We start from the raw sequence: 127,057 nt of genomic DNA, 5'->3' as shown, positions 1-127,057 counted from the left end.
GAAGGAGATCAGTTAGAACCTCTTACGTACCTGTTTCAGGTTGTTCTGAATATTAAAATTGCTGGGCTGGAGATCAAATTTACACCATTACCATTTGCTCCTAGGCATTCCACTTATTTGACATCTGTGGATGAATTAGTCATACCTCTCTCTTCATAAACACTCTAATGACCTCGGAGTAAGTGACTGAGAGGAAGGCTGCCTTGTGATGCCAGAAGAAAAGAATGTTTGGCATTTTGTTAACCAATTCTACCAAAAAGGACTATATTCAGCCTTTCTCTTAAAAAGACACTGTTGGTTTACTATCCTGGGCAACAATATCAAAAAGCCTAGTGCAAAAAGGGATGGAGTTTTGTAATGCTTTATCTTCCACAAAAGCTGGAAATTAGTAGGGTATCATCGCAAGGCCCTGAAATAAATTAAGTTCAGACTTGTGAATTGCAACTTTGATGCCAGTTGAGTCCTCTGTTGTTTCTATCCAAGCAGACTGTGTCAGTGCAGAGAAATGTGTTGTTTTCAGGTAATTATCCTGCACCACACCGAGTCCTGTTCATCAAGTGGTTGACCAGACTTGCATGGATCTTTCTGAGCATCTAGCGTGGATGTTTTTAGGCATACCTTGTGTGTCCATTTCATTGACTGCTCCGTGGCATTCTTGCTGGTTTATCTTGCTTCTGTGCCCTGAAGGAGGATTTCCACCAGGATTTTGTTAACTTGTTTCACAGATTTAGTGGCTAAAAAAAAAAAGGTGAATAAAATATCTGCTAACTCATGTTTCTTGACCTCTGTGTAAAGAGAACCAAAAACCGTCACTACTTCTGCATTTTTGTGGACACTATGATCCTGAAATGCTTCACACTTTATGGAAGTATCTGAAATGGAGGGCAAACAAGGATGCAAATTACTGACGCTCTGGGGAATGTGCAAGACTATCATCTGTAAAGGCTTTGGGAAGAATTGAAACTGTTGCTTGGGAAGACATTGTACTGGAATTCAGTACAAAGAACTCGATGAAATGATATGATCTTCCATATTTGCTGTTTTCCTAACATTTCCTAACATTGTGTGTGGAATAGTGCACAAAGAGCTCCTGCTGACAGATGGTGAGAGAAAGCCAGAAAGGAACTCTTAAAGGATTCCTACAGTGGAAAAGGTTTCATTTGTGTGATGAAAGCACTTTATAATTCAGCTTGCTGTAGAACCAACAATTCCAGAATGCATTTCTCAGGAGAGTTAAAATGCACAGTTCTGCTAACAACTTGTCTTAGAGCCCTTAGGTTCCCACCGTGTCTGTCGCATCTTTCTGGAGATGCTTGATTGTGGCTCTGGGCTGCAGTACATCCTACTCATTCGGACAGCCCAGAAGGCAGAAGGCTGGGAATGCAGCCCGACTTGCCAGCAAGGCAGGTGTTTTCCCGTGCTAGAGCAGCTGTTGGTGCAGTAGCTGTGTCCTACTGGACTAGCTCTCTTCTGTGTGGTGCCCTCCTGCCAGAACATACAGGCAGATTGTTATGGAGCACAGCACCTGTGCTTGTGCTGTGACCGGCTCATGTGTCCTGTTAGGTGAAGATTTGAATGATGCTGAAATCAGCCTGTTGTCCTGGTACCGAGTGAGATCATGTGCAGTGAAGTCAGGTTTGGTGTAATTCTGGGTCAAGTCCAGAAACTGGGAATGGAGGGAGTATGAGGAAGAAGAAAAAGTTTTGTCTGGGGAGTGGTTTGATTGCTGACTGCTTTGACAGTGCAGCCCAGACATGATAGGGTCTGGCTCACGGCCATGTATGGGTGTGTCGAAGTTTCAGGTATGTTGGGGATTTTCTACGGTGTTTAGCAAGGGAAGATCTGATGTAGCTGTATGTTTGCAAGTTTAGTTTCGGTGCTTGAAATACAGTAGACAAATGAAGCTCATTTCCATTCACAGGAATGAGAGCCAGTAAATCTAGTGAGACAGAGGAGGTGTCCAGCTATCTCAGACAGAGAACAACACGCTTTTTGGAAACTACCTCTGGCTAGAGCAGAGGCGGCCCTGCAGACAGCCTGTTAGGGTGTAAGGAACAGGACCCACAGAGCAAGAAGTGCCATGCTTTGATTGCTGTGGGGAAAAAACTGAGCTCCTTGACAAGAAATGAATGAGGAGAGATACCAACTCTGCCAAGTCTGGGCCTTACTCCTGCTCACTTTGTTTGAAACCCAGTTTAAATGCTTTTGTAGGACTGATGCAGCTAATTGTTTATGCTCAAGTCTCAGCCCTCCTTGGATCCTCAGCTTTGCACAGATCTTTTGTGGTGATGTAACCGGTGCTTGGCACATCAGATTTAGGGTACGGCTGCCTTCTGAGAGGGGTAAAAGTTGCCATATACAAGTTTCTGCTCAACTGCATAAGTCACATGAAGGAAGGTATGGCAAAGGTCAGAGATATTTGAGTTATAAGACATGCCAGCCATTACCAACCTCACTGTGTTGAGGTATTGTGCTTAAAGTGCCTCAGCTTGGCTGTCCTGTTTTTTTACTAAGGAAATAAATTGAGGCTGGTGGGGCAAAGAGAATGAATCGCCTCATTTTTATAAGCAAAGCCAAAAATTTATTGGCAAATTCCCATGTAGGAAACAGAGGATCTCCCAAGTTATGTGAAAATAACTCAGCATATTCTATAGAATAAGGAAATACACCCTGAGAGCTAATGCAAAATAGTCATTAAAAGATATATTGAGCTGCTTCAGCAGTGTATTTATTAAAAAAAGGGGAAAAGCACTGACAGTAAAATGCTTTGTCCAGAACATGCCTGTTCCTGTGCCTTATAACTTGCAATTCCCCTGTTTTTTAAATGTTTTTGACACATTTTTACTTCTAAGATTTCCATGGGGGAGAGCCTAACATCTTGGTTAAGCTGTACCTGTAGTGGTACTTGCTCCAAGTTCAGAGCTTTCTCCCCTGAAGAGAACATGTGTTTTGGCTCTCCAGTGCTATTTCAGTGAAGCACTTAGCTGGCTGACTAGCACTCTCTTTGGGAAGTTTGTACCCAGAGCAAGAAAACTGGTTCTAATCTTTCATGCCTGGCAAATAGTCTCAGGCTGCCTACTTTACCTACTTTGAAATACAGAAAAACAGTGTTGCAGGAATGCCAGTGTGTGTGGCCAGCAGGAGTAGGGAAGCGATCATGCCCCTGTACTCGGCCCTGGTGAGGCCGCACCTCTGTGTGCAGTTTTGGGCCCCTCACTACAAAAAGGATATTGAGGTGCTGGAGCGTGTCCACAGAACAGCAACGAAGCTGGTGAAGGGTCTGGAGAACAAGTCTTATGAGGAGAGGTTCAGGGAACTGGGGTTGTTAGGCCTAGCGAAGAGGAGGCTGAGGGGAGACCTTATCACTCTCTACAACTACGTGAAAGGAGGCTGTAGTGAGGGGGGTTGGTCTCTTCTCCCAAGTAACAAGCGATAGGATGAGAGGAAATGGCCTCAAGCTGGATCAGGGGAGGTTCGGACTGGATATTAGGAAAAATGTCTTCTGAAAGAGTGGTGAGGCACTGGAACAGGCTGCCCAGAGAGTCACCAACCATAGAGGTTGAAAAGTTGTGTAGACGTGGTGCGCATGGACATGGTTTAGTGGTAGACTTGGCAGTGCAAGGTGAACGGTCGGACTTGATGATCTTAGAAGTCTTTTCCAACCTAAACGATTCTATGATTCTGTAACAGCTGCAGGCAGTCCTGGGCTGTGTTCACCTTCTGCCTTTTGACATTGGTGGGGAGCTACGTACTCTGTTTTCCTGGCATGAACACTTGTTTGATTTTGGAGGCAGAGTAGTGAATCTAACAGTTCACTGTTTTGCTAGCAGCCTACTATTTGGTTGCCTCAATTTTTTGAAAGTATCTTAAGGTAGAACAGTTAGTCAGTGTTACTGAAAATCTCGAGTCAGGTTTATTTGGCGGTAAAATAATTGCCGCACTTATCTGTGATTAGTGTTTGTAGGTCCTAATTTTTGTTCTGAAGCATCCTGTCTATGCAACAGGACTCGGCCTTTTTCTCCTTTACATTTAAGATATATTTTTTAAAACATACACCCTTATTAACTGGGCTTTTGTGTAGCTGAGTCAAGTAAAGTTTATTGGTATGTGAAAAAGAGGTGAACTTTTTTTTCTTTTAAGAATTTCAGATTTTAGGGGCGTGGTGGTTTCTGTTTGGTGGTGTCTTGTTTTTTTTCCCCCCAAACACAGAAACTTTTGATGTAGATCTCTGAAGCACTGTACAAGTTGTGACTGGATTGAACCCTTGTGCAGCTCCTCTGAGGTAACAAATACTAGCCTGATTTTATGGGTAGGGAAATTAGATGAACCTTAATGAGATTTTAAAAAAAAAAGGGGGGGGGGAATAAGCTTTCTGACACTCTCAATTTTTTTTTTTTGCCTTTGCTGCTTCAGATGTGTTTGGTTAACCTTACTTTGCAGGTTCTAAGTAAAAAAGAGGAATAAATTGCATAGTTGTAGAAGAAACTGTTTCATATCTGCTTAATGTTTAGGCTGTTACAGCTAAAGAACTAACATCTATCTAAAAACCTTAGGATTCAGTTTAAAGCAAGTTTAGGAGAATTCTGGGGGTATTTACGCTCTTCTGCAATAGGACGGGTTTACCACATGGGGGCAATATGCGATTGGACTGTTTCTGTTCTTTTACGTCTACCGGTAGATCAAGGAAATAGGAGGCACAGTTGGCAGTTTTTGCTTGGACTTTTGTTTCAGTATATCTGGCTCAGCAGCTGTATTTCTTCGCAGATTGTAGCTTGTGTATGCTTTTGATTTTTGTGCTGTTGATTCAGAACTGCTGCTGGCCGTAGACAACCTTCTGGGTAGGAAGAACATGTTTAGACAAGTACTCTCAGCAGACTGAAAGAAGTTGCAGAGCAAGTGCCTCTGTGTGTGCACACACAGAGGTATGAACGTATGCTGTGCTTAACTTGTTTGTTGTAATTGCCACTTTCACATGAGAGTTAAAAGTACAGATACAATCATGAAAGTCAAAGTAGGTGATTGCAGAAAATGATGGCATCCACTATTTTTTTCTCTTATCAGACTAGCAAAATTTTTTCCTGTAATAAGTGCCCACACCTGTTCTAATGAATCGGTTAATATTGAAGGTTTAATTCTAGGTCATAGTTTGAGGCTAGTGGACTTTTCACTTTATAAAGGGCAATATAATTGCTAGGTAGAGTGTGTAGAACGGTTCCTGAAAAATGCCCCAAAGGGGAACAACCTGAAAAGCCCAAAGGATTACCCCCATGGGAAGTGCTATAGCATGACTTGGGGGGGAGGAGGAGGCAGAAGTATTTAAGATTGGAAGTGGAAATCCCCCCACAAAGAGTCAACAAATTTCTGTAGCGTGGAAATCAGCTGCTCTAGTTGGTTTAGTGAGATGCTGCTAATGGTGAGTACCTTTGACATTATATCTCTGCCAGTAGAACAAGGAGCATTTTTCCAGTTTTTGAAGTATTCTCATTCATTACTGTTGAAGAACAGTATTTCTCCTGTGCCTCCAGGTCACCTTTAACAGCAAGTGAACATGGTGTAAGAGAGTAATTCCACAAACTGATAAGTACAGGTATGTCTGTGTTATTAATTCTTTGTGGTGATCATGTGGATCAAATCTCCAGTTATCCAGGAATTCCTGTTCACCTTGGCTTGAGTCTTTTGCCCTTTCCATATGACAGTCAGTGTATTGATCAAATTCTATGATTTCACTCTCTTTTTCATGTTTTCCTACCACCTGGGGTACAAGTTGGCTGTGATTACAGAACACCACCTGGCTGTAGTCGCTGAAATTGGCTTGGTTTTCCTATTTGAGAAGTGGTCTGATGCGATTCTGAGCTGTTAGGTAGAGATTTTGTTTATCACTGAAGAGACAGGTTTAGTAATGATTCAGCAATCCCTGTAGCCCAGTCTCTGTGGAGATGTCTGAGTCAAGGTGGAAGGCACGCCAGAGATTGGGTCAGTGAGACAAGGCAACTAGTCTGGTTCTGCTGCACAGACCATTACAAACTGCAGAGTACTTGACTGAGCTCTTCTGGGATGAAACGCTTTCAGATGAGGAATATGACCAGGGTAGTCACTAACTGTTGTGACAGTCAACCTAAGATATGAACACATTTGTGGAAATGAGAATTTTTCCTTTGGTGGAGCTGTGAGGTGCTCTGCAGCTGGTACCATGACACCAGGTCCTCAAAGGTGATGGGGAAAGAAGAGTGTGATCATTCTGTGAAGAAAGCTATCATCCCTTGCAGTTAGTCCTAACTGCCACTATGCTTAGGCTTAGCTTAACAATGTGTACAGCAAACTGTTGAATATCTCCAGGTAGTAGTTGATGGAAGAATTGTACAAGGCACTGCACTAGCTTGAACCAAAGTAGGACAAGAGCAGTGAACTGTAGCATTCAAACGTCTATGAAGGTTTTAGCATCCAGGCAGCAATAGCTGCCAGGTACCATCAGCATGGACAGTATTGTCTGCCCTGAAGAATTGGGAATGCAGGTGTGAAAAGGAGAGAATTCTTAAGGTTCAGGTTCATGGCAAGTAAACTGGTCTCGGAGGAATACTTGTGCATCCTGCTAAACTCCTGATGCTATGATGAAAAATAATTTTTTTAGCCTGTCGTGGGCGGAAGGGCTAGAAATGAACTGCATGTAGAAACAGAGGTACTGGGTACGTGGAAACACACAGAACCTTCAGTGCCTTTTCATTACTGGATTGTTTCAGCACAGTGAATTACATGTGTTTTGTGTGAGCAATAAAAGTTAGCAATATACAGCAAAGCACAAACAGCAGGGTGTTGACACTTCTAAAGACTTTATACTAGATTTGTAATTATTGCTTCCTCTTTCTGATGTCATATGTTGCTTTTAAAGTGATCACATCAGATTTGTTCTCCAACTTAGCAACAGCTGCTTTTTTGCACAAGAAAATGTTTGTGTTCTTTTTAGATGTTAAAGTGATTGAAATGAAGATTACTCTGAAGTGTCTGCACTTTAAAGGATGTGAAACTCTGTATGAGTGCTTAAGTTGCAAATAAAATCGACTTACTCCATTTTCATTGCTTATGGAAGTGCAATGCAAATGGTAGGCAAAGCAGGATCCATTTCAGTAATGAAAACACTTCAGTTTATTGGAATCACAAATGTTTTTATGAATGGAGTTATCTGAAATGCTGCATGTACTTTTGCAACTTGCCTAGTTTTTTACATGCATGAGATTCTTCAGCTCCATTTCCCTTCTTAAGAAGGAGACATAATGGGACATATTTTTCATAAAATCATAGGATCATTAAGGTTGCAAAAGACCTCTAGGATCATCATGTCCAACTGCCAACCCAACACTACCATGTCTCCTAAACCATGCCCTGAAGTGCCACGTCTACATGTCTTTTAAATACCTCCAGGGGTGGTGACTCTACCACCTCTCTGGGCAGCCTTTTAAAACCTTGTGTCTTTCTTCTTTTTAAGAGATGAGAATGTTGCTAGTCAGGAATTACTCATTAATTTTGTGAGTTACTTCTTTCTGTGGGTGAGAGTGGTGAAGCTGCTCCAGGTTGAAAGGGCTGTTCTGCATGACTTATATGTTTTATTAATATAAAAGTCATATGCTATGCTAATATTTTGCTTTTCAAATTGTGAAAAGGTCAAGTTCTCAGAAACGAGGTGGCTCTTTGCATTTCTTGTACTATTGGCCATCAAGCCTTTCCTAGAGAAATCTAAGTATTTCTCTCAGTTCTGTTGCTTCTAGTCTTGAAGAGCAGACAGCAGACTCTGGTGAGATGTGGTCTCTCAGGGCAGCCAGAGGGGCTTGTCAAAAGCTGTCCTTTTCAGGAAGCACTGTTTTGCTGGCTGTTTTCCTGGCCACCCTGTTATCCGTCAGCCTTGGCATCTGCTTCTGAGCAGGGTCAGAATGGGGATGGTGCAAAGGTCTGTTCAGGCAGAGCTCTGTTCATCCTGTGCTGAATTTCCTACAGCATTTGGCTCTTGTTTGTGTTACTGAGGGAGTGGCTTGCTGGTTGGGGAGTGAGGAGGAGGTTGTTATGATAGTCCCTTCAGCCATGGGCAGTGCCAGATGCTGCTGTGTGAGTGTGAGTGCAGCACCCTTTTGTTTCCCACTCTGTAGTGCTGTGGCTCTTTCTATCTCTATTTAAAAATTGTCTGTTTGTGAAAAGTTAACTAAATGAAGACATGCAACGTTCACTATTCAGAGCAAAATGTGTGCTATTTGTTGCCTGAATCTTAGTGAGTGGTTAATGGAAGGGTACCTTCCCTAGAGCAGCATTCCCATGTGCAAATGAGACCTGTTGGTGTTTTGCACCCCTAGACCATATTTCAGGAAAGAAGAGGCTGTACCAGCCCTGCCTGACAGAGCAGGAATATGAGATGCTTGGGAGACCAGGCTCACTGTTAGGTGTCTCCATCTCTTTTGATGCTCTGTCTGCAGGGGCCTGGATTCCCCTGGGATTCCTGCACCCATGCATTGGTTTCTTCATAGAATCATTAAGTTTGGAAAAGACCTCTAAGATCATCAAGTCCAACCACCAACCCAATACCACCACACCTCCTAAACCATGTTCTCAAGTGCCACATCTACACCTTTTCTGAACATCTCCAGGGACGGTGACTCCACCACCTCTCCGGGCAGCCTGTTCCAGTGCCTCACCACTCTTTCAGAAGACATTTTTCCTAATATCCAGTCCGAACCTCCCCTGATCCAGCTTGAGGCCATTTCCTCACATCCTATCGCTTGTTACTTGGGAGAAGAGACCAACCCCCCTCACTACAGCCTCCTTTCACGTAGTTGTAGAGAGTGATAAGGTCTCCCCTCAGCCTCCTCTTCGCTAGGCCTAACAACCCCAGTTCCCTGAACCTCTCCTCATAAGACTTGTTCTCCAGACCCTTCACCAGCTTCGTTGCCGTTCTGTGGACACGCTCCAGCACCTCAATATCCTTCTTGTAGCGAGGGGCCCAAAACTGCACACAGAGGTGCGGCCTCACCAGTGCTGAGTACAGGGGCACGATCACCTCCCTGCTCCTGCTGGCCACACTGTTCCTGATACAAGCCAGGATGCTGTTGGTCGCCTTGGCCACCTGGGCACACTGCTGGCTCATGTTCAGCCGGCTGTCAACCAGCATCCCCAGGTCCTTACCGTGCTGGTTGGCGCGATTCCCCCCGCTGAAGGAAGGGGCCTTCCCCGATGACGACGCTCCCCGGGGTGCTCGGGTAAGAGCACAGATGCCCCGTAGCCCCGCCTCCAGCCCCGATTGCCCAATAGTGATGTGCGATGGGCGGGGCGGGGCCGGCACTGGGCCAGTGTGCGCGGGCTGCGCGAGGCTGGCGCTCCTACGGCGGCGCGCGGCAGGAGAGCGTCTGGCCCGGCCCGGCCCGGCCCAGCCCGGCCCTGGGCGCTGAGGCGAGGCGAGGTGAGGTGAGGTGAGGTGAGGCGAGGCGAGGCGAGGGGAGGCGCGGCGCGGCGGGGCCGGGCCGCGGGGAACTTGAGGGGTCCCAGCCCCCGGGCGGGCCCTGAAGCGGGGTGCCGACGAGCGGCGCCCCAGGCCAGCGGCTCGGTTTGGCCCGCCCCGCCTGCGCGTCGTACGCTGCGGCCCCGGGTGGAGGCCTTCGTGTGGGAGCCCGGCTGGCAAGGGTGCCCGGCCTGGCCCTGCCTCCGCCGGCGAGGGTCTGCAGTCCTTCCTTCCCCAGCCCCGAGGGCGAGGGTCTCCGGAGCGCTTACGCCGGCGTGCTGCCGGACTCGGCTCGGCCGGGGCGGCTTGTCCGCTCCCTGCTCAGGCTGGGGCTGTCAGAGCCCCGACCGCTCCCCTCTGTATCCTCCTCCCCCTCCCCGAGGGACCCTCGCCGAGCCCGGAGCTGCGAGGCAGATTCTGCGCCGCCCTGCCAATTCCCACTCCTGCACGGACCAGCTGCCGTCCTTCTCCACCCTCCCTGCGCATCGAACTACCTTCGGGCAGGCGCGCGGTCTGCGGCACACGGTGCTGAGGGCCGCATCAGTGCTGTGCTGCAGGAGGTGCAGGCCATGAGACCCCCTTTGTGGTCATGAGGAGGAACGGTGTTGTAACGCGAGCGAGGGGTCCGTGTGTCAGGGAGAGGTGTCTCTCCTGGTGCAGCTGAGCGCTTCTAGTCTTTATTCCTCTTCGTTGCAGTTGATGCAACTTGATGCATCAGTTGGTGCCAGCTTGGCATGGCGATTGTTGCTATTGCCTATTAAAAAACGTAAAAAGAGGAATGTTTGCTTCTGGGGGACTGATTTGAGAGCTCCTGCTGAGAGCGCTTCCTTGCCGCTCCATGTGGGCTCCAACTGTGCGCAGACGGTGGGGATCCCTTCCTACGGGAGGCACAGATCCCCCTGCTAGCACCACGGAGCTGGGAAACTGGCATTACTTCAGACCAGCCATCAGCGTAGGTGAGGGATAGAGCATTGTAGTGACTCCATCACTGACCAAAAGACACCATACTCGGAGGCGTGCCTGTGAAAGCCCTTGGTATCTTGCACGGGCATATCCTCAGGGGTAAGCTGCCTTTCCTGATTTGCTGCTAGCTGAAAAATGCTGTCCTGCTTCTGAAAAATAAGTTTATTCCATCCAAGTAGAAGATAAAATTCATTGCAACTTTGAAGTTATTTCAAAAAGGCAGCAAAAAGTACACAGCAACCTACATTTCATAAGTTTTGTTCCCAGCTGCGCCTTCAGACTCACTTGAGGCTGAGTGACAGTCATTCATTCTGTCACTGCTTCAGGGAGCTGATTTAGCTATGATGCCTGGTCCCTGTTTATGGGAAATTATCAGGGTAAGCACTCGGTGCAAAGAAGTTCAGGGCGGGTGAACACAGGGAAATTCTTTTTCTTAGAACCGCTAATATTGCAGCAACACTGCATTTCAGTTTTGCATTGGTAAGGAGGTAGATGAGACCTTGTTTTGACTTGCCGGGAGAGGCTCTCGGTGCTGTTGGACGCTTTCTCTGCTCTGCCCAAAGAGCTTCTTGTTCTTCCCTATGCTTGCAGCCTGTCTCATGCTTCACTCTTTTCCTCTGCGTTTCAGTTAGACAGCCCCTTTAGCTGAAATGCTTCCTAAATCATGGCGCAATGTTTTTTTGTTAAGAAGTGTCATACGTAGTCAGCTTACGTAAAACATACGTAACTATAATTGGTGATGAAATGAGAAATAGTGCTTGGCTGGGTTAATACTCCTCGCACTTTTGTTTTTTAAGGCAGTTGGAACAGGCCAGGCTATTTGGGGATTTTTAATAATTTTAACGGCATCGATAGCGTGCTCTGGGAGGGCACTGGATGTGGCGTGGGGAGATGCTCACAGCTGCCACACAGTGGGCAGGGCACTGCTTTTCTAGGGAAAGGTGCCTTGCTTCCGTGCATTGTGTTTTCTGCATAGGTGCTCATTAGACCTTAAAAATCTGAGTATATGCTGGCTGGGGACTAGTCTAGTGTTAAATATTTTCAGGAATGTATCATCAGCAAGATGTGAGGCCAAACCCCATTGAGCTCAATTTTCTGGTTCACACCTGTGAGGAAGAACTTTGACATCTGCAGTTTCTGTTTGACATGACTTTGGTCTCTCCTGGCGGGTCACCAAAGCTGGTAAAAGTACCCAGGAGCTCCTCGTTAGTCCCGAGTTGGGTGGCCGGCCTGCCTGCCTTGCCTTTGGGAACCGGCTGGCTTTAGCTGGAGGGGAGGCTGCCGAAGCCTCTCTGCCATAGGGCTGCTCTGTACACTGCCTCAGCTATCACTGCTAACATCTTTTTCCTTTGAGTAACTGCTGTGTGTGTCCCTTCTGGTAGCCGTTCATTCAGAACAGGATGAATGTGTTCATGGAGTGCTAATTTTAGGAGTCGTCTAATAAATAGCCTCGTGCTGAGTACAACTGATTCTGGGCAACTTCAGTTGCTTGTAAGCTTCTGAACAGCCATAACAAAAACTTACTGTTCGGTTAAGTTGTAAGGGACAGAGCATCAAGGGGACATAGATGACACTGAACTATGGTTTCTCTTCAGAAGTTAGAGGTGTCATCTGGGCAACTGTCTCTGCTGATTTCTGCTGTTGTGGTGGTTTAAAATTTGTGACCTAGGAGTTTCTCTCCTTGGCTGTGTACCTGCACAAACTGGGAAGTTTGGTGAAAGGATATGCACAAAATGGTCTAAGAAAGGCGACAAATCATCAGAAAGCTTCTGAAACTGGTAGGTCGGGCGCTGGGCAGTGTACCCAGCACGTTTTTAAGGTTGACATGATCCTTCTCATGCTTTCTCATCACATGTGTCATCAGCTGGGAGGCTGGAGGCATCTCTGTGGTGGTCTCAAGCTGTGCTGCTTGGGCAGGGCTCTGGAGCGCTCACAAGGGCTCTGAGAGACTAAGCCAAACAAGCCTTACAGTAGGTGTAATTAGATAAAAGGCCTCTGTCCCCTCTCCTGTTCATCTGTACAGGGGTCTGCAAGTATAAAAAGAAAAAAAAAAAACCCAAAATGTTGAAACCCACTGGTCTGCCAACCAGGAAGGTGTTTGACCTACCTCTGTGTGTGCAAGGTTTAAAACTTAAAACCTCCCACTAATTTTTGACAACATGTAAGGCTGGCTCCGTTTAACTCCGCAGAGCGGGCTGCCTCTCTACTCAAAGCATAGAGGGACAAAGGAATGTTTTCATGATATGTCTCTCTTCTTCTTAGACAAAACACGTTTATTATGAAACAATAATCTAACACTCCACTGAATTTTTTGTAGTGTGGTGGCTGTGCGAAGGCTGCCCCAGCGTCAGTATCCACATACTTTCAATTGTTCAGACGTAGCGTGGTATTTGGGAAATGCAATCAAAGGCACTGAGGAGCCTGTTGGTTCCCGTGTGCGCTTCTGCTGAGCGCTTTGCCCGTTGTTGCCAAATACTTTGTGCCAGCAGTGAACATGGGGCAGCGGCTTTCTTGGGAGCGTTGCATCCTGAGCACACGCCTCACATTCACGTAGACCCCATTGCAATCCCCCTGCGGATATTGCCACTGCTCCCACGAAGGGGGGAGAGTTGTGCAGGTTTTTTTCCCCCCATGTCAAACTAAACATTTACTCTGCAACAACTGCCACCAAACCGTGAAAGTAAGGATCATGATGTAGGACTCAGCCTGCTTGAACTAGCATAGATTTCTGTAATTGAGATTTTTGCCTGGTGACTTAATCTGGGTACAGCGCGGGTTTGCTAATCAGGTGCAGAACTGTTATCTGCAGCAGAGATTTGTGTTATGAAGGCTCTGAGTTGCCAGCATTAGTGGGAGTAGTTACGCTTTTGCATGAGTCATCATTTTGGGGGATGAAGGAAGTTAATTGTTCCTCTTATCATGGGGTGTGGTCTATGTTGTAGCAAAGTCAACGGACAGCTAGATACCAGGGAAAGGCAGAGTCCTGCCTTACCCTCCACTGTCTGCTCCAGGTGGCTTTTCTTGTGCTGTCAGAAGTGCTCATGCTGCTTGTGGTGACCTGGCTTGGGAGGTTAAATTGGCAGAAAAATTAAGCGGCAGTTAAAATGGCAGTGTGAAAGGAGGGTGGGGGCATAGATTCAAGTATCCTATTTCCTAACCATGCTTTGGAGTAGTTATTTTTTTGCCACTTGTTTTTCTTCCCAGCAGCTGGATTTTTGATAAGAGTTTCACCAGCTTTATTATTGGTTTTGATAGCGGGATGAAGAGCATTAAATAAGGACTTTGTGAATGATTGTGCTTCAGTGGGTAGTATTTTCACATGGGGTATCAGTAGAAAGCTGTCAGGCTGTAATCCTCTGTTTTCTTCCATGTTTCTTTAGGCTCTGCTGACTGTTGAAAGATGGGAGAGATAGAAGGAACGTACAGAGTCCTGCAGACTCCTGGCTCTCGTTTGGGTGTCCAGAAGACGATGGGAGTGAGTACCTTGGAGCCAGGACAAAACCTCTCTACTGCAATGGCATCATCACCTGCCAAAATGCATGAGCGAGACCTACCGATCAAAATAAAGATGTTGGACAACACGGTGGAAGTACTTGACATTGAGGTAGGAGAGGTTTAAACCTGATTTCAAGAACTCTTAGCCTCCAATTATGTAAAACTTGCAGGATGTGCCACTACACAGAGCTGGGAGGTTTTGAGAAAATAAAGATTCCTGTAGGGATTTTACCTACTTAGAAGTAGTTAAATGAGTAGCACCTCTTGGTTTTTAAAATCTTTTAAGTATAACAGATGTTTTGTGTTTTTAACAGACTAAATACAAGCACGTAGTATAACAAGAAGCTTTAACTGTTTTTTGCTTTAGGGAAACATCAACTAGCTTTGCTGGACTGTTCTTGCTTCCTGAGCCACATGCAGCTTTGTCGATTTGGCAGCTGGGAGAGTCCCCTTTTTTTCTTTTAGTTACTACTTTTTAATTCTTTTAATGGTTTGTATCCTCTTCAAGTAAACATACTTCTATTTGAAAGTTTTTACTTGTTGCCACACTTTGGGAGGGAGGCAGCAGAGGGGTAGCAGTGTTGCTGAAAACTTGTATTTAAAACTATGCTTGATTAGCGGTTGGGGAAATCTGCCGTAAGAAATACAAACGGCACTCAAATTGGGGTGGTTCTGTTTTTAAACAATCAAAAATTTTTGTTCTTCATATTCTTGTTTCATTCTCAGCATTAACCTCAGACTTCAATTTTAGCTCACCTAAATATCTAGTGTTAGAAAACAGCTCTGTTCTAGTGAAGATACTCATCTACCACATGTTCTACATTAGTGTCAAATTGACTTTATAATTAGCACTTGTAGCCTTAGTTTGTCACATAGACTTAAACAGGTTTTTCCAAATGGCATGAAACAGGTGTCTGTGGAGCTCTAAAAAAATAGTGGCTTTTGGGGATATCTTCTACAGATTGCTGTCCAGCTTTTCAACTCTAAAACATCAAATATATTTTATATTTTTTTTTCCCCTGGTTAAGTTTGAGGCTGCACCTGTATCCTCCCATTCATCCCTCATGTACTGTAATGAACACAAAAACCTCTTTTTTAAAAAAAATTATGTTAGAATATTTAAAAAATAAAACATCTGCTGACTGGTTCTTTTGAAGTATGTTTTTTTTTCCCAAGTTGCTGTAGATGTTGGTGCTTTTCTTTTTTAGAATTAAAACACAAAAAAGAAGGAAAAAAAAAAAGTAACCCCCCAACCCTGTAATTCTGTAAGTCTACCATAAGTTGTTAAGGAAGAATTTGTAACTCCTAGTTCCTGCTTTATTACCTGAAGTCAATGACTAGAAATCTCCTGTATATTAGCATAGATGCTTTCCTTTTCCATCATATTTGTAGCAATTCTGTCTGTTCTTCTCATGCAAATTGTCCACTTTCCTCAGTACCCTCACCTTCATCTTACTTCGTAACTCATATTTGGCTCTTTCTGACACATTCAAAGCCTGCTTTATTGTCTTTGATCTACTGCTGAAGGGAAGTCCTTTGACTACGGTCTCCTCTGACAACCTCAGAATCCTTTTTCGCTTTCAGGCTTGCTGATGCTCGGGTGGCCCTGCGGTCCTGTCCTGGAGCTCTGCACTAGCTTCTCTCTGTTCTCTGACCTCTGAGCACCCTCCCTTCATTCCCCTTTGTTCTTGTCTGTACTTGGTACGTTCATTACTTTCACGATACCTTGTTTTTTGAAACTGCCTTGACCTGGTTCTCCTTTGCCTGCTGGAACAGTCTTGACTGTATATCCTTCCAGTTATTTTCATTTCTCTCTGGCAGGTCCATTTTAGCTCTGTCCTCAACCCGTCGTCTTATCCTACAGCACTTTGTTGTTAGTCTTTCCACCATACACAGATTCAGCTGTGGCTCAGTTCTTTACGATGTCTCAACTCATGACTGTCTCGGCTGTACATAAAATCAGCCTTTGTCTGATGAAACTTGGTTTTGATAGTTATGTGTCAACATCACGCTTCACATGTACAAAACATAAATTTATTTCTCACGCTATTTATTTTTGACTGCTGTGAGTTATACTCCAGTCTCATCTGTCTCACCAATAATGTAGTTTCTGTTCGCCCCCGATTTCTTAATTTCCTTTAGCGGGCCATCTCCTGCAGGAGTGCTAAAGCTCATCCTATCCAGGGCTACCTCATTTCACACCTTCATTGTTGTGATCACCTGCTTGTTGGCTTTAGCCTCTCCAGTCTTGCTGCACAGGTACCCATTTTGCGGGTTGCAGTAAGAGTCAACCTGCTCAGTTATTGTTCCTAGCAGCTGCTACTGCCTGACTGTTTTTTGCATTGCTCCACTGGCTCCCTCTTTGTAGCTTCAAACATGGGTTGCTTATCTCTGCTTTCAGTTTCTTTCAGGGCCCTACCTGTGGTCTCCTTTAGAAGGTACTTGTCTCTGTCCCCTAACTGGGCCACAGAGCACTACCTTTGTTGTTATTGTGTTTTCCCATCACAATGAGAGGCTTCCCATAATTAGGAGCTATATTAGCTTTCTCTTTTCACCTGGAAAGCTCCCCTGGTTATGATCTCTGCAGAAGCACCCAAATTTGGACAGCTAGTGTGCTGAGGCCATAGTTCATTACTATGGGCCTGTTCTTCTTTACAAGCTCAGTTGGCACTGAGCAACTTAGAAACTTTGGCCTGCTGTTGTAAGTGGTGAGGAGAAGGGGCCATCCTTTGCTCATCTGTAGAGTATCAAGCACAAAAAGGTCCATAGTCAGCAACTGTAGCGTTAGAGTCTTATTAATACATTGCCTACCTCTCCTGTTGTTTTTGTCTAAATGAGGTAGCAAATGATAGCAAACTGGGATGGGGAATTAAACTGTAACCGTCTGCTTCCTAATTTGTTGGGTGGACTGATGGGATAGCAGTAACTGCTGACTGCTGTTTGTGAGGGAAATTTGAAGTTTTCACTGGGGGATTGAAGGTGAGAATTAGGAAGAGTCAGCTATATTTGCCGAATAGGTGGTGTGGGCTGGCACAGATTTTTTTTGGTTTTGGGTTTGGTTTTTTTTTAAACAAAGAGAGAAATTAATGATTAAGTAGCTGTCCTAGGGGGATTGAGGCTCTGATTGCAGTGCTGCTTGCCCACTCCTCTTTGCTTTTGCAATTTTTTTTACTGGGTGTGGAAATGAGAGGGGGTGTTGTCTTCATTATGTCCTTCATGGGGTTTGTGTTTATTGATTCAGGTCAGCAGTAACTCTTCAGTGTAGTGGGATGCTGAGGCCTTTCTTGTAGGTGCTATTGGTACTGCCTTCTAATGGAGATGTAGCTTATGGCAAAAGGCCTTTTTTTCTCTTCATTTTCCCATCTGCCTTTAAGATGGCAAATATTTTTTTATGGAGAAGAGTGGAAGAGACTGGCTAGGCACAGTGGTCCGCTTCTGAGAGGGGCCTTCTCTTGCAGCACAGTAGGGAGGCTGATGCAGGATTTAAACTTGGAGGCCTCTGAACAGCATAAAAATACGGCAGGCTCTTAAAATGAAGGGCTTAGGCTGGGTCTAATTCACCAAAATGACCACTTGTTGAAATTATATTTGTCTGGTGCTTGTTATGGAAGACAATAAAATGTGCTGCAACCAAGGACAACTTGTGTTATAGGAATTTAGGATATGGGAAGTTGTGATTTATACTTGCTGAAAGCTTTGCGTTGGTTTGTGGTAGAGTTGGAAGAGGAGTGTATTACAGCAACAGGCCTGTGGGCTGTCGAAGACAGAGTACAGAGTGTGCGCCTGGGTTAGAGGAAAGAAGGGGTCTTTTTGCATGGCATAGTTGGAAGAAGAGTGGTACTGATGGCAGGTGAGAGCTTAGCGCTGTCTTAAAATCCCTGTAAGTGAAATAGCAGGTTTAGTCAACAAGAAAGAGGTCATACTTGCCACATCTTCCAGCTGCTTTCTCCAATACATACATACTGTAAGGTACGCCTCTCCGGCCCAGTTTTCTCTTTGCACTAGCTCATAAGACATTTAATGGCATTGCTTCCATAATCTGATGTTTAATATTTGGTCTGTATGTTACTCCTTATGTAGGAAATATGAGTGCTTGCTTTCTTGTGTGAATTATGCTCTGTGCTATGTGGAAGTGCCTTGGAGAAAGAAGTTTAGATTATTATGCTTCAAGTTTACTAAACTCTTTTGGAGGGGAACTTGGCACCTCTTCAATTATGTGTACTTCCTCTTCTGCTTGAATGCAAAATAAAGTTGGGAGTGAGAAATACTTATGTGTTATGTTATAGCTGAATTTTTATGTATTTTCACCTGGTGGAGAATAAATTCTGTAGAACTGTAACAGCCATCATAAAATCCTAGCAGTTCTTAGCATGCAGCAAAGCCAGGTGGATCTGCCTTCCTGTTTTACTCAATGGGAAAACGTAAACTAGAATTTTTGTCTTTCATGTTACTCTTCATTGGGTTGCTTTGAGCACACAAGTCTGTTCTTTTTTTTTAAATATAATGAAATAACTTGTTTCTCAATAAAACATAAGTCTTGATGTTATGCACGTTAACAATATGAGTTAGCTTTATGTTGGTTTGAATTTGCCTTAGATTTCAACTAACTTTTGTTGGGATTTTGGTTTTGTCCTGCAGTCTCGTCATGCTCTGAAGTATTGTTTAATGCTTTCTCTGTGGGTCAGGCTAGTGCAAGTGAGCTTGTGCCTCAGAGTGTGAAGCTGGGCCTTAGGAAAATGCTTTTTCATTTTGTCAGGTTTTTTCCTATTTTCTATATTTCTAGCAGGCCAGGCCTGTTGTTTCCTTGTATGTGACTCAGTTTCTTGAAGGTAGTTGTATCTTCTCTCATCTTCTTACCAAGTACGTGAAAGGCAGAGCGTGTTCCACATCCCTGTGGCGCTGTGCAGTGTGTCCCTCCTTCTGACACTGGTGGGCTGCCTGGGAGGGAAACGCTCAACTCCACTGCCATTCACGAGAACAGGCTAGTCAAATAAGCTTGCACTTCTTCCCCCTGTGTTTTCTTATTAGGTACTGTCCTCACACTGCTCATGTCTGTTTTGGAGTTTACTGATGTACTCTGTGAAAGTTACTATTATATTGCTACAAAATTTAAGTGGTTTACTCTATACTCAGTTGAAAACAGCTACTTGATATCTGACAGTGATTCTGACTTTGCTGGCCACCTATATAACTCCTCCTTGATTTATTTAAACGTACAAATTGCTTTAATAAAAGTGCAACATTACTTTCCATCCCTAACTTCAGAGTAGAATAGAATAACTATATTCAGTCAATTTGGCTTCTGTGTGGTTTGCAGGCATCTGTAATTGAAAAAGTGTAATGAAAATGGCACCTCTTCAGATGCCCGTTGTTTCTGACTAGCTGTTGGAGTCCATAGCTGTGACTTGCTGCAGTCAGGGACCCTGAAATTAGGGGCTGGGCTGGGACTGCAGGAGGTTTTTGGGGCAGTGGAGGAAGCAATCTGACAGCTTATACGTGTTTCCTGACTTCCCGCTGTTTGGAGAGAGTGTTTTCAGCTTGTGCACTCTGAAAAATGCTGCTTATCAGTAACTTCTTACGGTAGTGTTAGTACCCCTAAGAACTTCATTGGGGCTGAAGCAGAAATTATGCAGCTTAAAAATGCTGTTATTGAGCAGTTATAAGTAAAAAATATGCATCTGTTAAAAATGGATAGCGTACTGTGGGCACTGAAAAATATATACTTGGGAATTATTTTTCGGAGACGCCGTCCTTACTGCAGGCCGTGGTGAACCCTGAGCCCACGTGTCAGCATTGTGGCTTCTCTGGCAGGACAGGGCAGCGTGCTGCCAGCTCTCCAGCAGAGCCAGAGTTTCCCTCCTGCCTCTCCCTTGGTCTTCCTTCACCTGCTTAGACCTTCCTTTCATAAAGGCGTTTTTCGTTCCGTGTTGAAAAAGTATTAACAGCTTAAATATGTGGGAAGCGGGAGGACAGGCTGCTTCTGAATCCTATTAAGCACTATGCTGAAGGAATCAAGATGCTTTGTTAGTCAGCTCAGTGTTTTTCTTCCCTGGCCAGGAACAAATAGTCAAAATTCCAGAAAGAATCATAGCCAGATGTTTGTCATTGCTCCGGTTTGACTCTCCTAAATATGGCAAATAAGCTGCCTTAGGACTTATTTTTGTCTGACCTCAGAAGAGAAAGTTAGTAATTCACTATTTAAAATTTGAAGTTATTATAGGGTTTAAGAAGAAAGTATTTGAAGCTTTGCAATTTGTGTACTGTTAGATTCTACTATATATTTTTTAAGCCTGTTATTTTGTGTTTGGGGGCTTGACTTTTTTGATGCTATATAGGAATGTGGTATTGGGTGGGGAAAGGTAAAACCACAGCCATTTTATTGACAGACATTTGGGGGGTGTGTGTGGGTTTGGTTTGGTTGGGTTTTTTTTAAGGGAAGATGTGAACTTAAATTGTATTATAAAATTTACTACTTTACATTTCTCTGGACATTAGGTGTCCCATTATGTTTCTCCTTTGCTGCGATGTAACTCAGTTTTCTTTTCACAATCCGAATATTCCTGTACAAAATGTTTTATATGCATGTATTGTAGCTTAAAACACAGAAACCATTTAGTAAAATGGTGATCAAGTGGTATCACAGTCCTTGAAATATGAATGTAGTAGATGGAGTTCATAACTGTATGGCTGTGATACACTATAGTGAGTATGCTTCACCATGTGATGTGCATAGAAGAAAAATTTCTCTTGTATGGGTTCAGAAGATTGAATTGAGGAACAGTACAAGAGCCACATTCACTTAGCTTAACATTGAGTTGGTGTAAAGCTGAACTCTTTTTAAGCTCTGGTTAATTTATCGTAAGCATACTGAGAACCTTCTGCCTGTAACTATTCTGTCTGGATGAGATCTGATAAAGTAAACCAGTGCATAACTTAAGGATCTTGGCACACATGCAGTGGTACAATTTTTGTACTTAATTCTTTTCAGGGGCCTTCCTAAGTGACTGGTATACAACCTTGTAAAGAAAAGGCTGTTACCTTTTAGCTTCCTTACTAATTCCAATAATGTGTCATCATTACTAAAAAAGGAAATACTGTTAGTTTCTTAAACATTTCTGCAGAATGCAGGTGTTAATTTCTTTTTTTTCTTATAATCTAGTGATGAAGGATAGTAAAGTCAGCTGAAATTAGTCTTACGCCATTCTATCAAATTAACAGTAAGGTGTGCTGTATTAAAAAAAAAAAAAAAAAAAGCCTCTGAATGAGCCTGGAAGCCTCGTCTGGGTGTGGGTGACATTGAGTTGGTTCCACAGATGGATAATTCTGTAGAATATAAAGACAGCTACAGAATGCAGTGTGCTAAGAGGCAGCTCAGAGAAGTTTTAGGTTAGTGCCTACTGAAAAAAGGGACTTAATATTGAGCAAGGATGGTGTCACGTGGTTCCCGTCTGTGTTGAGAGTAGCAAAGCCCTGTGAACATGCACTTAAATAAACAGGGTTGCAAAAGCATACCTGTGTGTCATCTGTTTATCCTTGCAAGGAGACATATTTCTGGCAAGGGCAACGTTGCCTACTTGTGTAAGAGGGAGACCATATAAATTGAATATTTAAAAAATGGTGCTGTGGTGTAAAAGATTTACTTTTTAAGACTAATGTTGGATGTGGAGGCGGGAAGACCTGTCTGTCTGACAGAGCAGTTATTCATGAATAAAATGAAAAGTTTAATAGAAAAAAAAAAAAAAAGGGGGTGGGGGTAAGAAGAGTATTGAGCTACCAAGCAGTTGATATTGTCAGTTCAGAGACTCTGCTGGAAGTCTTTGAAGAGCTTCTGCATGCACTGCCGCCCTGACTTGAGCTGCATGGTCAAAACCCACAGGTACAAAATGCAAAGGGGAAACAAAAATCAGGCTCTCTGTCCTTGAGTTTTGCACACATGCATGTGTTTTGGAGCACTCTCATGATGGTGAGAGCAGATTTGAGAACATCACTTAAGAAGTTGTTTCTTCCTAGCCTCGTGACAGTGGAATGGCAAGTGAAGTATTTTAACTATTAATGCCTCCTCACTGCTCAGGCAAGTGAAATGTGTCTGCAGCTGAGCTCCCATCGCTTTCCCAGCAGTGAGATCTGGGCTGACGTGTTTGACATCTCTACTACCTGAGCTGCTGCTCTCCCCTCTGGCTGCCCATGGCAGAAGGCTTGGGCACAGCACTTGGTGGAGCCTGAGCACAAAATGGGAGTGGTAGAATACCCAGCTTATGCAAAGGAAAGAGGACTTTGCAGAGATTGTGTTAGACCTGTCTGACATGTACTTCAACTGAAATCATGAAGGACAAGCACTACTGTGCATTTCAGCACACTTCTCAGGGAGCTAGCCTGAAGCCAGAGGTGTAGGAGAAGCTTCTGCTGGAAAGGGGGAAGTTAACAAAGCTTTGACCTTTCTAGTCTGGCCTGTAGGTATTTATTAACCCATTGCCATGGTATCAAAGCTCTGCTTGACGTACAGCGGGGAGTGATGTTAGGACAGGCGGTACGATTTCAGTTTTGCACAAAGCAAAAGATAGTTTTGGCCGTGCCTGTAGAAAGACCTAATTTGTGTAAAGAATCTTCCATGATAGTCGTATTTCCTTAATGTTTTAAACAGTTTCCTTCAGGCAGACATCCTCAAGTGGTATGCCAACCTGGAGTACTGTAACACCTTGTAGGGAAAGCCCAGATCAAATCTGGTGGATTTGATCATGGATGACGGTTTTGAGGCACAAGTGTAATTAACAGAGACTAAGACTAGAATTTTAGTAATCTTTGCTTCCCTTTGTTCATAAGAAAAGTAATGTCTGTGTTTAAAGTTACTTAAAAACATAGGGTTTTATTTATATACATATACGTGCATATGAAATGATGCTGTGCAAGTTCCTAGAATACCTACAGTCTAAATGTGTGAAGAAGCATGGTGGAAGGAGTGGGTGTAGGAAGATGCCATGGTTTGCACAAGTGTGTAGGGTCTTGTAGCAAAGTTTGGGGGGTGGGAATTGAGATCGTCAGTCTCCTAACTTCTACTTCTTAGCCTTATTATACTTGGATAAACAAAGTAGGTGCTTAGATGTTCTGTTATGAACCTTAATTTCTTGAAGTGGAAAAAAGGCATTTTTTTGAGAATGGCTATTAATGGCACACTGCCCATTTTGACAGCAGGCTGCTTTTATAACTAGGCACTTGTACCCTGTCCTTGGTTATTTCAGCCACCAAACTGTTTAAAGGCTTGAAATGGTGCAGATATTTAAGGTAGCATGCTGATGAGGTTGAGCTCTTCCAAATGTGCGCTTGATGTTTGAGGAAGGCCATTGGTGCAGGGTTGCTCTGGCCTTTTGCAGAAAAAAGAAAAAACAAAAAAACCCCCCTTACCGTTAACGCAGTTTTCTGGCATTTCTGCTGCCATGATCTTCACTGCCGCGTGGGGTCAGCCACCCCAAAGTGGCTGCTTTCCATGATACTGTCGCTGCTGTCGCCTGAATGTCTATTAGCAAGCATCAACTCTGGTGCCAAACAGTCAAGCAGTAGTGTTCTGCAAAACTCTTTCTAATGATGTGCTCTGGGGTTTTAACTGGGGTGACCTACCTGTTCCCCAGGTAGCCTGGAGCTTCATAGCAGAGGTATTGGGGAGTGCACCCTTTGCTTTTTTCTCTCCAGGTAATGAAAGCAACTGTAGAGTTTCTGCTTGGCACCCAGTATTTTTTATGTGGCTCTCCTGTGTGCTTTTGTTTATAGCACTTGAAGAACATGTGTTTGTTTAGTGCTTAACCATGGTGCCGTTTTATTTTTTCTCTGAGCACAATGTGTTTTACTTTGAGTGCGCCAGGTATTTCAGCATGAGAGCACTTTTGGAACTTGGGACCATATGTTGTCTACCCAAGTATACAGTCTTGTTCACATAATTCCCTCCCTCTTGGAGATCTTTTCCCATGTCAACAAATTATTGTTTTCCTAATTTCAGGCATCCAGCAAGTCTAGCAGCTCTGGAAAAGCATGTTTGTTGGGTAGAGCTGGCTCATTTGGCAGTGAAGTGCTTCAACGCTACTTGAACCTTTAAATGATCACAGGTTTTAAAGCTAGCCTTAATGAAATGAGCTAGACGCTTACATTTCTAGAATAATTTGTATGGCTGTGGATTCTGTTTTGTTTTTGTTTTTTTTTTAAACAAAACAAAACCCACCCACAGATCCCAAACCCACCAAAAACCAAAACCAACACAAAAAAAAAACCCCAAAACCCCCCAAACCACAACAAAAATAACCACTGAAAACTTAAGACAAAAAATCATGGGGGAGTCTTAGAATTTTTTTAAAACAAAAATTTTTGCCCAATATACAGTGTGATAATATAACCTGAAATAGCTGAGAAATTCGTATCTAGTTTTGCAGCTTTCATATTTGTGTAAATTGGATTTCAATGCTATGTAGAAATAACATGACGTGCAATATTTTAAAAAGTAAAAAAACTCTGTGTGAATTTGTGAAGAAGTTATTAAATCATTTTCAGGGTGGCAGTGTATTCCCAAAGTTCAGTCTGCGACAGTGAAATAAGAAGTGCTGTGCAGCTGCGGCTCGGGGCTGATATGGATGTTCGTGTTGCTCCGATGATGGTGCTTTCCAGTGTCCGGGGGCTGCTGTGCTGGTGTAGTGCCAGCTGCAGACGTGGGAAATGAGGTCTGGGGATGGGTTCGGCTTCCTTGGGGTGAGCTGTGAAGTGCCAGGGTTCTCCCAGCGCCATGCAGGACAGCAGCTGCTGCAAATGGGCGACCTCTGACACATTAGCAGCTGGTCTGTGCTCCCTCAGGTGGAAAAATAATAATAAAAAATACCAGTGACTAGAGTGGAAAATTGGAAGAAGTTTCACAAACCTTACATGCATGCTGGGTTGCCTCCTGTAGCTCTTGACCTAATTCTGGAGGAAGTCATGATTGTTGTCTTCAGTAAGTGGCAGGTAGAGACTGCGATGGTGTGAAGCAGCGGTGAGGACCCTGTATAAGAGAGTCAAATCCCCTGACATTGCAGGCTGTGCATCCAATGCTCTGTAGGTTGTTAAATGCACTGCAAAGCCTTTTTGCTGTCATCTTAGTAAAATAACCTGTAGATGGGACATGTCAATATGTAAGAGTGAGTAAAAAACACATGTATTTAAAATACAGTTTTCTTCACAAAGTATTAAAAGAAAAAATGAAATAATTGAAGCTGAAAGTTATTGTTAAATGTTCAGATAATCAAAATTAAGTAGTATTTAAGTAGTATTTGGCTGAGCACGTTAAACCAGAGTTTGATACATCTGTTGTTACCAGGTATGCATTTTTGTGGGGAGGCAGGGAAACTAATAAAATACTGAAAAAGAAGGCAGTGACTTTTTTTACTTTTCCAGTGTGCGGATTAAAAACTAAATATGGAACTGTAAGGTTGTCTTACCCATGAAAACAAAAAGTTCATGAATTATATTCCTTGCCCCACCTTATGTTACTTCCTTCTTTCTAATACATGTGGTTTAAACATACACCCTGCATTCATAAATACAGTTTTTGTTTGTACATGGCGTTAATGGTAGTTCTTAATAGGGAGTTTTGAATGCGTTTTTGTATCATGCTGCATTTGGACAGAGATCTAAAAGGGCTGTAGGTAAACAGAGCTATAAACTCACTGAAATGTTGGTGTATTTCTGGTTAAGAAAGGAAATAACAAGTCTAGTGTAACTGCTATGTTTAGTTGCTGATTGTCCTTTTTTTTTTAATTTGCCAAAAGATGAGAAATCACTTTTTCATTAGGAAAACCACTAAAGTGCACCAAAAGAAGATAAAAGAATCCATGAATGGGAAGGGGTCCTTATTTAAGTGAGTTCAGTTTACTTTTCATGCCTGTGCTTCTCTTTGGCAGCTCATGGGGCGCTCTGTCTTGGCCACTTGTCAGTGATGATGTCAAGTATAAACTTCTTCCTCTCATGCAGATACACTGTTTACTGGAGGATTTGGTCTCCCAACAGTTGCAGATTTCTGTAACACAAAATCCAAGGACAGCTGGTGTGTGCTGAAGTTGGTGGCCAGTGGCTCCTCCAGCTCTGGGTGCACAAGAGTTTCCATTCTATACCTCTCATTTATAACTCTTAATTTTTTCCAGACTCTCGGCTTTTGGACTGATTTTTTTTTTTTTCTCCTCCAGCCTAACTGCCACTAAAAGTGGATTTCATTTTTGGAAAGTTTGAGCAAAGGCAGTTTGTCCTTTTTGGAATACGAGAATACTACTAATTATGAAAATACTGGGTTTTTTTGTTAAAGTTAAAATGGATGGAAGTAGAAAGTTAAGATGTTCAGGAAGACATGTTTGGGAGTTACTGAGGAAGAATTGGTTTCAATAATACTGAACTATGGTCTACTGAAAATCATAGGCTATGTATTCCTAGTTTATTTTTCTGTCTTCCTAAGCTAAAATGTTATGGCAGAGGGAGGATCTGCCATGTAGGTAGTGATATTTGAGAAAATAGGAAATTACAGTTGGGATGATAAAACAAAAATAACTCGTTCTGACCTTTTTTAAAAATTTATTTACATTTTACTCCTCTGTCCTAAAAAAAAAAAATACAGATACCTCCTTCAGTCAAGAAACTTCAACTTAAAATGTTTGTTCCTACTAATTTTGATCCCTGCCTGGCGGTGGCTTAATGCTGAGCCTGATCTGAAGGTGTTACTCCTCCTGTGTGCAGGCAGGAGATTGCCACAGAGGTGTTTTTGCCAGGGCAGGGACCTCCATGGCATTGCTGCCTGTCAGGATACCCTGCTTGCACAGCTCTGCGGGATCTTTTCAAGCTTAATCAAATATACAAATCTGCTTGAAAAAAATCTGTTGTACTGACCAGTCTTCTGATGATGACTTGTTATAGTAGAGTACAGTTAGACTGGGTCACTAGGGGAAGCTTTTGTTAGCTGCCTATTTAATTATTTTCACCCTGGGTTGTTTGTTGTTTTTTTTTTTCCTTTCTTTTATATGTGGAGTAATTCAGTGATATCAGTAGTCGTTGTCTTGGCAGCATATAAAGAGTAACTGAGATGTCTGGAATGGAAAGTATGCCGTGTTGTGAATTTGTACTGAAAATGGGACCTTTCTGAAAAGTATTCATGCAGCTTCTTGCCCTGACATCAAAATTACAGTAATTAAGTAATTACTTGAAAGTTTTTGCTTTGTGCTGGTTTTATCCAGATTAACCAATGACATGGTGCTACCCACTATATAACTTTCATTTTTGCCAACTTTAAAATGTTTAAGGAGCTTTTTGGAATGGATGGTTATAAATGTAACAAACAATTTGAGGAACTAAATAGCTCTAACGAGTTTTCCCACAGCATTTGAGACACAATAATAAAAGATTGTGTTCTGTCTCAGGCTTTTGTAACGCATTTTTATATAAAAATAAAATTAATACCGTTCTTTTTAAATGTGGCATTGTTATTGTTGCTTTATACTTTGAAGAAAGTGCTATGAAATGATGTTCAGCTTAGAACAAGGATTTTCTTAACTTGTTATTATAAATGACACCCAAAATTACAGTTGATAGCCCAGTCACAATAATTTTACACTTCTAATGTTTGGATGGCACTTGTATAATTTGATCAGTTGTCAAGTGCTCCCAGCTCTGACCATCTTAATTTCTTCATCTCCAGCTTCTCTTGAAGGGTACGCGGGCTTGTCAGGGGAAGGAGAGAGGTGCCAGGGGTATGTACACAGTATGGACTTTCTTTTTGGGAGAAACGAAGGCAGCTGGACTGTCACCGGGCACAGAGCTTGATGGAGCCACAGAGATGTAACTCAGTTTAAATGCTGTGGATGGGAGAGACCTGCATATGACGATCTGATGGGCATAATTTTAACAGCTGTATATAACTAGCAATGGACAGGGCACAGTTTCCTTAATCAGCACAGCACACAGTGTGACTGTAAAATTTGTCTAAACTGTTGCCAGATATCTTTCACAAGTTAATCCAAGTTTAATTCTAACAGAAGGTGGTTGGGACCAGAATTACTGCTATTTCACAAATGAGAAATCTGACACTTGGGGTCACAGGGCATCTCTCTATTAAACTCTAGAGGTTAATAGATCCATCCATGAAAAGGCAGGCTGGTGTGGCCTGTCTTCTATAGATGGAAGTTTGAGGTCGGTCAGGATATCGCTGCATCCCCACAAATATCACTGGCTAAAACGCATTCCTTTCTCAAATCTGTGGTGCCTGTGAAGAGTAGGCATACAATAAGAATAAATATGTGTGTATCTACCTTAAAAAAAAATAAAGGGGGTGTGTGTCCTACTATATTTAACGATATTTTCTTCTGTTACTATTTTAAGATTTATTTGCAACTGCAAAGCAAGAAATGTATTTAATTTGAAAGTTAAAAATTTAATTTTCAAAATGCATTTCTCCAGGAATGTGTGGGTCCTGTGGCAAGCAGCCTGTAACATGTCTGAGAAACATGCCTGTAGACAGAAGAGCAAGAAAGTTTAGTGTGGTTTACCATTACCTGTATCATTCCTTATTTCATTATCATAATTTAAAAACCAAAACCCATACCCACAGTGTCTTCTACAAGCACAGAATTTGGCAAAAAAAATTCAATGTGTTCTTACAAAGAAAATGCCATTTCAGACATCACAAAACTTGTCCAGAAAAAGAGGAGAGCACTCCTTCTCGCCGTATTGTGTCATCTCCCAAACAGGCACCTCTGTATCCACTGAAGTGACAAAGGGGATCATTTCTCCTCACCTCTAGTTTTATTTGATGTTCTGGCATCAGTGGCCTGATCCAGCATGATATGTTTAGTAGATGTTCTGCAGTCAGGCTGTGAAATATCAACCAGAACAGTTACCCAAGCGTTGCTGCTCAATAAATGTTACCTATTTCTCAGCAGAGGTGATAGCTGCTCATGGCACTGCTCGAGTCCTATGTGGCGAATGAGTGACCTCGAGCCCTAGTGAAAGCATCCTGCTTCCTTTGGGCTGAAGCTGCTGCACTCCCTTGCTAGCTTTTTCAGCATGAGCAGCCAGTGTTGGCTTACAGGGCTTGCACTGGTTGCATGTGAGTTTTATTCCCATGTCCTCTGGGTTTATGTGCTAATGAAGCACAGCACCAAGATCTTTGAAGGCTGTGTGCTATGTGCCTGGATCAGCTCTCTCATTCTGGGTTTGAGGACAGGATTGTCCTTCCCTACCTGCACCCCTCCCCCCCCCCCCCCCCCCCCCGCCCCTTGTCTCCCCTGGGCTCCTGACTGACTTGATTTTCTCTCTTGCCAGTAAACTTTCTAAATCAGTGGTGTTTATTCCAGGTGCATTTACCTGACCTACGCGTCACACCTGTGGTTGCCCTTATAGGTATAGGTGACTTGTGAAAGCATGGATGAGAAGGACGAGCTGATCTCGTATCACTCCCTGTTCTTCTGTTTCTGTACTTTCCTCCTTGGCAATAGCACTGAATTCAGTCAGCTCTTCACAGCAGTGCGATTACCAAAGCTATTTCAGGTTTGCAGTACTGCGGAGCTGTCATGCTTTTTCTCACTGAAGAAACTGTACTACTATTTTGTGGTACAGAGTTATTTAGCTAAATTTCACATTTCTAAAAACATCAAAAGTTACTCTCTTGTTCCTGTAAGAAGCAATTACTCTTGAATTTGTATGTATCTCAGTAATGTGAAACAATTTCCCCAACTTTCACCATCTGTTTTTACTTTTTAAAACCCTCTTTATTTTAACCTAAAGTGGTCCATTCATTGTTAGGTAGTTTCATCTGCATATTTCATTAAATTATTATATTACTATTTTATTATAATACCTAATACTTTTAAAAGAGACACCATCCTGAGTTTAAAGAGCCAATTACAGAACTGTGTGCCAGTTTTGATAGTAAGGTTTAAGAGTCTTCCGGCACTTTGACTCTTCCAAATAAAAGAGACCTCAGTGGCACGAATGCCTGAGGTGCGTTCTGCTGGATAACCTGTCCGACCAGAGTGATGCCAGACCTTGTTGCAGTTGCAGATTACTTCTGTGGGCCAAGGCAAAGCATGGATGTTAGTAGCCATGCCACCTCCTTCTGCAGCCTACGCTAGCCATCCTGCTGGCGTTTGTGCGTTGCTAGAACAGGTGCCAAGGGCTGAGAAAGCCCTCTGGATTCTTTTCTGTGTGATCCTGATGGACTGGTATGTGGGTTCATAAATGTTATTTTTCTTGTGGGGGCTGCTGCAGTCAAACTATAATGGGTGCCAAGAGCAAGCTCATATGCAGACCCAAGTGTAGCTGTTTTGCGTGTGCTGTGAAGGTTTCCTGTTTTTTCCCGTGTTACCATAGCTGCTTTCTGCCAGTGTTTGTTTTGTGGCTTTACACCCAACTTGACTGTGAAAAGGGCTAATGAGTGGGTTTCTTGCGGGAGGGATTAATTGCCAATGACTTCACACAGAAGACACGGTGCAAGAGGAGAGTGTTTGGGTTCCCACTATAACCTTCCTGTTTATTTCTTAGTTAACAGAATAAATTTTTCTTGAATGCCATTGGAAGAAAAAAGTTAGGGATTTTCAGAGATGTGCCTTTGTAGGAGATGAGTTCTAGTTCTATCAGTAAAGGCATTGCATGTGCTGCGGTGAGCAGCCTCCGCTCAGTCGGTGTGATTTCCCTGGCAGTAGTCAGCCTAGCCCTGTGAAGTCCTGCTCGCGCAGCTCCTGCTTCCCTGTGGGGCCAGACAGGGCTTTCTGGGTTGGGAGTAAATTCTGGTTGGATGCAAACCACCCTGGGCCAGCCTTCCTCGGCTGTCTAGGACTCACTTAAAACATCTGCATACATTTTCAAGTCTTGCTGGTGTGAAAGTTGCGTGTGGCTGGGTGGTCTCTGGTGTTGGTACAAGTGAGGGGGTGTGTATGCGAGCAGGATTTTGGCAGCCCCTGCCTCAGTCCACTGCAGCTGGGGGAGAGCCATGCCATCCAGCTAGACAAACAAATGGTGCTGGTTTATTGAAGGAGCTGCAAATAGTTTGCAACTGGTCTAGTTTGGTCTCATAGCTTTGAGCAGGAGGTTGGACATAGGTGACCTCCAGTGGTCCCTTCCAGCTTGAGTTCCTCTGGTTCTGTAAAACATGCCTGTATGGAGCTGTGCCTGTATATTGTATGTTTGCATGTTACAGTGACAAAAATAATGTGAAAAATCGTTGAGATATTCTAAAGTTGCTGTAATTTTTTTCTCATTTGTGGTAAATTTACTTATTTTCATCTCACTGTGTTTTTTATCTTTTTTTTACTTCCTTAGTCAAAATACTATGGCCAGACGTTATTGACAGAAGTTTACAAGCATCTGAATTTGATCGAATCAGATTACTTTGGGATCGAGTTCCAGAACATCCAGTCACATTGGGTATGTACAGTTCCCTGATGAATTCAGTATAATAAAAAGGTTGGAGAAATGCAGTTGCTTGAGTGTCAAAAGTCTCAAAGTCTTCTGTAGAATTCTCTCTTTGATTCTTGTAAATCTGCTTTGCTTACTGGAACAATAACTAATAAAGCAGAGGGGAGGAATTGCATTCTACTTCTTGTTAAATCTCAAAAAACTGTATAAAGCAGTTAAATAGTTGATGTTCCCACTTCCAGGGATTTAAATAAAATCCTCCCTTCCTCTGAAAGGGGGAACTCAAAGTGTAGTCTGTGGAGTGCTTAGAAAATCATATTGCAGTGTGTAATTTGGTAGTGTTCGTATTTATCTTCAGATAATTTAGTCTTCAATTAATTTGCCTGAAGAGTCAATATGAACCTTTTTCTAATAAATATGAACCTCAGCAGACATATAGACCTGCAAGCTTTTTAAATGATTGATACAGAGAAATGCTGACACTCTGTAAGCCTCCTAGTCACTTATCCCATGCCTTGCAAGGAGGACAACATGGCTTCTGAACTAGAAAATATTCCTCAAATTGTGTCTTCATTATTTTTTCTATTACGTTTTCTAGTTTTAGACTCACATGCAGAAAATATGCCTGAGAACACGGAGAGTGTTAATTGCACTAATACAGGCTGCTCTCGAGCCAAGGAGAGAGTCAAGCTTGTTTGCTTTCCATTTCCTCTGCAAAGGATCCAAAGTGTTTCTGTATCTAAGAAGGTTCTTAAAATCCTCAGCGCTGTCTCTCAGACATAGAACAAACTAGTAAGAGCCAAACATAATTGTCTTGATACAGATTTTTGTTGGGGGTGCGGGGGAAATTGAGCCTCCAGAATACTTTGTATTAGTTTTATGGACGCTCCTTTTACAAGAACAATAGCCATTCTTTAAAAATGTACTTGTCAAAAGAGACAAGTTTGTGGGAAATTAATATCAAGTGAAAATACTGAAGTAGGTAGGTAAGGGAGAATGACAAAGCATGGAAGTGAAAAAAATTTGGACCTTGTCATGTTCTCCAGACCTTCTGTTATTCTATAGCCTGGTCCTGTCTACAGTCATGTGTTTTGGCACGATTTCTGTCTTGGCAGTAGTGGTGTGCTTTTGCTGACTTGGCTTTTCTTCTGTCCAGATGAGCTTTAAGCAGGGATCAGTGGTTTTTCGGTTGATGCATAATAAATATCAATTCAAATAGATAAGTACATTTCTTTAAAGCAAAGAAATTGCTACATTACTGTAGTGAGGAAGAAATGCATACTCATAAATTGCTGCTGTATTTGAATTTACCTTTGATGTTTTCATATTGTATTCAAATAAGAATGTCGGTTTGTAATATTTTTTTCTTTAATTTCAGATTTGGCTGGAACCTATGAAACCTGTTATTAAACAAGTACGGAGTAAGTAGTTTAAAAAAGCAAATTTTCCTTAATTTGCATCTGCTTTATGTGGGTTGCTTTCACAATTACTACTTGATTTACTGGTTATGCTTCCCTGAAAATTGTACTTGGTAGGGGTGATAGTGGTTCCTGTTCAGGCATGCAAACCTGATGCTTTGAATATGTAGTATATAATGGGTGGAATGGAAATTTACTGAAGGTATGATTCTTCCTGATAAATATCTAGATAGATTGGGTCAGCTGGTGTTATGTATAAGCAAAACATGACGCTTGATGTTTGTGAGCTTTTTTGTAAGTTGTGTTGTCTTATGGTGGAAAGAAAAAGGAGTATTCTGGCTTATTGCACATGTTGCATGAGAGGAGGTAGCATCTGCAGGCATGAGATCTGCCTGAGAGCTGATACACATTTCAGAAAGGCTGTAAAAAGCTGCACTCAGAGCTTGCTGACATGCAGGGAATTTCATTGGGGTGGGTATTCCCATCTCACTCACAAAAAAATCTCTCAATGTACTCGGGAAGAGCAGAGGTAGGGATCTCCCACGAAGAACAGAGGCAGGGATCTCCCACACAGTGGGTGCTGCAGCTTCAGAGTCCTCTTTGCTTCAGTTGTGAAATTTGTTTCTGCTCTTTGTCCAGGAGGATATTGCAATAGTGGTGCTATCTTTGCTTTATGATACTCTAAAAAGTAATGTGAGATGCACGCTGAAGGCTAAAAATAATTGAAGAATACAGTATACTTATTATTCTGATGCTGAAAGATCAGATAAAACTTTTTTCCTTTAGAACGGGGTTAACCTGTTTGCTTGTTTTCTGTTTCTGATTGTAGAGGGTTTGTGGAAGAACAAGATCAGGAGGGTGTGGAAGAGTCCTACTGCTTTCAAAATCTTAATTGAAAAATGTTGAAAATTAGTACTGGGAGGTAGCTTGTAGTTATTCTTCTGCCTAAAACTGGCAGAAAACAAGAAATCACCAATTCTAGACTGATCTTTAAAATTTTACCAACATTGTTTTTTAATCAGAAGAGCCAAGCCAGCTATAAAAGAAGGCTTCCTTAGGAGGGTATATAATACTTTCACTCTCTGTTTCCTCCCCCACCCCCCAAAAAAATTGTTGGAGTGCCATCTTTTTGTATACTTTATGCAGTTAGGCTTGTTTTGTTTTTCCAGTGCTGGAAGGAATTACATCTTAGTCAAAAGATCTGGACCACAGGTCTGTGATGCTACTTGGTTACACCTTCTGTGTCCTCTTCTATGCTATATAAATTTGGGAAACTTGGCCTTAGACCTTAGGCTGATGGCTGTGTGTTCCGTGATGGTACATATATTGTTCTAAAATTGTCTAAAACCATGGGGATATACTAAAATTTATGGCTGCTCTGCTGCTTGCTGGTCTACTGCCTGTGCTATATTGCCAGTGACACTGAAAGGTTTCTTTGAAAAAAATTTTTTTATCTTAATCTGTAGGAGACACCAGTCAGTTGTCTGGCACATGTTAAAGTTCTGAAATTTTAAATTTGTAAGTTTTGATAGTTCGTGTGAGAGCTCTTTTTTCTTTTTATGCTAGTTGAATCCCTTCCTGGCATTCTGCTGTTTTTAATATTGAAATGAGATATGACTGTAGAAAGCCTGGAAGACGTTTACGGTTAAAACATTAATTGCGTGTATAGTAATTTAAGCTGTTTTGCCATTGAATCCAGCAGCTGACATATTGCATAGGAACGTCTTCTAAGAACTCCTTTGACAGTACTACTAAATACAAAGCCTTAAGATGAGAATTAATTTAACTACTTGATAATTTCAGGCAGTTGGCCATTTCAGAAGTAAGTGACTAAGTAAGCTGCAATAATGGAAAGACATTTCTATCTGACAATACCGCTGTGCAAGCCTAGCCACATCTACCCTGGCTTCAGCCTCTGTGCTCCTCTGCCATGTTGGGGCTGCCCTTCCCCAGTGCCCCTCTGCCTGGGCTCCCTGGGGCGGCGGGTGGCAGCTGGGTGCAGGTGGGCTAGCCTGGCAGCAACACACGCAAAAGGCAGTATGCTCCCTTCTGCGTGCCCCTGCTCTGCAGGTGGCTGCTGGGTGTTTCCCAAAGGAAAGCGAAATTCTGTAAGAATGAGATTTGGTGAGTTTGCTCATGCTCTTAGGAAATTCCTGGACTTGGCATGGGTGGATGATCTTTTCCTATATTCTCACTTTAAGAACCTGCTTTGAAGTGGTTTTTTTGGTTTGGGTTTTTTTTTTGTTGTTGTTGTTTGGTTTTTTGGTGGGGTGGGGTGGGGTGGGGGGGTTGGGTTTTTGTTTGTTCGGTTTGGTTTTTAGAATTTAATGATTTTGGAGTTACCTTTGTAACTTTTAGTCCAGCGGTAGGGGAATGTTAGATACTACCACGGACTTCAAGGTTCTACAGCTCAAACCTGTTAGTTTATGTTGATGCTGATTGTGGTGTACTTGTAGGCATGCAGTTCAGAGTCTTTGACAAGCTCTCTAAAAACAAAAGATGTAGATTAACATTTACTTCAAATTAGTGTTGGCTAAAGACCTATTTTGAGCTATATAGAACTTTATATTGTATTATAAGGATTTTATTTTCATTTAATTTTAAATGAATGCAGTCAGTTTTATTACTGAACCACTCTAGAAAGCAAGGAGTTTAGATCCAAATTCTTGACTTCCGAATAGGTGCACAATATCAGGTTGGCATTTGGGTACCTTCTCTGAGGTGTTGCCAGTTTTATATAGTGTTGTGTTCACCATACCTGCATAAGTAATTTTTCTTCGCTTCTCTTTTTTTGTTGTTGTTCTTGGTTTGCTGAGATTTGGCTTCTTACAATAAATTCTGTATCTTGGTTAAGACTGGCCCAGTGTTTCTTTGCCTAGTTAGAATGGGAGTTGTTCATAGACAAAAGATGAGATTAAAAAAACAAAAACCAGGAGGAGTTGTGCTACAGATGCAAATACGCAGCATTATGTTTGGGTTTTTTTTTATATTTATTATCATTTAATTTAAGTGATGCTCAGAACACTGCCAAAATTGCTGCTGCAGCAATACTTTCCAGTTGATTGGTGTGAGTAATGTGCAGGTCTGTTCTTAACCTTGTGAAGGTCTTCCAAAGGCTTGGAGCATTTTCAGAAATTTGATGTAAAGTTTTGTTTTCCTCACTTGGTGTGTCTCAAGAGCTATAAAATCCTTAGTATGGTTTTAGTCTCTGCCAAATGTGTGCTTTGTGTACGGTTATGGTGTGTTGTTTCCAGCCTCCTTTAATTTCTAGATATTACACTGTAATTAGGATGAGGTTTTCAGGTTTTTTGGTTCACCAAAGGTTTGGTAGCTCTGGGATTGGAAGCTAGGAGCTGCTCTTCTGACAGCTGCGATAGCCTGAGAGTTAGTTCTCCCAGCTACTTGGCAGAAAGCAAGGTTTGTTATTGCCCCGTTGGCAAACAAGAGGGTGAGTAAGCAGAGGAGCGTTCAGTGTGTGGGAATCGGGTATTCCGGACAGAAGAAATCATACTTTGGGGTTGATGGGTCAAACTGGACTTTGTCAATCTTTAAGATATCTTGGTGCTTAAAATAAATCAAAGGAGGCTGGCCTGTCCTTACCAACATGCTCAAATAAATTTGATATTTTTTTTTTTTAAATTTGGCTAAGCTTGCTTTGATATGGCAGTGGCTGGGGCTGCAAGGCACCTCTGTAGGTCACGTGTAAGCAGGGCTGGATTCGAGGTTCAGTCAGGTTGTGAAATAAGTGGGTATCCTGCCCATTGCACCCAGAGGAGGGGAGTTTAGCAAGAAGAGGCATTGCAGCTTTTCCCATCCCAGGTCTTCCTCTGCCTTTTAGAGGGCATCTGTCTTTCTGCAGTTTGTCCTGCCTTTCTGCGGCTCTGCATGCTCAAGGTGGACTGTCCTCACTCCTCGTGGGAAAGTGCACGTTGGGGATGGGTCTAGGTCTGTCGCAGCTGAGTGGAGATGCTGTCGGTGGAGCGTGGGGCTGCAGCAAATGAGCGGTGCTCCTCTTGTCTGGGGAATGCCTGCAAATGTGAGATGGGTACTCAACAGGCTTCTGTAAGCAAAAGTTGTCTAGTGCTTTGACTGCCTGCAAAATACTTAGCTTTGTCTGCTTTAAAAACAGGAAAAACAGCAGCAGACCAGTGGTGCCCAGTTGTGGCATGGTAAGCAATTGTGGTATGCTGTAGCATTCCTCAAAAAATACTGGTGAAACATGGGGTTGTGGGCATCCAGTCAGCTGGTTCAGCAGGCTGTCATGACGCTGAAACTGTTAGTGCAGTCTAGTTGCAGTTGGGTTTTCTTGTAAAATGTTACACAGAGCATGATGGACTATTCCAGATAGTTACTTAGGGTTCTGTTTAGATTTAAACGCTAAATCAGTTTTCTCCCTGTTGTTGAAATTGAGATGTTAAAAATGTAAAGAAATGGGTATTAACAGGCATGCCAGGAGCAGGCTGCAAAAGCACTTTTATCTCTGTGGGGAACCAGCTGGGTCTGGGTGGACACGTGGGTTCAGCTCATTGACAGCTCTGGTGGTGGTGGCTGGTGTTGGGGGGAGCCTGTGGAACGTGTCTCCACCCTCCTCCCCTTCTGGGAAGCTCTCGCTGGGTTATCTGTGATGCCTCAGTATGCAGTCAAGTCGTTGCTTTGGGGTATTACAGCTTTCGTGTTCCATGAAACTATTTTTCCAGCATTCAGACTGCAGACTTGTCTTGGAAGTAGTTTTCAGAGGAACTGTCTATACTATCTGCTGTATCTCCATTGACATGGACAACCTATACCCCATAGGCCTGCTGTAGTTAGCTGGCAAGCTGAAAGCTGGCTAGACTTCATGTGTGTTTTATTTCTGTGCATGTTGAAAAACATTATATGCATGTGGTTTTGAAGAACAAGAGGTTTTTTCTGAAATAACTAATGTTTCTTATAGGACCAAAGACTACAGTGCTTCGTCTAGCTGTAAAGTTTTTCCCTCCAGATCCGGGTCAGTTGCAAGAGGAATATACTAGGTAACGTACTTTTTGAAGAATTTGATTTGCATTAGCTACTGAAACGAAAGGAAGGTAAGAGTAGGAGGACGCTGCATCTGTTTCCAGACAAAACTTACATTGAAGATGAGCAAAAGAGCGCTTTTTGTTAGTGTCACAGTTTCAGCAGACACATGTTGGCAGATGAATGTTAGTGGAAAAAATATTTTTCAAAACAGAAAGGAATGCAATTTAAGGCTTGTCAAACATCATGGTGTCAAAAGAGACAGGGTAGAGAGCAAATAATCTTATTTATAAACAGTACCTATAACAAAATAATCAGTACATATTTTAATAAATGTTTTATTATCCACACTAAGTATTCTACAACTAGCAAACATGCTTTACTGTTTTCGTCTATTTATGGAGTATTTATTGTGGCATTCTGGTCTGTGCTTAGAGCTCTAGGTATTTCATAATGCTATTAATGATATGTACATTTTATTGTGAGTGTGTTGAAGAAACCAAGATAGCACAGCTAGATATGCAGAAAAACAGAGCATACTTTATAGAATTCTTTAATACATTCTTACAGCACTTTAAAAAAAAAAAAGAAAAACCCACATTCAGAATGTATACCTTTTATTATCTTTTTGCTTCAAGAATATGCTATGTAATGTTTTTAAAATTAATTCTTCTTTTAAAAAATTACTGCTTTCTTTCAGGGTGTAATTTGGTAAAGAATATTGATCAATCTGTCAGTTCAAAGGTTGTCTATTTACTGGAGTCCTTATTGCACCTTCAAGTAAAAAAAGAAAACACAAAAGGCAGCATTACATTCATAAACATGTATTAGAATTAGTTTAGGTTACCAAATCAGTCCTTATCAGCACACTTTCAAGGCTGCTGTGTTTTTCTTCTACCCTTGTACGTTTTGCAGGCAGCTTATTACTTACACAAAACTGTTAAACAGAAATCGATTCCTCTTTAGCAACGGATTGGGGGAATACTTTAGTTAAATGAGTATAGCAGGATAAGAAAATGTAATTTAATTTCTTACTGTCTTTACAGGCTGTTAATGTTATAGTCCTGGAAAATATAACCACTCAGTAAATTAATTGAGTGCTAGCCGAAATGCTCATTATTTTTCCTCACAAGATATTGGAATCAGTGATATTCTCCCATCCTTGTTCTAATAAATAAAATCACTTAACATGTTCATTAAGTTTCTTTCCAGCTAAAAATCGCAGCTGCTGTATTCCTTCACAAATCAGACTTGTTAAAAGCATGGTTTTCCTTCTGCTTCCTTGTCCCTGTGTGTTTATTGATGCTTATAAATTGCACTGGTTTAGTCACATGTTGTTTGGTTTGATGTGACCGTCCTTGGTAGCAAGGCTTCTGTATTATCTTGGTTTTGGAGAGAGGATGAGTTAGGAGATGCTGGTTTTATAAAATACTGCTCAGTTGTTTTACTGTTCTTTCACATGTCAAGGTGGTACTTGTAACTCTCTCTCAGGTACCTGTTTGCATTGCAAATCAAGAGAGACTTAGCAGAGGAACGACTGACCTGCAGCTACAATACGGCTGCTCTCCTGGTATCTCACCTTCTACAATGTGAGTATCTCAACTGTGGGGACATTGGGTGATGTTGCCATTGCTAACCCGAGTAAAACAGCATATAGAAGCTTTTGGTAACTAAAAGCATTTTCCGTCTCACACTATTTCCTTCTGTATGTGCAGTAAACCTGTTGATTTTGAACACTGGGGATTATCACTGGGTATAGCTGTGGTGAGGAACAGCTGGTGCTTATGTACGAGATAACTTTGGCTTTGTGGAGACTGTACAAAATCGATGTCCTTGCGTGTTGTCTGTTTTCCCTGGCTCTGCAAATCGGGTCACTAGCACTCCTCATCTTCCAGACAGCTGCTCCCGTCTGCCTCTGTGCTTCCTTGGCTTTGTTTCTCAATTTACCCGTGGCTGGGGGGAGATAAGTGTGTAGAGGCTGGGATGAAATAAAACTAGAAATGTGCCAGAACAAGTTCAACAGTAGGGTTGTCAGCAGCTTTCCTGCTTACTGGGAGTGCAAATGGAAATGGGAAGCAATTGATTTGGAAGCTCTCCATGTTGCTGCTCGCTCAGTCTGTACATGCCTCAAGACCTAAAAATGTGGCCTTTAAGAAGAGCAGGTTGAACACCTTGAATGGGTTCAGACACCAAACGAGTTTGAGCAGCAGCCAAATAAGAGTGTTTACCAATCTGTAACCTGAGCTGCAGAAATGGGGTTTTCTGCCTCCTTGCTGGCTTGAAACAAAAGCTGTTAAACAATACCTCTTCTCACGTATGCTGCTAAATAGTTACTAGCTATATAATTCTGCACTGTAATATAATACAATTATTATAATATTAGATTTGCTTTTCCAATAAAATCACCATTACTATCTTGTGTGTGTGCCATCAGTGAGTATTTGCTCATGGTTTTCCAGCAGCGCAATGTGGAGCTGGTGAGCTAATCTCAGCATCTGGCCTTGCTTAACTTGCTTCTATTCTTCTAGAAAATTAGAAGTGAGAAAGAATGTGATTATTTTTACCATAAATTATTTTACAAAAGTGCCTTTCCATTTTTTTTCTTGTTGCTTCATATGCTGGCTTGATTTTAAACAGGATATTGCTGTGTTCCTTTTAAGAACAGCTGCCTTGGATAAGATTATTAGTTCACTTAGTCCACAATCCTTTCTCTGACAGTAGTTGATAGCAGATGCTATGGCGAAACCCTCCGAAACAGAGCAAGCATATGGTGGTACTTCCTTTGCGTCCATCCAGTAATCTGTGCATATGGCCTTTTCTAAGTCAGAGATTGACTCTGCGTGTCTTTGTTTAGTTGCCCTTGATGAACTTCACTTCCATGCATTTGTCTAACTTTTGAATTTCCTTATATTTTTGACCTTCTTCCATGAAAATGAGCTTCACAGTTTTTAGGAAGTCTGTAGGATAACTTATATCCTTTTGTCTTTTTAAAACTTCTGCATTTTAATTTAATATTGTACCTTCATATTTGATTATCAGAAAAAGTAAATAACTTTTAAAATACTTATTCAACTTGTAATTTTTATATAATTCTGCCATGTGTTCTGCCTGCCTCATGCTATTCTTCTCCAAGCCAAAGGCTTCTGGTCTTTTCATGTCCTATCAGATGGAAGCCAGTCTACACTTTTGATTCATGCTTTTTTCTTCTATAAATCTCTTCCTAATCCACAGTGTCACTTCTGAAAGGTGTGAATATGTGAAGGGGAGACCAAAATTCTAGATATAGGTGCTGTGGGGATTTATAGTCACATAACACTGCTTTCTCTTTTTCCTAAGTAGACTTGTCTATAACTATTTCATATATATTAAAAAAAATAAATTCAAATATGCTGGTTTGATATGAGATATCTGTAAGGAAGAAATGTTTAGACCACCTCACAGGTCTTCTACAAGTCTGACATCTTTGCCTGTAAAGACATCTAAATTTTCCAAACAATGTTAAAATACTGCTGTAATCCCCAGGAAGCCTGCTTGGGATAAATGTGTGTTTGGTAGGATGAAGCTGGATACAAAGAATAATGCACAAATCTGAAGCACTTAATGGAAAATACATTCTGGCTCTTGGAGTCTCTGTAATTCCTTACCAAATATTTCTATCATTGTTCCTTTTCCACTGTTTCTTCGTATTCTAACATTGTTCTGTTTTCTGTAATAGCTGAAATAGGGGATTTCGATGAATCAGAGGATCGAGAACACCTTAAGACAAACCTGTATTTGCCAGACCAGGAAAGAATTGAAGGAAAGATTCTGGAGTTCCACAGGAAGCATGTGTAAGTGAGGATTAATGTATTCCCCTAGTGTATACTCATGGGGAGCAGGTGGACTCACCTTGGTGGAGGTCAGGCATGCTGCGTGATGGGATGATGTTAAGATTGTATAAATTAAACACCATTTACACCTAACGGGAAAAGCTGGATGTAGCAGTAGTTACATAGTTAGGACAGAGTTGTTGGAGAGTAGTTTTTTTCAAGTGATTTTTTCAATGTACCTTGAATAACCACAGAAAGCTATCACGAGCTTGTGAGAATGGTTTTAGGCAAAATCTTTCTTCAGAATTTCCAGCCTACAAAGTTTAAGTTCAGCTTGCCATCAAAAGTATAAAATCATAGAATGTCCTTAGTTGGAAGGGACCCACAAGGGTCATTGAGTCCAATTCCTGTCCCTGCAAAGGACAACCCCAAAATTCACACCATGTCTCTGAGGGCTGTTGTCCAAGTGCTTCTTGAATATTGCCAGGCTTGGTGCCGTGACTGCCTCCCTGGGGAGCCTGTTCCAATGCTCCACCACCCTCTGGGTGAAGAGCCTTCTCCTAATGTCCAACCTAAACCTCCCCTGGCCCATCTTCCTGCCATTCCCTCGGGTCTTATCATTGGTCACCAGAGAGAAGAGAACAGCGCCTGCCCCTCCTCCCCTTGTCAGGAAGCTGTAAGACTGCAGTGAGGTCTCCCCTCAGCCTCCTGTTCTCCAGGCTGAACAAACCATGTGACTTTAGCTGCCCCTCGTATGGCTTCCCCTCTAAACCCTTCACCTACTTCGTGGCCCTCCCCTGGACACCCTCTAGTAGCTTTATATCGTTACCATACTGTGGCGCCCAAAACCGCACACAGTACTTGCGGTGAGGCCGCACCAGCGCAGAGCAGAGCGGGACAATCACCTCCCTCGACCGGCTGCAATGCAGGGCTTGACGCACCCCAGGACACTGTTGGCCCTCTTGGCTGCCAAGGCACACTGCTGGCTCATGTGCAACTTGCCGTCGACCAGAACCCCCAGGTCACTCTCTGTGGGGCTGCTCTCCAGCCTCTTGTTCCCCAGTGTGTATGTACATCCAGGTTTGCCATGCCCCAGGTGCAAAATCTGGCGCTTGCCCTTGTTCATACATAGTCATTCATACACGGTCATAATCTGGCACTTGCCCTTGTACCACTTCACACGGCTGGTGATTGCCCAGCTCTCTAATTTGTCTAGATCTCTGCAGGGCCTCCCTGCCCTCAAGAGTGTCAGCAGCTCCCCCCAATTTTGTGTCATCAGCGAACTTAATTAATATTCCTTCCAGTCCTGCGTCCAAGTATTTTATGAAGACATTAAAGAATACTGGCCCCAAGATGGGTGCCTGTGGAACCTCACTAGTGACTGGCCACCAGCCTGATGTAACCCTTTGAGCCTTACTGGTCAGCCAGTTGCTTATCCATTGCATTACGTGTTTATCTAGCTGTATGCTGGACATTTTGTCCACGAGGATATAGGTATAGGTCTTGCTTTTCTCTAAATAATTAGAAATCAATTACATTGTACTCATTCTGTATGCATTAAGCATAAAGGAAATGGAAAAGGATGGAGGGAGTGGGGGATTCTTTCATAAGAATTTAAGCAATACCTTATTTTACACCTGGAGTGTTTTTGAAATAGGTAAGGTTTATTAGGGACAAAGAAACTATTTGTCAAAAATGTAAAATCAATTCCAACACACTGCCAGGAACTGCAGAAACTAATGATTTATTATTTGAAATGCCCACTTCTCCCACCATGTGCATTCAGTGTACAATAAGGTTGTGTGTTTTGCAGTCTAATCTGGCTGGTCTTAAAATGTAAGGATCTACTTGGTGTGTGCAGTGTAAATATTTTCATAAGAAGGCTGGGAATAGACATTCAACACCATGCTCATGAAAGAGAAGTCAGCCTACAGGGAGGCTCTGTTGTGACCAAAATACTACTTGGAAGATTGGGGTTTGCGTCGCATAATCTGTATTTGCCACAGCTTCGTCGTTTTAGGCTTTTAAGTACACAATGTTAATATCAGTAAGAATTTTCAGACTATTACTTGCCATAATGGTCCTAACCTCGCTTGTACAATTCTGAGTTGACAGGTTAAATCAAGAGGAGGTGTTTGATAAAATGGTGATAGAGGTTTGATTTTACCCAGTAGATCTTTCTTTCATGTAATTTTTGAGACCTTGTGTATTAGGATATAGCTATTTGAAGTGCTTTTATTAGTTGTGCGTTTCCACACCACAGTGCATTTTGTGTGGTTACGCGTTATAATCCAAATACTATGTTAGAAATTTAAATTTTCCTTTTGCTCTGTGTGGGTAAACTCAGGGATTATTGCCGACTGACTTTCTTTTAAAATAGAACAAAGAGGTTTTTCAGGACAGCATCTGTGTTTACAGCTAAGTCACATCCTGTATTATCAGAAAATCAGTTCCTGAGAATTTCGGTAATTAACTATTTGCTTTTTATGATCACTCATTTTCAGTTGTACTGAAATTACTGGTACTGATGGAATTTCAGCTTTGAGTCTTGTGAAATCAGCTGTTTGTTACTTTTTTTCCCCCCCTGCTTTTGTACCTTTGAGGGGCATGTGGAAATGATGAAGGAACAAAAGAAATGTTGTTTTGAAGTAATTTGAGATAATTTTGAAGTAAATTAAATGTATGCTAGGATACCTCACCTTTGGAGAAGGTAGCTGAGGGAGGGAAACCATTAATTGCACAGAAATATTTCATTATTTTTCTCACATCAAAGGAAAAGAGCTGAAACATTTAGGCAGTAACTTCAAAGCCAATTGAAAAGGAGGAACATCCTTTTCATACAACTCGTAATGACATTGTGAAACTTACTGCTGCAAGATGCTGTGGAGTCTAAAGCTACAAATGGCTTCATGAAAGGGCTTGACATCATGCAGTAGAGACTGATGGCTTTCAAATTTGAGATGAAATGTGTGATTTTTGTAGTTCTGGGATAAGTACATCCAGACTGTGCACAGAACAGCCCTTTTAGTCACACGCCTGGATCTGATTGAGTTGCTTCTGCTTGCAGGGAATTTTCTTGGTTTACTTTTCTGATGGAAAGGTCATGACTGTCTTCTGAGTGAGTCAGGGAATGGTAATTTTATTAATTAGGTTTGAGCTTTTTTTCAAACAAGTTACTTCTAATCATTCTGTATAGTAAGGAAAGTTCATATTTTTGCCTGTCAGGGAGAAGTCAGAGGAGGGTTAAGAGGAAAAGATTCCTTGCTTCGTAATTGTACTTTTCATTAGTTTAATGAGAATTTCATCTCGTACAGCCATGTTAAAATGATTGCAAACTTTATTTTAAAGCAGTGTTTTAGAAGGGTACATTCAAACCATGGTAAGATTAAAAGCTGAGGTTCCAAATGAACATTAGCAATACCTGACTACCTTGGAGGCATGTTTTAAATCCTCCTGTGCCTTTGGAAAAGCTTTTCTTAGAGATATGTAATTTCGGACATTTGCCGCCTCCCTGGTGATGTGCAGTGTGGTTAAATGGGCAAAATGCTTCTCTCTCTCATCATTCTTGTCATATTTTTATTTTTGTGTTTTATTTTCATTTTTTATTTCCTTGACCTTATTATTCCCCCACTTACCCTTAGCAGGCTGATATTTTCTTCCTCTGAATATTGCTTTTGATAGAGACTTCTCATATAAACAGAGCCTGCAGGAGAGGAAACCCATTTCTGGCAGGATGGCTCATCTCCAGATCACTACTGCATCATCTTCATTCTGCCTCAGTTTTCGTTCTTTGCAGCCCTTGCTTTGCCTTGAACACACTTACTCATATGCTTGTTTATGGGGGATTTCTGTGTCATATCAAGCCAGGAGCGCACCAGTTTGGCTTGCTTTGGTTGGAGTTGCAGCAGGACGCCTTCCAGCACCTTGCGTGTCTTGGGGAGCAGGAGGATGTGTATGCCTTTGTAGAGGGTGCTCAATCTCTTTGGATGACGCTATGGAGTGTCTCTTCACATTAGAAAGTTGTGGTTTCTTTTTTTTTTTTTAACTTAATTGCTTTACCGTAGCTATTAGAAGTGGTAGAAGAACATAAAGCTGAATAAAACAGAATATGTGTATCTAATCTGTATCGAAAGAAGAGGAAAAAATATTGAGAATGCTGTATTCAGAAAGATGGGAATTTAAAGCTTATTTTCTCTTAAATATCCTTTAATTTTTTTTTTGTTCACTTTTACAAATACTTTCTTTCACAAATACAGAAAAATGGTGTTTATATTTCACTTTGCAAATGTAGTAACAGTAAACAGGACGAGTTGTATTTTTGGTATCGCACATTACTTAGTTGCTTTGGCAAGAGTCTGAATTAATTTAATTCTGTAGTTTACTGAACAAAAAAAAAAGTATACATTTTGAAGATAACGTATTGGTGGTGGTGCAGTTAAATTCTGGCAATGTTTACTGCTTTCCTGCAAGTAGTGTGAGTAGAATACTTGCTGTGGAGTGAGTGTAGTCCAGAATTCAACATAAACATAATTTGCTTGTGTTCAGATGGCTGTGGGTTTTTTTTTGGTTTGTGTGTACATACATAAATCAGGAAAGAAATAGAAGATTTGATAGATTTCTGTTCATTTTTACTGTTATTCCTCTTGTCCTTTCACAACTTGCTAGCCTAGTTTTCCATGATTTAAATTCTTTAAACTGTTGGTAAATTAGAAAAACTGTAACTTTGGGTTGCTCCGCAGTATGAAGAATTTCTACACATGCAATGTTTTGACACTTCATCTTTAAACTTCTATATTAATCACTGATTTTAAATGCTCTGTAGATCACCAGACATTTAACAGCATTTATTTTTAATTGATCACCCCAATTGCTACATGAATATTGTAACACACTACCAATATTTGTCTAGGTAGAAGTACGTAAGGAACCTTTACACTAAACTCTATTGCATTGACAGCAATTTTTGATGGAAAATACTTGTAATAGGTAGTCTGTTGTCCATTGACCTGGGGAAGATTAAGTAGATTTATCTGCTTAATGGATGAACAAAATTAGACCAGGTTGTTTTCAGGCTGGTCGGTGCAGCTTAGTCTGCTGCAAACAGACTAAGGGTAATTACTCTTGAAACTGCTTCTTGTGGTGCAGCGTGAGCTGCCCAGCGTTGCTGCTGGCTTTCCCCACTCAAGGCTCTCTCACCTTTGGTAGGTACAGGCAGGTTGTGTGCATGAGAACACTCTTAAAATTATTAATTTTTTTGCTCTTTCTGAGATGCGCTGTGCTTTGGATTATATCTAATGGAATGTAAAATAACTGTCAGTGGTTCTACATGAGTTATACTGGACTGTTTATGAAGAATTTTTAGTATCGTGTAGCTCCAGTTTTTCTAGCTGCCATTTTATCCTAGGTTTTGTTTCCCTTCCCTTCCACAACCCCCTTCCCAGCCTCTGGCAACCTTAGCATCCTCAGCATCCTCTTTAAAAGACAAAGCACCACTTTCATTCTTAATGTCGCTCTATTCAAAAGAATTATCACAGGAATTAGCGTGGGTGGGAGTTACACACAGGGCTCTTAGAGTGTAACTCCAGAAGCTGTGGCCAAAATTAATATTAATGATCTCCCTTTTTGTCTTGTGTGTGTTTAATAAACAAGAACTATGGTACTTCCGCTATTTTGATGTAGTTAAGGAATCTATGGAAGAAATGCTAGTAATACTTAAAGCCAGTATAAAACCACTTACTCCAGCATTACTCATTTCAGTAAGGGGAAATCTGCTTTACCAGTTTAAGCTCTTAGACATAACTTGCACATGTGGTGGTAACACTGGTAGAAGTGCAACTATAAGACTCTATGTAGTTTGGCATTTCTTTTTCCATTTGAAAGTAGATTTTTGTTCCTCTGTTTGTTCTTTACAATGTCTTTATACATACACTGTCATGTAATACTGACGTTTGGATAAGGTTGGAATATGGATTGAACTTGTAAAGTTAGGAACCTCACTGAATCCCTGCTTTTTCCAGTTGGGGGGAATAAAAATTTGGATTTCCTGTTGTAGTGTTTTAAATTATTTTTTTTCCTCCCTTCCAGAATGAATAAGGCAATAGGATTTCAACAATTTTCTATCATCAAATGTATGTGCATTCAGGAGTACTTTCTCAGTGCATTTTTTTTGTATGGGTGTGTTTTAGTCTGAGGAGCACTTTACTAAGAACCAAAGAAGCATTGTTTCTTCTAATAACATCCATTTTTAAAATGTTAGCATACTAAATAAATTTCATAATTGCGTTTTTAATTTTAGAGATAGTTCCTACGTGCAATTAATATGTATTGTCATCATCCCTGTTTCTGATAAATTCAGATGTAGTAATAATTCACTTTAATATTCTCAATTTATATTTAAAAGAAATCTGCATGGAGCAAAAAAGTTGTTTAATCTAAAAACATCACTATAGAATAGTGGTATTTTTAAGGATCATGCCTAGAAAGGCAAGTCGGGGTAGCAGGAGAGTTTATTTAGTACTGATGTTGTGGTTGACACGACATAGCACACAAAACGAGATCTTACTACAAGTAGTTTAGCATCTGTTTTAATTACATGAAGTACAGATTTATGGGATAAAGGCCATTTCTTGGAAAACAGGATTTTAAAAATCTGTCTTTGTGTTCAGGAATCTAATTTGGTTTCAGCACTGGTTGGTGTAAATAGAATACTAATCAGTTTTTATCTCCTGTGTCTTCCTTGTACTCTTACATTTGTCCTAGCAAATTTGCATGTTGCAAGAACAATTCAATCAATGCACTAGCGTAGGTGGCTAGTGCAGCACTTGCTTGGAAGTAACATAATATTTATTGTTTCTAATCATTTTCAGTAGGGATGCAGGGGTCACTTTATACAGCTGTGGCTGAAGCAGCCTCACTGGTCCTAGTGCCCTGGCAGGTCATGGGCTGTTGGTGTTTCTGTGCATTTAGCACAGGAGAAGGGTCTCCTGCCTTAGCTAGTCTTCCTGGACCCCATTTATGCCTAAAATTGGCTGGTAGTGTTGTCTTGCGGTATGTTTTCAGTTCAGAGACTACCTCAGTCAGGTGACAGGCTTGTGTTTGTCATAAGGACTTTTTAACTTTGCAGTTAGTTTGGGCATGTTCAGTAGCAAGAACTCCTTAATTTCCATGGCAGCATTTGTTTGTTCTTGGAATATTCCAAACCCCCCTGTTTATCATCCCTAAGGTCCCCTGGACTGATACAGGCAGTTTTGACTTCTAGGGAAAAGGTCTCGTTAGTACAGGTCCCAGTGCTTCACCAGATCATTTGAAAGCTTGTGAAACTATATATTTTGGGGTGGTCCATATTTTGGGGTCTTGGCCCTCATGTGTCTTGGTGGTGTGAGAGCTCTGCACTGCCTTCCGTGTCCTGGGCAAGAGGTTTCAGGCACTGCACTTCTGCTCCATGGCCTCTGTGTCTTCTCTGTGCTGGCTCTGCTGATGAGCCTGGATGCACAGTCCATGGGCACCCCTCCTACTCTGAGAGCCAGCCAAAAAGTGTCCTGTAATCCAGTAAACTCCCTTCGTGGAGAAAAAGTGGGGGTGGGGTGGAAAGAATAAGGAGATACAGGACTATTATCATGCAGGAAAACATGTCAGTTTGTCTTCAGCTAACTTGCAGAGAAATAAATGAGGGCTGAATCTGTGATTGGTGTGTGCCAGAGTCTGTAGTAGTCTGTGTTTCTTGCTTGAACTTTGTGCACTCTCAAAAAGGAGGTGCTCCATGTGTGTACATCTTCCTTCTGTTTTCAAAGTAATTTCAATAGCAGATGATACTTCAAATACCATTTTAAAAATCCTCTGCCTTCTGGGAGTGTTGGTGGGCAGCAAGTTGTCCATGAGCCAGCAATGTGCCCTTATGGCCAAGGCAGCCAACGGTATCGTGGGGTGCATGAAAAGAATTGTGGCCAGCAGGTCGAGGGAGGTTATCCTTCCCCTCTACTCTGCCCTGGTGAGGCCACATCTGGAGTGCTGTGTCCAGTTCTGGGCTCCCCAGTTCCAGAAAGGGAACTACTGGAGAGAGTCCAGCGAAGAGCTGTGAAGATGGTCAGGGGACTGGAACATTCCTCTTACGACAGAAGGCTGAGAGACCTGGGTTTGTTCCGCCTGGGGAAGTGAAGACTGAGGGGGGATCTTATCAATACTTATAAATATCTAAAGGGTGGGTGTCAAGAGGATGGGGCCCAATGTGGTGCCCAATGACAGAACAAGGGGCAATGGGCACGAGTTGGAACACAGGAAGATCCACTTAAACATGGGAAAAAACTTCATTACTGTGAGGGTGACAGAGCAGTAGAAGAGGCTGCCCAGAATGGCTGTGGAGTCTCCTTCCCTGGAGATCTTCAAACCCTGCCTGGACGCGGTCCTGTGCCGTGTGCTCTAGGTGTACCTGCTCAAGCAGGGGGGTTGGACAAGATGATCTCCAGAGGTCCCTTCCAACCCCTACCATTCTGTGATTCCGTGGCAACAGGAAATCATAGAGCCAAAGGCGGGGGAATGCATTGCACCCAATAGTACTAGTGTAATAATTCTGATTTAGTCCTGAAACTCTACCTGAAATGGGTCGTTCTGTTGCACTGTTTGCTTTGTTTCTATCATGCTGCCTGTGCAGCTCTTTTATCCTTCACTATCAGGAATAGTGTGGCCAGCAGGAGCAGGGAAGTGATTGTGCCCTTGTACTTGGCACTGGTGAGGCTGTACCTTGAATCCTGTGTTCAGTTTTGGCACCTCAGTACAAGAGGGACATAGAGGTGCTTGAGCGTGTTCAGAGGTGGGTCTGGAGAGCAGGTCTTATGAGGAGAGGCTGGGGGAGCTGGGGTTGTTTAGCCTGGGCAAGAGGAGGCTGAGGGGAGACCTTATCGCTCTCTACAACTACGTGAAAGGAGGCTGTAGTGAGGGGGGTTGGTCTCTTCTCCCAAGTAACAAGCGATAGGATGAGAGGAAATGGCCTCCAGCTGGATCAGGGGCGGTTTAGATTGGATATTAGGAAAAATGTCTTTATTGAAAGAGTGGTGAGGCACTGGAACAGGCTGCCCAGGGAGGTGGTGGAGTCACCGTCCCTGGAGGTGTTCAAGAAACATGTAGATGTGGCACTTGAGAACATGGTTTAGGAGGTGTGGTGGTATTGGGTTGGCGGTTGGACTTGATGATCTCAGAGGTCTTTTCCAAACTTAATGATTCTATTCTATGATTTTTATCTGGTTAATATTAATGTGTGTACAAGAAAGCAGGAGAGTGAGCATAGTGGATTGAATTCTAATTTGTTCAACTTCATTATTTCTAATCTGAAAAAGTTCGGAACTTGTTAACATTTGTTTTGGTGCCTCTATGGGATGCATTTTAGGTTGGTCATCTGCCATTGAATATTGCTCCTATTACAAAAGTTTCAGCGTAATATTTAACTTGGAGTGACACTGCCCAACTAGATGAGATAGAAAATTCTCGTTTGGTGTGAGAGTTAAGACTTAAGCATGTTAGCCATGCTGGCAATATTATAGAATCAGATTGTTCTTAAAACTTTATTTTTCTTCTTTGTCATAGGGGTCAAAGTCCTGCTGAATCGGACTTTCAAGTGCTTGAAGTTGCTCGGAAACTGGAGATGTATGGCATCAGGTTTCACCTTGCATCTGACCGTGAGGGCACCAAAATTAATCTAGCTGTTTCACACATGGGTGTGCTAGTATTCCAGGTAAAGAGGGGAGGGCGGACTGGGTACATATGTCTGTCTTTCCATTAGTACATTTTAGGAGTAAGTCTCTCATTTTAACTTCATGTGTCTCTGACTTTAAAACAGCACAATTTTAATGGTCAAGGGAGTGTCGCTGAAGCCCCCAAAATATTGTTTGGTGCAGTTTGCCTTTGTTGATGCAGAGATAAGAGCATCAAAAGCAGCAGTGACACCAAAGTAGAAGGTGTTTTATTGTCTGAAAATTACATATGTGTTCAGAGAAAATCATCAGTTCATTTGGTACAGCCCTGGAACAGGTCCATAACCCTGGAATTTTGGTTCAGTTTCCCTTGTTTTAATGTTATAGTGTATTTTTGCTGAGATAATGTTGCTCTTAGCAGAGAGAAGTGCTGTTTCATTGAAGTGATTGGACCAATTAGAATTACTACTTTTGTCATATTAAATGAGCAACTCCATGATCAGAGTTCTGTTTATGAATGCAATCATATTATTTTTCTCCCCATAAAACACACAGGCAGCTGACCTACTGAAATATTTCCATTTCGGCAGTCATTTTCCATTAATTTTGGTCCTATTTGTTCTTTTGTTACTGTGGGGCAGCTTCTCCTTGGAGACACATCAGCCCCTGCAGACCTGCAGTTCCTCTCGGCCCCTGAGGTTTCCATCATTTCAGCTTATTTGAGTTTTTCTCTTGAAGTACCATTTTTCATCTCCCTTTGCTTTAGAGGGTGACAGGAGAATTTCTGTGGTAGCAAATGCTGCCGGGGTCCTTCCCCAAGGCTTTGGGAGTCAGTGGTACTGGGAGGGGAGGGCTCATGTAGGGCAGCAGGGTGAAGGCAGAGCCTGGTTTTAGCCCAGTTTTAGCTAAATAAGCAGGCTTGTGAACAAGAGAACTTGCCAGGATTCTTTGCATGTGTGGCAAGTACTCCTCAGTATATTGTACTGCTGAATTAGAAAAATTGGTGTGGAGGAGAATGACTAGAGTTCTGTCCAGAGGAAGAGGAAAGTGTGTTAAATAGAATGAAACCCTCATCTTGCTCGTACCATAAAGTATACTGAATATTGATGAGGTTAAAATGTTCCTTTCCCATCTGGTTTTCTAGGTTTTCATTCAGTTTTTCTAGTGTCTGTGCAGAGACAGACAGACATTGCACGCTTGTAGCTATCCCTGTACAGAAAGATAAAATTGTTTAAGGGAATATTGTCACCAGAAATAAGAATACAACAGAATGGGTTTGCGGGGTGGTGTGTGTGTGTGTACATGCACATGTCTGTATGCCTGCGACACAATTTTGTTTGCTGCTCTTACTTCTGAAACCTTTGCCAGCTTCTAACTGTTACCATTTTAATTCAGGGTAATACAAAAATCAATACCTTCAACTGGTCAAAGGTCCGTAAACTAAGTTTCAAGAGGAAAAGATTCCTTATTAAACTCCATCCAGAGGTCTGTGTAAGTTTTACTGTAATAGTCGGCTGGTTGGTGTTGAAAAAAATACATATACTTAATTTTATTATGAAAATTCTAGAGTTTATAATTTTATAAAACAACTTCGGTGGGGTAGGCTTGGCTTGATCATTCAAGTAAAAATCTTTCCTTCCTCACCTATGGCTGTCATACTAGATTTTTGGATTTTGTGTATCAGCCTCAGCTTATCCTTGACATAGGCATACACATGTGTAAATGTAAGATAGAAAAAAAAAAAACCCAAACTAAGTATTTGGTGCATCTTGTCTCAATACTTTTACTCTGAAAAAGTCCCATTAAATATTTCCCTTGGATATAAATGGAACTTATCACTCTCATGAATGCTCTGATTCATTATTGTCAAAATGAACTAAGGTAACTTAAACATTGAAATAGTAAATCTCTGTTGTTTAGATAAAAGTGTGTTGGGAACTGCTTTTGGCTGTAGCTCCCTAAAAGAACACTCTAGTACGCTGCTGATACAAACAGTGCTTGCCTTCTATGACTTCTAAGGAGAAAGTATCTTTAAATTGCTGCTACTTCACTTAAATATTTTAATTTCTTTCAAATTACTAACTTTATGATCCATATTTCTTAGGGTGGATTATATTGAGCATGTTTATAAAGTCAAGTGCATTTTAAACATTTTTACAGTTTCAAGGTAAACAAATATTTTGGAAAGCTATTAAATGATTTAAACTGCATTTGAAATCACTTCCATTGCTTTAAGGCATATGAGAAGTGACTTAGCAAAACACCTTTTTGTTGGCACCTATTTGTACTCTCCTTTTCTCCTCCATTGGCAATTTAAATGCCACTTAGCTTTTGTGTTTTTATTCCCAGGGCCCATATCAAGATACATTGGAGTTTCTTCTGGGAAGTAGGGATGAGTGTAAAAACTTCTGGAAAATCTGTGTCGAATATCACACCTTCTTTAGGCTCTTTGATCAGCCAAAGCCAAAGGCTAAAGCAGTATTCTTCACCAGAGGGTCATCATTCAGATACAGGTAGGGAGAAACATAACAGGTTTATTAAAGCTGAATTCCTTATATCTCAGAAAATGAGATCAAAAGGAAAAAGTATTCTAAAGTCATTTAATCCATAATTCTTATCCACTGCATTTCATAACATTTGTACTTTTGTGGGTTCACAGTGGACGAACACAGAAGCAACTAGTGGATTATATTAAGGACAGCGGGATGAAGAAAACACCATATGAAAGGTAAGTACAAATACTTCTGTAAGGTGAAATGTAGTTGAGATGTTCACAGTGCCCTTATTTCCTCAATTTTAGTGTTTCTAAATGATGCTTAGAGGCATGGTCATTTGCTGACTTCTCAGTTAATGAGGTCTACCTCAAATTTAAGGTAGCTGAACTAAATTTAAAAAAATTATCATTTTGTGATGGTGTAAAAAAGCTTAGGAAAGTTTCAGTATTGCATTTTAATGTCTGCGGGAATGTGTGACTGTAGCCATCTAAAAGTTCAGTACGTTTCGAAGAGTCCCTGAAGTTAGTGAGGACTTGTCAGTATATCACTGTAGCTATGCAGGTAGCCAGTGGCAGAGCATGTAATTGAACTTGGGATCTGCAAGTCTGAAAATGTGACCTTAATTACTTATTCATTTCTAAACTTATAAATAAATTGTATAAAAAGTCTATTTTCGTTATAAAATAGTCATTGCCTTACTTGGCTATGAAACCATCCTGTCTACATCTGGAAAACTCTTCATAGTCTTTCAGCTGAAAGATTATAGAAGCTTAATAGGAATTTTAAGAAGTTTGCATTAATCTACTATTAATAAATATTTTTAATGTCCTAGACTCCAGCTGAGCTCCCTTGCTATATTAAAGATTGATTTTCTAGCAAATTATTGGCATAGAATGAATCTAACTGAGTGTGATCTAGGATACTACTTTTTGCAGTGTAACATATAGAATTTTATATGCCATAACTTATATGGTTGAATGAATTTTAAGCTGTTTTCTTAAGTTTAACTCATTCTGTTTTTTGAAGCCATTCATTTGTAGATGTTTATACTGATGATGATGAAGTTAAACTGAGTGTGCTATTTAGTATAGTCTTCTGCCCCAAGTTCTCCTTCAGTGGTATGAATGATCTGGATCTTGCTTTATTCCATTTTCTGTACACTTCTTACTCCTACATTGTGACTTACAACTCTTGTAACTTTTTAAATCTTGAATTAGTTATTAACAAAACACAATAAAATAGAGCTTGAGACGTTTCTGTTGGCTACTAGAATGGAAACAGGTGAATGGGGAAGGGAGAAGGCTGACTCATGTCTTGGGTACTCACAGGATGTTCTCTATTCTGCAGGAGGCACAGCAAAGCCAGAGCGTCCACTCGTGCTTCAAACACTGACATGCCAAAACAGGTCAGTTATACAGCACTCTCAATACTGCAGTCAGGGAAGCTGACAACCAGCTTTCCAAGATGACTGTGAAGGAAAGGTGATCTGAGTGAACTGTTTGTCTGGAATTGCTTTCGCTGTTTGATCTTTGTCCTTGACGTATGGTTTTTCTTCTTGTGAGTGGTATCAGTTTTTATAATGTAGCCGATGGAGTCTAAAGTGAGTAATATTTTCCTTTTCAGGGTTTAGCTTAACTTAAAAGAAAATGTCACACTTTCTAATATGTTATTATGTCAGAGGAATAGTTTGTCTCCAGGTACTCTCTAACTGCTCTCTGTGGAAGTCTTAAGTTAATTTTATAGATGCCTTCTACAATCAGTGGCAAGAAACAAGGGTTTTACCAGATGGACTTGCTTTACCTGTGAGAGGTTAAGGAAGCATCACAGGATTTCACTGTTGTTGTTTTGTGTTACCTTCCCTTGTGGATGCTTTTTCAGCAGAAGCTATAAAATACATGGATTTAATTTTCCATCCAGTTATCAGAATTCAGGAAAAATGATCTCGCCTCTTGCTGGGGATGCTGGCCCTGTTTCTGTATGCAATGTTTTGTTTGCTGTAAAGTGGGCTTTTTTGAAGCACGTATTCCTTCTGCATCAGGAACTGGATGTTGTGTTTGTTTTTACATATTATAAAAACGTTTTTGTGTTCTGTTTCTACTTTTCTTTCCTCTTAGAGTGTCCCATTCACTGAGGGCTTGAGAACCCCAGGGTCTCCTGCCTCAGCAGCTGCCCCCTTCCACCCAGTTCACTCATCGTCCACTCCTACTCCTGTGCTGCCCATCTTTGCAGAAACCAGCCCTTCCTCTTTGGACCCCCGAGCGCCATACACAAGGATTCCAGAAAAAAACACTGCAGCACCAGCAGAAGAAGCAGGGAGAAAACTGATGCAGCAGCCTGGATCTCCCATGCTCCAAGGTGTTGGGTTTGGTAGTGTTGCAGGAAACTGTAACCCTGCTTGTCCTGTTGTTGAGAGTGGTTGTGGTTTAGATCTAGATGTAGAAAAGAGTAGTAAGGAGAGCAGGGTCGCTGTTTGTAAAAATGACAATGATGAGGATGACTTTACCACAGGTGTGTTTTTTGCTGAACAAGAGCAACAGCACAGCAGTCGGGGTGCCCCTCCTTTCACACTGACAAATTCACCATTACAGGTGTCAGAGGAATTTATTGATGATGACCCAGCAGAAATTTCCTTTTTTGCTGGGGGCTCTGAGGCATTTTCATATGTGTACCGTGGTTTAGATTTAAAGGGCTCTGATTTGTCTAAGTGTTTGTCAGAGTCACCTGGCTTAACTACAGATGCCCTTCAGCAAAATATGGTCTCTTCTCAGTCAAGCCCTGACAGGTACTCAACTGAAGCAGTAGATATGAATATGGAAGATGAGTTTGAATTTGAAGAAGGGAGCAATTTCAATGGCAATGAGAGACAATCAGATACCTCAGAGTTGTTTGAGGTGAAGGCCCAGGCAAGTAGAATGCAAAGCCTCCTGAGCCCATCTGAAACAAGTTCGCTCATCAACAACCGCTCCGAGAGCAGCTCCCTCAACAATTTGCCACTGAACGGTACGTCCTCCCTGCACACGTACAGCTCCACAAACCATTCGGAGGCCAGTTCTATGGTGAACTTCCCGGCCTACTCGGTCCGCTCCGAGTCCAGCTCAGCCTTTCAGTTCACGGACATTATTGACCAGCTGGAACAGCTGAGCTATCCACCTACCACCACGGAAGACTCCAGCAGCTCAGACACGGACTCCTGGGACTCTGAAACTGCTGCACCATTGGATGTAAACCTTTTCTTTAGTAACCCTTTTGCTCAAGCCACCGGTGAAAGGTTTGCTTTTGACTTTCAGAATAATTTAAAAAATCTCACGCAAGAAGACTGGACAGAGAAGGCACATGTCGATTGATTCTTGATTATTGTGATGGATCCCTGTATGCTTTTCAGGCTTAGAAGTCAAAAGGGTGTGATGTCAGTCACTTTAAGCAGGAAAACTCTAATCCAGTGGCTGGATTTTGAATCACATAATGTAGTTTGTTTTTTTTTTTAATGCACCTCTTCAGTTTCCCTCAAAGCTTCCTAGCTTTGGCGCTGCATTGTATGCATCACACTGCATCTGGAATGTGTTGTAATAGGCTACGACGTTCACAAAATACTGCATTTAGGAAAAAACCAGTGATTTCAGAGAAGTTAAGTACCTTCAGCTGGCTCGTGCAGACATCACAAATTACAGTATATAGCAGGATTTCTTTGACTATAAACATATCTGTAAGAGCCTGATATAATATGCTGTTCCTCCAACACCCAAATGCAACAGTCACTTTTGCACATGCTTGTTAACAAGCAGCTGCATCCAGTAAATTAGCTGTTTTCCCGTACTGCGATGAGAGTCCTCATTTGGGGATTTTTTTTGTTTCCACAATCAAAAAAAATGGACAATCTTCAGATCAACTGTGAAGGAAAATTTTAACATATCAACCTATGCAACATGTCTATGGTATACATCGAAGAATAAATAACCTACCTGGTAGTTTAGAAGAGGGGATGTGTACACAATCAAATGAAAATAGCAGTTTCCAAAACTTGTGAAGACAATCATTGTATTTTCTGACTTCAGAGTGCCTTCAGCAGTCTAGCAACAAACAAGTACCCTTCTGCTTTGCAGCAGTTTGGAGATCTATGCAGAGACTATAAAAGCACTTAATCCTCACTGCATTTTCTCACCTTCTTTTTCTTTATTTAATCACTCTCCATAAAAAATGCTTACAAATTTATTCATAAAAGTGTTCTTTATCTGTGGAAGACAGGTGGTGGTAAACCTGGTGATAGCATTAACTTTTTCTTTAAAATACGAGCTGTATTCAGAAAAATACCATAATCTTTCTGAGAAATTGAGATGTTAGGAGGAAAGAATACTATAGACAACAGTTAGACCTTCACTACTTTTATAAATTTCTTTAGTCAGGTGATTTTGATGTGAGACTTTGATCTGTATGTTTGAAAGCATAATTGAAAAGGCTATTACTTAACTGGTCACATCTAATTTAGCAACACTTATTGAGGTGAAACAGTAGAGTTTGCAAAATATCCTTCCTGTCTCCAACCTTGATGGATTGGGGGCATGAAATTCTTAGCTTCAGCTTGTAATAGCATTTCTTAGAGTATTTTGCTTTTATACAAGCTAGAATGTGAAATACAAAACACCTGACCAAAACCTTGTGATGGAAAGTGTCATCTACTTCAGCCATTTGGTTCTGGGGTTCCCTGTTTCCCCGTTTTGAGTCCTTTGCAGTTTCCAGAAGGAGTGAGTGCAGTATTAGTACAATCAATGCCTCCAAAATAAGCAGCTTACGGTTACAAGCATAACTTCATGCTCGATATTGTAACAGTTTTCTTAAATGTGATATTGATGTATTGTTAAAAGACCTTCATTCTTTACCTAAGAATTTGAACAATACTTTTATATCTCAAAATTTTGCTAAGTAAAACTTCAAGGGAATTCCTCTCAAGGTGTGGTGGAACACAAGGAGGTAAAACCTCCTTTAGTCACCCATTTCTTCTAGTTTAGTTTTTACCATGGTATGATTGTTCTTCACAGCACTTGCTTTTCTGTTGCGGTTACTGTGTTTGAGTGGAATGACTGTTGCTCCATGAGAAACCTGTTGCCTTTGCCAGTGGCACAGAAAATCAAAGCACATTTAGAGCAAAGTATTAGTTTGGACCTTCAGGAATGTGCAGCAGTTTGATTGCTCTTTTTTGTTTAGAAGTGCTATACGGTGTGGTTTTTTGGTGTGGGTTTGGTTGGTTTGTTTTTTTTTTTCCTTCTGTTGAATGTGTGTTCAGGCTCTTTGTGTGACTTTATTCATACCTGTGGAGATGATGTCATGGATGTGTAATGTGACATTTCTATTAGGCACTTGGAGGATGTATTCAGTTGTGTCCAGAGCTGGTCCCTTTAAGTACGTTTTTAGGCTGTTTGTCTGATTTCCTTCCTACAACTAATTACATTATGTAACTCAAAAAAAGAAAAACAATAGTAAGAAGACTTCTGTCTGCAAAGTCTCCTACAGGTGGAAGAGACAGGGACAAACACATAAATAAAGATTTAGAGGAAGTCTGTTAATTTTTTTATCTTTAAAGAGTAGAAGCAGGATTCAGCTATTTACGTATAACCGAGTCCGCCTCTGTTTCGTGTTCCATGCCTCAATCACAGGCATTCTCTCTAAATGTTTTAGAACTGTTTAATATGGGAATAAATCCAACTAAATTCTCTAGGTTTTCAAAAGATCTTAGGAAAAAGCTGACTGTTCTCGATAAACACGCTTGGCAATCCTGAGAGAAGGCTTGCCAATATGTTTTCTTGCAATGCAGTTAGTTCAAAAAGGCACCTTCAATGTTTTTCTTCTTGTATTTTGCAACTATACAAATCTTTTATTGGCAATTTTAAATCTCAGGGATTTAAAAAAAGAAAATGGTACCAAGAGTGTTAATGTAATGCCCCTTTTGTTTTCTGAAGGAACGGGAGTGACTAGTCCTTTTAGCTTAGAGCAGGATGTGTGGAGCCACACGTGAGGGTGGGGTGGGGGGAGATTTGACCTGGGTACGGAACTGTTCAGATGAAGGCTTTAGTTATGGGTGTCACCAGAAACACGGACCTTCACATCACCTGACTCTGTATACCTGGATTTGGGATGCTTGCACAAAGACAACGTGGGTCATCACAAACTGATATCCCTTGCCAGGTTTGCACATATTTGTGTGATTGCAGGTTGTGTGAGAGTTCAATGCTGCTGCCTGTGCCCGTGCCATCTGCTAGTTACATCTGTGCTGTTGCTAATCGATAGCATATATTTTTCATTGTTTCTTTCTGGGCTTTTCTGATTTTCAAAGCTATATGGCATCTGAGGATGTAATTGCACGCTTAGCTCTGTTGTATTCATGGTTTCCCAGATCGGTACACAAGAGGAGAAAAGTTAGTTCATAAGTAGAGATTTTATTGTAGTGAGAAAGCTGTGAGAAAGGTTCTTGCAGGGATAAGTTCAGATTCACTTTCTAATAGAGATGGAGAGAAAACCAGCCTGCCTTCAAGGGAACAGGATGTCTCAGTGCTGCGCAGTGAACTTGAGCACCAATTGTGAGTTATTTTAGTGCATTAGAGCCATGCCAGGGATCCTCTTCTCTCCTAGCTATCTCCTGAGTTGGCAGGAGAAGGTGAAAGAAGGAAGGGCTTTCCGTTATCTGTCCACGTTGTTTGTCTTTGGGTAGTGTAAAGGAATTGGTGAACTTCAGTGCAGTGTGGTTATGTTCCAAGTACCAGTGATGCTGCTAAGCTCTCAGTGCTACTCCGTGCAGTTTGTTTTGTTTCCTTTTTACAGTGTTGATACTGCTAAAACTTAGTTCCCAGGGCTGATTTCTGGTTTGTTTTTTTTTTATGGAGCACGCAAGTTTTCTTTTCAAGAAGGTGAGTAGTATGCTGGCAGGTGTGGAACTGGTGCCAGCCACCTAACCGAGAAAGCTGAGACCCTTGCAGACTCTGAGCAGTGAAAGCTGCTGTGGAAATTGCAAGGCATGAAAAAAGGGGGAGATTACGTAGGAAAAGCCAGAAGATCTTTGTTGAGTGTCCCATGCATTTTCACTTTGAGAAGAAAGCATTTGAGGAGCTGTGGTATGAGCAGATGAAAGCCTAGGTGCAAACCTTCCCTTGTCTGTGGCAAGTGAGTGGTTGTCCTCTCCTCTCCCCAACACTGTCACTTCTGCAGGTACGTTCTTTCATGTTTGCTTTCTGCCCCCATCTCTGGGATGCTGTGGGAGGGGAACATATATAGGTACTTCTATTTCTAGTCAATGTGCAAGTTTTAGTGCTGTGTTTTTCCAGTATGGAGAACCAGTGGGGCTTCCAGGCTTGTTCTGCTCTAGACTCTGCATCCACCGGCTGTTGCAATGGTAGCTCAGCAAAGGGAACATGCAGGAGCCATCACTCCTGCTACTTAGCGAGATAGGGCTGATTTCGATCCTTCTACTTCTCTGTTTTGCTATTTTAGCAAACACATGCAGCCATAGAAAGCATGTCAGTACTACTGACTTTTCAAAATCAGTTAGGCTGATGGATTTAGGTCTCTTGTGGTACTCAACTTGCGCGTTGCAGTGAGACTAAAAGACACTAAGAAATGCGTGTCTCGAGTAGGTAATTTAATCTGCACCTGTAGTACTCTACGTGTATACTTAAAACCATCTTACGCTTAAAAACATTTTAATAAATGTAAGGCACTACATCAGAACATATTTGGTCTTTCTGTATGCAGTTAGTAGAACTCTTAATTTGCACAAAACATGGGTCATAGAATATTCTCTTGACTTATCCACCACCTGGTTAAACATTGATGAACTTTACTAGCCTGTGTTATGTATTGTGTGTAGACTTTGTAATTTTAAAGTACTCATTCATTATTCAAGTAATACATGCTGTATATTTCCCAGGACTTACCGTATTTTATCTTAAGATGGAATAGGGTGATATATTGATCTGCTCTCAACTTTCACTTTAATTTCCAGTGAATTTCAGAGTTGCTGGATAATGCCAAGTATGATCTCCTTTTTCCTGTGTATATTTGTATTGTGGTCATAGGTGGTTTTGTTTAAGGGACTTTTTTTTTGGTTGGTGGCTTGGTTTTGCCTTCATGTTGGGTTTTTTTGTTTGCTTGTTTTAGTGGTGGTAGTTTTTGTTTAGCTGCAAATCTTGATAAGGGTAAGATTTCATGGAGACACTAAAAAGTCATTATAATTTTATGATTTTTGGTGCAAACCTGTCGGTAAGTCATTCCCATTATTGTCATTTTGCAAAAAGTTCTAAGCCATAATTATCTGGTATTGATTGACCAAACGAGTATACAATATGATTTTCATTGTAGTCCTGTAGTTTTTAGTAGATCTTTCATCGCACTTGTCACAAATGTTATGTGTACACATATGTGTATACATATACACTCTATGAATATGGGGAGACTTTCCAGTTCCAAACACGTACCATAAAATCCATTTAATTTATTATCTGCTCGTAGACTATGGTAGGATTACTCCACTGGGTGAGCTGTAGCTTTGCAGGTTTTAAATTTGGAGCATGGTTAATTGAACCTGGTTTGTGAGGGAGGTGTTGCTATAAATTTTCCCGAGTCACAATATTGTGCTGTTCTTCAAAAGCTCGGATGGCAGCTGAGAGCGCAGCTTGTGACAGACCTGCAAATCAGTGAGAGACATGAAATGCCTGTTTATCAATACATAGAAGGGTGTGTGTGCCTTGGTTAGAGTGACTCCCCAGTTAAATTGGTGCTACTTTTTTCAGGAAAAGATTGTTAAGAAAACAGAGGGCTGGAATTTCGTAATTGATCTCTTGGACTTTTATCTTTTATACAGTAAATGTTATATTGAATTACATGTTGGGATTTTTAATATTTTTGTGTCTGTTCAGATTGCCGGTTATGAACCTACAGATTTGTACTAATTCATAATTTTAATTGTTTATGCAATAAAATAAGGAAAACTTTGATATAAATGACAACATGGGCTTTTTAGCTTTATTTTTTTGTTACCCTTGTGTTTGCAATAGAATAAATATTTGTTCTCCTAGCCAAGGCATTTTAGAGTTTTATTACCAGATTTCTCCAGGCAGTTTTCCTCCTGTACACCTTTATTGAAAGTAGAGCACAGCGGGGCAACTACCAGTGTGTGGTTTTCAAAATACTGGGATACAAATGAGATTAAAAGTCCAGGTTTCATTATAGGAATTACTTTTTTTGTGGAGACATTTTATTTCAAACTAGGTATGTACCTCAAACTCTCTCCTGTGTTTTTGTTTTTATTGGAAGTCTGTCCTTTATTGTAAACATAGGGTATGGAGGCAATCACATGTTTTCTAGGCTGAAAATTCTCCTTCAGCACTCTGACCAGTGTATGGGTAAATCCTCTTTTCCTGAATCATGTAAACATTTGCTTAAAAAAAAAGTCAGTAGTACTTGCATAAGTAAACTGAACAGGTTGCTTGGCTAGTTTGAACTGACAATTTTTTTTTAAGTCTCCATATTATGTTTGCTGAGTTATAAAACAGTGAAAACACCCACTCCAAAAATCTTTGCTTTTCAGCAAGGAAGAATTATTGGGCAAAATTGACTCTGACTTCCTTTCAAGCATCAGGAGATTTTATATTACTTTTATTACAGGGGTCGAACTTCATTAACTTTGCTTTGATTGTTTTTGTTGCAGAGTTAAACCAATTTTACATAGACTTAAGGAAAATATGTACCTGACATAAAGAAGCAGTTTAGTTTGAAACCCTGACCGTTCATTTCAGCGATGCTGCAGACAGAGGTTTGCGCAAAGTCGTAGTTTGAGCACAGACAGGTCAAAGCTGTCAATACAGCATAAAGAGATTTCTGTTTAACACTGTGATAGTATAAAAGTTTACAATCTGTAGTCTATAACAAGAGATACATACTCTTTCTTGCCTGCAAATAGCACAGGCTTTACAAGGCGGAGGGAAGGTGGTAAAAGAAGGGTAGTAGTTTCAGATCCTGGACATAAATGTAAAACCAGGACCAATGTTAGGACTCTCCTACAGTATCACATGTAGGTGTAACTTCACAGGTACATACAGTTTCACGAGGGCATGTGCTGTAAACATGTTCTAATGTTTAATGTGACCTGTACCCATCTGAGGATAAGAAAGAAGGAAAGAAATCCTTAAATTTAAAGTCTCTCAGATAATTGTGTTTTAGGCTCTTAGATAATATTTTTTTCAAAGACTTACCTTCCAACTATCCCTCACTATTTTAAAGGGAAGATTTGCAGGGGGAAAATGAATGAGTAGTGGTATTTTGAAATAAGGAATTGGGGATGTTGCAGGATTTCAGTTGTAGTACATGAGCTTGCAGAACACTTTCATTCTAGAAGTAATAATTCGGTCTGTGCATGTGATGCGTTCAGCAGGGTGTTGGGCAGGATGGGGCTCTGAGTGGGCTCCTGTCGTCTTCTGGTCATCCACTGCAGGGCTTCAGTATGAAAAGAATCTCATCTGTTTGAAAACGTAGTAATAATAATAAAATACAATAATAAAGTTACAGCTTTAAAAGGGACCAGGGAAATGCAAGAGGCACTGCCTTCGGATAAGGAATCAAATTGCTAACATTTGGATCTCACTTTTAGCTTTTAGTACACCCAGTAATGCTGTTTGTTATTGTTGTTTTGCTATTTTTTGTTATCTGTCTTTGAATTATTTTAAGCTTTCAAGAGTAAAGTTTACAGAACCAGTACTTGCATTTTTTGTTATGCTTTGCACTCAAATCTGGCTTTCTCTGTAGAGACTGAATTTAGATTGAAGAATGGAAATAACCTCTGAAAAATAACTGAGAGATGCCAAAAGCTTATTATCTTATCAAGCTTGTTATCACAGTGTAAACCAAATGAAGTCTGGCTCTGCTTAAACTTTCAGTAAAAGCTAGTCCATATTAATATAATTACCAAAACCTGTATTCTAATAAACTGGCCTAGTCCCCTAGTGGGAGTGTTTACCATTTAAAACTGTATTAATCTGAGAGGAAAGGCCAGATTGCTGTGAGCTTCTCTTTTTCTGAAACAACAGGTAGTCAGTGATCTTGCCAATGTAAGGTATGACAGATCTTAGATTTGATATTTCAGATCTGAAAATCAAATTCTTGTCTTTTCAGTTAGCATCACCATGGCTGCAGTGTGGGGGTGGTTTTTTTGTTGGTTTTTTTTTTTTTTTGGTCCAGATTCTGCCTCGGACCTAACCATCTCCCTTTTTTTGCTGGAGCTGAACTTTTCCCACAGACTGGAATTTTTTTCCAAAAGAAGCAGACTTTTGCTTTGCACTTCTAAAGGTATGCTGTACTGACTGACAAGGGGGTGTCAGGAAAAAGGCAAAAGCTTTTTCTGAGTGTCAGCTGACATGCTTCTGAAGGCATACAGGAAAATGAGATGTTGGGCTTTAGCATGTCAGTTTTCCAGGGCCACTTTTAAAGCTGTTATTAAAACTCAGATACGCAATTTTGTCTTTCCCCCCATTTCCTTCTGTGGGAGGTCAAAGGCATGAAATATCCCCTCCCTTAACTATTGTGTAAGTATGCTTCAATTTAGCTTGTTTTATAGCTGAAAAAAAAAGTTTTATTATATATATGGACATCTTCTAGTAGTTTATTAAAGTAAAGGCATCACATGACTGATTTCAGACAACGGAAATTTAGAGGCTCCTGATGGTTCAAATAATAAAACTTAGCATTATGGTTAAGAAAGTAGTTTAGCAGGTTGTTACTCTATTTATTTATTTTTACTAGATTTTTTATTTGCAGAAATAAGTTGTGGTTTTTCAGTTTCTTTTTACTCTCAAAGCTTGAGTGGGAGGGTCGTTTTATCTCCCTAGCATGTCGCCTGCTGCTGTCCCTGATATGAGACCAAAACTCTTTTATGCTAATGTAGTAAATTACAAGTCAGACTTAAAACCTGGCTGCTGCATGCTTTCTTCCTTGTGTTCTCTGGCATTGCTGATTGTCCAGGGTGAAAATTTTCCAAATTTTCCTTCGCTACTCTGAAGTTTGCAAGTGGTAAAGAAGCATATTCCCTGTGAAATGCCTGACAGGTTAGAGCAGTTTTCTGCTGTATTTCTATTAGCAAGGCAAATAAGAATGGATTTTGGATATTGGACACTAAATAGATGTATTATGGGGAGGGAAAAAAACCCAATTGTATGTTAACTGTAATGTCAGTGAGAGGGATGGGATTTGAGTTCTCTTGAAGAAAATACAAGGTAAGGTCATGGTTACAGCAGCTGGCTTAAGGTGTTGTTTTGTAATCCCATAATGGGTTTGTATAATACTCTCAACATATTTCTTTTTCAAATTTGAGTATCAACCTTCACATCTGTATACGCTGAATATCCTCTCAGTAAAAAGTAGAGTAGACAAATATTTGTATTATGCCATAGTTTTATATATTAGATAAAGCCTTTTGCATTTTTATACCTGGACAAAAGAAGAGGCAGCATAAACAATAATAAAACAATTTGAAAATATTATACATTAGCTGTGAAAGATAAATCTCCCATCCTCACTGAAGTCCATAGCTGTGTTCATGAAAACTACAGTGCTTTTGAATGTTTTACTGTTAGACTTGATTTTTTTTGTCCCCAGTTATATCCATGCTGGTCTTTTTTATGAAACTGGTTTTGTTTGCTGAAGGGTACATGGTTATAACTAAATAGTGTAATTAACTAAGAAGCATTAGTATTCTTAAAGATCTTGGAGTATGTGGAATATTACACCAAACTGTCACATTTTCTGTTTTTGCACTGAGTTAAGTGCATTTGCGTGTGATGTGAAAGCAGAAATTTTTCATGTACGGAACGCAGTCGTGTCTGTGAGGGTCTGGTTTACATCACTTAATACCCATGTCATTGCATTGAAACCCTGACTACTGCTTACAGTATGGCTTCCAAGTTTGGGATGTTTGTGTTATGACTTAAACGTAGAGAACAAATTTCCACTTCAGGCAGAACATCGTAACATGGAAACATCCCTCTCAAAGAATAGTCTCTTTTAATATACCTGGAGGATGCTGCTGCCTGCAGGGCAGGGAAGGCCTCAGTGCACCAAGGTTTGAGGTTGAAAGAAATCATTCACTCGTTTTGATCTTCGCACCAATATTTCTACCTAATTAGGAGCTTTCTACACTGAACAGCTGTGGAAAGCAGCAACTCTTGCTCCAACCGTTGCATGGATTTTTGCTTTACCATCCTTCCCCAGGAGAATAGAGAATCGCTGTATATCTTACCTGCTTGACTGTGAGCTCCTCCCCCCTTGCTGCTCTAGTGAAGAAATACTGTTGGATTGCAAGAATGAAAATTCTGGTACATGCTTGTGACGCAATCTGCCAGGATATGCCATCATACTGAGTTTATATCCAACATTTAAACAAATGTTAGCAAAAAAGCCAACTCAAGCTGTGCCATGACATTTTATAGTACTTTCCAGAAAAGTTTCAGAAGTCACATTAACCTTGGAAAGTCCCTTTGCAGAATTTGCCATTTTTGTTGACAGCCTATTACAAGTTGCAGCTGTAACCACTCACTCCTGAATTCTTTATTGCTTTCATGCTAGGGAAGTAAACAACAGACTAAGGGGCTCCCACAGCTGTTGGCGTGCCGGGGAAGGGCACTCCTGCCCCTGAAGAGGTGATAGGTATTTGCATCTGTCGGTTAGCCCCCTCCCAGGCTTGGGGAGAGGGGAAGCCCTGTGCTTCTGCATCATGGGTTCTGCTTTTTGTTTTAAGCTTCTTGAGGAGCTGAACATGACTTTCATTTTCATAAATCACTTTGGCTTCAGGCAATGGGGTTCTTGCTGTCAGATACAAATGAGCAAGTGTTTGAAATTAATTTAATGGCCAGCTTCTCCTGTTGGAGATGATAAAAAGTTAACAACTTGATTGATATAGGCAGGAAGTGGAGTTTGTAGCAAGTTATATCCCTTTTGGTCCTGTTGTATCTGAACATCTGGTCTGTCCAGAAGCAATTCAAGTTAAAAATTCTGGAATGTGTTGCTGAATCATGTTTAAAATCTAATGATTTAAAGAAGCTTCTCACCCTTGTAGGCTTGTAGCTTATTTGTTTTTAAACTGTGGTTTTGGCATCCCCAACATGTAAAAGCAGACTACCAACAAACTACTGTCATTATAGGTGAAAAAAATGCCAGACATTGTTGCTTTCCTATGCTAATATTAAAAGCAGTGGGAATCAAGAAAATACTCAGGCAGAAACAAAAATCTGCTCCAGAATGACTGTGCTTGACTAGTGTATTAATAGTTAACTCTGCAGCCTGGATGATCTGAATCTCTTCCAGGTGACCGAGTGCAGCACTGTTTAGCTTCCTGCATTTGTCAATGTGAAAATATGTGCTTGGGCTCCCTCACCATTGTCACGCTGCCAGGCGCCTTGCAGTGGTTTTGCTTCCTGAGCCAGAGAGCAGCAGCCACTCCTGCCAGTAGTGAATCGAAAAGCTCCTAACTCCTTCTCCTCCAGCAGACGTGCCCTGTGTCTGTGTTGAGAGATATACTGGATATCCACAGGGGCTAAGCTGGTTTTTTTTGGAGCCTTTTGGGATGATTTCTAAGTAGTCTGGGAATGAATTGGCATTTTTGGCTTCGCGGTTGGTTTTTATGTTTGCTTTTGGTCAGGTGATTTAGCCCTTGCTCTCTGCTTGTAACACACAACAAATCATGCTGGGGAGGGTTGTGAGTGTGGCTGAGGGTTCACGCAGTGTGGTGGAAGTGATAGATTCTGAAGTGCTTGGTACCCATTCAGTTGCCTGATCTGACGAAGCTTGTGTGTTTATCATAGGGAAGATCAGAAAAAAACAAGAGGTGAGGTAGGAATTTTTGGGTCGTAGTGTGATTGGAGTGTCTGTTGCCTTTGGCTCCAAAAAGGAGATCTTGAAGAGTCGTTTTCACTGTTGAACCCCCGAGGGGGTGTCTGGGTGCTCTTTCTAAGGTGTCTGCAGAAGAGAGGAGAACAGCTACTGTTCATAGGCTTCAGTTCACTGTAATGGTGCCTTAAGTGTCAGAAATCTCTAAAGGGTCCACAAATGAAATACTAATATAAAAAAAATGCAGTTATTAACCTAAAGCAAAGCAGTGTGTATTACTCCTGTTTCAGGCAGGTTTTGCTGTGCAAGAGGATTGTGTTCGTCCAATTAATACTCAGTGATGCAAAACTGGGTTTTTTTTGAGATCAGTAGATTTATTCTATTCATATGTTTAGAAGAGCAAGGAACAAAATCTTTCACGTGGTCCCTTTCTGTATATGTTATCCTCTTCCGTCAGTATGGTTTTGGAGATTTCCTGATTTCTGAATGTATTTCTAATAAGCTTTATCTTCTGGATTTTTTTCCTGGAGTGGAGAGTAGTGGAATGATTTCTACTAGCTTTTCCCAGGGGTGAAAAGTAATTCATATTTTAAAAAGGAAAAACTAAAAACCATATTCTTGTTACTGCAGTATAATCCTATGTAGAGAACCTTGCTGCTACTCAACAAAATCCAACAAGATTTGAGCCCTTCTTCCTAGCTGCTAAACAATTTATCCTTAACCTTAAATGCAGTTGTAAAGGTGCAACAGCTGAGTTGCAGGGAACACTCTGGTTGCTTTGAGATAGGGACTTATGTCTTTGGATGTATATGCCTTTTTTCTTTCTCTTTCTTTTGCCTTTTTTTAATAATGTGAGATTGCAGTTATGGTTTACAGTAACTGTGTTACTGTAACAGTCGTAGATGCACTGTCTTTGAAACCGTTTTCTCCCCTTTTCCACTCCATCTTCTCGTTCTCTTCCCACCCAGGCCTCCCAGTGGACCATCCTCAGCTCTCTTCCCTCATGCTGAAGAGTGCCCTGGGCTTGAACCCAGCGTTTCAGGTGAACTTGAACACAGCTGGCCAGGGTTCATCTCCTCTTCTGAGTCCTGTCCTTAGTGATGCTGGCGGTGCCAGGATAGAAGAGGATGACGAAATGAAACGTAAGGTAAGATAACAATGTGACTTGGAATTTACATAATGAGAAAAGTGATGGTTTCAGGAGAGGAGCTGTGCTTGCTGGTCACTGAATGTTGATTGCATTATGTTTTGTGGGAGAATGGATGTATTTGGTGGTTAGTGTTAAAAACTCCAGTTCTGAAGGTTTGGTTGGGTCTGTTTATCTCACTCTTGTGGCTGAAGTCCCCGCTGCCCTCTTGGCGTTGGGGTATTCTCAGCCTCAGCTGCTGGGACCACCTCCTGCTGTTTTAGGAGTAACTGCTGCCAAGGGCCCCAGTGCTTCAGCAATCTGTGCTTGAAATCTGCCTTTTATGCCTGTGAATGGAAACAAGACTTCAGATTGGACGTTAGGAAAAAGTTCTTTACCAAGAGGGTGATTGGTTCGTGGAACAGGCTCCCAAGGGAAGTGGTCAAGGCACCAAGCCTGTCGGCGTTCAAGGAGCATCTGGACAACTCTTAGTCATGCGGTTCTGTGTCAGGCAGTCCTGCGAGGAGCAAGGAGTTGGATTTGATGGTCCTTATGGGACCCTTCCAAACTGAGATGTTCTAAGAGACTTCCTGAGATGAGCTGGTTGGGGGAAGCAGTTGATATGTGTTTGATATAAAACAGCAGTGGTGCCCTTGGTGCCTTTTGGGCTGTAATTATTACATTAGAGTGTAAAAAAAACCACCCTTGTCTTTGTGCTGAGACTCTTGAAAGGACACTGCAAAGCAGGTGAATTTTTTGAGGTGATTCTTGACAGGGTGGTACTCTGAAAGGCTTGTGGGGGAGGCGAGTGTCGATTCTGGAAATTGGTTGCCTTTGGCTCATTCAGTAATGAAAAATTGTGTTACATGGTGATGTTGAACCTCACCTTGTCTTTGTTGAATGCTGTCATGTTTAACATATGCCAGCTCACTGGACTATGCCATCTGTGCAAAGTGCTCAGCCTTTAACAGTCAGACCAGTTATCTCCAGGGTACTCAGCCCCCTGAGCTGGAAGGCAGGGATAGAGAGCAGAATAAACACCCCATAATTGAGGAGGAGGCAGTTCATGACCTGCTGCTCCACCTGAACTCACAAGTCTGTGGGGCTGGATGGGATCCACCCAAGAGTACTGGGGGAACTAGCAGAGGAGCTCACTAAGCCACTCCCCATCATTTACCAGCAGTCGTGGTTAACAGGGGAGGTCCCAGACGACTGGAGGCTTGCAGATGTGACGCCCATCAACAAGAAGGGCCAGAAGGAGGATCTGGGGAACTATACAGGCCTGTCAGCCTGACCTCAGTACTGGGGAAGACCATGGAGTGGTTCATCTTGAGTGAGCTCACCAGGCATGTGCAGGACAACCAGGGGTATCAGGCCCAGTCAGCATGGCTTCATGAAAGGCAAGTCCCGCCTGACCAACCTGATCTCCTTCTATGACCAGGTGACCTGCCTAGTGGATGAGGGAAAGGCTGTGGATGTTGTCTATGTAGACTTTAGCAAAGCCTTTGACACAGTCTCCCACAGCATCCTCCTAGAGAAACTGGCGGCTCATGACCTGGATGGGTATACTCTTCACTGGGTGAAAAACTGGCTGGATGGCCGAGCCCAGAAAGTTGTGGTGAATGGAGCTAAATCCAGTTGGCGGCCAGTCACGAGTAGGGTTCCCCTGGGCTCAGTTTTGGGGCCAGTCTTGTTTAATATCTTTATCAATGATCTGGATGAGGGGATTGAGTGCACCCTAAGTAAGCTTGCAGATGACAGTGAATTGGGCAGGAGTGTCAATCTGCGTGAGGATAGAAAGGCTCTGCAGAGGGATCTGGACAGGCTGGATCAATAGGCCAAGGCCAGTTGTATGTGGGTTAACAAGGCCAAGTGCCAGGTCCTGCACTTGAGTCACATCAACCCCATGCAACACTAGAGTCTTGGGGAAGAGTGGCTGGAGAGCTGCCTGGCAGAAAAGGACCTGGGGGTGCTGGTTGACAGCCACCTGAACATGAGCCAGCAGTGTGCCCAGGTAGCCAAGGTGACCAACAGCATCCTGGCTTGTATCAGGAATGGTGTGGCCAGCAGGACTAGGGAAGTGATCATGCCCCAGTACTCAGCGCTGGTGAGGCCACACTTCAAATACTGCGTTCAGTTTTGGGCCCCTCACTACAAGAAGGATATTGAGGTGCTGGAGCATGTCCAGAGAAGGTCAACGAAGCTGGTGAAGGGTCTGGAGAGCAGGTCTTAGGAGGAGAGGTTGGGGGAGCTGGGGTTGTTTAGCCTGGACAAGAGGAGGCTGAGGGGAGACCTTATTGCTCTCTACAACTACCTGAAAGGAGGCTGTAGTGAGGTGGGGGTTGGTCGCTTCTCCCAAGTAACAAGCGATAGGACAAGAGGAAATGGCTTCAGGTTGCGTCAGGGGAGGGTTTAGATTGGATATTAGGAAAAATGTCTTTTCTGAAAGAGTGGTGAGGCACTGGAACAGGCTGCCCGGAGAGGTGGTGGAGTCACCGTCCCTGGAGACGTTCAAAAAAGGTGTAGATGTGGCACTTCGGACATGGTTTAGGAGGCATGGTGGTGTTATGTTGACGGTTGGACTTTATGATCTTAGAGGTCTTTTCCAAACTTAATGATTCTATGATTCTATGCTCTGTATCATTCATAAAAATGTGTTCTAAAATAATTTCATTTGCCAGCACAGAGAATAGCACAGAGCTACCATTTCTTAATATATAAGGTATAATCTTCCTAGGTTCCTTGCTTCCCACGCAGACTCACCACAGCCTCATTGGTCCTCTGAGCTGTTCTTTCTAATTTTAACAGGACCTTTAGAGTGGTCCTGAGGTGTCTCATCTCAGGCTGTAACGGACCTGAACACAACTTCTGCTTTCTCAACAGCAGGCATCACAGTGAATCCTTTTATACCCAGTCAGTCACGGGCTTGTTCAGCAGAGCTGACTGTATCATTGAAGCTGCCCTCTCCACGGCTGACTCTTCTGTCTGGTGAGAGGTGGACAATGCTCTGGCCTTGCAGAAGCTTGAGGCTTGCTTTCTGAAAAGAGGGGGGCAAAAATTACTCTGACTTTTCTGGGTGCAACAAGTCTCATAGGAACAACTTCGGGCCTTCAAGATGTGCTTATGTCTAGGTACTGATCCTTAGCCTAGGCTGCTTTCCTTTCTTTCTACCAGTAAGAACTCGTTACCTTAACCGGGAACTTCCCAACATGACGTGGGGTTTTCCTCACCCCCATGTATAGCTCAGGATTCACCCTTGCTTTCTCAGGTAATCCTAATTATAAAATGTTTTTGATCTGGAGGTGATTCCACCTTTACTCCTTGAGGCGTGAACTTCAGCTTCTCGTTCTGTGCTTCAGCACCACTTAGCAAGGCCTCTTGCTATATCCATATCCTTTTGCATATTGTGACACTGTAGAGCCTATCTGAAAGGTGAAGTAAGTGGTGGTAGTCCACAAATTCTGACCAGTGTCTCCCAGGAGCTTCTCCAGAGTCTTATGTACTCTGTGCAACAAGCCACCTCTTGTCTATGCAGCGAAGCTGATGTACTGCTTCATACCAACACCTGATCCTGTGCTCTGGGAAGCAGTGGATTCATGTTCCTCCATGGTTTTTCAAAATGACAAAGATGGCTAGATGTCAGTGTGTGTTTTAGATTTTCTTTTTTATCCACAGCGCACCATGTTATCAGGCTTTCACAGTGGTTGCTAGCAATATCAAGGATCTGCAACCACAGAATCATTGAGGTTGGAGGGAACCTCTTGAATCTTCTAGTCCAGCCAGCTCCTCTTTCCTAAGCAATGACTCTAAGCATTTAGATGCACTCAGGAGAAATAAAAGTCTGTGTGCACACATAAATTGTTACATGGGTTATTTGACTAGTTTTCAGGTGTGGATAACAAATTACCAGACTTTGCATTTGTAGGGGCATAGTATATAGTATCTGACAAACTGCACTCTACAGAACACTGCATTTCTCCCAATAAGATAGAGAAATCCACCTAACAGCAGACTTCTGTGACCATTTTTCTGCAAGCTGCTTTGCTCCCCTTGCCTTGCCTACTTGCAGAGAGAGAGCAGCCAGGTTTGTTGACTCTTCAGTACTTGAGAAGGATCCAGGACCTTCCATTACAGTGTAAGGAAGGCTTCATTGTACAAACTCAGTTCCTTACGGAGTCTGTGGCCACATTGTAATCTATAGTTTTAATCTCAAAGTTATGCTTCTTTGAGTATAATCTCAAAGAAGAAACTGCCTTGTGTACTCTTCACTCCTGCTTTTCTGCTTGCCCCATCCAATGTTCCGGTTGTCTTACCTCTGTCAGGATCCTCAGGCAAGAAGGTCACGGGCCTATGCTGTTTGCTGTCTTCACCATGTCTTTGGGTATTCCTTGGTGCCAGCAGGTGTGAGGTTGCTCACTCTTATTTCATCTCAATAGATGATCTGGAGATCACTGCACCATACATCTGACTCTCAGCTGCAAGCAGAGGTGCCGCTCTGGGTTTAGTGCTTCCAAAGCTCACTTGTCCTGTGATTCCTCATGAATGCTAAGGGAGCTTTCTGAGATCCGCTGTGCAGCTCAGTGGAGCCAAGTGCTGCAACATGAGAGAGACAAGCAGCTCTTGGCAGGGCAATCCTCTAGGCATTCTTCTCCTGGAGACCTCAGATAACTGAGTCAGATGTGATGCTGTTAAGAACCACCCATAATGTGGATGTGGTACAGATACGTGCTTGCAGGAGAGAGGAACGTTTAACCAATAACTGGGAGTTGAAATAGAAGCAACCCACCACTGGGTTGTTTCCACACACCTACCCCCAACTTTCAGCCTCCCCATCTCATTTAAAATTTTTGAGGTATAGTTTATAGCTTTGACAGATCACTCTACTGTTAGTTTTCAATAGGGTTTTTTTGTTTGTTTTTGTTTTCTTTAAAGACTTCCTCTCATTTATAGTTATAGCAGGCATAGTATAGCCTGGAAATAAAGAGCACTGACTGCCTTGTCTGTCATAAATGCTGAAGCCTAAGCCTTTCTGCCTCATTTTGCAAAGTCTGATATTTCAGCAGCTTGAGTTCTCTTCAGGCTGAAAATAATTTACAAAAGTGAGAATCCTGGAAAGGAATTCTATTGTAATTGGTCTTAAGCTTGGCTAACTTCTGAGACTTCTCCATTTGAAGACAGTGTGTTAAGTGAAACAAAGCCAGGCGGAAACCAATATTAAATTGATTAATTTTAATCAAGATAAATTTTACAGCCATTTTACAGCTTTATTGTACAAGAAAAAGGTAATCTTACAATGTCACTATTAATAGAGCTCAGATTTTAAGGGCACTGATGCTGCTGTAATTCCACATGGTTAATCATGGCATTTTTATGTAAACTCTTCAGCAAACTCAACTCTTGTAGTGTGTGCTTTCCACGACATGCTGCTGCGATGCTGCTGTTGCTGTACTGAAACACTGAGAAAGCTGAGTGGTTTAGTTACTTTTTAAGTCACTGTGGTTTTCTTTCATCTCACTGGTAGATTTCTCCCTGTTCGTTTTCTCATGGAGGTTGGTTGAGGCAACCCACATTAAAAGAGCATAGAAGCTGGGCTTTTTTTTGGTGTTGGTTTTTCGGTGGGTTCCCCCCACCTAGAGTTGTTTATAACACTGTGGAAGTCTGGTCTTTGAAGTGAAAAGTTAGGCATTTTTGTGTGAATGGAATTATTATTTATTCGTTTGTTTTATTTCCAGGCTTGATGTCTTTGTGACATTGTGATCTAGGTGCAAGGCAGACAGGAAAGTCTTAGTCTTGTAGTCCTTTGCCTTTGGCCTTTGTAAATTCAGAATAGAGTTATCCATTTGACATGAGCTGGTGTTACTGCATCTAGTGAGTATTTGAAGGATTCCAGGTGGAATTGTATAATACAGTGAAATTGTATAATACAGTGAAATACTAGTTTTTCCAAGTGGGGGTATTTGCCTTGATGTCTGATATGGTTGTAGGAACATTTTCTTTGGACTTTGAAAGCAGACTGCCTCCTTGGAGAGTTTTTGTGTTTATTTTTTTCAGGCATTAATTGATTTTCTTTCCTCTTGTAGTGCCTGACCAGTAATGAAGGTGTTTGGCAGAGCCCCTGTTGCCCTGTGACAGCCGTAACGCTTACCACTGCTTCTGGTACAGGGTCTACCTAGCAGCTGCTCCCAGGACTCAGCACAGGGGATTCAGTTAGAATGGGTGTAAGACCAAAAACAAGATTTAAGGGCACTAAATTTCAGCAGGGAGCGATCTGGAAAGCAGCAGGAACTTCAGAAAGTGATGATGCAGTAAGCAAGGGGAAATGAAGAGAAGATGCTTGGGTAATGAAAAGCGTCTTCTGTTCCTCAAGCTAGCACACAGTCAGCTGTGAAACCTGAAAGTGAAAACCTGCAGAAGTGCTCAAAGGTGATGAAAATGGTAACCCATGAAGGCTATGAAAAGTGCAAGGTTGTGGGCACGCTGTGTTTTTGTGTGCCTTCACACTCTAGGTTTTTAAGGAAGAAGCAATCCAGAAAAATATTATTGAGAGTGGGGAAAAAGCACTTGAATGAGGATCAAAGCACAAGGTGTGAACTGAGGACAGGCAGGGTCCTTTCCAGAGTTCTCAGGGATATACCAGATTGTATCCATAGCTTGAGGGTAACTCTTTAAGCAGCTGTTTTAAATGGGTACGAGATAGTGGCAGATCCAGGAGAGGCGATGCTGAGGAGCGGGATGAAACCAGCAGATGCACTTGTGTGCAGTGATGCTATGCAGAGCTCACAGCAGGGTCATCTCTGCCTTGGCTGCAGAGAAGAGGCTCCCTGTGATCTCCTCTTGTTGCAGCCTGTGGTTGATTCCATAACCTGGCTTTGCTTTGCCTTGGGAAACTATTTTTTTCCGTAGAAGTCCATCCCTTATGGGCATTGTGTGCTATAGTATCCTGTGCGGAGCCCAGGAGGAGGTGTACACAAAGCCGTGTTACACAAAACCCATATCTGTTAGTAGTAATGGTCATATCATGTAAGACTGCTGAAGTTAGTCAAGCTAGTGTGTGTTGTTCCATCAGTTTATAAACAGGGTGTTTCAGAGCAGTTCAGTGCTGCAGGAGGAAGCTGGTAAGTGAGATAAGAGCTGTGTCACCTCAGTCTCCAGGGAGGTCAGGAAAAAGATGTCGTATCCTTTGGGAAGAGGCTGTTTGAGAAGGATGCCCACTAAGGTTCAACAGCATTTTGATGGTTTATAAGGCTTCAGTCAGGTAAATAGCCCAATAAAAAATAAAAAATACTTGAAGCCAAGATTAGTTAGAACTTCTTCTGACACCATGTACCTGAGACAGGTATGTTAAAGTTAAGAGGATGGCTATGGAGGGAATAGAAGTATGTCTTCTGATACCCCTAGGGAGGCGGCTGATGTGTGGGGCTACAGTAACTAGCATAAAATAACCTGAAAAGAGGCTAGACAGTTTCTTAAAATGAATTGTTTGGAGATAGTTCCTTATTATTACTTATGTGATTTTGTTAATAATGTGTGTTTTCAGGCTAACTCTGACTGTGTTTTGTTGCAGAATATCTCTTTTCATCATTTCATTCCTTTGTGCTTCCATGTCCATTCTGTATTCTCTTTTCTTTAAACAGCAGCCCTGGAACAACCATTTAGCCAACACCTGATGATGTTTGATTTTTGTGTTTTCTTAACTAATTAATATGTTCTTCGAAGGATTTGGGTAAAAGCTGTGAGTGGAAATAGAGTAGTTTTGGAGAAGGACTGTGTTGTGGATCTGCTGTATTCCCCCTGTTTGATTAGAGAAGTGTTTAAAACCTAAGAAATCTGGAATAACTATTCTGATATTTTTGTAAAGTGCTCCCTTGATTTTTGAAGTGGGAGTTCATATAACTGACATTATTTTTTAATAATCTTGAAATATAAATAGTATTTTATAGTGAAGTCCGTATTTGAGAATACGGTACTGAATATAGAATTGCCCTGTTAGTGATCAGCTGCTCCATTTGCACACAGCAAGGTGAAATGTATGTAAGGTTTGAGCTTGTGCTTAGTAATAAATAGAGCATTTGTATTTTAATACCTGTTGATTACTTTGTATTCTTTCAGCGCTATCCAACTGACAAGGCCTACTTCATAGCAAAGGAGATTCTTGCTACAGAACGGACGTATTTAAAGGACCTGGAAGTTATTACAGTGGTAAGGGTTTTTAATGTTATTTAATGCTTTAACTTTTCTTAACAGATTTGTAATTGTTAATTTGGAAAAAGTTGTAATTTCTTCCAGGTAACAGAAAGAGGAAGTCCTGTGATAAAGCGTAATCCATGAGCTATGTATGTCACCTTCCTTGTTCTATAGGTCCTCATGTGGGAGAGCAGATATCTTCTCTGGACTTCTATCATTAGCTACATCACATGTCATTTTGGTGTCTGAGACGAACTTTCTCCCTGAAAATTTTGAACAGGAACAGCCTAAAATGTTTTGCATTCAGCTTCAATGATAGTCATTGCTGTCAGCTCTGCTTATAATCTGGCTATCATCTTTGTGATATTCCTTGGGAACCTTTTCTCTTTGTGCGTGAGAGCAGATGAAAATTGCGAAGGGTATTACAGATCCATCGTTATGTCTTTTGTTGCTGCTTTTTCTTTCCCCTCCTTTTCCCCTCTTTTCACCTGGTGTACTCAAGTGAGTCCTTGTTTGGAGGACAGCTTGAGTTTCTTACTCTTTCTTTGAGAGCTTTTTGTTCATTTACTCCGGGTTTGAACACTGACTCTTGTGTTTCTATATGGTATTGTTTTATTTCATCAAAGAGGGGTTTGAATCCCTTAATGCCTTATGTCTTCAGATGAAGTGTTCTCTGCAAGCTCAGTGAGCACCATCTTGCTCAAATTCCTCCTACAGGCTTCCCAGCACTTCTAAAATACGGAGGAACATCTAACATCTCAGAGGACTTTTGTAATATTCACGTCCCCGCCAGAAAGCAGGGAACCAAAAGTGATAAGTGCAGGATGTGACATGCAATAAGATGTCTCCAGCTACTGAGTAACTTGCACAGGGCTCCAAGTTTTATGAAAGAGCAATTGTATCTGTGTTGAAGCAGTGGTATAACATTGGCTGTGGCAGCCATTCAGTGATTGACTGTAATTTAGAGCCATTACCAACCATCTCATCATTGCATTAAGAAACACGCTTGTCCCCAGAACCAATAAGCCTCATATTTGTTATGTTTGGCAAGGAAAGAAATGACATCTTTTCATCTTTCCCAGATCACATCTTCCCTAAAAATTTCTCCTTCCTTCCTGGTGTTTCCCTGTGCACACGCTTTCTCCTCCCCCATTGCTGCAGAAGTAGAAATTTTTATGCTAGCAATTAATTTCTTAAATAGAAAAATTTATCATAATTTATGGTTTTTTTCTGGCAGTGGTTTCGCAGCGCAGTCATTAAGGAGAACGCTATGCCAGAGGGTCTGATGACATTGCTCTTCTCTAATATAGACCCAATTTATGAGTTTCATCGAGGCTTTCTGAAAGAGATTGAGCAAAGGCTATTGCTCTGGTAAGCTTTAACGGTGCAGTGCATGGGCAATGAGCAGGGAACCTTTTCCTATGTCCTCACGTCAAAACCCTACTTAATCTATATTTGAACTGGTATTTCTGCTTAAATAGAATTAAGGAAAAAGTATTTTAATAAAAGTTTTTAAAAAATTACTAAATGTATTTTTCAAAGCCTCTTTTTCAAGCACCGCCATGTACATAATATCCCATAGCCGTGTGAATTGTGCACCAGACCAAGGTTTTTGTAATCACAGAATCATTTACATTGGGAAAAACCCTTAAGATCATGGAGTCCAACCATTAATATAACCTGGTGTTGTCTCTAGCCTTAGAAAAGAGAAGGAAAAGAAGGTAAAAAAAGACACTGTGTTTTTCAATAGCTTTCAGTTAACAAATCTTCAGGTGAAAATCTAGGAAACACGTTTTGATAATTAAGATTAGAGTTCAGTTCCTGCAGCACAATTTATTTCAAAGAGCATGTCTTTAGTCTTTTTTTTTTATTACTTTCTCCTGACCTGAGGTGTAATATGTAAGAATCTAATTACCATTCAAAAGGAAGTTGTTAACGTAAACTAAGTATGAACAAAAATAAATCATAAATTCAGGTGGAATTATATTGTGACATTTATCTGGAAGTCTGAGAGGTTAAACTCTGAAATAGACTTTTACATAAATTAATTTCTATTCCTTTCTCAGTTTTCTAAGCATGGCTTTATGTTTGTTATTTTATGCAGCTCCCATATTTACTGTAATAAGTTTTTGACCTGAACAGTGAAATGGGAATGTCAAGTGGCTAGAAGTGGATAGAGGAGGCATTAACGTTAGTACTGGTTCCTTTACTTTCACTAAAACAGTCCTTAAAATACACAGATACCTGGGAAGCATTTCTTAAAGATTACGTCTTGAAATACAGGGGAAGGTGGAGGGAGGAAATGGAAATTTCTTGATGTCCCATGTACTGCGGGTTGTTATTTCATCTCCTTATGTGTGTTTCAGGGAAGGAAGAACCAATGCTCACATGAAAGGAGATTATCAGCGCATTGGAGATGTCATGCTCAGGAATATGCGTACTCTAAAGGTAGATAAAAGACTAAAATAATGGAATCTCAGGATTGTTGAGTCATTTTTTCCTTTTGTCAAGGATGAGAGTTCAAGGTTTAGTATTTCCACTGACCCTGAAGTGAATTGCAAACACTTATTGCTGATTAAAAAATTAAAAAGAAAACTTAATAAAATATTTACAGCAAGGTTTTATACCACTGTTGCTTATTTAACCACCTAGATTTATCTTGAGAAAAGGTGGTTTGATTATTCAGCAGAACACAAAGAAAAATTATTTAATTAGCTTCACTGTCTCTCCTTTATTTGCACAACTTGAACTCTCCCCTGCAGAGACACTGTTTTATAAGGTTGTTTAATTCAAAAATATTTTTTAACTGCAGAGTAGTTTCTTCTGAAATTGTCACCTTTATTTGGAGTAGAGTGCCTTCATGGGACAGTTACACTTGTGCTGTAGTAGTGGAGTAATTATTCCATTAAAACCAGTGGCTTGAATGGGAGTGCAGAAGTGTGCGACTACTGTTCCGACTATCAGCGCTCTCTGTATTTGACATTCTTCAGCAGGCACAGGCATAGTGCTGAACAGACATCTGTTTTGACTCTGACTGGAAGCTGCCTGCCAGTTTATTCAATAGATAAGCCTAGATGAGACAACCCTCTCAGCACACTTCTGCCTATGCCAACTTGAAAAGTGTCAGTAGTTGACAAGAACTGTCTTAGAATGGCAAAGTATTAATTAAGGGGTGGTGCTACTGGCTTCTTTCATCAGAGGCACACCAAGACTCAGCTGTGGTAAATAGTGAACAGAGGCAACCAAGCAAATGTTTTTATTTTTAATACTGTGTTGGGTTTCTTTTAATGAAGCCATTGAAATGTACAATGTTGTTGATGCTATTTTTGTCAATATTTATGGCAACATATGCAGTCTTGGATGATATAATCATGGTCAGAGAAAAAAGTAGAGAGGGGAATGGATACTTTTCTTGCTCACTGTAAAATCTATTAAAGACTGTTTTCCTTTGATCAGAGTAATTTTTTCTATGGTTCAACAGGAGTTTACCAGTTATCTGCAGAAGCATGATGAGGTCCTGACAGAACTGGAGAAAGCAACTAAACGCCTAAAGAAGCTGGAAATGGTTTATAAGGAGTTTGAGCTGCAGAAGGTTTGCTACCTGCCCCTCAACACGTTTTTGCTCAAACCAATCCAGAGGCTGATGCACTACAAGTTGATCCTGGGGAGACTTTGCAAGCACTACACAGCAGAGCACCGGGACTTTGCCGATTGCCGGAGTGAGTGAGCACTCGGCTGTATACATGCTAGGCGGTAACCGTTCTCATGTACATACAAAATTTTGCCCATTCCCTGGGGGAGACAAACATTGCATCTACAAAGTCAATGTAAATGCTTTTTCTCTATTCAGGACCTCTCTGGCTCTCGCATGCAGCTCTGCAAAATACACAGGAACTTTGATTTAGATTTCTGAAAACACACTGCTTAGTGAATACTGTAATTTAAATATTGTGAAAAAAACAGAACATACCAAGTAGAACAGCAGAAAACTGTCAGGAGGCAGCCTAATTAAAAACATTTTTTTAGCTTACATTTTAAAGCTAACTTTGTTTTTCTTTAAGGTTTTCAGTACCAGGTTTCACTACTCTCCTAATGTGCTCTGGTGCAGGGTTCCAAAGCTTTCTGCAATACACAGAAAATTGCCGTAACAGCTAGTTTGGAAAATGCAAAAGATAACTTAGATGTAGACTGTTCTCTTTGCACAGATAGAATGCTTTTTCTGGCATTCCAGAAAGTGTTTTTCTCATGGTAATCTTGATGGGTGTTAATGTTTTAACCGAAGCTGGAAAAGTAGACCTTTTCTTGTCCCCTTTTGAAGTGGGAGAAAAAAGTTGTTTTTTTTTTAAGGAACTCTTTACCATCTTTAAGTAAAAAGGACAAAAAAATAATTGCTTTGTAGTGTCAAAAGCTTGCATAGTCAATTCCATTCATTTATAAAGTAATCTTTGGTAGAAATAATTGGCTTTAATTTTTTAATTTACTTTAGGCTACATGGTAAATACTTGTTATATGCACAAAGTCTGAGATATGCAGTAACCTCCAGAAGCATAGGAAGCACTATGGAGATGCTTGCTAGTCTCCATTTTGCCCCTAGGTAGCTATAAAATATGCTTTAAGAAGTTGGCAGTTGGACTAGACGATTGTTGTAGGTCCCTTCCGACTGAACTATTCTGTCTTACTCTAAACCTGGCTATAAATTTCAGAATCAATTTTCCAGGGATAAAATTGGTGGCCTGGGTTTGCTGCTCTGTTCTGATCCCTTCAGTGCTGTTTTCCTTACAGATGCACTGAAAGAAGTCACAGAAATGACGTCTCAGCTGCAGCAGAGTCTCATCCGCCTGGAAAATTTCCAGAAGCTAACAGAGCTGCAGCACGACTTGATTGGTATAGATAATCTCACTGCACCCGGTAGGGTGAGTACTTTTGCTTAGTTTTTAGAGTATTTATTGCCAAGGAAGTGCCTTTCAACCATCTATTTGCCATCATTGCTGCTCCATTTTATGAATGTCTGTAAAGGCTTTGTATAGTTGTCTTCAGAGTAGGTTCCATGGAGGTTTTGGTGATACCGTAGGGAATAGATCAAAAATGCTTCTGCTTATACTCTGGCTACAGTTAGGTTTTTCCAGTACAGCAGATACTGGGTATGCTGGGGTACGGTACTCTGAGTGGGAAGCAGTATGTCACACACTCGATAGGAAATCCAGAACCAGGTCTGCATAGTTCTGTCTGATGCAATCTCTGTCTGTGAACTGAGACTGCATGGAGAACGTAGCAACAGTGAAAGCCGTGTCACTGGGAAAAACTGGTATTGGTGACTGTGTTTCTAGGAGTTTGTACAGTTCCTGCTCGGTTTTTTGTTTCTTTGGTTTCGATAGATGGACTGAGTATAAATACAGGAGCATCCCGTATGCTTTTGGGATGCTATGGCAATCACTGCAGTGGGGAATGTAAGTGTATTAGGTGAACTGCTGGTGTTCAACAGGAACTCTGCTCCTTTTCCTTCTCTTGCTTCATTGATTTAAATGCTGGCTGCAGCAAGGAGCTGATTCATGTTACAAAACAGAAGGAAAGGTGTCATCAGGCATTTAAGAAATCCGTTAGTAGTCATTGCTGGGCACCAATGAACATGTGTGTACCCTGGGGTGAATTAAAAAAAACCCAAAACATTAAAATTCTCTGTGTTTGGGAAAGATGAAACTTTACCTAACTTCCTATTTTCTGCTGCAGGAGTTTATCCGGGAAGGTTGCTTGTACAAGCTCACTAAGAAGGGTTTACAGCAGCGGATGTTCTTTCTGGTGGGTGTTCCTTCTGGTTTTCATAAACCCAAAGGCTTCAAGATAAAGTTGTTAGGAAAGTATGTTTTCATGTGCTTGTGATGAAAATCAGCAATCATAACTGTAAACTCACTCGAGGGATTTTTAGATAGAGCGTGACTGTGACAATACTGTCTGTTCAGCTTCTTTTCTTAATGGTGCATAGTTCTAACAATTTTAAAAATTAATTGCCTCTCCTATAAGTAAAGGAAAGTAGGCCAAACTGACTGAGAAATGGCATTTTTTCATGTGTCTACAGTGTCCTTTAAACAGATTCTTAAAAAGATGTCAAAAAATACTTGGCCCTACCTGCTGTCTTCAGAATGTTGATTTTATTCTTCCTGCCTTTTTCAGTTCTCAGATATGTTACTCTACACAAGCAAAGGGGTTACAGGGACAAATCAGTTCAAAATTCATGGACATCTTCCTCTGCATGGCATGTTGGTAAGTGGTTTTAAGTTGTATCACAGTGTTAAGGAAGCAACTTTTGCCTTAAGCCAGGTTGAGGCAATTCCTTCAGGGCACAAAGACCCAGGCCAATGACAGCAGCCTGTGGTGCTCTTGGCTGTGGACTGGACCTTCACGTGCCTCAGCCTGTGTGTCAGAGACTTGTCCGCAGGTGATAAGCTTATTCCTTCCATAGCATTAGCAAAACAGCTGGAGCACGCCCTTTTGACCATTCATTTTCATGCTGGTGTGAGAGGCTGATGTGGAAAGAAGGATTTGTCCTGGCATTTTTCACCTGTGTGCACAGCTAGGCATATAATCAGTCCTCCTGCCTCCCCACCCCCTATTCTAATGGGACTGTTCTTTCTGTGTTTGATTTGCAGCTGATAGTGCTCGACCCACCGGTAAGTAATAAGCCGAATCCCGCTCAGAACGCTCCTTTTCTTGCCCTGTTGGATGTGGTGCTGTGCCGCTAGAGATGGGGCGGTAGAAACACACAATGTAGATTACTTTATAGAGCCAAAACAGACTTGAAGTAGGTGGTATGCATAAAAGAGTAGCTGTTTTGCTCTTATTGCAAGCGGGTTGTAATCATATTGTAACTCAAATTCCTAGCCAGCTGAGGACAGTTGTGTTATCAGCCACTAAGTAATGATGAGAAAAACCTTTTTCTTTTTCTGCAGGTGGAGGAGAGTGAGAATGAATGGGCTGTCCCACACTGCTTCACCATTTATTCAGCACAAAAAACCATAGTGGTGGCAGCAAGGTAACATTTCTTTTCCTCAATTGCCTGTAGGTTTGATAATACCTTCTCCAAAGGGTTACTGTTTGTGTGCTTCAGAGCCAAGGGCGTGTTTCATGCATCCTCTGGAAAGCACAACTTCAAAACAAACACAGGACACTTCACAACTCCTTTATCAGTGTTGCGTTTTGGGAAGGAGTAGTTCATCTCACAGAATGACGTGTTATTAAAACACACACCAGCAGCAATAACATCACCATTGTGTTATTTTCTAGTTAGTTCAGTTGCCGGTATCATCCTTTAAACAACTGCTATAAAGCAGGAGACAAAACAAAATCTAAACGTACAAATATTTTAGAGACCCAGAAAGAATTAAAATCCAGAACACACAAAAGGTTGTAAGGAAAGGAGAGTTCCTGCATGGATGTCATGGAGGAAGCTGGGAAGGGAGAGGAAAAACTAAAAGCTGGCTTGGAGAGAAAACAGATCTTTTCTGTGTAACTTGTCTCTGTGCAGTGAGTTTGGTGTCTTTTTTTTTTTTTGTTACTTTATATCTGAAATACGTCTACCACACCTGTTATCTTGGGATCAGCCTCAGAAGGGTTTGTCCCTGTGCATGTCCCCTAAAAGGCAGCTGGAGTTGGGTATGTCAAGAATGCAGGATAGGAGCACTAAAACTCAACCTTAAATTGTTGTGGTTTAGCCGGCAGCTCAGCCCCACACAGCCGCTCGCTCACTCCGCCGCCGGTGGGATGGGGGAGAGAATCAGAAAGGTAAAGCTCGTGGGTTGATGTAAGAACAGTTTAATAGTTAAAATAAAACAACAAAAACGCAATGGAAAGGAAACCAGTGAGAGGTGCGAAACCTGGGATGGAGTGGGGCAAAGGTGGAAGGAACCACCAAAACAAACAACACGTGACGCAGCTGCTCACCACCCGCCGACCCGACGCCGACAGTCCCCGAGCCGCAACCGCCCCGCCACGCGCCATCTCCCCCAGTTAATATACTGGTCATGGCGTCACATGGTATGGCATATCCCAGTGGCCAGTTCAGGTCAGCTGTCTTGGCTGTGGCCTCTCCCCTCCCAGCCTCTTGCCCATGTGGCAGAGCATGGGAAGCTGGAAAGGTCCCTGACTACTACGGGCACTACAGTGAAGAGAATTAACCCTTTCTCAGCCAAAACTAGCACAAAATTTATAGGTGTTTTTTACTGCTTGACAGCCTGTATTGAAATATATAACCATTAATGAACATTTATAAAACAGTTATCTAGTGGCACAGGAGCCCACACTTCTGGTATGCAGATGTATTCACCAAGCAAAACTTTTTTTTATTCCAGCCTAACACCTGAAAATGTTGATTATTTTTAAGATCAACTGTTTCTCAGCAGCTGCAGATCAAAAAGTGCTTGAAAGGTCCTTAAATTTGGAAAAATAAATATAAATTTTACCTTGTCATAACTTAGAAATAGCTCAAAGGTTTTTGTTTTTGATATGTTACCTCTCCCTACCTGTCGAAATTGCTGCTGGGTTTAGACCATGCGTAGAATTTTCAGTCTAAATTAAAAACTTTCTGAAAAAAGATATGGCTACTTAAAAAAATCCCACAGACCCTCCCCAAGCAAACACAAGAGCGTCTAACCGTATATGGCACTTCAAACAACAAGTGGGCAGACAAGGAGTGTAGCCAGAGGTAAAAAAGAAATGCCACAGCCATGTGGCCATGTCTAAAGGAAAACCTTACGCTGCTGCATACTGATGGATATAGATACGTGTACATGAGCTGTAAAGCTCTTACCCTGTGATCATGGCATGAGCTGTGTAACACATGATGGAAGCTATGTGGGGTGAAAGAAGTCTTCATCTTCCTGCATGCTGTGTTTTACCGGCTTGAGATGTAAGGTAAATCCTGTATCCCCTTTAAAAGATGTGCTATCTTTCAGGTTGCCTTTTATTCCTCGAAAAGATAATTTCCAGTATGGTCATACCACCCATCTCCAAAATGCTTTTTGGAGTGAAAACTTGATTTCATGTTTGAAATAACCTATCAGCTATGAAGATCTCTCTATGAAGAACAGCAATGGCCCAGACCACATAATTCCTCTTCTGAGTCTGATAGCTCAAGAGGGGGATATTGTGTGGCCCTCTGGCTCTCTATTAATTCTCTTTGCTGTAAAGCCCAAGTTTTTAATGGTTATTTTAGTCTTGTTTCAAGGCTTGAAAGTAGAGGTGAAGGCTGTGTGAGGTCAACTTCCTGTCTGGAAAGCTCATGTTTTGGAGGAATTTTTTATTTTAATTTATTTAATGGAAAGGGACTGCTCCTTGTATTAGGCAGTGACTTGTGCCTTCCTTCAGCAAACTAGCGCTCTGTCATGGCTCCAGGCTGGGTTGGTCTCCATTCGCATTGTTTATCTTGCAGCACCCACCTGGAGATGGGGAAGTGGATGGAAGACCTAAACATGGCAATTGAAATGGCCAAGAAATCTACTGAGAAATCTGACACGCTTCTGGAAAACTCAGTATGCAATCGCTCCAACAGTAAGTGGTGTTTCCTGCCTTCTTGAAAAGCATCAGTTCTCATGTCCTTTTCATTCTCCATATTGTGAATTTGATAACATAAATGGACTATTTTTATAATTCATGTTGTAATGGAGAGTTATTGTGCATTTGTTTTGTTTTAATCAAAAGAAATATGCTTGTCTTCCTAGACTGATGTTCCTGGTATCTTTAAATGCAGCAGAGATGCTCCAGTTGCAGAATTGTTAATTTTATAAGGTCCTTATTCATCTCTCACATAGATTTTTCTCAATTTAATCATGTAGTGCATTTTCTTGTCCAGAAATTTGATGTCATTGGAGATCAGCAAGTTCTTTTATAGCCCAGCATTCTTGTGCCAGTGTCTGGTGGTGTTATGGATGTGCTAAAACATGTGGTATCACTTCTTGGAGCACTTCTTCCTATTACTCACTAAGAATCAACTGAAGATGAAGTGTGGGGATTTCTTTTGTTGTTTTACATAGTATTGATTCAGCTGCCTCAACCAGAGCTGAGTAATAAAAGCCACAATGATCTGCTCTGAGTGGCTTTTATGAGTTGTGTAACAAATTCAAGGTGATGTATTTTAAAACTGGACCATTGCAAGAGAGAACAGTTTTTCTCAGGAATCCCTGCTTCTCTTGCTCTTTGTATTGCACACTTTTCTTAAATCGCTGATGAATTCTCCTCCCCCAGGATCCTCTGATGAGGTCTCTCTAGAACAGGAGTCTGAAGATGACATACACTCTTCTCGTAGCTCCTTGGACAGGCAGAGCCACCACCGTGCCAACACAACCATGCACGTGTGCTGGTACCGCAACACAAGCGTCTCCATGACTGACCACAGTGTGGCTGTCGAGGTACCGACAGGGCGCAGCTCCCACATCTCACTCTGTCTGTCCTGGCTCGCTCGGCCTCCACTCCATCTCCCATATCGCCTTGGCAGCATCTGCGTCTGGGGAGAGCACGGCCCATTAAAAGGCTGCTCCCTCTCTGTGCATGTCTGTGTGTCTGCATGTACGTGCACTGCTCTCCTTGCAGCAGGGCTTTGCTTCAGCAAAGGCACTGAAGGAGGAAGATTTTAAAGGAAACCCAGGATATCCTAGGACTGAATTGTTCCTTTGGGTTTCATCAGCCTTGCTGGAGGATAGGTTACCTATCCATGATATTTTCCTTTAGAGATTGACTCTGCTATACTGAGGTCCGGTTAGCTACTGTACTGCACCTAGAATTAAGAGCGCGTTAAGCTCAGTGGGAATATGGCTTGTGCCCTTTCCTCACTGGCAGGGGTGAGCAGCAAGAATTAGGAAGTGCCATTTTACAGCACAGTTGTGTTATGCTGACCAGAGATCTAGTACATGCCCGCTGAGCTGCTGTTTCCTGGGGTCTTACCATTCAGCATGGCTTGGTGCAGCACTGGTGGCATGTTTTGGTACTGCAGATTTCAAGATGGATGTCTGTTCAGCACTCCTTTTGCAAAGCGCTGCTTGCACCAGCTCTGTGGCTTCACTTTTGGCGAGGTCAGTTGGGTAGGACGCCTTCCTGCAGGCTGTCATGCTTGGAAGACTTCCAGAAGTGGACCTTAAATACCATGAAGAGAAAAAGGAAGTCACTAACCAGACAAACAGCAGTGGGGCAGGGTGCTGCATCCATGTATTCATACCTTCCTACCTTCCCTTCCCTGCTGTTAAGGCACTTTTTGTTTAATGGAAGGAGTTAAAAGTTGGGCACTGAAGTTCCTGGGTCTTTGTGATGTAGAGAACATGTCAATCAGCTCAGTAAAGGAAAGTTTTAGGAGGAAACAAGGAAACTATGAATGTCACTTTGGCTTAGGGTCCAGAAGTTGGGCATGTTAGCTGGCAAAGAAGTGGTTTCTATCAGAGGGGACAAGCCTTCCTTTCCCAGCCGATACCCTTGTGAAAGGTACCATCTCGCTGTTCTGTACCTGGATAATGAGACCTCCTTGCTACAGACCTGAGATTGAACGTGTGAGGTCTTGCAGCTCCCTCTCACTTTGATCTGTTCCGTGTTCTAATACCATCATCTTTTTTCACAATCCATTTTCCTTTAACAGATGCCTTTCCTGCATCGTTTCTCTTACCCTAATGGTCTGATTTTCTCTTTCTCTCCCTCTTTTCTCTGCTCAGTTTTCTGCTCTCTTGCTGTTTCTCCAGAGCTTCCTCCTCGCTATTTGCTGGGCCAGGCCCAACGGCCCAACACAGTCACCCATGTTTGTTGGTACCGGAACCAGAGCCTATCACTGTCTGATTACCTGTGCATGATCCAGGTAAAAATGCCTCTCAAGTTCTGCACTGGTGGGAGGAGCCATGGGATGCCAAGGAAAATGTACTGCTGCTCACTTTGTAATTGCTCAGTGAGCCCATGTGTGCTGGTGTGAGGATGCCCCAGCCAGCCAGCGGCAGAGTTGTAACGTTGCCTTCTTGATACAGGATTTCCTCCTGTTTATGCTCCCCAAAATGATTCTTTATGTAATTCTGCTGCGTATCCTGTCTTTTTCCCTAATTACAAAATCCATTTGCTGTCATTCCGTGCCGTAGGTTTCCTTATCCTGCTGCACAAGTGCTCGGTGGCTCTGACTCTCAAGCAGCAATGTTCCAACATTCCTGCTTCCCACACCAGGCTTAGCTTCGCGTAGCTGCCACATGTAGCTTGTCTGCAACTCTAGCATCCTGTGTTTCCTCTTCTGCCTTATTTTCCTTCTCACACAGTGTGTTCTACATGGGTTTACTGCATGTAAAAACGGGTGGCTAAAAGGATGGACACCCTCATGGCTGTCACCATTCCCCTGACGATAGGCTGTAGAGGAGAGTGATCGTTGGAGGGATGAGTGAGCCTGTGTGCAGCCTGTCACTGCGCAGAGGTGCTGTGAGCATTTAAACATACAGGGGGAGTTGCTGTTAGTGGAGAGGCATCGCTGATTTGTTCATCAGAACATAGCTGTGAATTACTGAACTGAAGATACAAAGTCATTCAGTCACCATGTGAAATATCTGGGAGGCTTTCCACACACATGGGCAAGTGCAGGAGTGGTTATGGCAGGCAGCCTCAAGCTTTTTATCTGTGGCAGCTGTTGTTTTTTTCTGAAGGACAGCGACCGGTTGTTTCACAGTTGTTTTCATTCTGTGCTAGAACCAGCTCTCCGGATACTTGCTGAGGAAGTTCAAGAACAGCAATGGCTGGCAGAAACTGTGGGTTGTCTTCACCAACTTCTGCTTGTTCTTCTACAAAACACACCAGGTGAGCAATTGTAGCTGAGGGGACCATGTTAAGTGTCAGGGGGAACCTAGAGGTCCTTGTCTTTCTGCTCCGGGTGCAGCTTGCTGCTATTTGAAGGAGTCTAACAAGTAGAAGAGGAGGTAGTTCGTAATGAAACCAGTCTTTGTAAGGCCATGGGCCCTTCTTGCAGAATTTAATCAGGATTTCCAGTTCTGTTACTGGTACTGACGTTCTGTGGGAGGGGGGGAAGATGGCTCCTCATGCAGTGACTGATGGAGGTGAGGGAATCAGCAGCCTTTGGTCAGTCTCTGTCCGTTTCTCTCCCTGCTGGGCTTCAGAACAGTTGAAGAGGCCCTGGGGATTTTGCTGCCTGTGGTGCCTCCAGCACCTGCTTGATAACGAACTGTGCTGCAGTGTAACCTGTGCCTTTTCATCTTATTAAGCCAATAAACTGTTTATTCAGACTTCTTGCCTTGAGGGCATATTTCTTCTGGGGAGGGATATTTGAACTTTTGGGTTGGATCCATGCTTAGAGTTCCAGTGAGGGGGTGTGGAGGGGGAAGGGGGGAACCCAGGAGGCAGTAATGGGCAGGGGAATAGAAGCAAATAACTCTATAAAAGCAGTCAAAGGGGTTGGGGAAGGTTTCATGATAAGCTTGGAGGCCTCACAAAAGATAAAGGCTGATCCTCCTCCCATTCTATCCTAAACAAAAATACAAAGACCTTACCTATATGGTACAAAAGAGTGAGTGTGCGTTGGGCTGAATGGTGTGACGGGATGCCTTGCACTAAGAGCTGGGCTATTGGGCTTTTCCAGGACGATTATCCCTTGGCTAGTCTCCCACTGCTTGGCTACGCAGTCAGCTCCCCTGTGGAGGCAGACGGCATTCAGAAGGATTTTGTCTTCAAGCTGCAGTTCAAGTCCCATGTGTATTTCTTCAGGGCTGAAAGCAAGTATACCTTTGAGAGGTAATTTTCTGTTTTCTCTGTCTCTTGGTATATAACATGTTGTTAATCCACTGGCTGATCATGCAGAGCCCTCTCTTTCTTCCTGACTACCTCCTAGTCTGAGTGACCTTACAGCACATTCTCAGTAATAAAGCTCCCTTCCTTTTCCTACCCATGATGTTTGGAGATTCCTCCTCTGCCAGAACCATCCTCCTTGTGGGGGAGAGCTGGTGGTTACACCTAGAGCTGTAGGCTCTGCTTTGTCTCAGGAGTCTGGGGCTTTCTTGGGGCAGGGAGAAGTGTGGGTGGAAAGGCTGTGAGGTGCTCAACCCCACTTAGTCTTGGGAGTCAGATTTCTAGGTTAATGAGAGTTCTTGCAAGAATATTCCCCCCACCCCCCACTTGATCTCTGGAAACAGGAGTTATAACACAAGGCTGAGAGCAACAAGTGTAGTGCTGCTTTTCATTTTACTGCTTTCTCTATAATTACATTTAGCAGTGCTGTTAGGGCTTACACACACAGTCCAAAGAGAATCATGTTTAATCACGTATGAAACTGCTGTTGAAAACCATTGCATTGAGGTCTGCTGTGCAGGGTAGTATCAGTTGTTTCAGAGTGTGATTTTATTGAGAAGATGTCACACACTTGTGAGCAATGTACGTATCAGCTACCCGAGACAGCAGAGTCGTGCTCTTTAATCCACTGGTCTCACATAGTGATTTCAAGGAAAAAATGTCTAATTCACAGTGGATGTTTGTCTTGCTTTTTTCACTGTTGCTTTGCTTTCTCCCATATGAGCAAGTCTGTTACATAATTTATTGCAAGAAAAGCAATCTATTGACTAAGGAAAATCTTTGTCAGCCTGTCCTCGTTGGTAAACACTTTCTGTACACTTACAAGAGAATGTGGTGTGCTCTTATAAGAGCTCTCTGGAGCTCAAAGCACTGTAGAGCTCTTACTTGGAGAGGCAGCCATGTTCTGCAGTGTATTTACCACATCTCAAGCTATTCATGTGAAGAGTTAGTTTCCTAAAAGAACTGTAAAAGAAAGGTAGAAAACAGATGTCTTGTAGGGTTTGGTGAAAGGGGTACAGCTCATAACCAAAGGACAAGATTATGCATCTGTGAGCAAGGGATTGAGCATGTCTCATGTCCTTTCTTGCCAGGTGGATGGAGGTGATCAAGAGAGCCACCAGCTCTCCAGCGAGGTCAAGCCTGCTGCTTCTGAAGGATGAGAGAGACAGTCACACAGACTGACGTGGGGCAGAGCTGGATCTCTGCTGTAAACATCAACAAAAGAGGCAGGTGGAAGCAGGAGTCTCTGGAGTTCATAAAGCAAAGATTCAGGAAGCTCATTTCTACCTGGTATGGGAAGTGGGAGCGAGGGAGTTGCAGATGGGGATCACATCCATTCCCGATGACATGGAAGAGGGTCAACTCTGTTCCAGTTGAACCTACTTAGAGAGAACCTGACAGCCACAGAGCTCCAGTGTGCACACACGTGGAAGGTTTATTGTTCTGGTTGTACCTGTACAGTAACACCCTTGCCTGCCCTGAAGGTAAATGCCACCTTGTTTTACATTTTGACTGGATGGTCAGCATATACGGGAAAGAAGTAGCAGCTGTCAGCGGTGCAATTGGCTCACAGCTGCTGGTGCCAGGGCTTGCGGCCTCCCAGAGGTTCCTTCCCCTGATGCTTGGCATGGCTGGCTGTACAGCTGCTGTCTTGCTGCTGTTACCGTCAACCTGCTGGCACAGTCATTTTAGACTACAGGGGATCCACAGAGGTAACTAACTTAAGCACAGTTCATTTTGAACAGAAACTGCAGCTCTTGTAGAACAACTCTGCTCTTTGGAAACTGCCATGGGGAAGTTTTCCAGGGTAAGCAGGAGGCCTAAACCTGTGCGAAGCTGTTGAAGTTTCAGTGTATAGTGGTTTGGTACAGGGAGGGTGCATGATATTTCCACTGAACTCTGAACGCTGGCGCATGCTGAGAGGGCCAATCGCTATTCTCATATCACAGCTCCAGAGTTTCCTTATCCTGTAGTGGGTGTTACTTAAGGTATGGGACGGCAAACATACTCTCCACCCTGATGTGGTCACGTTTTCAAGGCATTTAAGCAGTACAGGAGAACAAGCTTCTCTGAAAGTCACTGTTGCTTGTGTTTGTGCCACGCAAAGACTTTTGAAAATCTCTGTTCTTACCTTTAAATTTGGGGTGGGATCCATCTTCCACTTCTCATGAAGGTGTAAGTCACTGGATTCCAGATGGAGCATTAGTGTCTGTGGACTCTATTAAATCTCGTATTAAATCTGAAATGTTTGCAGTTTGTTCTGTTTTTGTAAAGCTGTCACCTTTGGTTGCCTCCACAGAAGGACTGAAGTAAGCTAAGCGCCACAGAACGCTGTTGGACATGGCTTTGATAGGTTCTAGGGACTCTGCTTTTATGTTAGATAGAAAAGTATTTGTGTACTAGAAGAAGGAACAATGAAGTGGTGTAGTGAAAGAGAAAGGAAAGTGTTACAGGTTGTGAGGATGGAGAAATGTGGAGATCCCTGGGAAAACAGGAAGGACAGAGGCCAGCATGTGCATTCTCCAAGGCTGTTTCAGAGGCCAGCATGTGCATTCTCCAAGGCTGTTTCAGGTTATGGTCTAAAATGTGTGGGATGAGGACTGTGGGCAGAGGGTTCCAGAGGGATTTTCCAGAATGCTCACTTGGCATTTGCATCATAGAGTGACTGCAGCTCCAGCCTTCACCACCACTGTTACAATGACCATTGTCCCATGTAAGTTAAATGTACTTAATTTATTAGTGTCTTTTTTTTATTAACTGTTGTAGGTGTATACATGTGGATTGACTAGATTTGTTATAATGCAGCTGAATATGACTGTTGAAAGTAAATAGCATCTTGGTATAAAACTATCTCAGCCTCTTATTCCTGAGCCCACCATCCCCATCCGTGGCCATGCTTGTGGGAAAGTGGATGGCATCTGCACAGAAGCATTGCTTTTCCTCAGACCTGAGAGGCTTCTCGCTGTTGATTAATGGGTCTTTGCATGGGTTTTCCTGGATGATAACCAGGAAATCCTTTGTCATGGTCAAATACCAGAGTCGCTTAGCAGAAATGCTTTCCTCTGTCATGAGAACTCACCCAAGCAATTACTGCCCTTTGGTCTCCTGTGGGGAAGCTCTGCAGTTGCAGAGAGCAGGAGCAGGGTCTCTGTGAGCAAATGGGTGTCTCGGCACTTAACCCCAACCTTTAGTTGCACTCACCTACTGTAGCAGGGCTTTCTAGCACCAGGATTCAAAATACTTTTTTAGAGTGTTCAACCTGCACATGAGCCAGCAGTGTGCCTTGGCAGCCAAGAGGGCCAACCGTGTCCTGGGGTGCGTCAAGCCCTGCATTGCAGCCGGTCGAGGGAGGTGATTGTCCCGCTCTGCTCTGCGCTGGTGCGGCCTCACCGCAAGTACTGTGTGCGGTTTTGGGCGCCACAGTATGGTAACGATATAAAGCTACTAGAGAGCGTCCAGGGGAGGGCCACAAAGTTGATGAAGGGTTTAGAGGGGAAGCCATACGAGGGGCAGCTAAAGTCACATGGTTTGTTCAGCCTGGAGAACAGGAGGCTGAGGGGAGACCTCACTGCAGTCTTACAGCTTCCTGACAAGAGGAGGAGGAGGAGGAAAAGGCGCTATTCTCTTCTCTCTGGTGACCAATGATAGGATCCGAGGGAATGGCAGGAAGATGTGCCAGGGGAGGTTTAGGTTGGACATTAGGAGAAGGCTCTTCACCCAGAGGGTGGTGGAGCACTGGAACAGGCTCCCCAGGGAGGCAGTCACGGCACCAAGCCTGGCAATATTCAAGAAGCACTTGGACAACAGCCCTCAGAGACATGGTGTGAATTTTGGGGTTTTCCTTTGCAGGGACAGGAATTGGACTCAATGATCCTTGTGGGTCCCTTCCAACTAAGGACATTCTCTGATCCTAAGTCATGCAGTAGTTTTCCAAAACTCTGGTTCTCAGCTCACTCAGCATCAAGCTCTGCTTCCACCTGCAGCAGCGAGTCAGCACCAATTCAGAATGACATGGAGGAGGTGGTGGAGCCACCTTTATGGAGCCTGTGAGTGCCACCAGGCTGGGGGAGCTGCTCTGGGGCAGAGGGGGAGGAAGGGACTGACAAACACCTCCTGAAATTCAACAAGGATAATTGCAAAGTCTTGCAGGGGGGACAAAGTACCCACTGCAGTACGGGCTGGGGACTGCACAGCTGTCTGTGCTTGGGGCAGAGACCCCGGGGTCCCCAAAAGCACATGGTGTTTGTTGAAGGGCAGTGCATGTCCTCTGCCATGTGTGTTACGAAGGCCAGACTGGGCCAGTTGCCAAAAGAGACAAGAATCGAAGAGCAGGGCGCAAGAGTGTGTCTTTTGCCTGGGGTGAAACAGCCTGGTATTTGGCCCGGGTCTTTTTAATTTTCTTTTTTTTTTTTTAAACTAGATGACAGAGATAGCTTACTCTCTTAACATCAGCTAGACTTCATCTAAATGACCTCCATAAATCAGCTGTCACTCTCCCTTGCACCACGTGTTAAAGATCAGACTGCTGACATGTAGCCAGTATTACTGGAATGGTATAAGCCAGCCTCACCCTCAGCAAGCAGCGTGCAGGCTTAGCTTTTGTATGCTCCCTTGCAGCCTCCAGCGGAGCCTCTTCCCTTCCAACTTGTTTTTCCACCTTGTACCACACAGAGCACTGCTTTAGTCTATAATGCAAGGAAACAACTTCTGACATTTAGAAAAATGGTCAAAGAACACCATGGAAGGACACAGCCTAAAGCTGTTAGTACATGACTAGTAGGTACTCACATGGCTAAGCCAGACCATTTGAACACCTACGCTCTGTTTATCCTCCCATCACTGCTGTGTACCAGAATAGTCCTGTTATGACTCCCATTACAGGAGAGATGCAGTGAGCAAGAGTCCTTCCTTAAGATTTTTGAGCATTGTATGATCCTTACTTATGTGCTTAACCTGCAGCTCTCTATTTCCTGTCTTGAAGATGCATGTGCTATCTCCAGTGGCTGAGGTGTGGTCCTGATACAGGCATCCCCAGTGCTAGCTGACCAGAAACCGAGAGGGACAGCAGGCAGCAAAAGTCCCTTCGTGGGTGGAGAATACAAAGCTCAAATGTGTCTGCATTTAAAATGCAGGAGCACAGGCTATAAATGCCAGAAACTTCACTAGTCCTGGCAGAACTGCTTACTGCCTACCTTGGCAAGCTCTCAAACTGGGGAGGATTTCAGTGGCATGCCAGTTCTTCTGTGAAGTATCATGTAGTATTTTAGCTTTAGCAGAATCCTGCAGTATTTTTTCTCTGCTACACTCATGAGCACTTTCCTTAACAAGCACTAAGAAAGACCAGAATACAACTGGTCCTTACTGATTAGTTTCTTGCTAGCAGGCTATACACTAAGGGAGAGCTGAACCCATGCTCTCAGGAACCTCATGGCTTAATAGCCGTGGTCTCATTTAATTTCAAAATCATCATTTCTGGTAAAAACCCCACCACTTTTCCCTGCTTCCCACAGGACAGGCTGGCCAGCCTTCATGCAGTGTAACAAAGTCCTGTGTCATTGCTTAAGAAACCAGAACAACTAAGTTTTTTGCAGTAATTCCTACCATGTGTTTAATGCAACAGACTGGAGCTGCTCTGGTGACTGCTCCAGCGACTGCTCCCTTTATCGCCCCCCATTACACCAGATGATTCACACATCCCCCTTGCCTCCTGCCTACATCACCACACCTTTACCTCTGCTGAAGCCTCAGCAATGTGCACGCACGAGGCGTTCATCCTCCAGCTTGGGTGCAAGTGGAGCGCAGCTTGCTTGCAGTGGTGTGTGTTAAATACTCCGTTGTGAAGGTTGAGCGAGTCAGTCAGCTGGGGGAATGTTAATTGTCAGAGCTTTCATTTTATAAGGCAGACTTCCAGTCACCCACACAAAACATGAGCTGCACAGCTGGCTCACAGAACCAGCTGTAACCTTCACCTTTGTGTTTCTGCCTGGGGAAGGACAGACACACGGAAGGTTTTAAACATGCTTTGAGTGGTGTCTCCAAGGTGTTCATCCTGTAACTGAGGCCACATGCTTGCAGAGTGGTTGAGGTGAGCAGGGACATGGCTTGGTCACCCTCTCAGTTGCAAAGGGAGAAAGGTGAAGGCAGAGATGTCGTGTCGTCAGCTTTTACAGTGGAACCCAAGTCTAAATAATGCAGATCAATAAACAGACTCCAGCAAAAACTGCACCTGAAGCATTCTCCCAAGCACAGCTATGCTTTTGCAAACAGGGTGCACGTCCCCTCACACCAGTGTACGGCAGCAGAAAGGACTAATGTAATGTCCCTTTCACTGTATTACCTCCTTGCCCAAAAAGGCCTTAACTGGGTCTGTCCCACAGGTCACTGTTAGATCGACGTGAGGCAGGAAGACGCAGGGGAAGAAAGCAAAGAAAAGCAGCTTGAACAAATACCTTTTCCCTAATAATACAAAGTTACACCAGCCTCATTTGTTTTGTTACTTTATTGAAAGTGGCAGATCCCTTTCAATGTTTTTAAAAACTAAAACCATTGTTGCTTTGAATACTGGATGACGTTCGTGGGGATTGTTTTCTTTAAAAAGTTTACTCATTACACTGCAGTGTGTGTGAGTAATAATAATACAAGGTACCTTATTGACACGATTTGCTACCATCATGAACAGCAACTTTAAAAGCCGCAGGAGCCCTTCACCTGCCCTTCTGCTGGACTGCAGCCTCTGCCTTCCACCTCAGTAGGTTTTCTGTCTATACATTAACTCCTTCTCCCAAGAAAAAAACGGGTTTGTCCCATTCTTCGTAAATGCAGACGCTGAGATGGCTCTTGCCCCAGAGACACCACTCTGCAGCGGATCTCCAGCAAGACCAAACAGCAGCACCTCTTCTCTACCGGCCAAGTTCACGGTGTTTGCTGAGCCTGTATTTATCCGTCAGGGAGGGAGAGTAAAGGATAGTCATAAGCTAAAGTGAACACCGGGATGAGGGAACTTATGGTCCTTTTTAGCTTCTTTTAGCCCAGCCCTTACAATCTACAGGTCTGAATCAAAGTACCAAAAATCAAGCCTTGTTACTAACAAAGTGGCCTATCTTTAAAAAAAAAAAAATGCTGAACAGCTACAGCTTTTGTTCTCAGTGGCTTTAGAGTGAGCCACATCATTCACACATAACCACCCAGACAGAAAGATCTGGATATCCAAGGTCTTGCTGATGTAATAGGAATATCTTTACAATTAGAGAGCAGATCTCTAAACAAGCAGCTACCAGAAGTTATTTTCTTAAGTCTATTTTTCTAGATCTTTAAAGTACAGATTTAAGATTTGTGCATTTACCTGAATTAAAGATTTGCTTTATGAACTTGTATTACATGGAAAGCAAAGCTAGTTGGGGGTGGCTCTGCTGGAATACCACAAGCAGCCAATACAGCAGTAGATGCTTTAATTTCTCTGCTCAAAAACACCACCACAGCTTGTCAATGGGAGCTATCCTTCTGTAGAGGACAGGTTTCTTGCTTCAAGAGCTGCTATGCAATGTCGATCTGCCTTTTGAAGTGAAGCCCCATCACCACCTTTGGCCATTAAGTTCCCCCTGCCCCCTTTTTTTAATCCTTCTGCAAGGTTTGGGCACACACAGGTGTCTGCTCAGCCTAGAGACCAGGACTGCCAAACCTGCATATCTATCCCGTTGCTTCAGTTACAGGAAGCACCAGGGAAGGAAACCACCAGCTCCCAAACCAAGCGTAACCCCACTTTGCCTTCCACTCCCTGGAGACCCAAGGCAAGTTCTGCTGTTGCCTGAATTAGATGAACCAAGGCCTAATACAATATGATGTCCCAGAGCCAAAAAAAGTTGAGTCAGCAAACCCATCGTCCCGTGAAACAAGCAGCTGGGAAAGAGCAGTGGCTGATCAGCTCAGCTGCTGCTGTACTTGAAAGCTTTTCATTAGTAGTGTGTGAAGGAATTGAAGCAATCCTCCGGAACAACTGGAGAGCTCCTCTGACTTTCCCAGAGGATGTAATGTGTGGAGAGCTTCCAAACATACCTGCACTCACACATCAGTGCTCGCAAACACTTCTGTAGGGAGGGCAGGAGCCTAAACCTATCAGACTCGCCTTTGAAACATATCTCAATGGAAGAGAATCTCCCTCTTTTCCAGCAGCCAGGCATTTACCAATAACAAGCTGTGAATCAAACCAAGCCAAAATGGATACATCCATAGGGAAACAATTAAAAACTGCATTGATTACATTGTAAAAACAATTAGACCATCCCATCTCAGGTTCCGCAAAAGGTCTAAATTGTACTTGCATTGCAAATCCCACCCTGGGTTATCATGGAAACACGTGTAATGTGGAGGCTCTGAAATGTCCTGGAGTCCGTAACACAACGTTACATCCAACAGCAGATGGTGGTCTGGACTAAAGACGTAGTTCTTATGAAGCTGGAAAAACAGCAGCAGGGAATGTCAGTGTCAGCGGGCGGAGGTCAGGTGGTTCCGACTGTGTGAAAACCTGCAGGAAGGAATAATGGGTGGAACTGGTCACTACTGACCATTTCAAGCCCTCACCTGGAAGAGAGCCCACACACGCTGCACCAGCCAGCAGGCCTGCAGATGAAGAGTGAGTCTGGACGTGTTTGTCCCCACTCCTAATGCCGCTGCCAGTTTTCTAGATAAAGAAAACTTGAAGGAAAAAAAACAGCAATTTAACAAGAAGCCAAGGCGGCACTTTTTTCATGCCTTTAAAATTCAATTTTAGGCTAATAAGACATTTTGATCACTGGTGTTTTACAGTAAGAAACCAACCAGGGCCTCTGAGGTTTTGCAAACCTCTAAAAAATCCTCTGTAAGTCTTGCGCTTCATGCACCAATTCCAGGCTGACAGAAGTGCACGATACTGAAACAGCTGCCCTGCAGTCACTCACGCATATCTGCGAGTAGCTCCTGCTCAGCTAGAGGCTCAAGTTTTTGCAGGGATCACCAGGACACTTTCTGTGACCTCCGTAGGTCATCCAGAAGAGATCAGAGTGTTCTCCTTCTGGCTTTAAGGGATTATTAGATGAGAAATCTAAACAGACCCATAGCACTTTTGCTAGAAGGGTTGAATGAATTAGTAACAGAAGCCTTCAAGGATGGCCACTATTTTCAGTCCTTACTAAGGGTTTTCTTTGCTTGATGGCATCCAATGGATCCTTGAGCCACATGGCACTAACTATGCCAGATTAAACCCAGCAGAAATAAGTGCTTAGAAAGCCCAAGTTCAAGGGTGTAAAGACTGTAAAGCTCAGGTTGTATTTGCATTAGCAACCAGAGCACCGAATGGCTCCTTTGGTCATGCATAGAGCAAAATACTTCACTTCCAAGCTTCTGACCAGTGAGGGGCCAAATATTAAGTTTCTCAGCTAGTGAGGAAAGGGCAAGATTTAGGATGGCCAGCTGTGAAAGGGAGAAAACCCAAATTAATGTTAAATAAAGCCTGGCAAACCTGTGATTGGGATCTGACATTGTTACCTGCACTACATGGATGCAACTGAACTTGGTGTCAGTAGCAGAGGGAAGTTTGATGCAGCACCTGCTGAACAGCAAAGGACTTAATACTACCAGCCTATACTCCTTCACTGGTTTAATAAGTAATTAATTTCAGGAAAAATAGTTTCCTGCTACCCAAGCTGGGCAAGCAGAGTGACTGGCTGCACGTGGTGCTGTAAAGCACATTCCTTGCAATGAAACAGATAGTCACTATTCCAGAAAATCGATCCCGATGACGTTTTGTATAGTCCTTGATACCTGGGTAATGGGACCAGCAGGACGTCATATGTGTGTGTATGTACAAATACATATATATACACACATATATACATATATATATAAAATGCAAGATGAAGGTGAACGGCAGCGTATTTCTGTGCTCTACAACATTCACCTACACTACAGACACCTGTTCAGTGTGAGAAAGGACTGAGGCAGGAAGAACTGCTTCCACTAAATGGAAAGAAGTGACTTAGGGACTACTAGGCCAGCTGTCATCAGTATTCACTTTTCTGGTGTCTTGACTGCTCAGCACCAACCTTTACTATGACTGTGGAGTACGACAATGTTTCAGTTCAGTGCCAGCTCCACCCCAGCTCATACTCTAGAGAACACTCACCTTTGTACCCGCTCCACCATGTGTGCTATCAGTTTGTCAGAGATGCCTGGGCAGGACTCCTCAGCCAAGCTAAAGGCATTCTCCAGCTCCTCCATAGCTCCCACATTGCCTCCAGTCTGCTTGTGCTTATCTTTAAGCTGCAACCCAGAAACAGTGCGTTAGTTCCTTATCTCATTGCAGAAAGCACCACTCAAGCAGCGCAGTACAGACATTAAGACTCTTCCCCTTTTCCTATGACCCGAAAAGGGTGCAGGAGGGCACCCGCATTCTTAAAAACATAAAAAAGGGCTCTTTTTGTAGGTCAGGAAGATGAAAGTCCAATGTCTGGAGTTCAGACTTTCCTCCAGGTACTAACAGTGCTTGAAGTCCTTAACAAGCAGGCCCTGATGTACTGAGTGACCAGGAGGCTGAGGGAGACTACCGTCACGCTACAGATCCTGAGCCGCTTGGCCTCCAACACTCCTCCTCAAGAGTGAGCTTTCCCCAGGGGTCAGGGGAGTGAAGCCCACACACCACATGTGGCATCTGACCTGGATGAAAAGCCTCCGTTTGCACCTGTCATTGTTAGCATGCTTCCAACTAGACCTCAGCAGCCACAAGTCTACTTGGATGTGGTTCCAGTTGTTAATTTGAAATAGCCAAACCGCTGTCATTAAGGAATTCCTGACGGGACACCGATGCAGAGCCTGAAGGAGTCTGTGTTGGTGATCCGCCCAGACCCATCCCCTGCAGCATTTCCCTACTCTGTCACATGAGCAGCTCATGCGGCAGCCCCTTCCCTAGCATGCATCATTATGCAATGAGCTGAACAAAAATCAAAACCTTTTGTTGAACAAGCGACGTCTGCCAGCTAACCACTGTCCAGTTCAATTAAGCTCCTGTTAGGCTACACTCAATAAAGGGCTTTACATAGGCCTCGCAGTTCTTTGCCTGTAATTCTAGGATCTGCCTTTCCTGTTGTTGGAGCTCACCTTTTCTCCATGGTCCAGAAAGCAGGACAATGTGAATCCTAATCACTGGCTGGAGCAGTCCCAGTGCTCCAAGTCCCACACTGGAAATAAATGGTTCCGAGCCAAGAAGAGCTGCTGCCTCTTCAGCAGGGTAATTGCTGAAAGCCTCAGCCATGGGAGCAACTCACACATGCCTCTGCTCATTCAGAAGATGCAGGGGACATGGAGGACAACTCAATTACATATCACAGATACAGATTTCTTAGGCTAAAAATAATTGTGATGCTAAAGCCAGGGATTTGATGTCTACCTGATCAAGGACTGCCCGCCTCAGAGTGAAGTGAGACACCAGGTCTGTGTCTGTGTACCTGCAGGTAAGTTGCCAGTTTATCATCTGCCCTTGATGCCAAGTTACTGACCTTCCATTTGGCCAGCAGCCTGTGATGTGAGCAGTCTGTGCTATCCACTGCAGAAGAGCTTTCTGGAGGTTAGCAGGGGGTTAGAGAGCTCTACCCCACAAAGCCTTACGGGCTGGCTTTCGTTCACCACTTGGCCCTCTGCCCAGATACCGTACCTTTCCTCCCTGCCCCAGAAAGGACAGACAAGTGTCCAGATGTGCAGTTGCTGTTGCCCACATCTGTGTTGATGACCCCCCATGGGTCATTTTCAACACTAATATCCAATAATACACATGCAGGGAAGGCATATAAAAGATTATGAACAGCATCTCAGTAAGATTTCAATTCACAGAGCTCAGCTTCAGCCCTTTTATGGAAAGAGGTGATGAAAAGCCAGCAAGTCTAAGAGGCAGTAGTACAACAGCAAGAAGGAGAAAGTTTGCTGTTGGTAGGAAACTAAAACTGAAAAGAACAACTCATGCAACAAGCAGTGAAGCAGATTTCCTACTTGAAGAAAAGTTTTCTTCCAACCCCCTGCTACTGCACGCAGAAGCAAGGTTATTTCAGAGACTGCCCAGAACCTTCCCAGCACCTGATTTCAGTGAGTGGGATCAGCAGAGCCAGCAGGGAAGTCTAATCAAAGCGAAGGAGGATCAGCAAATCTGGGGAAAGGGAGTCAAACTAGCAAAAATGAAAGGCCCCAGAAGCCACTTCCCATCTGGAAGTGGTGCAGCAAGGTTGGTATGGAGAAGCAAGAAGATGCACTCATTGGTATGGAGAACTCATAGCTCTGAGCACCCTCTCCCCCAGAAGGCTCCTCAACAGAAAGGACTGAGAACCAGATGTCAGTGATTATGCTGCAGGAGCAAACTGCCTGCATCAGAATTTATTTCACAAGTCTAGGCCTACAAGACCCAGACCTTCTACCTCATGCTCTGGGCCCCTGGAAGCCAAGCCCAGTGGAATACAGAAGAGGCCAGTTAGCGAAACTCTTAACTTCCAGAGCAGTGCTGTCTCAAGAGTACTGCATGCCTGCTTTTCAGAATTACCTCTGCTTCCTGCCCTGCAGCAAACCCTCTTTCCACAGAGCACTAGACCTGAGAAAAGAGATTTAAGTCCAGAGAGTATTCCCTGAAAAACAGCGCTCTACTGGGCCACCCCTGGAACACCATCAGGACCCAGAAGACAGCAAGTCGTCAGGACCAGAGAAAGGGTCTCTGTGACCCAGCACCCCAAGGACAGAACCCTGACATGCAGCATCTGTGTAAGCAACTTCTACCAAAACAGAACCTCCTTTACTATGCTTCTGCTGGAAACTGCAACAGAAGCCAGTAGCTCCCTTATGATTATCATCCTCTCTTCCTCCCGTAAAACATCACCCAGCTGGAGAGACAATTCAACTCTCTGCTGATACAGACACTATCCCATCATCAATGGCAGCTTCTACTTCAACTCTACATCCCCACCCAGAACACAAGACAGGGAAACAGGGTGGATTTTCCAAACCCATTTTCTCTGCCTACCTTCCACAGGCTGGACAGTAGATAACTCCTTAGCCTTGGTGTGCTAGCAATAGCAGGCATCTATACATGAAGAAGATGGCCTAGTAATTGGCAAAGCCAAATCCTGCTCTAATCCACCCACATTCCCTTCAGCAATGCTGCTGTGGGCAGCAGCATACAGCATAAGGGCAGGGAAGATGCAGAGACAGGCAAGCTCAAATACCTGCCTGCCCTAGCAGGAGCTGCACTTCAGCTACAGAGGGCGGGAACATCAGAGTCCAGGGTTGCCTAGGCATCAGCAAGCCTAAGACACAGATAAGAAACAGGTACTCCTCGATCTTATCCTCACCTGAAGACACCACGGTAATAGGATGCTTCCAGAAATACAAGAGTATTGGAGACAACACTCCAGAGACATACTCGCTTTCCTAACACCCTGTACACACCTCTGAACAGAGGCACAAATGCTTCAGAGTCCCTTAATCCTGGTAGGTACTTCACCCCACCTCCTTTCCCCAAATCCTTCTCATCCATGCCAGGTATCTCTTTGTCCCCAACCACCACAGGCATCAAGAAGGTTCTACTCACCTCCCCAAAGACTGGGTGAACGAGCGTGGAGAGACACTGTGACCGTGGCTGCCTCTTGATGGGCTCAGTAGGCTAGAAAGCAACATGAAAAGAAGTCAGAACAGAGGCAAAGGCTCCCTGAGCACACAAACTACTAAGCCTTTGGTAAATTCCCAGCACCTTGACAGCAGTCCCCTCACCAGGTCTCAGGAAAGCCACAGACTGCAGTACCCTCACAGCGTGCAAGAGGCAACTCTGGGGCGCTAGCCCTTGACACCAGACTGAAGTCAATTTTAGAACACGGCTTTCTCAAGACCCTCAAACGTTTGTGTGAGTTCAGTCCACTTCTGAAGGAACAGATGGCAAACAGACCTTCTGCGAACCATGAAGAGCCATTCCTTTGTGCAGCTTGCTCAAGGAGTTGGGGCGAATAGTTGGTGGGAACGTCCAGATGGGACCTTGATCTCCATCCTCTGTGTCTCCATCACTGTACATGAAAAGGAGGAGGTCAAGACAAAGCCTCAGCTCTGTACACTGGGTGTTTTACCCACACATTACCATAGTCACATGCTCTCCCCCACCATATGCAGTGTCACATCACTGCAGGGCTTCAGGCATTTCCCTATCCCAGAAAAAAATCCTAAAGAGAAACCACCTCAGTCTCTACAGCCCCTATACAGTACCACAGAGATCCGAGCCACGGACTACATCATGTTGCCGAATCACCACGACCACCTTTCTGCTCTAGCCAGCTTGAAGACAGTTTCAAGTACTAGTTACATTTAGGAGAATTTCAAGACAAGCTGAGCTCAGGGTTTGAGGGGCCAGGCTTAGGTTTGCAAGCCAGCCTCCCAGAGTCATTGGGAGTCACTACCACTACATGTGAAGAGAATCTCTGCGACACCAGCCTGGCAGCACAGCGCCCTTTTCTCACCCAAGGCTCATTAACCTCCACATCAGTAGCAAATCTCTCTACCCATGAATATACAAACACACATACACAGCTGCTGCCATAGTTACTAAAGCATGCAGCTCTTTAAAAGGTGATGTATTTAACTGAATGTGCATGAAATATAGGCAACAAGAGCCTTGTTTTATTTGTAATGCTCATGCTAGATGTTGCTTGTTAGTACTTCTGATTCCTTATGCTCAGCAAAGAGGCTCCACAGGTTACAGTAACAGCCTGTTTCTTCAGGTGGCAGTCACCTGCTCCCAGACAGATGCCCACAGGTCTCCCTGAGCTACCATAAGATCTCTGACCCAGGTGGGGAAAAGGACATGAGCTACTTGCAGTAGGCTACCCTGGGGCATGAGGGTATAGCAGGGGCACCCTTTCATGGAGAACATGTACATACATATCAGAATCGCCAGAACTGGAATCTTCTCCATGGCCTTCTGACTTCCAGCGCTTGAATCGATCTATCAGCTCCATTAGGAATGAGGTCTTCTTGGTGTAGCGTGTGATGAACTTGTGCTTTAGCAACTCTTTAGCTGTCGGCCTCTGGAGCAAATAAGGAAAGCATGCTACATCTAACCACCTCGGTACACTAAATGTGCAAGTGCACTGACTTCAGTTCTTGCCAGGCTTGCCCATCCATTCTGCAAGCTCAGTGCTTCCTTCTCTCTAGGAGCCTTGCACCAAAAGGTCTTTCTGCTAAATAAATCTTTGACCTCTGCAATGCATTACCCAAATTCACAGATGGACAGCAATACTCACAAATCTAGGATCCTTATTGAGGCAGGCTTCCACAAACTCCTTGAAGGGTTTGCTGTGGTGACCCTCAAGTGTTGGAGGGTTATTTTTGGGGATCAGAAAAAGAACCCTCATAGGATGCAAGTCAGAATTTGGAGGCTCTCCCTTTGCTAGTTCAATGGCTGTAATTCCAAGAGACCAGATGTCTGCCTGAAAGACAAGCAAGAACAGTGAGAGCACAGAACACCAAGGAGCAATTCTCTAACATGGAAGCAGGCAACTTTAGCACAGCTAAAGGGCTGATCACATAAAATCAGATAGGGCGTTTCATGTCTAACAGAAACTCCTCCAACAGACCCTGAACTGTAACGGGAAAGTATCATTCTTGCATCAAACAGCACTTCCAATCCCTATATTAACCCTAGCGCCATCTCATATGTAGTAGCACCAGTTAGCATCCCCCTCCTGCTCCCAGCTCACCTTGAAATCATAAGCAGACTGTTTGATAACCTCTGGTGCCATCCAGAATGGAGTCCCAACAAAGGTGTTTCTCTTGATTTGTGTGTCTGTCAACTGTCCAGCCACTCCAAAGTCAGCCAGTTTCACATCTCCTTGTTCCGAAAGTAGCACATTGGCAGCTGTTCACACAAATAAGCGTTAAGTCCACTGGTTTCTGAATCATCTCCAGCCCACACAGAACTGAATACTGAGAACAGACATCCTGCGGCATCCTCCTTTGCCCCAGTGAAAACTCTCAGCTCAGATTTCCAGCACATTCTCATGCTCTGACCTCTGCTGGGTAACATGGAACAAGTTCATACACTTGGCTGGATCAGAAGGGGAATATTTCTAGGGTAGTAGCAATGAGTAGATGTGAAGGGCCACACAATCAACTAGATGTGATTCCTGGCCACACAAAGGGAAGAGGGCAACATGGCCCAAGATACCTCAAAAGGTCTTGATTTGTTTTCAGAGCAGCATTCAGCACAGGTTAGATAGCAGATCCTTCTAAAGAGCTCACAAGGTCTGATCTTGTACTGCTTCCCACTCACTCAGCTTAAGACAGTGGCATTGCTGAGGTTTTGGGATGTTTAGGTTTTGGGGTTTTTTCAGGACTTTTCATTCTGAGAGATACCCTGCCTACCAACTTTCAGCATTTCTCCAGCATGCTGGCAGTCCTGCATGGCCTGCAGCACCAGAAACCTGTAGTCTCACATGGAATGGAACCTTTTCTACACATCTCCCTACATGAAGTTTCTCTGCTCTGCTTGTTCACATCCCCTCCTGCAGAGAGGGTCAGGGCAGTTGGCATCCAACACTGGCCATGTCTCCACAGTGCTACCCTCCCACCCTCCTGCTGTCCTTTGATGCTCTGTGCTCAGTGTCAGACTGCTCTGTGAGAGGCAGGTCTCCCTACACTGCATATGGCCAATGACTACAAAAATCAGTAACAGGATAAGCTGACACAAGCTGCCCTGATTTTCTAGGGCTGTGAACCCTGCCTGAGGACAGTTCACCTTCACAATAAATTATAACCACAATAACCAGCATACACAGGCCATGGTGTCCAGCAGTAAAGCAAATGTCCAGACATAAGAGTCAGCTAAAATTTGAGCATGCCTTTCATCACTTTAGCCCCCTGCCTGTCCAAACAACAAATGCCAGAGTGACAGATCCTTACTGTTACTCTAAACCCTAAAGACATGAAAAACATTAACTGCAATAAAATGATAAGCATCAGATTCACAAACAAGCAACCCAACAGGAAAAGCAGCACTAAGAGTCTTCGAAACTTCTCAGTTTATTGCTGTATAATACTTCTGAATCTTAAGTTAGTAACATCCCTTACAAGAAAGAGGGCTGAGCTATCCACTCTTACCTTTGATGTCCCTGTGGATCTTCCTCTCAGAGTGTAGATAATCCAAACCCTTTAGGATTTCTCTCAGGATAGTAGCTATGTAAGTCTCCTCCAGCGGTCCCGGCTTCAGCTGATAAAGGGCAGAAAGACGACTTAAAGGAGGGTGACTGATGACTGATTTTCCAGCCCCTCGGTTCCTTGGAAACCTTGGCCAAGCAGATCCCATTCAGTGGGAAGCACCTACTGCCCGCCTGGTGTGCACTCTGCAAGCAGAATGCTTGACTTTGCACCTGGCAACATTAAATGGAAAATCTCGGGGGGGTTTCTGTTAGCCTATTAAGAACTTCCCAGACAAACAGCAGGATGCTCATCTCTGACTTTGGCCTGGAAATACAGTGGTGAACAGAACACGTTTATCCTCTTCAAGTCTCTCTGCTAGCATGCAAGAACTGAATTTTAGCCACTGCAGGAGCCCAGAGACAACTTCCACCCTCTGGCTGTGGAGTACTGTATCAAAGCTCTTCTCCTTTCAATCAGTTCTCTAAACAAATCCTGCCTTCTCAGTGCAATAATTGAGGTTCTGACACTAAGACGTCTTCTGCTGATGACCGTTCCCCCCTCACCCTTCCTCCAAGTCAGAGCAGGCTCAGGAGTTTTCACTACATGACCTTAGTTACTGCTCTGGAAAAACAGGCTTTATTGTCCTAAAGAGAAAAGCAAAATCCTGTGACAGAATACAGCACAGCAAAACTTTGCCCATGTGTTAATCCTGCATTTGTATTCCCTCAAAGCCTGGGGTAACTTCTTAAATGTAATTTTTATTATCAAACACCTGGTGAGATGCACGCCAGACAACAATGCTTTGACAGCTGAGCTCCATGCAAATGTTTCCTCTGACCTAGCATATGCATAACCAGCACATCTGTCCTGCACTGCCTACTCTTCAGGCACAGGGCTGTCAAGAAGATGGTATGTGGCAAGTCGAGTGTCTGGCTTTCAGGCACTTCACAAACCAAGGCTCCAGCCAACGTTTTTCATGGTGCAGAGCTTACTGCACACTTACCAAATCCAGCGCTGAACCTCCTCCTAGGTACTCCATGATTATCCACAGCTTAGTGCCCTGCAAGCAAAGAGCACAAATCAAGAGCAAAGACAATAATAAAAGCAGGCAGAAAAGTGAAACTCCCCAGAGGCAGCAAGACACATGAGTAGTCCTGTGCACAACCCAAGAGATACTGCACACCACAGCTCTCAGATGCTCGAGGGAGCTCAGAGCTCCCTCTTTCCTGCTGACACAGCAATACAGCAGTGGACCTGCCCCCAGTACATTTCTTTCTCTCAGTCTGCGGTTTTACCTGAGCAAGCTTAGGGCCCCTACAGGCACCAGACTACACAGCCCACAGAGATATGTATATTCCCACGTTGGAGTCATTTAACATCACTCCAACAGATCTAGTGCATCTCCTTCTTGACAATGACAGGGGAGCTTTGCAGCCTTTGGTCTTATTAACAGGACTGCCAGCTTGAAGGGTACGATCAGCAAGACACTCTTGCTCCTCAAGAGAAGAGATTTCCAGACTGACGTTCACAGAGTCCTGCTAGGGGATAAGCAGCAGATCCATGAAACCACAGCTTGCTTGATGTTTTCAGTAGAAGGCTAGGAAAATGCATTATGGCCTTTGAAAAATATGGAAGGAATGATCAGGATCCAAAGAGCTCAAGAACTGTTTTTGCTGCAGACCCATTGTTACATACATCTCCAGCAGCCAGCATGCAGAGGCCGCTTCTGGTCATGACTACTAGCAGCTTCCATTGAGGACTCCTCAACTTGTTCTCAATGGAAGCGGTATCAACACTCCTGTGAAGACTCATGTTGTTTTCATAATTTCTGATGAAATGATGATCACAAGGTCACAAAAACTCCCCTTCTTTCCAGGGCTTTATGCTTTATGCCCTCAGTGGTACTACCTTAAAACTGTGGCATTTTGGAAAACTTCCTTTCAAGAATGGTCAAACCAGGGAGAGGTCAGCCTCTTCAATGAATAATTTTCTCTCCAGTGAAGTGCCCTTCTCTTGGGACCACGCTGTACCAGGCACCTCATTTCCACATGCTTTACAAGTGTCTTAAAGCCCAGCTTCCTATTAAAGACCACATAAATGCAATGAGCAGAGCCACTGCTGTTCCTGCTGCCACGATGACACTCACAGTGCTGTATGCCACCATCAGCTGCAGCACCCACAGAGATGCCCGCCCCATTCCCAAACTGCTGGCAAGAGAATTGCCATGGCTTTGTCCTACCTTCAAGTAGGAGCCATAGTACCGGGTGATGTAGGGACTATCACACTGGCTGAGCACAGTGATCTCCTGCTGAATGTCCTCAATTTCATCCTCAGCCTCCTCCAGATCAATGATCTTGATTGCAACCACCTCCTTGGTGCGGTTGTCGATCCCTTTATATACTTCACCAAATGATCCTTTGCCAATCCGCTCCAGTTTGGTGAACAGCTCCTCAGGATCCACCCTGGAGTGCTAAACCAGAAACCAGAGATGGGAAAAGTCGATGAAGTCCCAGGGCAGCCTGCAGCACGCCATGCCTACTCAGACAGCTCATCTCCCTGCTTATGCATCTACCATGTTTTTTAATTCACCCAGCACGCATGTATCCTAAAAGGTCTCCACATGCTGAGAAATTTAACACAGAACATATCCAAGAAGAGAAAAACTGAAGAAGCCTTTTACACGGGCCTTCTGCCCCTGCAGCCTGTAGTGGGAGAGGAAGGGGAGAGAAGCCCAGAAGGAGAATGTCAGCACATATCTCTAAGGAGCGTCAGCTGCTTTGGGACACGACTGTTCTATTGCAGGCGCCGAACTGGTGCCAAAGCAACTCCATGAGCAAGCACTTGTTCACACTTGAATAATAAGGCAGGCAAGGTGTACCAGAACCAGCCTTCTTCTGAAGATTCAGATGAGAAAATGGGCAGAAGCATGAGGCTGTAGGAAGTTCACAAGGATGTTTCCCCAGTCTGCCTTCCTGCATTCAAAGATTGGAATTATTTGAAAGGTTTGTGCCCTTCCCTACTTGTTTGGAGAGTGAAATAGTCCAGTAATATAAATACCAGTTCACATTAGCGGTCATCTCTGCAGCAGCCTGATTTCCAGGCAGCACCCAGCTCAGCTCTCTTCATAGCAGAGGGAGCCTCACACCTTTTGGAAGGTCAGCTGCAAGGAGGCCAGACACCTGCCCATCCCAGAGGAGACAGGAGAGCTGAACGGACACTCCATCTGCAGACCTGCTTTTCTGGAACAGCCTCTCCTCTGGCTGGCAAGCCCAGATGCAAAAGCAAATAGCATTTCCCTCATTAGATAAGCACATGAACTGGGAAGCTAGTAACACCATCATCAGAGAAATACTGACTCTTTAACAGCAGCTTTGAAGTTAACTCTTTTTTAAGATGAGTATGGACGAGAAAGGGAAGAAATCAGAATAGTTTTCTGATGTTATTTCATTCTACCCAGCTGCAGACAAGGAGGTCCTGCTCTGCTTCATGCTACTGAAAGGCTCTTTGTGATTAGTTTTTCTGCCTTTTTAAAAAATAAGTCTAATTAAAAAAAAATAATCTGGAAAGTATGGCCTGAACTACAGGAAGCAGCCAAACCATTACAGTGAGTTTGCCACACCCAGACCATCTCAGTCTCACCTCCAACATATCACCGTTGCTCCCTTGCAAGGGCCTTGAACTGGCAGAGATTTTATCTGAGAACAGGGCAGCTGCATTCTTCCATCTAACACCAGGTTCTAGCAGCAGGCCATCACTGAGCAGCCCTAGGTGCTGCTTAATGATTAAGCCAGCCAGTCATTGCACGTTGTTTGCCTTCTGGGCCCAGTGCATCGCTATATGGAGTAAGCCAGGCCCAGAGTGAGCTTTACAGTCAGCTCACTCAACAGGATTTCCATGTGCATTCCAGTCCAAGATACAGAAGGATAACCAAATATCCTTGTGCATCCATGGCAACACCCGAACAGGCTGTACTTTGAACAAATGCACTCGAAACAGACTGAAAGTGATATGCAGAGATGAAAGGAACTGGAGATACATAAGAGGGACTGGAGAAAGGGAGGCAGGGGACAGGAGGAGGATTTGAGCTTGAGAAGTGCCAGGAGACAACATGAGAATGATGACTGCAGCACAGGGAGAACAGTCTGGCTAGTCCAGGTTCACAAGAGGCCAGGAGCAGTTTCCACCTTGACCAACTTACAGGAAGAGGCAGCAAGGCGGCCCAGATGTTACCCTGCACAGTCACTCACTGCACCATAAAAATGCCGTTCACCACATCAGCCACTCCACACATCAGGGAGAAGGGAGAGAAAGAGGATCATCTCTTAGAAGCACCTGGCTCAGCTGGTAAAGGAAACACTATCCATATGAATCCCACAGGGAAGCAACCCTGCAAGGAAACCTTCCTACCCTCCCACGGAAGTAATTTTTCCATGAGAAAAGAAATGGCAAGGTGCAAGTTACTGCTCCCCTCCTTAGCCTGGCATGACACATTGAAGAATCAGGGCTGATTCTTCAAGAATAGGACATTAAACATAAGAGCACTGGCTACTGCAAGCAGCTTTTGGGACAACCACCATTTTATGTATCAGGCTCTATAATCAGAGACAGCTTTGTAAACAAGCTTCTATACTTCGATGTCAGTTTATCCTGTTTTCTGTTGAACAAAGCAGTTCAGGTAGGGGTGATGAAGGAGACAAACCTTCGTGACAAGCGCATGGAAACTTTGCCCAGGGGACTCAGGAAAATAATACAATTCTGATGAGCAGAAGAGACAGGCCTACCACATTAGGCCGGACCAGGAAATTTTGTTTGTAGGTACTGGATTTACTTTCCCAGTACCTGTCACTTCAAAACTGACCTGGAAATGCTTCAGAGCTCTCAGGTGACAGGGCAAGAGTATGACTCTATAGAGGCCCTGAGGACATGCATCCCTTGACAGAGTTGCCAAAATCACACAAGTCATATCCAGCAACAGCCAGAACCTAGTGAGCGAGTATGGGGCAAAGTGGTAGGGAGTCATTCCAGCCATAGTTACAGTCTCTTGGACGCCTGCTGCAGAACAGAGTCTGCTAATGGATTTCTTCACTTTCTGTAAACATGGAGGAAGAAATAGGCACGTCCCCGATTCAAGCAGGCCAATGCCTGCCCAGTGGAACACCTTGTGAACTGCCATTGTGGACACCACAGAAGACATTGCCAGATGGCATTTTCATGGAAGCAATTCTGAATTCCTGTGACAAAATAAGACAGATAAAATCATGCTAACCTGCAAGACACGTGCTCAGAACCTCTGTTCCATTAAAAAAGTTCCTATTGGAACTACCACATGGTAACTCACAGCTGATGAGCAAATGTCAGGTTGATGAGCATACAAGCCTTGCCAGACAGCTGAACAAATGCAGTTATACCAAGAACGGAGAGCTATGCAAGTGCACCACTCCATCAGAAGACAAGCACATTGCTGCACTCAGGGGGCCCAAGGAGGGAAGAGCAGGGGAGAACATATTCTGTGTAGCCTGACTCTCCTTTACCCCAATAATTTGCACCTGCAGACCACGGCAATGAGGGGCATAACAAGCAGGATCTTTCCCTTTTCTAAATATTAAATGATCTCAGCACCAGTCTTGTCAGAGAACCACCCTGGCTGCAAATCCATGTTCTGGGGCTGAACAGCTACAAACACACCTGAAAAATTTCATTACTAGAAAGGAACAGAATCCAGATGAAATGCTTTACGCCTACGTAAATGAGCACAGATAACCCAAAGAAGCTTATTACACCTTCAACTTTGCAACTGCTCACCAGGTTGGGATCTTTCAATTTTCTTCCACATTCACAGAATCCACCAGGGATGCAAAATGGAGCTCAAGGCCAGAGTCTGAAGAGTTAGCTGACCAGCTGCTGCTCCTTGTTCCACTACAACATGTAAAGCCTTTAAGGGACTGTCACTTCATTGTACCTTTTTGCTTGACTGAATGTCAATTATACAGCAGTTCCAGAGCAAAAAGCCTCATGCTGTTTCTCCCCACTGAGAGCAGTGAGACACTAGAGATGGCTCAGTCAGGCATGAACAGGCTTTGGGGGAGAGCACAAAAAGCACTATCTTAGTTGTACGTGCAGGATGGGGAAGGAATTAGTTTGAGAGGGATGAGGACAATCTACTAGTGATGTGCTCCACTTGTGCCCTCCAGGATCTAATCTCACAGCACAGGAAAGAAGGATGATCTGTCATGACTGGGGTGGAAGTGTTTGCCATCATGACTGATGATGCCATGTTTTAAAACAGAGTGACTCACTGCAGACACCAGGAATTAAGAATTCCAGTGTGTTATGACACACGCCTGACAGTAACACCAGCTGCTTCGAGGGGAAAGAATGGGTTTGGCAGCTTTGCCACCTCCAGGTGCAGAGAATTCCTTAGCCTTTCAGAGGAGACTAGAGAAGAAGGGTAAATATCTACCCTCATTTCAAAGCTACTACCTGGAAAGATAAGCTGCATATTGGGAACAGAAGCAAATACTCTTTGAAACAGCTCAAGGTCTTCCTCTGGGCTGTGTCCGTCTGGAACTCACTCTCAAGAGTCATATTCAGCATTGTGAGCAAGAGTCACACCTGCATCTGCTTCATGAACCACTGAGAGGTGCTTAAACCCTTTCAGAAGTGGGAGTTCTTGGTTAGAATTGCTGTTCTGTATGGGAGAAGTCTGTAACAGAAGATTGCCAAGGCCACAATACTTTAAGAGCTGAAGCTGACCAGGAGTTTGGCATCCTCCAAATTTTTATATGGAACTACAGCATCCTTTAGTGTTACTTCTGACTAGAGCGCTTTCCAACCAGCCAAACAAACACCATTTTCATTTGCCAAACACAGTGGAAGGAAGAAGTTGGTTTTAATAAATCTCAGCTACTGACCTTCTTTCCTTCATTGCCTCCTCTCCTCCCCAACTTCCCATCCAGCATTACCCACGCTCTACGCTACGCACTAACCTCAGGGCCACCATCAGAGATGTCTGCAGCAGGCACTACATTCTCTTTGGGCCAACCAGCTTTGCATCTGGAAACAGTTGAAAGCTTCCCTGTCTATATGAAACCTGTGCACAGCTCTTTTCAACTGCTAAACCTGAGACCATTCTGAACTTCTGGAATATAGACAAGAGGGAAGTTCGTGTTCAACACTTTGAAAAATACAAATTTGTCTGAGACTCCTAACTTGCTTCATAGATAGTACTCTTTTGCTTCAAGGGAGTGAAGCATTACTTAGCCAGAGAACTTGAGCAACTTCTTCAAGGTCACATAAGGAACAACAAAACTAGAAACAGAGCTCAGATCAGAGCTTTACACACTGTGACGCAAATACACCATCTAGCAGATAGAGCTCCCAACAAAGACCAGAGGCACACTGTGCTGTATGTACATAGCAAAGGGCAGCCAAGAAAAGAGAGAGAGCCAACTAGCTGAGGCATGGAAATGGAAGCAAAGAGGTAAAGCGGCCTGGGGATCTGCCAAAAGTAACCCTGCGTATCAGAAACAGAAGTGGGAATCAAAGACAAGTCAAGCCTCTGACACACCTCAAATTTCACAGTACCTCCCACCGCTCACGAAACTTTAGTGGGCAGGTTAGCTCCTACTGCCCTTCCAGCAAGCCTCAGTTACATAGATTATGAAGTCCCATCAAGGATTTCTGAAGAGACCAAAGGAATGGACAGCACAGACTGGTTCCCTATTCCAGGACCAGACAGAGAGTCATGGGATGACAGAATCTGAGAATGTCTTACATTTGCATAATACCTTCAGAGATGTGACTACTGGAACTCTGATAAGCTGCATTAGTGAATGTTATGTACAAATAAGCTTCAGAGCAACCTCCTCTGTAGCTACAGAGCTCAGCTCTCAGCCTTAACCAGACAGTATCCTTTCCTATTCCCTTCAATCCTCTCCCTGTACTATGACTCACTCAGGAACTATATTTGCATTTAATTTCATACACACTTTGGGGAAACCGTTTATGTGAAAGACAGCATGCAAACTAAGATGCAATGCAAATCAGTTTTAAATCAGAAAAAGGCTTGGAGAAAGCATCATCTCAAACCACTAAAGCTTTTAGTATTATATTATTTATTGTATATAAGTACAAAATTCTCACAAAACATGGTTTAACAAGACCTACATTCAGTATTGACTTCTGCCAATAATCAAACACACCACACAACCAAATTCAGAAGAAAGAAGATTCAAGCCAGTACTATTAATGTGGTTTAGCTTTTAGTCCCAAATCATGACATCATCCTTCCACATTCCTCTTACGAAAAAGTCATCACAACAACAGGATTTAGCCACATCCACTGAGGCTGGTATCTCTCTCAGAACAGTTAAACGTTCAGTATCAAATATCTCTCTCTTATGCATTACGGTTACAAGCACTGTTTTTCTCAGGCTACAGTTAGGAACACTTCAGAAAGGGATGTCTGGCACAGCCTGCACACACAGCTTTTCTGTTCCCATTTCTAGACTCGTACTCCCAAAAATACTCAGAGCGCCAATGAGTCCTGTCTCCCAGGAAGTTAACCTCAGAGAAAGCCACCGTACTGGGTGAAGAATTCCCCTTCTATATGGCTGGCAACCTAACTCTGTCGGCCCAACACCACTGTGGACTAAAACACAAATCAATTGGCTAACAGGAGTAAGCTGAGATGCGTACAAGAGAGAGATAAAGAGTGATTTTCTGGGGGCATTATGTTTGTTCTAGATACAGGAGTTCAAAACAAAATTTTAATTGCTGCTTACCTGGCTGGCAAATTCTCTCAAGTGAGCCATGCCTAAAGGATGGTCAGACATCTGCTTCTGCAAAATCAGGGAGGGTTGGGATGTTGTAGCACAGCAGGAAAGCGATGCTTTCTCATCCACTGGTCAGCTGCAACAAGCAAGAACACAACAGCTCTAACTTGAAGTTCTCGAAGCCTGGCTCATTCTCCAAGAGCTACCTTCATCCTTTTCTCCTTGAACCTACCAGCCGATTCTAAGCATGCCAGCCCCTCCTTGCAAACCCCATTTCTCAACTCCTTGCAGACATACCTTCCAGATAGATCTGTCAAGGAACCTCACTTCAATGATATACGCTGACAAAGCCTTGGGCAGCATTTTCCCCATCATCACCCCAGCGTGCTCCCCAGTATTAGAGTTGCCCCTATAGCACTATCCCCTCGCCGCCACCCCCAACATCTTCTCCCCAGCACAGCCCACAGCGTTATCCTCAGACATCCCTTTCCTCCCACTCCTCCCCAGTAATCCTCTCACCGAGGATACCCTCTGCTCCTATTCTCCCCAGTACACCCACTTGCAAGGCTCAGCTCCCCATTGCACCTCTTCCCCCTCAGGGAACCCCAACCCTACACCGCCCCTGGGCACTCCCCGACCAGTGTTCCCCACTTCTGCCCCCAGATCCCCTCCGCCCTGGCAACGGAAGACCCCCAACCCAGCACGACCCCTCAAACCCAGCCCAGGCCCCCCCAGCCCTCTCCGGGGTCCCCAGGCTCACCGCTCCCCTGTCACGGTGGGCCCACGGCCTCCCCCCCGCTCCCGGTACCTCAGGGATCCCTCACCCCCTCACACTCCTCCCCCTGCCCTGGAGGCCCTCCCGGCCCCGGGCGCCGCCACACCTACAGCCAACACTCCCCGCACGAAGGGCAGCACGGTGCCATGCCAGGCCCTAGCACACGGAGCCGCCGCCGCCGCCGCCGCCGCCGCCGCCACTGTGGGCCGTCCCGGGATACCGAGCTCCGGTGGGCGGAGGGAGCAGGGTGGGGAGGGAGGGCCGGGCCGGTCGCAACAACACGGCGGAGGCGGGGCGAGGGAGGCCGCGCCGCGCTGCATGCCGGGAGGTGTAGTTCCGGCCCGGAGCTGGCGGGCGGGGGGCGCGCCTCCGGGGACTACAGGGCCCGGCAGGCGGCGGGCGGAGGCGCGGGGGCGGGGAGGGCGGGGCTCAGGCGCGGGGTCTGCTGGGACGGAGAGTCCGGCTGCGCGGGGGGCGAGGACTACACGTCCCAGCGGCCCCCGTGGCGCCGGCGAGGCGGGGTTGCCCCGGGCTGGGCCTTGCCGGCGGGGCGGGGAGAACCTCGTCGTTCTTGGGCGGGGCCACTCGGAGCTTTCCCTTTGTCTTCCTGGCCCCGCTGCCTGCCTTGCGGTGCCTGCGTTCAGGCTGCGGTGGGGCCCACCGGGCCGCCTCGGGGAGGCCTCTCCTTAGCCCGCCGCCGTGAGGGCGAGGGGCCGGGCGTGGGAGCCCGGCAGCGCAAACCGGGCGGTGCCCGGGAAGAGGCGAGGTGCAGGGGGACGAGAGCTTTTTAATCGCTCTTCTCCGGGGGGTGGCGTCGTGGGGTTGTTTTTTTTTTCTCCCCGTGCTTTAATTCTCACAACTTCTGTTGCACATCAGCTTTAAAACTGGCCTTGAGTTTTCTTCCTCTGAGTTAATAAACCGGACACAACTTTTTACCAAGCATTGTAGCGGCCTGTTTCTTCTGATGATGAACTTGTGCAGCTTTTGTGAAGAGCTGTAGCGAAAGGAACAACCTTGTGGCATGTGGCACTGCATGGCTGGCTGCAGCGAGCACCCCTCCGTTACCCTGCCACCTGATCAAACCATCCAGCACACTGAAGTACTTGAGTGTAAACGTTGGTTAGAGGGCTGGTGTCAAATGCCCCTGTCATGAGATAATATGTCTGTATTTAAATGAATGCTATCTCATCAGGAAGGTTTTCGACAAAGATCTTACCTGTCAGATCACTGGATTGCTTGAGTTTTGAGTTTGTACGTGCAGGACTGGTCTTCTAGCCCCGCAAAATACGATCACCTTGTCTCATAAACATCCCTATTCCAGCAGAACACCTTGACTTAGGAGATCAAGGAACAGACGGAGGAGTCAAAGGAGAGGAAGGAGAACGGAGTTCTGCTTCAGCAAGGTCCAAGGGGTGAACCGTTCCCTGTTTGCACACGCACAAATCACCCCATAGGAGGGAAGTAGTGAGTCCCTGCAGATGTTACTTAGGAATCATTTCACCCCAATGGCTCAGCTCTCTACCTCCTGTTACAGACACTCATGAATTTAGCCACGTAGTTTCATTCTTGACATCAGGCAAAAGTCTCACAGAAAGAATGTTTATGTTAATTAATGTGCCAAGTCTGAACCTACACCAAAAAGCTGTCTCGCTAAACTCACCTGCAGACCTTGGTGGTACAGTGTCAGGATAATAGTGGCATTGAGCTGCTAATGACTGCAGGGAGGAGCAACAATTAATTTGATTTGTCAGTTGAATTTAGGGTAAGGCTTTAATAAGGGTGATCAATGTGTGAGACTAGTGTGGCATGCCCATCTTAAATTGCAGAAGCTGGCCAGCTGTTTTAGAGCTGGCTCAGAAGCACAGGAGACAGGACATTCAAATGTAGGCTGGTGTTCCCCTCATTTGAGAACCATGGGCAGCCTGTCATGGAGAAGTTATGTGAGAGTTGTGGTCTGTTTGCCACCTGGAAGAAACCATATATGGGTCAGTAGCTGAAGGCTTTGGTTCAGGCAAGTTGTGTGTATAGGGCTGGAGATGATTACTGTGTTGTAAAGCAGTTATTTCTGTGACTTTCTTGCGCAGGGAGAGGATTATTAGTGTGCTCAAAAGTGTGCAGAAACAAATTGCTGACCCTGGGGAAGCAGGCTCCCCTGACTTCTCCATGGCTGTTGATGGCATGTTTGTGTCCATTGCTACATCCATTTGATTCCCAGAATATATCAACCGGAGAAAAAGGAAAAGAGAAGCATCTTCTCACTCTCCTTGTTCCCCTGTTTTTTAGTCAGTGTTGTATTCCTAGCAGTCTAGCTCTCTTTTTTTTTTTTTTTTAACATTAGCAATTGTGACTACAGAACAACCATGGTATCATACTACAAGTTGTGTGTGTATATGTATAATTGTTGCTTCAGCACCCAGAAGCTACCTGCACATTGTGTTAAGAGCTGCACCTTCACAAAAAGAAACCCAGTCCCTGCCTCCAAGAGATTTGTGTTTAAAAAAAAAGCCAGGTAAGCGAGCGTGAAAGAGGAAATTTTTGGCTAGAGGAAAGCAGCAGAGAGTTAATTACATGCTGGAGTGTCCAGGCCTACAAAAGGTTTGTCACTTGCTATTCAGGGTTAAAGCTTTCACCTGGCCCTGGGAAGCAGGGCTGTGGGAAAGGGAGCCTTGGGCAGGCTGGCATTGTCTTCTGACTGGGAAGCAGCTCCTCCTGGATCTGTTGGGGCAGTATTGAGGATTACCTTGTTCTTGAAGCAGGTAGGCATGAAAGCAAGTATGGCTGATGGAGCTGGCAGCTCTAGGAGCTGAGCCAGCCTTGCTGCTGTCCCTTTTTTCTATGCCAGTTCTGACCCTGCTGGTTAGCCTTTTCCTTCACAACAGTATTAGTAAGTTCTTACCTGTTCTTACCTTTTGCTTCACAAAATCATAGCAGTTTCGTGCTTTGGGGGTTTCTACTCCTTTTCTCATGCTGATTAAAATTGGTCAAAAACTATGAGCAGGAAAGAGTCAAATACATATTCATGCAAAGCACATGTATTTGCTATCCATGTGTGCTGTACGACTGCCCAAGCCTGGTTGTTGTGGGGAAATAAGGCTAAAAACCAAAGATATCTGTGTATGTTGTTGGGGTTTCTTCTCACAATAGAGAAGAAATAACTTTTAAAAAGTATTATTTTCAAGGGGATAAGCTGGTTTAGTTAATTTTTTTCTTCCCCCTTTAGTAGTTCTTTCTGTTAAAGCAGAAGGATAAATATCCAGAATAAAGAAAAACTAGGTTAAAAGACGGTGACAAAATAATATGGTATTTAAACAAGTCGTCTGCTCAACAGACCTTCCCTCCCCCTGCCCCCAAACCCCACCTCAATTCTGAAAGCCACTTAAAAATAAGCTGTGCTGCAATCCCTGTTCCCAAGGCAAGTTTTGCCTGACTGAAGCTGGCTCCGTTCTTGTCCTCAGAATTGGAGCCTTTGTTGGAAACGAGTGGGTCAACATTGCTTAACATTTTATGTATAAAAAATTATAATTATTTAAGAAAATTGTTTTATTCTGCTGAGAGTGTGGCATGAACACTGATTGAGATAATCCATGTAATTCTCTTGTAAAAGAGAAGTCTCAATGCAGGCATTTACAACTTTTGCCCAATAAGCTGATACACTGGGGTGTGTTTCTATGAAGTCCAGAGAAGAGCTTGAATAATTGTTACAAGAAACTTCAGCTGATGTGTTCTTAAATGTTCCACTAAAGCAACACAGCTTTTACTTTTTGCTAGGAAGCGCTGGAGCAAATCACAAGGGGTCCTGGAGCCTGCTCTCCTGCTGTTCGCTGCCCTTTACCAGATATTTTGAGAACAAGGAAATCTTCAGTGAGACATTTCAAAGTTGCTTCCCCACTTGAAAGTAAAAGTGCTTCAGTTGTATTACCATATCCCCACTGTTGCGTACTTACTTGGGTCAGACAGAAAGTGGTGGGGTAGGAGGTTTAAAAAGTGAGATAAGACATCTTAAGGAGGGTCAGCCTGGAGCCCAGTCAGCTGATAAAACCGAGAATGCCAGTGAGTAGACAGCATCTGCAGACGTGCCTGGGGCTGTAGCTATTTATGGCCAAAACAAACCATGAAGAAGGGACCTCAAGAGCTATTGCTCTACATCTTGCCTGCTCTGGCTTATGACACTCTTCTGAGAAAGTGTTTGTTCATGGTTGGTTCAGATTTTTCTGTATGAATTACTCAAAACACCCAGATTTACGTTGTTCTATGCCTCTTGAGAAACTTGTTGCAACACTGCTGTCAGAGAGGGCGTGCAGGCATCCCTCAGAGAGGTGAGCAGAGTGGTATGTCCTGTGGTCCCTGGGGCGTGTAGCAGCTACTCTGTGTTTGAGATGAGGACACGAGCCTGGTGCTGTTGTCCGAGCCCCGGGGCTGGCTCAGCCTGCAGCACCTCAGGGTTTTTCACCCTGTTCTCCCCCTCCCACACGTGCAGTGGGTCTGGAGAGCCCTTCCAGGACCCTCGCCAGGCAGACCGTGCTGCCTGAGAGATTTTATTCCAAGTGGTTTTAGGAGCAAACCTGAGTCGCTCTTTGTTGGTGCCACGAGGGGGCAACAGCGCATTGCAGCCCCACGCTCCTTGCGGGAAGGCAGCACGTAGCAGCACCCACCGCTGCCAAACCCCCGTTAGCCTGCTGCTGCTCTTTCCTTTCCTGCGTGGGTACGCCCTCTGCCTTCCGCAGGCCTTCGTGCCTCAGCATGAAGTGGTGTTCAACGCCAGTAACTCAATGCTGTGCACTCAGCTTTAAAGCATGCATCTCTGGCTTGCAAAGAAAGGAGCTGCTGGCTGGGGAGCAGGGGAGGTGGTGGCCAGTGGCTAGATCGCTGCCCTGGGACTCCGAGGTTTCCTGCTGCGTGGCCCGGGCCAAGCCTGGTTCAGTTTCTCCTGTCTACCCTGGGTACAATAACAGCAATTCAGGCACAGCGAGGGTAAAACAGCAGAGAGTAAAGTGTGTGTCACGGAGGGTGACAATGGCTGTGCATACAGATGGAAACAACTGTGAAGTGGCTGGGTTACGTGGTGGCTGGGTGACATCAGAGCTGGTGCCTCAACGTTTTCTGTACTGCTCCTGTGGAGTCACTATGGGATGTAATTTGCTGCAGCAGCTTAGGCACCTTGGGCCTGGAGAGCCCTGAAAAGCAGTAATACTTTCCTAGCATAAACAGAGCTATGGAGCACAGTGGTTAGGCTTAAAGGGTGTGTTAGGTGTTAAGTGCTCTCCCTGAGAGCAGAGTTACTTAGCAGGATAGCAGGGTTAAAACTTTACTGTAAAAAGTGCAAGAGAATAACTCTCAATGCTGCAGCGCTTGTTCGGAGAGGAACTATTTCAGTCTTCATTAGTATGCCAAGAGGCTGAAGTGGTTTTCTGTATTGTACTTCTGGAGTACAGTGATGTGGAAAAGCACTATTGCTGCATTATGCTGTCAAGCAGTAACACTACTAGAATAGAGGGAAGCTATCTTTCTGACAAGCAGGTCCCTTTCAATTTGTCACCATGCCAAGATGTATATGCTTTTGCCCAGTGCAAAGTGGAGCTTTCAAGCCCTAGGAAAGAATGCACCTGTACAGAGAGAAGCAAGAGCTGAACTTCACTAGCAGTTTTCCTTTTTGCTGTGGTTTGTAGTTTGCACCTGGACTTGGCCACTGAGCTTCTGTACACCAGATGCTACTCAAGCTCATGCCAAAACAGTTTCTGCTTGATCTTGCAAGCTACATTGACAGTTTTAAATGGAGATGTTCTCCCCAGTCACACTTCTTTTTGGTGAAGGTGTTGAACTGCCACAGTAAGTATCTTACCTGAATTTAGCAAAGCAAAGTAGTAGCAGAGAGTGCTCTAAATCTAAATTGTTCCTCCCTTTGGTGTGAGGCATAGGGCTGATTAGTTCTGCTCTACCTGGGTGCATCACAGCTACTGATAAGCATAAGGCGATTGCTTTGTTTTGGCAGTAATGTGCTGCTCCAGGCCTTAAACCTTGCTCTGTGTAGGAATGCAAGGGGGAATTCAAAGAGGAATCCATACCCTTACAAGACAGATCAGACTGAGCTGCTATTGCTTTGATGATAGCTCTTTGTGACATCCCTGCTTGTATGGAGATTGCAGCAGACTGTTAAAGCTAAAGTACTAACATTCCTGCTTTCAGACTGTATCGCTATAAGTCTTGCAATATTGACTGCTTGGGGCTTTCTTTCTGCTGATATTGTGGCTCTTAAGGCTGTCTTGAATGTTCAGCAAAGAGAAAAGCCTTTATCTCCCAATTCTGCTGGCAAAGTGGAATAAGCAAGAGTGATGCTTGCAGCTGTAAATCTCAGAGTGCAGCTGACTCTCCTGTTGGCTCAGCATCCCTTTGCTTCCCACAGTGACTAATCCCTAAACTAAACTATGTTTCTTCCAAGCTGAAAGTGTGGAGTACTTGTTCTTCCAGGCCATCCTCCTGCCTAGTGGCAGAAGACATTTTAAGATGATGAAGCTGAATCCTGGGCTCTTGCAGACCTCTGTGCTCTGCTGAGACAGGAATGGATGTGGCTAATGTCATGCCTGGAGAGACTTCTGCTTTCCTGATAGTCTCGTCTGACTGCCCTGGAAGTTGTATGCAGATGGGTGGCTGGACCTGTGTTCAAATGAGTGACAAAGGATAGGTGCTGGCATACAGTTCATCTGGGGGATGGACCTGGCACTCACTAAACACTTCAAGAGAGTTCTGTCTGGAACCATGGAGTATCTATGGAAATTAGTGTAAATGCTCCTTGAAACAGAACAAAAGGCTCTACTGGAACTGATAGCATGACATTATGCTTCAGTTACCTACTTGCTTTTAAACTGGAGCTGCTAAATGTGGTTGAATCCATTTGGAGTTATCCACCCAGGAAAATGAGGAGAATGAGACAGCACTATGTGTTGAGAACTACAGTTTCTGCAGTGGAGTAAACCCATTGTAGTGCTGATCTCTGGGTCTGAGTTCAGTATGAAAGGTCTTACAGAGAAAAAAAAAGTTCTTTCTCTCCCCAGGTGCCTTGATAGCTGTTATTTCCTTGCTGACAGAAAGTTTTCTTATCAGTACATGGTTTTCATGCTGTTAAACTAAAATATAACACTAAATAGAACCTACTACTAAGATGCATGTACATCAGAGAAAAGGTCTCCCATGCTGTGCATCTGTGATGCCTTATGGAAGGGAAAACCAGCAATCCATGTTTTGTTAAGGAAAGACTCTTCGCTCATATTTGTCCAGAAACATTTTTAAACAGGAAGGTGCAGAGTTACCTGATTGAATATGTAGTTGCTTGAATTAGGGTTCTGAAAAGCTTTTTCTGTCCTCTTGTAAAACAAAAAGGTGCAAATCTACCTGCTTTTTTAATACCTCTTTCTGATGAAGGGCTTATTGCTAGCATCAAGCTTCTGTTTATTAAAGAATGCTTGCTTGACCTCTGTGTCTGGACCAAAGCTACTGTTAACAGCTCTATCACGTGAGTTTCTGCAAGGTTCGGTGATAATTTATGTAAATCACTGAATCAGTCTCAGTGGCCTGATCTCATGGCTGCTTCTAGAATGGACGTTCTCCTTGAATCATGAAGATTATATTTTTTTCCTAACAAAATGCTGTATTGCCAGCAAGAGATTTTGTGCTGCTTTGGCTTCTATCCAGAGAAACTGGTCTGTGGTTACCAGGAAATGAGAAATCAGACCTTAAGTGAAAATATGCTCTGCGAGTGCGTTAGAGGAATAGGACATAGGCCCTGTGCAGGTCTGCGTGAAGCTGATTTTGCTCTGATAATTCACAATGAGCATCATCTACTTCTCTTAAATCAAGAAGCTATGTCTGTTAAATGACTCATGCTGTACATCTACCCTACTTTGTGACTTCTACTAGAGGGGCGCCCCTGTCCCTTAAACAGCAAACGTTTAGCAGGAAGCATACAAGACAGCAGAGTGGCTGCCTGTTTTCCTCACAGAAGGCCGTGAGAGATGTGCTTAACTGTGCCCAGTGCCTTGGTTGTAGTGGAAAGCTCACTACCTGGGAAGGCTTCTTGCATTGCTTATTCCTCTCCGATGCAGCTGCTCTTAAATGTGTTATCTGATTGTGTATGTGTTATTTCTCACTGTCTTTGCCACACAGAATGATGCTAAAAAATACTGACTCCCTCCCTTACAACTACTAACCATTCACTTTCAATTACTAAAGAAACTAAGCACTTCAGCTGAAACTAGTCACTTGAATGAGACACCTTTCTTCCCCAGAACCCTAGTTTTATGTATTTCTACTTTGTTCTTTGAAAACACTTCCCCTAGTTCTAGTTTCAGTGATTAACCTCCTCCTTGCTGCTGAGTGACTTCAGATTTAAGCTGGCGAGAGTATTGCTGGTGTCTCTTTTCTGTATAAGCTGTGGGATACCGCACTCCTAGTGCCAGTTTGTGTGCACCTTCCTCAGGAGAAATTTCTGGAATGTTAAAGGGAAGTTTTAGTGCAAGTTTTCACTTACAGTTTATTCATGTAGGTAAGTAAGTACTTCATAGAATCATTTAGGTTGGAAAACACCCTTAAGATCATCGAGTCCAATTTAAGCCCTTTCTTCGTTGTAAAACA

General features: G+C 43.2%; 2 protein-coding genes across 7 annotated transcripts; one reads left to right on the top strand and one right to left on the bottom strand.

Annotated features, from left to right (window-relative positions):
- The first annotated feature begins 9,314 nt into the window (after positions 1 to 9,314).
- Positions 9,315 to 94,549, top strand: FARP2 (FERM, ARH/RhoGEF and pleckstrin domain protein 2). 5 transcript variants are annotated; one of them, XM_075099643.1, is made up of 27 exons: positions 9,315 to 9,436; positions 13,819 to 14,042; positions 31,241 to 31,345; positions 32,715 to 32,757; positions 37,688 to 37,766; positions 39,241 to 39,338; positions 41,465 to 41,579; positions 51,135 to 51,282; positions 52,637 to 52,726; positions 53,591 to 53,754; positions 53,901 to 53,969; positions 55,084 to 55,141; positions 55,851 to 56,091; positions 69,561 to 69,739; positions 77,828 to 77,917; positions 79,140 to 79,273; positions 80,269 to 80,350; positions 81,384 to 81,621; positions 82,685 to 82,815; positions 83,630 to 83,698; positions 84,071 to 84,160; positions 84,847 to 84,929; positions 87,324 to 87,442; positions 88,136 to 88,299; positions 90,590 to 90,697; positions 91,494 to 91,645; positions 92,791 to 94,549. In XM_075099643.1, exons 2-27 carry the CDS (start codon positions 13,839 to 13,841, stop codon positions 92,879 to 92,881), a joined length of 3,144 nt encoding a protein of 1,047 aa, XP_074955744.1. In that variant the 5' UTR covers positions 9,315 to 9,436; positions 13,819 to 13,838; the 3' UTR covers positions 92,882 to 94,549. The 5 variants fall into 5 exon arrangements, with proteins under 5 accessions (XP_074955744.1, XP_074955741.1, XP_074955745.1 ...); XM_075099640.1 differs by having other exon boundaries at positions 52,637 to 52,732; XM_075099644.1 differs by having other exon boundaries at positions 9,329 to 9,441.
- A 3,631-nt stretch (positions 94,550 to 98,180) lies between these two features.
- On the bottom strand, positions 98,181 to 118,667 carry STK25 (serine/threonine kinase 25). 2 transcript variants are annotated; one of them, XM_075099637.1, is made up of 12 exons: positions 118,543 to 118,667; positions 117,667 to 117,793; positions 111,123 to 111,353; positions 109,887 to 109,943; positions 108,845 to 108,953; positions 107,446 to 107,603; positions 106,990 to 107,175; positions 106,628 to 106,773; positions 105,645 to 105,759; positions 105,294 to 105,365; positions 101,856 to 101,992; positions 98,181 to 100,220 (listed from the first exon to the last, which is right to left on the bottom strand). In XM_075099637.1, the coding sequence occupies exons 2-12, from the start codon at positions 117,715 to 117,717 to the stop codon at positions 100,181 to 100,183; spliced, it is 1,302 nt and encodes a 433-aa protein (XP_074955738.1). In that variant the 5' UTR covers positions 117,718 to 117,793; positions 118,543 to 118,667; the 3' UTR covers positions 98,181 to 100,180. The 2 variants fall into 2 exon arrangements, with proteins under 2 accessions (XP_074955738.1, XP_074955736.1); XM_075099635.1 differs by having other exon boundaries at positions 118,539 to 118,623.
- Between the last annotated feature and the right edge of the window lie 8,390 nt (positions 118,668 to 127,057).

The sequence above is a fragment of the Phalacrocorax aristotelis genome, chromosome 7 (assembly GCF_949628215.1).
Source record: "Phalacrocorax aristotelis chromosome 7, bGulAri2.1, whole genome shotgun sequence".
Lineage (NCBI taxonomy): Eukaryota > Metazoa > Chordata > Aves > Suliformes > Phalacrocoracidae > Phalacrocorax > Phalacrocorax aristotelis.
Note: the sequence above shows the minus strand (reverse complement) of the source record. Positions and strands in the feature narration are given on the sequence as shown.

What these genes read in the sequence shown, in the direction of transcription:
- FARP2 (XM_075099640.1), top strand. Translation starts at nt 13,839, where the DNA reads ATGGGAGAGATAGAAGGAACGTACAGAGTCCTGCAGACTCCTGGCTCT. An exon ending in TGGGTGTGCTAGTATTCCAG is followed by an intron (nt 51,283 to 52,636) that starts GTAAAGAGGGGA and finishes ATTTTAATTCAG; the next exon opens with GGTAATACAAAAATCAATAC. An exon ending in TGGATCTCCCATGCTCCAAG is followed by an intron (nt 56,092 to 69,560) that starts GTGTTGGGTTTG and finishes CTTCCCACCCAG; the next exon opens with GCCTCCCAGTGGACCATCCT.
- STK25 (XM_075099637.1), bottom strand. Translation starts at nt 117,717, where the DNA reads ATGTCTGACCATCCTTTAGGCATGGCTCACTTGAGAGAATTTGCCAGC. An exon ending in GAGGTTCAGCGCTGGATTTG is followed by an intron (nt 108,954 to 109,886) that starts GTAAGTGTGCAG and finishes GCCCTTTATCAG; the next exon opens with CTGAAGCCGGGACCGCTGGA. An exon ending in AGTCTGCTTATGATTTCAAG is followed by an intron (nt 107,176 to 107,445) that starts GTGAGCTGGGAG and finishes CTTGTCTTTCAG; the next exon opens with GCAGACATCTGGTCTCTTGG.